General features: G+C 43.2%; 1 protein-coding gene across 4 annotated transcripts; it reads right to left on the minus strand.

Annotated features, from left to right (window-relative positions):
- Positions 1-19,685: 19,685 nt before the first annotated feature.
- On the minus strand, positions 19,686-118,924 carry TRPM8 (transient receptor potential cation channel subfamily M member 8). 4 transcript variants are annotated; one of them, XM_030916470.1, is made up of 25 exons: positions 106,899-107,084; positions 105,833-105,906; positions 98,933-99,089; positions 97,311-97,488; positions 93,769-93,941; positions 90,930-91,104; positions 89,793-89,860; positions 86,412-86,609; positions 82,576-82,678; positions 81,349-81,467; positions 75,463-75,753; positions 73,112-73,207; positions 71,763-71,892; positions 69,761-69,906; positions 66,773-66,885; positions 66,156-66,372; positions 57,781-57,872; positions 55,121-55,262; positions 53,815-53,986; positions 51,231-51,408; positions 40,547-40,737; positions 30,106-30,205; positions 28,946-28,979; positions 22,642-22,733; positions 19,686-20,026 (listed from the first exon to the last, which is right to left on the minus strand). In XM_030916470.1, the coding sequence occupies exons 3-24, from the start codon at positions 99,047-99,049 to the stop codon at positions 22,683-22,685; spliced, it is 3,084 nt and encodes a 1,027-aa protein (XP_030772330.1). In that variant the 5' UTR covers positions 99,050-99,089; positions 105,833-105,906; positions 106,899-107,084; the 3' UTR covers positions 19,686-20,026; positions 22,642-22,682. The 4 variants fall into 4 exon arrangements, with proteins under 4 accessions (XP_030772330.1, XP_030772327.1, XP_030772329.1 ...); XM_030916467.1 differs by lacking the exons at positions 22,642-22,733; positions 106,899-107,084 and adding an exon at positions 109,420-109,536; XM_030916469.1 differs by lacking the exons at positions 19,686-20,026; positions 22,642-22,733; positions 28,946-28,979; positions 30,106-30,205; positions 106,899-107,084 and adding exons at positions 33,645-33,834; positions 109,420-109,541; positions 118,869-118,924.
- Positions 118,925-144,179: the final 25,255 nt, after the last annotated feature.

A 144,179-nucleotide genomic window follows, 5' to 3' on the forward strand; every position in this document is an offset into this window, starting at 1 on the left:
CTTTATTAGGACTTTATTTCTCCCTCATTTATGAAAGATTTTTTTTTTTAGGTATACTATTCTTGGATGATGATTTTTTTTCTTTCTTTTTTTTTTTTTTTTTTTTGAGACAGAGTCTCACTCTGTCGCCCAGGCTGGAGTGCAGTGGCCGGATCTCAGCTCACTGCAAGCTCCACCTCCCGGGTTCATGCCATTCTCCTGCCTCAGCCTCCCGAGTAGCTGGGACTACAGGCGCCCGCCACCTCGCCCGGCTAGTTTTTTGTATTTTTTAGTAGAGACGGGGTTTCACCAGGTTAGCCAGGATGGTCTCGATCTCCTGACCTCGTGATCCGCCCGTCTCGGCCTCCCAAAGTGCTGGGATTACAGGCTTGAGCCACCGCGCCCGGCCGATTTTTTTCTTTTAGCACTTTGAATATATCATCCCGTTCTGTCCTGGGCTGTAAGGTTTCTACTGAGAAATCCTCTTTTAGTCCAGTGGGGATTCCCTTATATGTGGCCAGACTCCTTTACTGTTTCTACAATTCTCTGTCTTTGACTTTACACAGTTTGATGTAACATGCTGTGGAGACTTTTTGGATTGTATCCATTTGGGGATCCCTGAGTTTCCTGGACCTGGATATCTAAACCTCTTGCTAGACTTAGGAAGTTTTCAGCTACTGTTTTGTTAAGGAAGTTTTCTATGCCTTTGGCCATCTCTTCACCTTCTGGAACACCCAGAATTCATATATTGGGTCTCTTTGTGGTGTCCATATGCCACATCTGCTTTATTCATTCTTTTTTCTTTTCTTCTTCTTCCTCTTCTTTTTCTTTTTGGCCTGACTGGGTTATCTTTAAAGGCCTGTCTTCAAGTTCTGAGACTCTTCTACTCACTTTCGTCTATTATTAATGCTCTTGAACAAATATTTTATCTTTTTCATTTAATTATTTAGTTCCAAAATTTCCGGGTGTTTTTTGTTGTTTTGTTTATGATATTGATATCATTGGTGAATTTCTTGTTGATATCCTGAATGGTTTTCCTGATTTCTTTGCCTTGTCATCTATGTTCTCTTTTATCTCACTCAGCTTTTTTAATGTCATTTTTTGAACACTTTTCCTGGCATTTTATACATTTTTTTTCATTGGAATATATTGCTAAATAATTATTGTATTCCTTTAGAGGCTTCCCATTTCCATGTTTGTTCCTGTTTCTTATATTTTTAAGTTGATATTTGTGCGTCTAGTACCATGGTCACTTCTTCTAATTTTTAGAAATGGCTTTTATGGGGAAAGACCTTCTCCTGAAGATGAATCTACGGTGTTCGTTGGATAGGACGTTTCAGCTTTTATTCTGGATGTGTGCAGAAGTATCGTCTTGTATTATTTATTTGGCTGTAACCAGCAATAGTGGTGTCTGATTTCTTCAGTGGCTTGGGCTGCAGTTATTAGTGGAGGCTATTGTGAGGTTTTGCTGGTAGCAGGGACACCAAGTGAACCAGTCTTTGGGCCCCATTGGTGGCAGTGGTTAGCTGGATGGGTCTTTCCTCAGGCCCCCAGGAGAAGTGCACAGAAACTAGAGGTGATGGACAGGGCAGGGTAATTCCAGGGCCCCCGGGGATGTGCTTGGGTACTGGGATGTTGGGGGGTACATGTGCATTGCCAGGCCAGGTAGGTCTGGCCTAAGGGCTCCTGGTGGTGTGCTTGGGTGCTGGCTATGGAAGGCAAAGAGAGCTGATCCCCAGGCCCTCCTCAGCAGAGTGCTTGGCTGCCTACAGCAGTGAGAGCAGTGGTTGCAGGGAGCCTGTCCTAGGGGCATGTGCAAGTGCATTATGACCCTGTTGCTGGAGGAAGCGTGGCTGCTGACAGTGGCTGCAGCTGCAGGTAAGCAGTTCTCAGGCCCCAGGGAACACATGCTGCAGCTCTGCTGCTGAGGAGGCAGGGTTAATGTCAGTGGCATGCACTTCAGCCTCCACGGGCAACAGAAGTGGCTACAATGGATGGTGGCTGAGTCTGTTCTCAGGGTGTATGTACAGCAGCCCTAATGCTAGAGGAGGCTGGAGTTGCTCTCTGTGGTAGCCACCCCATGTAGGCAGTTCTCAGGCTTTAGGAAGCACAAGCTTTGGCTCTCTTTGTCCCATGGGCAGCCTCCATAGTGTCCTCCACTGTCTATTCCCTCAGGTGCGAGATACTGCGTGTGCTAGAATGCTGGGGACCCTGCTGCTCCACTGAGTCCAGCTGGCATTGTGCTGATGCAGTCCTCTTCGTGCATGCAGTGGAATGTTAGTGTGCCCTCAGAAATGTGTAAATGTAGGGGCTGCTGCATCCCAGGGCAGGATGCAGTCTGGCAAGGGCTGAGCTCTCAAAATGGTGCCTTGTTACAGCTGCTTAGGATTGGGGAAAGGGGGCTGGTTGTGGAACCCAGTGTGAGGCTCCTTTCTGGAATGGTCTTCAGGCAGCTCCCTATGCTATCGTAGGTCCCACAAGGGTTGAAAGGTTCTCCCATGGCTAGGGTTGCAGGAGTTCATGGTGGGAATGTGCACAGCTGGGGATCTTTTACCCTTTCTTTAGACTGGGGAGCTTCTCCAGACTCCCAGCCAATCCCAGTGAACTGCCTGCCTTGCTTCTCTCTCCTTCCATGCCTGTGGTGTTTTCTGTCACTTCTCTGTTAAATTCCAGTGTTCTCTCTCAGATGCTCTATTCAAAGTGTGATTATCTACTTGCTATTTTGATTTTTCGTGGAGGAGGCAAGCGTCAGATGCCAGCTAGTTGGCTATCTTGAAGGTCCTCCTTGCACTCTATGTTGATGATGTCACATTTCTTTATACTTTGTATCCATTAACATATTTTTATAGTTATAGTTATTTTTAATACTTTGTGTTTTAACTTCTATACCTGCATTTATACACCACCATTGCAGTATTATAGTATTCTGTATTTATCTATATACTCAATTTTATCAGCAAACTTCATACTTTCATATGCTTTTGTGTTGCCATTCCATCTTTCGTTTTAATTTGAAGAACCTGTTTTATCATTTCTTATAAGGCTGGTCTAGTTATGATGGCCTCCCTCAGGCTTTTGTTTATCTGGAAAAGTCTTCTTTCCTTCATTTTTGAAGAACCATGAAGCCAGATATAGTATTTTTAGTTGGCAAATGTTTACTTTCAGCACTTTGAATATATCATCCCAATTCCCTGATATCTTAAGGAGTTTTCTTCTATGCCTTTCTCTTGATGTCTTCAGAACTCTCTCTTTGTCTCTGACTTTTGATCATTTGATTGTTATGGTCCTCTGTATGGACTTCTTTCGATTCATCCTATTTGGAGACCATTGGGCTTCTTGAATCTGGATGTGCATTTTCCTTCCCAATTTTTAGAAAGTTATAACCATTGTTTTCTTAAATAAGCCTTGTGCTCATTTTCCTTCTCTTCTGAAACTCACATGATCATGACCTTGCTTACTTGATGACGTTCCGTAAGCCCCTTAGACTTTCTTTACTCTTTTGTATTCTTTTATTTCTTTTTGCTCCTCTGACAGGGTAATTTCAAATGATCTGTCTTTGAGTTAGCTGATTCTTCTGCTTAATAAAGTCTACTGTTGAACTTCTCGAATGAATTTTTTAGTTCACTTATATTCTTTAGTTTCAAAATTTCTCTTTGTTTTCATATTTTTTATTTATTGAAATTCACATTTCATTCAGACACTGTTTTCTTGAGCTCACTGAATACTGTTATGATGGTTACTTTGAATTCTTTATTGGGTGTTTTGTATACCTACACTTACTTTGGGTCAATTTCTGTACATTTATTCTGTTTCTTTGATTAGGCTTTATTTTCCAGTTTCTTTATGTTTCTGTAGCTTGGAGTGGATATCTGCAAATTCGAAGGAACAGGCACCTTTCTCATTCTTCACAGACTGGCTTCATACAGGGAAAGACCTTTGCCAGTCAGCACAGGTAGAAAATCTGGGGGTCTCTCAAACCTTTTCTATGGGTGTATTTTCTCTTGGCGAGTGTGTGTAAATTTCTAATTAGAAGAATTTGCTTGTTTCTCTCTTCATATGCTCATAATCTCTTACTTCCTCTGGTGTCTACCTGCTGTACTCTGGGTCCTCTGTAGCAGCAGCATGTGCTCCAGCTTTTTTTTTTTTTTTTTTTTTTTTCAGTAGTTACCAGGAATCTAGAGTATGTTAGGTCCCTTCAGCACCCTGCATTGGGTGAGACAGAAATTAGTACTTCAGGCAGCTCTGCAAAATGCCATGCTCCAACAATTTCTTTCGCCAGGGAGAAATTACCACTTGAGAGTTTTCACCCACTCATTCTATGCTGAGCCAGGAGGAGGGGCTATTGTAAATGAGTATATACTAGTCCAAACTATTACTTTTATTTTCAGTGTCCCTACCAACCTGGTACTTCTTCCTGCCAGTGCTTATATTCAGTCAGACAGAAACCAGTCCTTCAGGCAGCCACTCAGAAAGCTGGACCATTAGACACATGCTTCAATTCTTCACTTCCTAAGGAAGAAGCCAGGAGTTGTGTTTTTTTTACCCATTTGTTTGTGCTGTACTGAAGGGAAGAACAAGGCCAGGAAAAGTGCCCTTAATTTTCCTACTGACTTTCATGCAGCTGGTCTCAAGCTCATCTCAGATGCAGGAACTTCTTATCTGTTTCTGGGTTTCTCAAAAAGGAAGTTGCCCCACGTATTACTATTAAATCAGCATGTACATGGGTAAAAGGAGGGTCTAGATCTTCCGATCCACCATTATGCTAGCATCACTCATAAACTGCTTCTTGAATATTGGTGGTTAGCAATGCCAGACAGAAGGAGAGATCTGGAAAGTTTCACACCAGTAATTACATGCTCTGGCCTGGAGTTCATTGGCTAGACCTAGTCACATGACTTTACCCAATTCAAAGGGAGCAGGAAAGCAAGTCCTGCTATGTACCTTAAAAGTTGAGAACAAAATATTTATCACTGAGCACTAATGACGACCGCAAAAGGAAATACGGTGTTGCTGTGAACAATACTTACGGTCATGATAATACAAACACTGAACAATAACAAAAATTATAATATGACTCTCTTGGGAGGATGAAGGTGGGGTCGGGAACAGGGCATGAAATGACTGAGTCTTCATTCTTTCACCATAGGAAGTCACAAACACTAAACAATCAAAACTTGCAGTATAAGTCTATTACTTAGACATAGGAAAAGAAAGAAGAAAAACAAACCAGCGAAAGACTTTTAAGTGGTTGCTTCAGCTCTTAGAGTGAAGTGGGGCAAGGATTTAAATGCACATTAATACATGTCATCCATCCAGGAAGAAAAGGGAAGAATGAAGTGAGATGCCTTATTAGCTTTCCTGCCACTAAACTCCAGATGCTCAAACTTGGAGCAAATCCTGGGTCTGTTTCCATTTTCACAACCAGCAAATAAGCACCATTCAAAAGCAAAAAACCTGAAGAACTGAATACCTTTCATTTGAAGGATAATTTGCAAATTTCGATATTTCCAATAACCAAGTCGAATCCTGTGCTAATCCCTGGAAGCACAATAGCATTACTATGTGACCAGAATCCAAATATTTTAAAACAACACTCTTTCATTATTAAAATGTAAATCAGTGGACACGTTTATGGGCTCAACCATTGAAGGCACTCTGAAAACTTCTCTAAAAGATTCTGTGATGCTTTCAAATTCTTGGGATTGCTTTGTACCTCTCCAAAGTTAGTAAGAAGCATGAAGTTATTTTCAACCTGGTAGGATATACACATTTTTATTTTTTATTTTTTTCTTTTTTATTATACTTTAAGTTCTAGGGTACATGTGCACAGCGTGCAGGTTTGTTACATATGTATACACGTTCCATGTTCGTGTGCTGCACCCATTAACTCGTCATTTACATTAGGTGTATCTCCTAATGCCATCCCTCCCCCATTCCCCCTCCCCGCAACAGGCCCCAGTATGTGATGTTCCCCTTCCTGTGTCCAAGTGTTCTCATTGTTCAATTCCCACCTATGAGTGAGAACATGCGGTGTATGGTTTTCTGTTCTTGCAATAGTTTGCTGATGATGATGGTTTCCAGCTACATCCATGTCCCTACAAAGGACATGAACTCATCCTTTTTTATGGCTGCATAGTATTCCATGGGATATACACATTTTTATTTATTTATTTTTTTATTATACTTTAAGTTCTAGGGTACATGTGCACAGCGTGCAGGTTTGTTACATATGTATACATGTTCCATGTTGGTGTGCTGCACCCATTAACTCGTCATTTACATTAGGTGTATCTCCTAATGCTATCCCTCCCCCATTCCCCCAACCCGCAACAGGCCCCAGTATGTGATGTTCCCCTTCCTGTGTCCAAGTGTTCTCATTGTTCAATTCCCACTTATGAGTGAGAACATGCGGTGTATGGTTTTCTGTTCTTGCAATAGTTTGCTGATGATGATGGTTTCCAGCTACATCCATGTCCCTACAAAGGACATGAACTCATCCTTTTTTATGGCTGCATAGTATTCCATGGGATATACACATTTTTAAAGCAGTCATTTTCCAAACATGTGCCATGGAAAAATATAGTGACAAGGGCATGACTTGGGGTTGAAAACCCCTGTCTTCTGAATGAGGCACCTAGCCCTTAGTGACTGAAATCACTAAACTCTTTTCATTTGTCTCACATGGATATAAATAATGATGCTGAAATCATTAAACTCTTTTCATTTGTCTCACATGGATATAAATAATGATGACTGCCTTGATTCTTCTCATCACATGCACTGAATTGCCTTCATCTTTCTTCTGAAGAGTGTCATGAAAGTGTTGGTGGGAGAATACTCAAAACAGGGAAATAAAAAGCTTGTAATTTCGCCTCAAGGCAATATTCTGCATTTCAAAGCTAACCTCCCACTGCCTAATCCTATTTTGCACATTAGAAACTGAAACTTACATAGGCTTCCCTGTGTGACTTTGAGACACTTCTAATCTCTGCTCCATTCTCCCACCCTCAGGCAGATGGAGGTCCTGGGCCAACTAGAGGTGATGTCGTGTTCTCAAAGAGACAAAAAAGAAATGAGATGAATAATTTCCAAAGTATTCCCCAATTTTGATGCAACCACTTGGATAGTTTTCACGTGCTAAGGACTATGCTGAGCACTCATATCCCCACGATAACCCAGCAGGAGAAACAAAATGTGACTGCCTTTTCACAGACAGGAATGTGGTGCCCAGATTGTAGGGTTAGTGGTAGAGACAGGTGCCTGAGCTCTCCGCTGGGTTGTTATACACTAGGCCACTTGCCATGGCCATGGGGGTGATAAGACTCTCCCTTAGGGACACCACTGTAGGTTTGGAGGGATTGGGAGCCAAGGCAAAGCCTAAGTAGGGAGAAGAGGGAAAAGGTTCAACAAGCATTGCAGGGGACTTTCTCTTGCCTTCAGCTACAACTCCCTACCCCACCTTCTTCATGGCCAAGTTACTTTGCCCTACCAGACTCAGCTCAGATCCCACCTCCCTTGCACAGTTTAATCCCATGCTGTCTGTCTCCGCTCCAACCCCATGGGTCCTACAGCAGCTCCCTGGGATTTCCTCTATTATCATGCCCTTCACACCGTGTTAATATCTTGAGTTTGTATTTCTTTCTCATTAGACTGTGGGTTTTTTGAAGGCAGCAGTTATGTCATTTATTGCAAATAATTCAATAAATATTTGTTGAATGAATAAATAAATGTATAAAGGAATGACTGAGTTCAGATGAGGAAACTGGAGCTTTGTGACTTGCCCAACTTCACATAACTAGTTATGCCTGTACATATGTAAAAGTTATGTCTCCTAATTTCTGATCCAGGGCTTTTTCTACTATACTACTATACTTCACTGAACTCTGAATGTTTTTCCTCTTTAAGAGTCCCCATAAAGATCAGCTAACACTCTGGGAGAAATTAATGTACCCATTTGAAAGGAAATAGAACATAGATTAAGAACATAGGAGGAAAAAAATGACAAAATTAGGAGAAAAAGAGAACATTAAAACTTGAGTAAATAAGCGACATGGTCAATAAAACCTTTGCTTATTTCAGATTATCACGTAGGAGTGATCTCAGGAACGTAGTTTGTCTATGAGTAAGGAAAACAGGGACTTACACTCAAGACATTCACGTGTTTTATTTCTGCACATCTTGATACTAAAGTCTAAGAAACATACAGAATGAATAGAATATAATTAATTAATTAATGTCAAAAACTGTGAAGGGTCTGAGATTTCACCAAACATGCAACTAGCATGAGTGCTGAAAGAAGACACAGGATTATTTGTTAGAGATGAAAGACAGTTTATTACTTACAGCAGGTTCCAGAGTTTCAATGTTTTTTGCATTGGTTACTTGAGCTACAATTCCCACAGAACAATACAAAAATAGCCATATTGTTCCTGCATATGCAGTCAATTATGTTTCCAGCAGAAGAACACCGATCTGAGAGAAATGAAATCACTTACTATGGGCAGGAAGCACACCTGCCCTTTTCTTTAGAGGAAAACATTATCTTTATTATATTGGGAAGCTAGTATGTCTGTCCTCTGTTCTGAAGGGGGACTTCATCTGTATCTTCCAAGGCTGTTCATTATTCAAAATGCTTGAATAGACAGATAGTCAGAAACAAAGGTAGTCAGTATCTCTATTCATAAGATGTGCAGAAACATAAGAAACCAATGGATAGTTACCCCTCAATAATGAGCTGATTTCTTTGTTGACTCACCTATTGAATAATATTTGGTAATTATGTGTCAGATACTGAGTTGCATGTGGTGGATACAATAATGAGTGGACCTCGATATGATTCCTGGCTTCAGGGAACTTACCCGTTAGTGGGGAAGATTAAATATTAATCAAATAATCTCATAAATGCCCACGAAGTGGCAACAGTGATGAGGATTCTCAAAAGAGGTCAAAGGCACTCAGGAGGGGCTCCATAGAAAGTGTTGCAAAAGTGCATCACAGAAGCATTGGAGGTAGGGAGTCAAGAAAGGCTTTCCTGAAAAAGTAGATCTTGAGATGAGTCCTGAAAGGTGAGTCAGAATTAATGAGGTAAAGAAGAGAGGCCAGAGGTTTCAAGGCAGATGGAATAGAGCAAGAAAAGGGCCTGCAGCAGGAAGGAGAATGTCATTCCTGAGTAAAGGCATCATACAGTTTGCCCAGCGTGGTCATATTTTATGCCTGTTGTCCAAGACTAATTATTAACAGCATCTCTTTCCCTCTCCATAGTGTTCTTGAGAAACTAAGACAGTCCAGAGATCAGAGAGGGAGAATATGTATCAGGTAAGGCTAGAAAGGTAAGTAGGACTAGAGACTCTTTTTTTTTTTTGAGATGGAGTCTCACTCTGTCACCCAGGCTGGAGTGCAGTGGCACAATCTCGGCTCACCACAAGCTCCACTTTCCGAGTTCGAGAGATTCTCCTACCTCAGCCTCCTGAGTAGCTGGGACTACAGGCGCCTGCCACCACACCCAGCTAACTTTTTTTTTTTTTTTTTTTTTTTTTGAAGTATCTTTAGTAGAGACGGAGTTTCACCATGTTGGCCAGGATGGTCTCGATTTCCTGACCTCATGATCTGCCCGCCTCGGCCTCCCAAATTGCTGGGATTACAGGCGTGAGCCACTGCGCCCGACCAGACCAGAACATTTTGAGCCTTATAGCCTCTGGTAACAATCTTGTTCTTTAATCCAAGAGCAAGGGGAAGCTATGTAAGGGTTTTAAATCCTACATGATCAGAGTTTAATTTTGAAGAGATCACTTTGGTCTAGAGCTGGAGAAGAGTTAGAGGAAGGCAGGAATAAGTAGATAAACAAGGAAGTGTCGAAGTTTATCACTGTGCTTCAGGCAAAGATAACAGTCCAAGCTGGACAAAGATGTAGCAGTAGGGAAGGAGAGAAGTATTTAGACTGAAGAGATACTTAGAGGATACAATTAACAGGATACAAAAAGAAAAGTTAGAGGGTACCAAAAATGACTCCAAGATTTCTGTCTGGTAGAAACATTAAAGAGTGGCAGGGCACGGTGGCTCATGCCTGTAATCCCAGCACTTTGGGAAGCTGAGGCGGGTGGATCTTTTGAGGTCAGGAGTTCAAAACCAGCCTGACCAACATGGTGAAACCCTGAATCTACTACAAATACAAAAATTAGCTTGGCAGCAGTGGTGCATACCTGTAGTCTCAGCTACTTGGGAGGCTAAGGCAAGAGACTCTCTTGAGCCTAGGAGGAGGAGGTTGCAGTGAGCCTACATCGCACCACTGAATTCTGGTCTGGGTAACAGAGTGAGACCCTGTCTCAAAAAAAAAAAAAAAAAAAAAGAATAAATAAATAAATAAATAAACTTTTTAAAAACCTTAAAAAATAAAAAACTGTTAAAGATTGTATGTCGAGATGTCACTTGGCAGTTGGATAAGCAGAAAGGGGCTCAGATAGGAAACCTGGGCTGGAGTTATAAATCCAGGAATCAACAGAATCTAGACCATAACTGAAGCAATAGGTGTGAATGAGCTGACCCAGGCTGGTCCAGGAGAGAGCCTAGGACAGAGCAGGAAGGAAAGCCAAGATTCAGTGGTCAGAGTAGAATGAATTGCAATCAGAGGGGACTGAGAAATAGCAGTCAATGGTATGAAGAAAACCTGCAGACTGGATTCCAGAAGATCAACAGAAGAGAGGGTTCAGGAAGAAAGAAGTTGTCAACAATGTCAAATCTGCTGGGCAATGAGGTAAGAGGAAAACTGAAAAATGTCATTGGGTATAAAGGTATTGAGATCACTGGCCAGCTTAGAAGGAGGAGCTTCGTGGGGGAATGAAGCTGCAGCAGATCAGAGAAGGCTAAGCAGGGACAGAGAGGGAAAGCAATGGAGACGATGAGTATAGGGACAACATTTCTGAAAACTCAGACTACGAAACAAAGGAGACAGAAAGGGCAATGGGAAGAGGGGGGGCATAGGCTTTATATTGTGAAAATGGGAAAGGCTTGAGCAAATTGAAATACTTCTGATGGAAGTTTCCAGTTGAGAAAGGAAGAGTTTAGAGAAGGTGAGAGGAGGGGGTAATCACTACTACAAGGTTCCTGACAAGAATGAAGGGGATGGCGTCCTAAGCACGGGAGGAGAGAGTTTATCTTAGAGAAAACAAAAGAATGCTCCTCCACTGCAGTAGAAAGGAACCCCAACGTTCTGGTCCAGGTGTAGGAAGCTCTGTACCTTGGAAGAGAGAGACTGAGAGAATTCCCGTTGGAATAGAGAAGTAGAAAGTCCAACTATTTGCCAAGACTACAGAAGGAGATTGGGGAAGAGGAGGAACCAAAGGCTCTGAGGATAACGGAGGTCTGAAATGGCCATGACAGAGAGCAGGGAGTGGGTGGAAGGAGAGCTTCAGACAGAGCACATGCTTACGTGCACACACACGCATGCAAGCAAGGCAGGGCCCAAAGTCCTGCTACTCCTCCTCTCCACACTCGGTAAGTTCTCTCGAATGCAACCAGGCAGGCCCCCTTCCTTCTTTCCACTTGCCTGCCTGGAACCTTCCTGTTCCCTCATTTTTCTACCACCAGGTTCATTCCCACAACCAAACACAGCCTGGTGAACCAAGCAGGAAACTCCACCTTTCCAAAGACTGTGAGAGGAGAGGGAAGTTGCCAACACTCATCATTTGACACCTGTCCTTTCCTCCCTGCCACATGTACAGAAATCACGTAAAAGGAACCCAAATGGTCAAGAAGATCTGTTGCTGTTTGTTTTGACCAAAGCCATGTGCTCTCCTTCCATTTATTCTGGTAGTGACAAACTGTCAGTATTTCAAAGCAGGGAGAGCCTGCATAATTATTTGGTTCAAATCGTTCCTTTTTCTGATGAGAGAACTGAAGCCCAAGGAAGCTTCATGATCCGTCTCATCAGTGGGGTTTTCACATTCTTTGAGAATGTGAAATACTGGAGAATTAATCTGAGCACATCGGATGAAGAGGTGAGCCGTGGTGCTCAATGAAAATGAACTTATCTTCCTTCTCTGAACTCAAAAGTGCTTCCATTCAAGTCAAATGCTCTTCAAGTCTGAAAATGAAAGCCTCCTTCTCTTTTAATGGGGAGAGAAATCGTGTCACTTAATTACGGAAGGATCAGCAGAGGAAACCTCATAACCAAGGAACCTAAATCCAGGATTCTGGAGCTCTCAGCAGTGGAAGGAAAATGATTCTCCTGACCTGGAAATGACCCTCCCTTGGAATGAGAGTTTTGTGGTTTCCTGACACTCCGAAGGATAACAGGGCTCAGAGTCCTGTGGCTTTGATGGGTTTTGAAGGGGCTGGGTGGGGGGGCTGTGGGGGGAGAAGGATGGGAGGTTCTGCAGGGGACAGAGCTACTGCTTGGTGTTAGTGTCCTCAGGCTGTCCCTGGGGAGGGGGCTGCTAGGGAATGGACTGGGGAGAAACCTGCAGGGGGCCAGGAACTCGAGTCTTGTCAGTTCTGGGTCACTGAAGGCACATTGCTTAGAATAAAGCATCCATAAATCGCCTTATGCATCAGAAAGAAACTGACAGCGAGGCTTGAAAGGACATCCATTTCTGGAATAATCCGAGAGTGCTGCAGCTTCAGCTGAGCAGATTCAATGGGGAGGAGGGGATTTTCATTTTGCAGTGGTTTTGCCTCCATTGGGAGGTTTATCCAGAGGACATGAGAGGTGAAGTTGAAGGCAAAAGCCCTCACCATCAACCCTGAGGGCAGTTTCTCTTGAATTCTTCACTCATCTCTGAAAAAAGGGAACCAGACATCATAGCCATTTGCCAGTGCAGAAATGAAAGCAAGAGACAAAGAGGAAAAAAAAAAGGAGAAAGCTCGAAGGTAGGGTGAAAGGCACAGAAAACAGGGACAGAAACCCCGCACTATTTACAGTCAAGTGATTGGGAGTTACCATAGTCATAATAGGGACAGCGTGCACTTGGAAGCATTATCTGTCCCTTTGTACTTACTTAAAAGCAATAAGGCAAAACGCGCACATGGAATTTCAGTTATAGCCACACAAAATTATTGCAAATGCTATTTTCCCATCTCATAATTTAAGAGGAAAAAAACAAAACAATGCTAAAGCTCTTCATTTGGGGACTGCAGCTTTGTTGTTGGTTTGTTGTTCTGGGTGTGTGTGTCGGGGGGAAGCACTCTACTGGGTGGAAAATCCACTTTGGGGTTGAGAGTGGGCAGATGTGCTTTAATACCCACACCCTGTGCAGAGGTCTCCTGTGCCCCTGTAGGAAGCCTCCCTGGGGTCTTTACCCCACAGGCGCAGCTCCTGGAAGGCAATAGGCTTGTTTTCATTTTTCTCAGGCAAAATCATTCCTGACATGTGAAGGCAAATTTCACAGGATAACTGTGAAACATTTTGCCCAAAACACAGATTTTAAAAGAAGTTGGTAAGTGACATGTAACTACAACAGCTAACACTTTATGAGTACAGACCGCATGCCAGGCAAGGGTCCCAGCATGTTTCAGAGGCGGGATTTGAACCCAGGCGAACCAGTTCAAACCTGTGCTCTCCACCACTAGCCCATATGTGTTCCATTTGCTTCAAACACTCCTCCATGATAAGTGCTATTTATCCCTTACTGGGTCCTGGGAAGCCTTCCTGCCTTCTCCCCCATAGCTAGGCTGTGACTCCCTCCTACCTGCTCCCCTGAAGCCTTGCACTAAAGCCCCCATCATAGTTCATGACTCATGACTGCAACTAGCTTGGACCTGGCTTTCCATGTGGATTGTAATTCCATGAGAACAGATTTAGGTTATATCTAAGCACATTGTGGCACACAATTTATGTGTCTAAATGCATGCATGTGTGAACTGGTACAAATGTCCAGGGCTTTGTCCCACAAGAACTCCTAATCCAGGGAGTTGGGGAGACAGAGTTGTGATGGTTAACTTCATGTTTCAGCTTGACTGGGTCATGGGGTGCCCAGATATGTGGTTAAGCATTATTTCTGGATGTGTCTGTGCGGATGTTTCAGGGTGAGATTTGCACTTGGATTGGTGGTCTCAGTAAAGCAGATTTCCCTCCCCAGTGTGGATGGGTATCAGTCAATCCGCTGAGGACCTGAATAGGACAAAGAGGCTGAGGAAAGCTGAATTCTCTACCTCTGCCTGACTGTTTGAGCTGAGACATTGATCTTCTGCCCTTGGACTGGGACTTATACCATCAATACTCATGGTTCTCAGGCCTTTGGACTCAGATTGGAATTACACACCACCAGCTTTTCCGGGTCTCCAGTTTGCAGATGACAGACTGTGGGACTTCGCAGCCTCCATCATCATGTGAGCCAGTTCCTCATAGTAAATCTCCTATTGTTTCTGTTTATCTGGAGTCCCCTATACAATGACCATCATACCTTGTAGACAGGCTACAAGAGCTGCAGTCAAGTTTACAAGTAGGGTTCTGACCTCACATGGGGCAGGACTGGTGGCCTCTGCCTGGGATTGCAAGGAAAGGATGCAATGGTGCTAGATTACGAATGAGCAATATTTCAACCAGGCAAAAAAGAAGAAGGAGCATAAATAAAGAAATTATACAGCACTTTGGAGAATGGTGAAGAAGAGCTCAATTCAACCACATAAATATCCCATCCAACTCCTGCAACAGGCCAGGCACGGTCTGGGTGTAATGAGTTAAACAAATCGGTAGAAGTCTCTTCCCTCAAGAAATTCCCAGTCCAGCGAGGGAGGGAGACACATAAACAGATCATGATGGAACTTGATAACCACAGCGGCCTGACCTTGAATTGGCCACAGGGGTGTCAAGGCACTGAGCCACTAAGTAGGGTACGGCCAGGGCCTGTGACCAACAGAAGTCCTTGTCCAGCACCAGGTGACCTACAGGTTCTTCTATTTTCTACATGTACCATGAGTGGAAGAGTCAGGAAGCCCTCAGAGGACAATGCTAGCAGAGATCGCTCTGGGAGCAGAGGGTCAAGGCAGGCTTTCAGGAAGAGGTGACTCCCAAGTTGGACCCTGATGGTAAAATAACAGTTTGCCAGAGAGACAGGTGGAAGAGACATTAGCCAGAGAGAACAGCTGAAAATGGTGCTGATGGGGACAGCTAACATTCACTGAGCAGTTACAAAGGGCCAGCCCTGGATCTAGGGACTTCTCAAGTCATCTCATGGAATCCTCTCAGCCCTCTGAGGAAGGGGGGGTCATTTTACAGATGCAAAATCAAGGCACAGCAAACTCATAAAACCTTTTCAAAGTCGCAGAGCTTTTGAACAATGATGCAAACTTGTCCTACAGTTCTGAATTAGAGCACTACGCTGCCTCCTTTTAGGAAACTCCTAGAGGAATAAAACAAAGGAGGGGGAAAGCCATGGGGAAGAGTGGTCAACACAAGCGGTTTGGTTTTCCCCCTGGCATAGAGTGCTGGGCAGTAGGTGGTGGGAAGTGTCAAAGGGGGACACGCCACTCAGCTCAGGACAGGAGGGCCACAAGGGCAGTTGGCATGAGGTCTGTGCCCAGACGGCTGTCCTTGACGTTTGGGAACTAGGCAGGGAGGACTCTAGAATGCATCTGCCGAGGTCAGTAAGGGCCAGGCCACCGATGTCCATGAGCCCCATATTAGGAGTTAGGCAGGGGTTAGTACATAGGGAATCTCTGAAGACTTGTGAGCAGGGAATGGTTGGCTCCATCCTGCATTTCAAAAAGATACCCCCAGAGCAGTGTTGAGAATCAATGGGAGAGGTGAGAACTTGGATGGGAAGGTGTTTGAAGGATCTTGCTGCAATCTGGCGTGACGGGAGGCTGGGGGATTCACAGGCCTGCCATGCTCCATGTTCTAGAAGGTCACAGGTGTTCTGAAGGTACTAGTGTTTTGATTTGTGTATTTATTTTCTGGAGATTTGTACCATCCCAGGGAAAGGGTCTTCAAAACACATTCCCCCTAACACATTCCTCTACCTTGCCCCCTTTCGCTGCTCTTATACTCCCTGAATCCTCCTCAGTATTTTCCCAGCAACTTCAAATGCCTCCCCCTTGCCTAATGCAGCGCAGTTAGTGACCACGTGCAGCCACCTGTGTCTTGCCCTCTACCTTGAGGAGTTTCTTGGGGCATTTCTGCTCTACAAATACAAGACTGGTCTCCTAGGGAGGAATTCAGGAGAATCCAATGTTCTCCGTCTTGTTGCACAAGCCAAGATGAGTGCCTCCAGGCACTTCTCTCATCCTGTACCCCACACAGGAGAATCTCCTTATTCTGCATGTGAATCTGCAGAATAAGGGGATACACACCCACTTGGAATTCTGCCTTGTAGTGTTAATTTCATTTCTTAAATTAACCTCAACTACTAAAACAGATTGTAAAATGATGGAAGGCACAGGCTACCAATCCCTTTCATTTATTTTGAACCATTCTCATCACCAAAGAAGTGCCCAAAGTCGACATTTAGTGACAACATGTTACACATATAAAGGAAGAAGGGAAATTTCTTCTGGTCAGATAAGACTTTTGTAGGGGAAAAACTGATTTTAAAAATTTGATGCTATAAATGTGTACGTGCAGTACCCTAAGCTCCAACTGACTCCCACTAAATTAATTGTGGTTCAGAGATGCCTGTTTGGGTCTGATAAACAAATGAAGTAGGCCAGCTACTGTCACTTTTCCCATAAAGATTTCTATCTTCAGGGGAATAAAGGCTCGCCTGCTCGTGTCCGGGTTTGAGTTGGGAAGGTCAGTGGGATATGTGCTCCCCGTATCCAGCACAAGCTCAATCCTGACTTCCAAGCCTTTTATTTGAGACCGAGGCTGCAACAAGCAACTGTATCCATGACAACAACACACTTCAGTCCGCAGGTGGACCAAGAAGCAGCAGCGTGGGAAAAGAGACATTTCCCAGATTCTTCCTGGAACGAATGTGTGTCTGGAGCAGGAGGACCCAGGAACACTCTGGGAACAATGTCTACAACAAGGAAATCATGTCCTTTGCTGGGCCCAAAGCTCCATTGTCACGTGGTTTGTGGACAATTGACATTCATGTTGTCCCCAATACAGAGCAGGAGCACCTGTGTGTGAGCCCACATGAGGCCTCAGAAAAGATCCATGACACATTGGGGTGTCTCTGAGTCAATGCATCTGGAACCCCCGGGGCTACAGATGGGTGCCTCACTGGGGGGAGACGAAAAAGTGGGCCACAGAATTCAGATCTGGATATGCTGACAAGAACTGGAACCAGAGCTGGGAATTCATCTGCTTGCATTTAATCAGAATGCTCTAGTCATCTGCTTAGAGGAGTCAGCTCATGTAACTCGCGGAACCAAATCCCTGTAGAAGTGAATCTCACCGAATTATGGAATTTTATTTTTTCACTCTCAATAGAATGACAAAAGCAACACATGACAATTCCTCCATTATTTATTTCATGAACACACTCATTAAACCAAGCTGCAGGATTCTCAGTTGTGCAAAAGTACACAGGACACATTCAGTACCATACACAAGAACGTAGCACCTTTGATTAGAGGTATGTTCAATACGTTATTGTGAACTACACTAAAAATAATGATTTTTCATAAGCAAAATTCTCAGAGTAACCTGCAAAAACATCCACCAGATGAACTGGGTTGAAAACACTTAACAGGTTCCCTCTCTAATGCAAGTTGCTTCTCAGTATTGGGCAAGTTTTCTGTCTTTAGTGTCAATGGGAGGATTTCTTTTGCAGCTGATACTGACGTAATCACAGGCCTATTTCTGAAGCTAACAGAAACAGTCAGTGGAAATATGAATATAAGGACAAATTCATTCAAATGGGATCATCAAATAGGTCCTGCCAAATGTGACTTCTGGGAAGTTTTAAATTTAATTTACTGGTCTTATTCAAATTTCCTACTTGAATTGAGGGTAAGAGGTTGAGGCTGTTGTTTCTGCACAATCTTACGTACTGCCATAGACTTTATTTTTCCAGTCAGCATGGAGATGACATTACCCTCTTCTGGTTTCAGAAAAGGCAGACATTTTAGTTGCCATGGTGAAGTGAAAGTGACATTCTTTCACTAATAGAGAAATTTTGAATATTTCATTCATTGATGATTTTTGTCATGTAAATCTGGCCCATCTACTGTCAGCATCTGAAACCAGGAATTGATTGGCCCTATGAACAAGATTCCCTTTTAGGTCATTATTGGCGTTTAAGTAAAAAGGCATCTTTTATTTGTGTTAATTCCTTGCAAACATAGTGAATGTTGTGAGTAGTCATTTTCACTGTTGCCCAGACAAAAGAAAAATAAACGTTTTAAATTAATGCTTTTGTAGTTTTTCTAATAGATCTTTTAGTAGCTTCTTTCTAAAATTTCCTCCTTCAGCCATTGAGTTTATAGTGTATTCACAGCTGAAAAACTAATTATGGGCATTTCAATTGCTTTGTGCACATCCTGCTCAAAGACCACCACTTCCAGAGAAAGCTGGGACTACAAGTGTTCAGTAAGATAATCTCTCCAATTCTGTACTAGTCTCTTCACCATCCATAATGTTTATTTATTTAGTTTGAGTCAGAGTCTCACTCTGTCACCCAGGCTGGACTGCAGTGGTGCAATCTCGGTTCACTGCACCCTCCGCCTCCCGGGTTCAAGCAATTCTAGTACCTCAGCCTTCTGAGTAGCTGGGATTACAGGAGTGCACCACCACATCCAGCTAATTTTTGTATTTTTAGTAGAGATGTGGTTTCGCCATGTTGGCCAGGCTGGTCTCGAACTCCTGACCTCAAGTGATCTGCCCACTATCCATATTATTTAAATAAGCCTATTGACTTCTTCTTAAACTAAGGGTTAAATATAATATTTTATTTTAATAGTTTAGGTTCATGTATCTCATATCTTATGCTCAAGTTAATAATTCCTATTTGCTATACATTTACGAAAAAGCCTTATAAATGGTTTAATAATAAATATTTCTTGGAATCTAACCTTGGAAAATTTCCCCAAATACAGCAAAAAGATTCATGCACAAAGATGCTCATCCAATTATCAATTGGAAACAGTCTTCAATGAGCAAAATTATGGAAATCACTAGAGGTTGCCTCTTATGCAATTACTGATATAATGTTTAAGAAGGCTATGAATATAATAAAAACATCTTTGATAAAATATTAAGTGAAAAAGCTTACATAAAAGTATATATGTAGTATGATAACATTCTGTAAAATTTTATAAGAGAATTGAGACATACATAGAAAAAAAAAATAGACTGGAAAAACCATCCAGAAATTGTTAGCAGTGATTACCTTAAGGTAATGGGGGACAATGTATGTTCTTTCTACATCTCTACATGGTCTAAATTTTCTATAATAGCCAGCTATTATTTTTAATGAAAAAATAATAAATAAGAGTAGTATCCAATAAGAACAAAGTCAGTAGTGCCTTTCAAGGTTGATTTTTGGGTGACTTTTCACATATTTAGGAATGGGGATGGTTCCTTCAATAGGAGCCTGGTGAGTCCAAGAGAGCAAGAGACTGCCTCGTTACTCCTCTGACAGGTAAGAAGCATCCTGAGAAATGAACACACTTTTCCTGAAGAGAGCAGGGTCCTCTTGCTGCAGCATGTTTTAGAATCTGGCCTAATTTGGGAGACTTTTAACAATATGCCAACTAATCAGTCACATAATACAAAAAAGGGAAAAGTAGACAATCAATTGGAAATAAACAAAGACACAGTACAGGAGTAGAGCATGACCAGGTTCTTATTCATAGGAGAGATGTTCTCCTATAGACGTGTTCATCAAAAATAAGATTGAAGGAAAAAGGAGGTGGTAAGAACACACTCAAACTATCAACCTCCAGTCCCAGGCACTGAGACACAGAGAGAATCAAGGCACCATTCTGGAGAAACACGTGAAGGAAATGTTCTTCCTTTACATCTTCACATGTGAAACCAATCACACACCTTCTCAAGGTTTCAGCACACTAGGGTGATTAAAAATCATCCATCCTATACCCAGGGGCCTGAAAATCTCTCATTTAGTAGTCGATAGCAAAATTGTTCATCAGCATTCCTTAATATGATCTGTGAAAACAAAGAAAGAACACTGTGTTAAGAATAGATTTCCCACTTCCATTCTCAGGCAGGATATGGTTTGCTTCAAAATATACTGGGAATATACTGGGAATAGATCCAAATATACCACCAAAGTTGAGAGATGTTTTTTTTAAATAGAAGCAGCTCTGAGAACGTTTTTTTCTCTTAAAGATGTGTATTCTGACCAGTTTGTCGGTGTGAGCTGCGTGACTCAGGTTGAATGATCAAGCCTCAACGCATTCAATCTAGGTTAAATTCCAGAATGTTTCTGAGCACTTTATTTGCTCAGTGGTTTCTGCATAAATTTAAAAAAATGAATTAAAACTGAAATAACTTAGAAAAATGTGGGTTTATGATGAGCCCCCCCAAAGAACAACCTAGATTCTTTTAATGAACTAGAACGTAAGTGCAGCAAATGCAAGAATCAATGGATTGTTATGCAGGAAATGAACAATTTCCAGGGGCCTTCCTTAAGGTAAGGTCTGTTCCCATAGTCTTCGGGGAGGGTGCCCACTCCTTAGGTATGAAGATAGGAGAAAACAAATGACTTGCTCTCACCCTGGATTCTTACTTCCTTTCAACTTTGGTGTAAGAGAAGGAAAACAATAGACAATTACCTGTGTATTTCATCCCAACTTCCTGGATCAAAGGCTGATTCAGAGATGGAGACGGAGGAATTGGTAAAGGCTTGCCCCCAGGGTCAGCTCCTCGCCCACATCAAATGGTTACCAGTTCACTCCCACAAGAGGCTGACACTGTCTTCCCTGACCACTACCGCAGGGAAAAGATTACCCTCACCCCTCTAGAGAAAGAAGCCTCAGGAGGCACTGGCAGAGTATACCTAGCTGGTTGCCTATAAAGTTATATTTTCAGCAACGTTAAGGATATGACAAACACACCATTCAAAACAATGATCTTATATCTGGAATTAAAAAGCATATGAAAAATTGGACATGCCAAATTTGTTGTCTCTAAGGCCACCAGTGGTTCTGAATTTGGGGGGCACCTGTTTTCTCACGGCCTCTTTTGCTCCTCTTTTTTTCTGTGTAGACACAAATATCTACACCTGCACACACATAAAAAGTAGGTGATGTCCTTCTCTTAGTTCCTTTCACTCACCAATTACTTAATTCTCAATATGTTAATGAAAGTTTAAAGTTAAACAAAGGGCAAGTTGATAGGAAATCAGTCTGCCTGCCCATTTTACTCACAGCACATTTGAGAAAGATTGAGAGACAGAAGATTGGAGATTTAAGAGGGGGATGTGCGTGTCTGAATCTGACTCTTTTCTGATGATTACAACTTTTTAATCACCTTTAGATTTGCATCATTTTAGTTGTTTTACGTTCCTCATTGTTTTTTTTCCTACATTTCAGCTGACAAACAAAATGGCATGTGCTTCAAAATCCAAATTGTAATTTATTATAAGGTTTAATAGTGTTTTCATTAAACACAATTATGAAAGAGTTGAAATAAGTTCTCCCTTAATACGCAAGGCTTATTTTCTTGAGCACATCAGGAGGCTGTACCTCCCTTTCAGATTACATCAAATATGCATCAATCTTACTCTAACAAAGCCCTCCATAATACAGTGCTTTTTGATATGAGCTACAACTGTCAGAACCCAAGGAAAAGAACTCTGAGACCAGAAAGATTGAAAGGAACCTGATGCAACATGATTTCCCGTATAGCACAATCATCCCATGAATAGAAATTTCTGCAGCTTAAGTACTTAATGCATAGACTGGTCAGTGTATGAGGTCAGTGCCAGGGTCAGCACAGTTCTGAGCACTGAGCAGGTACTCAATAAATACTCATGGAAGGAAGGGAAGAGAGGAAGGAGAAAGAAGAGAATTCTTAATTATGTTTCCATTCCTTACAATTTGCTTTCTCAAAAAATATTCTAATCCAGTGGAATGCCCGTTGCTGTTTTTTTCCTAACTTGACATGTCCCTAAAAACATTCTTAACATTTGGTTTTAAGATTTGGACAGGTAATGAGAAAACATAACAAAAGCAAATGGTAAGACCATGGAGCAAAGTCTTGGGTTAAATTTTGCCAGTAAATTGAATTGCATTTTAATTGTGCAAAAGAGCTATTGTTAAAAACCTTGAATGCCTCACCAAAACATTTTTGTTAGCAAAAAGATGATTAACATATTTGTATATTCATCGTAATAAATATACTATGAGAATAAGACATTTTTGGGTGCTGATCTGTAAATACTTCATGATACAGAATTAAGGAAGATTAAAAAATAGCAGATCTTGGAACAGTGCGGCCTTGTTTCAATTCATGCCAAAATAGCTATATAGGTTACAAGTGTTTTAAAAGGTCCTACAGGACAAGATACTTAAACCCTGTCCCTAACAATGCTAACCCCTGGTGTGGGGACCAAAATTGGTAGGGAAGGTAATGTGAGAAGGAACTTCAACTTGCTTCCTTCTGTACCTCTATAATTTTTTTTTTTTTTTTTTTTGCACAATGCATTATTTTCAAATTTGGTAATTTATGGAAATAACTGAGAAAAAATCATGATTTTAAATTAGTCTTAAAAGATGCAAATTTTCAGAGCAAAGTAAAAAGCCATTAGAATGACTCACCTTGCTATAATTAGATTTTCTCCATTAGAGTTCATACAGTTTTATTTGATTTTATTAGCAATTTCTTTCAGAAGACCCTTGAGATCATTAAGCTTGGAAAGAGAAAAAAATAGAACTGGTCTTAAGATAAATTTTCCAACTTTCATTTTTAAATTATTGCTCTGTGCCTTTTCTAAGAAACAGACATGTCTACTAAATAGCAAGTACAGCACATCTAAAATAAGGCAGAATGAGAGTGGCATGTGGCATTTCAGATCCTGATCATTGCTTACTTTCTGAAATCATATCACTAACAATTAGTAACCAGTTAGTAAACCAATTAATATTAACTTTATTCAGAGGCAAATCATTAGTGGCTCCCAAATAGAGATAATAGATTTCAATAATAAGAACAAGTAATATGTAAAAAGAATATGTTCTATGTAACTAACATCAATAAAAGTATAAGATATTAAGTTTTGCTTTGGTAAAAGTATAATACTAATAAAAATAATGTGATACTAATAAAATTTTTGCAAATAAAAGATCTCCCCCCCCACACAAAAACAGCACACAATTTAAATAAAAGGCATAATGAAATGAATCTTGATCCATGCATGTTTCACTAATTTATTACAAAAGATACACGAAGTCATTTTAAATTACACGTCATATTAGTACACTTGATAAAAGCAATTTCTGTACAGTTTGGTTTCCAATTTGCTATATCACTCACTCAAGAAACAAAAAATCTGTATTGAAGTTGGGCTTAATTTCAGTAGTAACCTTTTTCTTTAACTGTTTAAAAATAAAAGAACAAAATGAAACTAGAAGTGCTAATGGCTTCCTAAAATAAATAAGGCATAGTAAGATCCATACTTACAGACTTAAGATGAATTGTATTGTTTTCTGGTATAATGAGATGGGGAAATTTTGTATTCCCTATAGGAGCTTTTGAGATACCCTTGTATTTGTTAATAGTAAAATGACTTTAGTAAGCTGTTTAAAGTAGAGCAAAAACTCCAAGACCAAAATACATTTAAAAAAAAAAAAAGAGTCAAAAAACAATGGGAAAAAAAAAATCATTGAAAGTAAGAGTTGGTTTTTTGAAAAGATAAACAAAATCAACAAACCTTTTTTAAAAAAGGAAGAAGACACAAATAAATACAATCAGAAATGAGAAAGACAACCTTACAGAGAGGGCATAGTAACAAAAGGAATCCGAAGGGGCTAATATAAACAATTCTATGCAAAAAGGTAGATAAACCTAGAAGAAATGGAAATATCCCAGAAATGTACAACTTACAAAGACCTGGATCAAGAAGAAATACAAAGCCTGAACAGACAAACAACAAATGAAGAAAAACAAAATCAGCAATCAAAAAGCTTTCAACAAAGAAAAGCCCAGGATGGCTTACTGGGAAATCAGATGGCTTACTGGGAAATTCTGGCAGACAGTCAAAGAAGAACAAATACCAAACCTTAGACTCTTCCAAAAATTAGAAAAGGGAACAAGTACAAATTCATTGTGTGAGGCCAGCATTATTCTTTTACCAAAGCCAGAAAAAGAAACACAAGAAAAGAAAACTATAGGCCAAAGTTCCTGAGGAACATAGATACAGAAATCTCAATAAATTACTAGCAAACTGAATTTCAGAGCACATTAAAAGGCTCCGTGGAGACACCACCACCCAGTGGTGGTGATGCATACCCAGTGCATCACTGGTATGCAAGGGTGGTTCAACATATGAAGATTCATCAGTGTGATACACCACATTAACAGAATGAAAGATGAAAACCACATGATCATCTCAACAGATGCAGAAAAAGCAGTTGACAAAATTCAAGGTCTTTTCATGATTTAAAAAAAAATAAAATAAAAAAGACTCTCAACAAAATAGGTATAGAAGGAACTTACCACAACACAATAAAGGCCATATATGAAAAACCCACAACTAACATCATACTTCATGGGGTAAAACTGAAAGCTTTTTCTCTAAGATCTAGAATAAGGCAAGGATGCCCATTCTCACTACTGCTATTTAACAGCATAAGAAGTTCTAGCCAGAGAAATCAGACAAGAAAAAAAGAAAAGAAAAGGCATCTAAATAAAAAAGAAAAAAGTAAAATTATCTCTGTTTGCAGATAACATAATCTTATATGAAGAAAACCCTAAAGACTACACACACACACACACACACACATACACACAAACTGTTAGAACTGCTGGGCGCGGTGGCTCACGCCTGTAATCCCAGCACGTTGGGAGGCCAAGGCGGGCAGATCACGAAATCAGGAGATGGAGACCATCCTGCCCAACATGTGAAACCCCATCTCAACTAAAAACACAAAAATTAGCTGGGCATGGTGGTGCGCACCTGTAATCCCAGCTACTCAGGAGGATGAGGCAGGAGAATCACTTGAACCCAGGAGGCGGAACTTGCAGTGAGCTGAGATTGCACCACTGCACTCCAGCCTGGGTGACAGAGTGAGACTCCATCTCAAAAACAACAACAACAACAACAACAACAACAAACTGTTAGAACTAATAAATAAATTCAGTATATTTGCAGGATACAAAGTCAACATACAAAAATTAATGGCATTTCTATACATCAGCAAAGAGCTATCTAGAAGGGAAATTATGAAAACAATCCATTAATATAAGTAACAAAAAGAATAAAATTCTTAGAAATTTAACAGAGAAGTAAAAGACTGGTACACTGAAAATTATAAAACATTGATAAAGGAAAGTTTAAAAGACACAAATAAATGGAAAAACATCCCATGTTCATGGATTGAAAAAATGAATATAGTTAAAATATCCATTCTACTTAAAGAAGTCTACAGATTCAATGCAATCCCTATCAAAATACCATGGGCTTTTTTTTTTTTTTTTTTTTGACAGAAATAGAAATAACAATCCTAAAATGTATATAATACCACAGAAGATTCTGAATAGCCAAAGCAATCTTGAGCAAAAAGAACTAAGCTGGAAGCATCACACATCCTGACTTCAAATTATATTACAAAGCTAAAGTAATCAAAACAGTATGGTACTGGCATAAAAAAGACATATAGACCAACGGAATAGAATAAAAAGCCCAGAAATAAATCCACATATTTATAGCCAACTGATTTATCTAAAGGCATCAGTGGGGAAAGGAAAGTCTCTTCAATAAATGGTTTTGAAAAAACTGAATACCCACAGGTAAAAGAATAACATTGGACCCCTATCTCACACTATACACAAAAATCAACTCAAAATGGATCAAAGTCTTAAACATAAGACTTGAAACTGCAAAACTCCTAGAAGAAAGCATAGGGAAAAACTTTCTTGACTTTGGTCTTGGCAATGAATTTTTGGATATGACTCCAAAAACAAGGACAACAAAAGCAAAAATAATCAAGTGGGATTATAGAAAAGAAAATCTTCTTCACAACAAAGGAAGCAATAAATAAAAGAAAAGGGCAACCTATGAAGTGGGAAAAAGAGATTTACAAACCATTTATCAGTAAGCACCTAATATCCACAATACATAAGGAACTCACACAACTCAATCCCAAAAATACAAATAAACTGACTAAAAAGTGGGCAAAAACTTAAATAGACACTTCTCAGAAGAAGAAATTCAGATGTCAAACAGGTAAAAAGGTGCTCGGCACTTAATCATAGGGAAATGCAAATCAAAACCACAATAAGACCATACCTCACATCTGTTATGATGGTTATTATCAAAAAGGCAGATGGTAAGTGTTGGCAAGGAGGTGGGAAAGGGGGAACTCTTGTACACTATTGGGAAGGTAAGTTGATATAGCTATTACGGAAAACAGTATGGAAGCTCCTCACAAAAATAAAAATACAGTTATCATATGATCCAGCAATCCCACCTCTGGGTTTAGATCCAAAAGAATTGAAATCAGGATCACAAAGAGATATCTGCCTTCTCACATTCACTGCTGCATGATTCACAATAGCCAAAATATGGAAACTACCTAATGTCCATCAAGAGATCAATGGATGAAGAAAACGTGGTACATACCTATAATGGGATATTTTTCAGCCTTAAAATAAGGAAAGAAATCCTGCCATTTTCCACAGCATAAGTGGAGCTGAAGGACATTATGCTAAACAAAATAAGCCAGACACAGAAAGAGAAATACTGTGCTATCTCACTTATATGTGAAATCTAAAAGAGTCAAACTCATCGAGTCAGAGAGTAGCATGGTGGTTGCCGGGGGCTAAGAAGAGGGGGCAAATAAGGTGATATTGGTCAAAGGGCAGAAAATTTCTGTTATGCAAGATAAATAAATTCTAGAGATCGACTGTACAGCATGGTGACAACAGTTAACAATATTGGACCCATGAAATTTGCCAGGAGGAGAGATTTTAAATTAATCTCATTCCCTCACACATACATACAACACTCACAGATGGTAAATATGTAGAAGTAATACGATGTTAATTAGCTGGGCTGGGTTGTGGTGATCATTTTGCAATGTATACATGCATCAAAACATCAAATTGTACATTTTAAATATATGTAATTTTGTATGTCAGTGATCTCTCAATAAAGTTGTTTTAAAATAAATTTAAAAGATTCCAAAAGCTTTCTTGAGAAACCTCCAAAAGATTATCCCTAAAATTCTGTGTGAGTAAAAAGAAGGAGGGTTTTTTGGTTGTTCAGAAGGGGAGGTAAGAGGACAGAGGGGAAATTTTTAAAGAGACAGAGAGCAAGGGGAAAGGGAGGAGGGGAGGGAGGCGGTGGGACCACCTGAGTGATGGCCGAGGCTCTGCGCTGTGCAGTGAGGGTCCAGGCTGACGAACAGCCTGGACCCTGGGAGTCAGATCAGCTGGTCCTGTATCCACAATTCTACTGCTTCTCCTCTGACCCAGGGCCCAGGCTGGGGCCAAGTCTCCCACCCTGTCCCTCTCTTCCTGCATCCACTGTTGCTCCCTCCTCTGTCCACTCTCTGCACGTTCCACAGCAGAGTCAGAACCAAGGTGTGGCTTGGGGAAGCTTTTGCCCAAACCCTAAGATGGCTTTCCATTAGCTTCCTCCGAAGTCACCCCAAATAAACTCTCAAATAAAAAACAAAACAACAAAACAAACTAAAATACTGTTTTCTCTACAAACACGCTATGTAGAAGAGTTCCTACCGCATCCAACTCCCCAACCAGATTGCTGGAGCCTCTCCTCCACGATCATTCTGATCACTCAGAGAGCACTTTGAAAGGAGGATTCCAGATAGGTCCCTCTTGGGTTTTAAAACTCCCTGAGCCTTCCCTTGCGTGGGAATAAAATCCAACTCTATAAAGAGGCAAGCAAGTTCCCAGGCAGAATGACCCAGACTCCCCTCCTTCTTCCCACTCGGCTCTCTTCTGGTTCATGCTGTCCCTCATTGCAGCTGCTTAGAACAACCCACGGTTCTCTAGATTTAGGACCTTCACAGCTGACAACTACTACCTAGATTTTTTAAATGTTGGGGATAAATAACACAAATAAATAAACAAGAAACTGTAAACAGATATGTTCTCATATATGAGAGCTCTGCAAAGGACCCCTTTTGTTCATTTATTCATTCAATAAACATTTATTAAGGCGCTATACTATGGACAAGGTACGGGTTGGTGTAGATTTTGCCAAACCAGATGCGTCTTGTCTACCCACCGAACAGCCACAATACTGGAAGGTCTATGAATGTCATCATCCAGGATGCCATTCTCAAAATAACGTGATAGAATACCAAATATCATCTCCTCTTCAGAGCCTGGCAGGAATCTAGCATATAGGAATCGATTGTGATTTCTGATTGTGATTTGAACCTGATTATAATTTCAGCTACCCAGCTCAGAGTGAGGGCAGACACACTCTGTCTGTGCCTGGTGTTCATATGCGTACTCACGCATTTCCAATGCCCTCCAAATAAAACAAGCAACAAATCAGAGTGGCAGCGAAGACGAGCATCAAGGCACACAGGCCCCCAGAAAGCTCTTTTGAGCCTTCCTTATGTTCCCTATAATTGTAAGCATCTTCACCTGCCTCTACAGCTGAAAGAAAGAGAAGAGGGGTCCCTGAGTCAGATAAGACAGAAAAGATTTTAGACATCATGGAATTGGGACTTCAAGATGCTTACCTGGGTGATGCTTAGAGCATAAGAAGCAATTCCATTCCAGCACCCAGCTCTTAGACAGTGAATTCAGAAAGCTGAATATAACTTCTTTTATTTTCTGACCATAACTACTGGCCTCCAGTTGAAAGCTCAAAGATATTAGTGACCAAAAAAAAAAAAAAAAAAATACAAACTATTAACAGATCCATACCTTTGTATCCAGTTGTCTAAATCGATGCCTCATTCTGCAAAGAAATTAATGAAAAACAAAGTGAACAAGAGAAAAAGAGATTGAGAGAGGGCTATTAAGCTCCATTTTGCAGTCTTTTAAATTAAAGTACAGAATACAAGTCATTTTCACTCTCAGCTAGATCAAGGATCCGCTGCATTTACCCTTCTTTCTGATTGTCTTCCTAGTACGCAAACAAAGCAGAATTTTGTATCATCACAATTAGAAGCACAGCACATAAAACAACTATCTCTGTTGATAGGGTGTTGAAAAATGACTTGTAAGTCTGTCTCTGCCTTGCAAAACCCAGATCTCAGAGTCTAGGGACAGAGGAGAGCTTATGGCATGGTCTCTGCTGTTAAAAGAGAATGAGCACCACATGCTTCTTTCAATAGCTGTATTGAACCCAGCAAAGGTATTAGTTGTGCTTATGTATACTCATATTTTGTTAGAGTGAAACTTGAGGTGTTTTGAGCTCTCAGGAAGAGTGACAGCTGTCAGTGAAGAACGTTAACCTTTACAATAAGAGCACACTCTATACACTTCACAGCATATTACTTGTGGGCCACCTACAGACTTAGCTATGACTTATCTATTTCTATAAGCTGTTTTATCAATGTATTTCTTAATCACATGGATTTTATAACAGCTTCAGGCGATTCATAAATGAATTCAGGATTTTTCAGGGGCAGCCTGTAACAGATCAACAAAATGGTTTGTCTATCTTCTCATCTCTGTACTTCTTCACCACAAAGATAAATAGGTGTGTGGCACTTGCAAGATAATGCCAATGGCCCATGACCTGTGAGTCTTGCCAGAACCCACCTCTGCAGCTGCAGCAGGGGACCCACCCTCTCGTTACCTAGTTTCATGGCCCTGCACTGCAGGCTCCAAATACCTCTTTCTCTCCCAGGGCCTTGAAGGGCAATTGGGATAGTAGATGGGTGGTTTTTCCCCTTCTCCAAAGGCTGGCACACACTTATGTGTTTGTCATCTTCAATTGCCCGGGTAATATCTTTGTGGCGGTACTGCTCTCCGTTGAAAATGCTCTTTACTGAGTTTGCTCAGATAAGCTGCCTACATTCTGTGGGCTTATGTCTACAGAGGGAGCCTTGCAAAGTAGAAAGGGATGTCTGACATACTCCTCTGAGGTGTCGTTGGCTTTCGTGTTGATCTTGACAAGGTAATTTTCCTTCATCACACCCTCCCATGCCAAAGTCTCGTTGTCCTCATTTTTGAAACCTTGAATAATGAGAAAAAGAAAACATTCAAACTGTTTCATTTGCCCCTTGCTTCCTAAATTAAGATCTTCTAGGCATTTTGTGAGACTCTGGAACTAAGAATGAGATTCGTCCTGCACAGGCTGGTCTGACTAATGTTACCTCCTAGTGACAGCATCAGAGTGATGGAATAGTAATGGCTTTCTCCGTAACAATGAGGAATTGAAGCTGCCTGTGTGAAATAGGAATGCAATCTTTATTTAAACAGACATCGATCCAAATCCTATCTGTGTGTTTTGTGACTTAGCAAAATCATTCCACTAATGAATTTAGTCCTCCCATTTGATATGTGCTCTTCTTCCATTTTGATGACATAAAAATGCTAAACCATTCAGCTGGATAACTGCTGATGAATTGTGTACCTACTCTCAACCTAAAACTGGGGTAGGAGCTCTGGAGGAGAGGAAAATAAGCCAAGGCATTGTTCCTGTCCTTCTGAAACATGAGACGTGGACCTCAAAGAAAATTCACCTAAGATAGAGCATGCCCTAAGATTGTTCTGGGACATATTCAAGTAAGATTCTTCGTTCAATTTATTATGGTGCCTGAGCCTTTCAGATGACAGGACAACAAAAGAACAGATCCACATGTCACCTATATTCCAAGTACAAATGCAATGGATGTCAAACCTCCACACGAATTCCCGGGGACAGGAGAGCACATATGCTCACACACACGTCTGCTTGAAATAAATTTATGTAGTTTTTAACTTTTGAGTTACCATTTAAATGTATTCATCAACATGTTAGAGTTTAGGAATAATTATAAGATTTCTCTAGATTTAAAAATAATTAATTGGGGGTCAAAGACAGAACCAATATGCACGTGGCTGGATTTAAGCAAATTCTTTATGGGTGTGTGTGTGTAGATGAAGTTTCACTCTGGTAGTCCAGGCTGGAGTGCAGTGGTGCAATCTCAGCTCAGTGCAACCTCCGCCTCCTGGTTCAAGCGAATCTCCAGCCTCATCCTCCCAAGTAGCTGGGGCTACAGGTGCATACCACCAAACCCAGCTAATTTTTATATTTTTAGTAGAGACGGGGTTTCATCATGTTGGCCCAGGCTGGTCTCAAACTCCTGACCTCAAGTGGTCTACCCGCCTCAGCCTCCCAAAGTTCTGGGTTTATAGGCTTCAGCCAACGTGTGCAGCCTCGATTTAAGCAAATTCTACATAGCAAATATGGATTTATTTTTAAGTGTGGTTACTCATTTTACAAAATAATTCTTAACTGATTTTTTGAATTGTATTTTTCCCAACAAAGAAGTTTCAATGTCTTTTCTTCAAACAAAATCAATGAGGAAGTCCAAGAGGAGTGCTTAAAAATCAGCACGGAAAGGGTAGACACTCCTGGACACAGACAGCCAGAGAGCAAGGATGACAAATTACCAAAAGATAAAAATAAAAAATGACCAACATCTGTAACACTCAAAGAAATGCTGATAGAAATGATGACATAGCATTTTCACTAACCATACCGGAAAATTAGCAGTAAAATAATGACTATATCCCATATTGGCAAGAACGTGGATAAATAGTCCTTCCATATGAGGAGAAAATCTGTCAATTGTTACTGCCTTAGGGTAATGGGGGACCAGAAGGTGGAGGAGGGGGGACAGGCAATATACAAAGACTTAAAAGGTGCATACCCTTTATTTAGAAATTTCTCTTTAGAAATAACTCAAAGGAAAAAAGTATTCATGTGCTCAGAAACGAATGCATAGAACTCTTTAACATAGCATTGTATGCTAGCAAAAGCATTGAAACAATCTACATGTTTAACAAGGAACTGATTAATTATGGTGCATCCATAGGCTGGAATACTACTCCACGGCTGAAGATTGTCATATAGATTAGATTGTTATTTGTGGACATGGAAAAAGTTGGCAATGTGCTATTAGTTAAATGAGCAAGTTAGATTATGGATGTGTGTACATAGAACGATCCAATTACTATACACCCACACAAGAATAATAGAATAAACACCAGTGTGTTGACAGTATTTACCTCTGGATGGTGGGTTACATGTGCTCTTCATCTCTATTTGTGCTTTCCTATATTTTTCAAATGTCCTATAATGAATATGGATTGCTTTCTGAATCATGAAAAATAATATATTTTATGAAAAAGCAATTACTGGGTAGCATACTTTGTTATTACTTGAAAATGTCACCAAAAAAAGTACCAAAAGTCAAACTTTGGATTCTACTTATCTGAAAGTCATTTGAAAAATCTTGCGTTTTTCTCCAAAGAAGAACAATTTCAAAATTAAACCCATGACGTCGCTGTCATTTGGAGGCAAAGCAAAGGACATGTAGGAAATGAATTGCCAGCTAGAGGTCCTGGCAACCGCCAAGTGCTGTGGTTTCAGACATTCGTCATCTCCAAGGAGACGAAGCAAATGAGCAGGCAGTGACCAGGCACCCTGGGGGGTGGGCAGGTAGTAAGTGAGGCTTTCGGCTCTCTCTGTCCCATTACCACCACACCACCCGAGGGTGGAGAAAGATCCTGTCCTTCTGCCGTCTCCTATTCTCACTGTTTCTTTGTTTCTTCCTGAGAATATACACTGTCTGAAGAGGGATAACATCAAGAGTTACATCATTTCTCTGATTATTATGAGATCGCCACTCTCCCAGGGGCCCACTTGGGAGACAGGTCCAAATTCACTCATTCATGTCTGACTTATCTGGTGGCTTCCTTGAGCTGAAGCCCCTTGTCATTTGCTGGCCAAATTGGGGGATTTGTTTCCATTTTATAGTCATATTGTGCTTAATCATTAAATAAGTTTTAGGGGAATGTAATGAGTTTTGTCCTGCCTTTTCAACCTCATCCCTAATCTGGAGTCCTGAATTTCCCGATTCTCCTGATCCTGGACTGAGTACAATGTATCTTTGGAGAATGGACCTTTATCCCATGCAGTCCCTTCCTCCCACACATCCTGAACCTGAATCCCACTAGTGATGGGCAGTTCACTACCTCCACAGAACAATTAATCTCATTTCCAGATAGCTCACACTGTTCGACATTGTTCTTTGTACTGAATCAAAATCTTCCTCACTGCAACTTTTATCCATTGTTTGTTTTTTCCCCTGAATCATTCAGAAAAAAGTATGACGCCTGTAGGGCTTCCGTTACATGAAGGCACAGAATGGCCCCCTAAGTCTTCTCCCAGGTCCTATAGCCACCAGCCATGACATGGCTTCAAGACAGAACCAATGAGAGTCCTGAGGCATGTCATTAAGTGTTTCTAGTATCTGGGTGCCATTTTTGAGTATAGTCAAACTCCAGATCTGAACTTCCAAATCCTCTCCCTGATATAAAGACTTTTTGTGCTTTCAGTTAGAATTGAATCACTTTGTCTTTCAAGGCAAAACGGTGGAAAGAAAGACAGCAACTTATCCAAATTGTCAAAACACTTTCTTCATTAAGAACGGCAGTTACATATGTGTGATTGTTAATGACATCCCCAAAGTGACATTTAACATCTTAAAATAATGCTGTTAAAAGAGTTGACTACGATGATTCTTTAAGGTGTGACAGGAGTTCGGGGTCGTGAATACATTTGCATTCTGAAAGCCAGACTTTAGGGCTCACAGCTATAGGGAGAACACAGAAATATGTTATGATCAATATTTAAAGTAATATTTATGAGAACTTTGTCTCCATTTCTAAGTAGTTCAAGAACCCCACAAAAAACGATGCTTTTTGGCAAGTTAAATGTTTCTTAATTGCCACCAATTACCATGTCTAGGTTAGCAAAATTTATATTTTTACTTTCTGAATCTTCACAATATTTGAGATTACACTAAAGGCGCAGACGGAATCAGCCCTCTATGGAACATGAATCCAGTGGTGGCAGTCAGTGACCATTTTATCAAATACCCTTAGGAAAAACACAGAAGGCAACACCTGTCCAGCAGCCACTGAAAGACACAACACCTGTGAACAGTAGAACGAGGATTTTAAAGAAAGCAGAGAGAAGGGCCACCTGACCCTATTCCTTTAGTCACGTGTACTGGATTCTCCCCTAGATTTTCCACTTCCAAATTGCCCTTGACTCCAAATTTCCCATCTAACAGCGACTTTTCTTTTTTCAGTGGTGTTCCAGGTGGCAGCGGGGGAGCATCTCACGACCCTCCCCTCCGCCGACATCTTCCCCAAGTCACAGGAGTGAGCATCAGAACCTGAGAAGCCTCATTCCACGTGGTGATCTGCGGGTCTCCCCAAACCGGCCCTGGGAGTTTCTTTGCTCACTTCTGCCTTGAGGGAAACAAGTCCAATCATCAATGAGGTGTCATGATGTATGTTGCATGGTTCTTGTCACCATTTCTTGCACTGTCGTGTCTCCTGTCTACAATTTTTCCTTCCTCTGGGATTCAGGATGGCACATTGTGACTTGGTGGACTGAGGGCAGGGAGGGGGGACTGTATGGAGCTAAAACGTGGCTGTAGGATACAGCCCAAGCCTTACACTCGTCTCCTACAACCCTCAGTCCCGAGGTCTTCTCTCCCCTGTCCTCCTACCTCTCTTAACTCCCTCATCCCTCTGCCCACTCCTTGCTCTGTGGTGCCATCTCAGCCTCTGCCCCTTTGCCTGGCTAATTCCAATTCATCTTCTGGGTCTCAGCTTGGATATTCCCTTCCTCCATAAATACTCCCTGAGGCACTCTAGTCAAGGGTTTAAATGTCCTCTCTGTGGCCATCACAACCCCCTGCACAATCCTTAAAATTAGTGTTTCCCACACTTTTTAATTAAGGCCTTTCCATTTTCGTTCTCTGTTCCCCACTCCCCTAGATGATGAGCCCTGCTCAAGGGCACAGATAGCTTCTATCTTATTTAGCACCATATCCACAGGGCCCACTATCTTGTGGTAGGCTCTTGGCATGTATTTGTTGAATCGGCTCTCCCAGGCCCCCTCACTCCCTGCATCGCAGGCTCTCCATGAAATTACCTACCTCACCTCTGGTCTAGCTCCCACCAAATGATGGACTCCAGGCCCAGCCCATGTGCCGTTGTTCATGGCTGCATCCCCAGAACTGAGACTTCATGTTTGTGCAGGACTGACCCCCTCCTGCAAGAGGACTGCTTTTACACTATTTATTTTTATAGGTGCTAAGCGGGGGGTGCTCCTTTTCATGCTGTGCTTTTCTTGCCTGTGCACAATTTCCACACATCCTTGTGCTCACTCAGTTTTCCAATTTAGATCTGTGGGTAGTGTGGGGTGCGTTTTACAGAACTCTGCCAAAGTGGACTGTGGCAGGAAATGAGGTTGGTAGACTCTTGCTTCTGAAATTTATTAGAACTCAATGATGTTCCTTTCTAACTTTTATCCCCCTACTTAGACATTTTATGAGCACTTTTTTTTATTGGTTTCTGGAGGCAGTCCAGAATATAAGTGATGATAGGGTTTAGGACCCACTACCTCAAAATATGGCATCATGGCATATTGGATATTTTAAACTGAAAGAACTGGAGGAAAACCACACAATCTCTCTGATCTGACTTTTCCTGCCCCTCTCCCCTGAAGCAGGTCATATCACCTAGGAAGGATTTTCTGACCTTCCCCTACAGCAGGTCATAGGACCCTCATGTGAGAGGCACCCTCCTTATACGTAGAGGAAAAGAGTGTCCTCATCTCCAAAGACACAGGGATGCAGAGAGAAATGTGAATGCATAGGCCTTGCTAGGTCTCCCAGTTTATTACCATGGGATCATACTCTGTTTGCCCTATCCTATTTCTCCACAACCCTACACTCTTCATTAAACCTACCATTAAAAATGTTCAAGTTTGGCTGAGAACAGTAGCTAACGCCTGTAATCCTAGAACTTTAGGAGGCTGAGGCGGGCGGATCACTTGAGGTCAGGAGTTCGAGACCAGCCTGGTCAACACTGGTGAAACCTGTCCCTACTAAAAATACAAAATCAGCCTGGCATGGTGGTGCAACCCTGTAATCTCAGCTACTCGAGATTCTGAGGCAGGGGAATTGCTTGAACTCGGGAGGTGGAGGCTTCAGAGAGCCAAGATTGCGCTACTGCACTCCAGCCTGCGGGACAGAGCGAGACACCATTTCCAAAAAAAAAAAAATGTTGTTTCTTCGGACCTTCCTTTCCTTATGAAGGCTCTGATGCCACATAAAACTTATATTAAATTTCTATGCTTTCCTCTTGCTACTCTGTCTTTTGCTATAAGGATCTCAGCCATGAGCCTAAGATAGGTAGAAGAAAATATATTTTTCCTCCCTGACTGTAACAAGATAACCGAATAATTTATAAATATCAAGGAAGCCATTTCAATCCCAAATTACCAAAGGTCATTTTCTGGAGCCAAGTTTATGCATTTTAAAAACATCGACATAGGGCCGGGGGGCAGTGACTCATGCCTGTAATCCCAGCACTTTGGGAGGCCAATGCGGGCAGATCACGAAGTCAGGAGTTCAAGACCAGCCTGGCCAAAATAGTGAAACCCTGTCTCTACTAAAAATACAAAAATTAGCCAGGTGTGGTGGCTGGCGCCTGTAGTCCCAGCTACTTGGGAGGCTGAGGCAGGAGAATCACTTGAACCCAGGAGGCGGAGGTTGCAGTGAGCCGAGATCGTGCCATTGCACTCCAGCCTGGACAACACAGTGAGACTCCGTCTCAAAAATAAATAAATAAATAAATAAATAAATAAATAAATAAATCATCCACATTGACCACAAATGCTGCTCAGAAAGAATGTGCTCAGGAAAGGTTTTTTTCAAGGATGGAAAACATACCCGATCTTCAAATTACCTGTGAAAATATATCAATTTTGGAACAGAAGTAACAGAAAATCAGCTAAGTGCAGAGTATGCTGAAGAAGCTCTTTCTTAAAGATCTGCTGGAACTGCCTGGGCATGGTGAGGATGAGGAAAGGCACCCTGGGGTCAGCCCACGTAATCAGCATTTTCCAGGCGTGAATGCGGCTGCAGATGTCAGGGCATAGAAAATTTGGTTTTAAATTGTTCAAGGCATCAAAGATAATATTGGACTGCTCAAACTACCCAAGTCTAGTATGGTAGGTGAGTTAATGAAAGGTAAGTCCCCATGCACCTTGCTCCAAGGGACCCATGCATTTCTGCTGTGATTTGGGAGTAGGATGGGCAGTGAGAAGCTCTCCTTCTTTTGATAGACCAGCGTTGGGTGGGGGAGGCACTCTCAGAGGACCAGCGCATTCAGCTCAGTGATGCCTAGAGTGGTAGGTGGCCAAACAGGGCCATGATGGCCAAACAGGGCCGTGGATTCTTCCACCCACCGGGCAGGCTGTCCTTCCCAGCCAGAAGCGGAGTCACATTCTCTACCAGCTCCTTCTGGGTGGACCTGTGACTTGCTTGGACCAATAGAATGCAGCAGAAGTGACGTCATCTGACTTTCTGAGCCACGGCCTCAGGGGCCTTGCAGCACCTGCTCTTTGCAGGAACCCAGCTGCTATGTGTGGTGACACTGAGACTCTTTGTGCTGCCTGGCCAGCCTTGCACGTGAGAATGTGTGTGGACGTCCGGACCAGCCAGCCTGGGGCTCAGCTTCCAACCACTGGATTCTTCAAGGAGTAGAGGCAGCCAGCCCCGCCCAGCCCAGCCCTGCCTCGCCCTAGGATGGAACCACAGAATCAAGGGCAAATAAATGCCTTCAGGAAACCAAGTTTCGGGGTGACTTGTTACACAATTATATATAGCTGATTCACTTAGAGACCTAAAATGGCCCTCCTTTATTTTTTTCACAAGAGGGTAACTGAAAATGAAAATCCTGAAGGTACCAAAGCATGGTCCAACCCGAGTCATTAACTCTACATCCCTTGTCAGCACACGGGGCCACGTTAAGACCAGAAGGGTGACCAGCAGTCCCTGAAACCAAGGAGGTTCCCAGAAGGCAGAAATTTCCATGCTACAATTGGGATAGTCCTGGGCAGATAGGCACAAGCTGCTCACCCTAACTGAATGGGTACATTCTGCTAACCTTAACAGGATGGGGTCAAGCTGCTCACCCTAATCAGATGGACGCAGGGTGCTCACCCTAACTGGGTGGGCACAAACTGGCACCCTAACTGGATGAGCACAAGTGGCTCACCCTAACTAGCTGGGTACAATCTGCTCACCCTAACTGGATGGGCACAGGCGGCTCACCCTAACTAGATGGGCACAGGCGGCTCACCCTGACTGGATGGGTACACTCTGCTCACCCTAACTGGATGGGCACTAGCTGGCACCCCAACTGGTTGGACGTAGGCTGCTCATCCTAACTGGTTTCCCAGGATGCAGGACTCTCAGTACTAAGATGGGGAAGTCCTGGGCAAACCACAACGCGATGGTCACCCTACACCCTTGGCACATTTGCCATCCTGAGTCCCTTCCTTCAGAAAAAAATATTAAAAATATTTTATGACTTAGTTGGTATAAAACAAATACATTAATATATGTGAGAACACTTTCTTTAATCTAAAGGCTCATTTTTTTTTTCTGGCTTTTAAAGAAAACGTAAAGATGTTCAGGAGCCCCTGAGGTCCTATGGGCCCTGGCACTGTGCCTGATGGAGGAGTTGGCAGCTACACCACCACCCCAGAGATGGATCCTTGGCTTAGGTCTGAGGTTAGGGGGTAAGTAAAAAGGCCAGGGGTACCCTTTCTACCTTTTCTTTTGTGTCCAAACATCCAAACGAATAAAAACAGGTCCCTTCCTCCCTGCATGCTTAATCTGGTTGAGGTGTAACTGCGGGGCTAGGAAGATTGTCTGGCTTAGTGATTCTGGGAGAAGCCCAAGCCTGGTGTGGGCTCCTGCAGAGCCAGGAAGAGAGCTGGGTGCCGGCTGCCTGCATTCAAATGACATGCGGCTGACAGCTGCTCCCACTTCAGGGGTAGGGAGAGGTGGCTGGGTGGGGAGCTGCCTGCACCCCAGTTTGTGAGGGCTAAGAAGGTAGGTGACCACATAAGAGTCAGAATGATCCACAGTCCGATGTGTGGATGGGTTGATGGCTGCCTTCCTGAAGAGATTAGTGTGTGGAGTCTGTGGGGTGTCCACCTGGAAACCAGAGGCTGGGGTGGGGGCAGCCACCAGAGAAAACATGGCCAAGTCCTGGGAGTTGGGGTCAGAGGGGACAGCCAAGGGACTCTCTGAAGGACCCCTGAGTGCCCATACAATCAAGGATCAGTTTCAAACATGTGCCAGGCTAGAGGGCATGGAGCAGCCCAGAACAGCATCACTAAGAAAAGGCTTTCAGCTGGCCTTCCCATCCTGTCCCTCTGTGCTCCAGCTGCGGAGGGTCAGTCTCCACAGCTGGCGAATGGGAAAGCCCACTGCCCACCCTCCCTGACAGCCCCATCAGCTGGGAGGGGTGAGGGGGAGGGGGAGTCTCACCGCTGAATAGCAATTAATAGACTGGTTAATATATTGAACTGCATGTTCCTCTCTTTCTTCCTTCCTTCCCTCCTTCCTTCCCTTCCTCCCTCCCTCCCTCCCTCCCTCCCTCCCTCCCTCCCTCCCTCCTTCCTTCCTTCCTTCCTTCCTTCCTTCCTTCCTTCCTTCCTTCCTTTCCTTCCTTCCTTCCCTTTAGATGGAGTCTCACTCTGTTGCCCAGGTTGGAGGGCAGTGGTGTTATCTCAGCTCACTGCAAGCTCCACCTCCCAGGTTCAAGCAATTCTCCTGCCTCAGCCTCCCGAGTAGCTGGGACTACAGGCGCACACCGCCACGCCCGGCTAACTTTTTTGTATTTTAGTAGAGATGGAGTTTCACCGTGTTGCCCAGGCTGGTCACGAACTCATGAGCTCAGGCAATCCACCCGCCTCAACCTCCCAAAGTGCTGGGATTATAGGCATGAGCCACCGCGTCCGGCCACATGTTTCTATTTCTAAACTGAGATGATGTTTTCTCAAGTAAAACAATTGTAAGATTTTCCATTTTCCTAAGAAGAGTCACAGACCCTGCTGGAGTCAGGTTTAAAGGTTCCTAGAGAATACATTTCATGGGAACAATGAAAAGCAAAAACAAAGTCATGATTGGACACTATCCCATGAATTCTGCCTGTTCAACATACTATTTACATTATTACACGATCTGTCCCAAAGTCATTCATTCCCCGCAAAGTAGGCTATCCCAGCAGTTCCACAGTGCTTTCTTCATCTACGCTTCCTCTAGGGCAATTCATTGGTTGGCCTGATGCCTGATCTTTACAGATGTATAGATGTGAACAGTGAAAGAACTTGTGAATAACTCCTTCCTGTTGAGATACACACCAGGCATCCTTCCCTGAAATTAATCGCTGCTTCTGATCCCAAGCCCACATGGATAAACCACTCACAGCAGACAGAAGACTCCATGTTTCTCTCCTTACAGCAACACTTGAAGCACTTCTTCACCACCATGTAGAAGTAAGCGAAGACGACGAAGGGGAAGGGGATATTGAGGCGGCTACAGTACTCCTGCACCAGGAAGTACCTCTGGAACTTCCAGACCTGGTCATTGTTCTCCTGGACGGTGCCCACCGTGTAGCTGGCAAGGGAAGAGAGAAGGCCAAGACTTAGCATTGCGCATGCCTCATCGCTAAACTGCCAAGTATGGTGATAGAGGTATTAAGCTATTACTGCAATAGCTTAAGTCCAGACAGGAGAGAAGAACCCAGACTGATACAAGAGCCAAAATACCTCAGCAGGAAGTGAAAGTGGTCTTCAAATCATGCTGGGTCAAAAGTGTGTCTGGCTTTTGGTGTTTTGATTTTTTTAGTCACAAAAAAATGCTCAACAAACTTTAAAATTATTTTATTTCAAGATATTTCAATGATTCTCTTTTTGTGTTCATTTTCTCATGATGTTAGATACAAAGGGGTCCAAGATGTCAACACCCTTGGAACTAGCATGGTGGCCCTCATCCATGTCTACGTGTAAACAGCCTGGGAAGAAAACAGCTTGTTAGTGTTTATCAAGAGCCTTAAGAATGTTCATCCCTTTGACCCAATGACTTTACTTCTGGGAACTTAACCTAAGAATAAGGAAATACTAAGAAAAAATATATATGTAAATGAATATATATGCGTGACTATTGGCCACCAGCACCATAGATAACAGCTGCCCCCACCCCCTACTCAAAGAGAAAGAAAGAAACTTAATGTTCATCACTAAGAAAATGTGTCACACATTACAGTTAACCAATACGATTACATTATGCAGCCATTAAAGTTATGAACAATTGTTTTACTATGGGGAGATGCTTATCATATATGTTAAGTGAAAATAATTAGGCTCAAACTTGTGCTTACAATGTGGTTTCGTTATGCAAATCTCAGTTCACAAAGAGAAACAGATCAACCACAAATGGCAGTCACCTTGGGCATCCCGTCTTGGGCACTCTTTATTCTCGTTTCCATTTGCTTTCCAGCATGGCGCAATGAGTATGAATTACTTCCATAATGATTAAAATGTTTATTTTGTGTCTTACTCCAAAATAGATAATGCCAAGGATTTCTCTGTTACAAATTAAACCAAAACTATAAAATAGCTAACACTTATTATAAACCAGACACTGTTCTAAGCGGTCTGCTTAAATTAATTGGCTTTATCTACAAACAACTCTCTGATGTATGTCTATTATCTATGATGTCTATTATCATCTACAATGAACAGATCAGGAAATGGAGGCACCACAAAGGTAAGTGAATTGTCTGAGTCCCCCAGTTAGGAAGTGTGGAATCCGGGATTTGGACCCCACAATCCAGCCCCACGTCTATTTGCCTCACTGCTACATGATACCACCTCACAGAGGGGAGCGGGAAATGTTTTAAGCAATGCTCTATTTCAAAAAAGGGGTTTGAGATGTGCTTCCTTTCAAAAGGATTTTACTGGGCTACTTGCTAGCTTAGCATTTTAGATAACTACAAAGTATATGACAATGTGCAAAGTTCAACCATCCAAGACATTTTTATTGCTAATATCAAATCATCCTTTCAAGAGCCAAAGAAGCTGCAACGAACTGTTTGAAGGCAAATCCTGATGGGGGAAGCATTAAATTATCTAAATTCTGGGGAACATCCTCAATGAGGTCAGGCAGAAAAATCGATTACATACATTATGAGACCTCATTCTTGCACCTTAGTACATTACATTATATTACATTAGACTTAAATATCTTAAGAAAAAAAAATTTCAGATATCTATGCAAAACACTCACCTACACAGACAATGGTTATGGTTTTGCTTAAAGTTTAGCTTCGTTTATCTTGGTGTTTAATAATGAATGGAACACCTCTGCAATCTACACTAGGGTCTGGATCCTGTGTAAGGCAGACTTGTAGTAAGTGCCTCTTGAACAGGGTGAGATCCTTAAAGGGAAAGGATTTATGTTTATTAAACATTTCTTACATGTAAGCTCCTATACCAGGCATGTAAATTGGTTGCTTGACTGATCCTCATATCATCCCTGAGTGGTAGATTGCTTAGGCGAAAAACAGCCAGGACTGGGATGTATTACAGTGTAGCCAATCCAATCTAGCAGCCAGCCTGGCATTTCTTCTAAATGTAGGTCAGGTTGCTTTAAGGCTAATACCAAGCATCATTATCCACCCTCTCTAGTCCGCAGCTGGTTCTGTTGCCTACAAAATGCACTGCATGCTTCTGCTGCTGCAACGAGACAGGTGTGCATGCAGCAGCCCCAGATTAGGGAAGGCCAGGCTAAGAACTTGCCAGAAATCAGAGTTTACTACTTGGACCAGAACAACTATTACCATTCAAATTATCGTCTCTAGAAGTAACTTGAAATATTCGAATTTGGGGAATTTAACCTAAAAATAAGACGAGATGAACGTGAAGATATTTTAAGCAATATTGTATTTCCAAAAAAGAAATAGATGCTCTATTTCAAAAAAGGAAATGGAATATTTGACTATATATCTAATCAAAAAAAATGGATTATACTGACTTCTCAGAACTCTAACACCAAAGAAAAAATTAAAACAACTGCATCCATCTTCGTGCATTGATGTTGTTTTCTGAGGTATTATTCCAAAGGAAGCAATAAGTCCTATTGAAAGGAGAAACTTCCAGGATGCTCAGAGCAGGGGAAAGCATTCTCTCTGGCAAGTGGGCCCCCGTCTTCCTCAGAGAGCTCAGAGTGGAAATGCAGCCCAGCAGAGTCCACGTAGGAAGAGATTTATTGCACCATGGCTTAAGTGGCCACTTGGAGTCAGGGAAAAACATATCTTCTAGATCATCTAAAATAGGGATTGGAAAACTGCAACTTGGGACCAAGCCAAGCTCCCCACCTGTTTTTGTACAGTCCATGGGCTAAGAATGGCTTTTACAAAGCAGGGAAGTGCAGGTGGGTACAGCATCACTGAATACTGCTTCATTTGACACATCTGACCAATGACCCTAGCTGGCCCTTACAGAGAAAGTCTGCGATCCCTGAGCTATAGTGCACGTAGGCCAGTGCCCGTGAATCAGGCTTTGTGTTTATATCATTCCCTACTTTAAAGAGCTCTGCCTCATATGTCACCAATCATTTGTTCCTCAGGACAACCAGGTTGACTGCACGGCCCCTCCTGCTGGAAGGGTACCTTCCTCTGTACCTCAAGGGCAAAGGTGGATCCAGTGAGCAGCAATGCTTTCCCAGACAAATAGCACAAATCCCAGGGGGTGTGAGTGAACCTAGCTGAAAACTGGACATTAATACCCAAAAGCTGTTTTGCATAAATAATGCATATTCAGGATCGACTAGGCTGAGATTTATTTATACACTGAGGTCCACCTGACCCAGACGGCAGCAACTTCCAAAATGTTCTGTTTCTCTCAAGTCAGTCCAGGACTCAGCCAAATAGACATGAGGGTTCTCCAGAGGGGGGCTCCTAATGGAGTGATGCTTCCACCTGCTTTCCTAAAACAATGTTTTTGCTCTGTAGACACTGTTTACAAATTCTGTAAAGGGGAGAGTGAACTCTGCAGAAGAGGATTTTCTGGGCCAGCACATATACACCCCCTCAGCAAAGCAAGCATCGGAGCGGCTTGCAGACCATCTCTCATGCCCAGGGTCTCACCCGCCCCAACTGAGATGGTTCTCAAAGTCTCCTTGACAACCAGTGGCCATCTGGTGTTGTCCCTGAGAGAATTCTGCAATTTTCCCTTTGTGCATCTCTCCAGCAATATCTTGTGCCCTTGGCGTCCTGTCCTTGGCAAACACCCAGCTGGCTGGAGACGTGCAGTGACAGCTGAGGTCCATCTCCTGAAACCAGTTGAGCACCTTCAGCTGAGCAGGATAGGAGGAGGAAGGAGAGACCCTGCAGAGGGACAGTAGTTCAGAAACTCACTGAGAATGGAAATGGTACCAAGAGGGAATAGACGTTTAGAATTTAGATAGCTTTTGTACATAAATGAAGTCCAGAAGTACCCTAAAAAAAATACACCATGACCATGGAATAGGATGACTAAATATTAAAAACATTTATATCATTTATCATTTGTACAATACATCATAATACTAGATCAAAAGGAAAAATAGCATTTCAATAGCTGCTAGAAAGTCTTCTGGCAACATATAACATCCTTTTCTGATTAGGAAAAGAAAGGAGCTTAATAAACAAAAAAGAGGAGGAACTTTCCATGACACGATAAAAAGAAAAAAAAAAAAAAGAAAGGTAATTTAGTAAGGAGAGTCATTCCAGAATGAATAAGGAAAACTTTAATATCCTTCCTATGTACCAAAAAGTAGTCACTGAAAAAACATAATAGAAAAAGTACCTTACTTTTTTCCCCCCACCATAAGTGGCTGGAAATAAAGTAACAAGGAATCTGCCAGATGCATATGAAAAAGACCATAAAACTTTACTGGGAAATTATATATGTTTGAATAAGTGAAAATCATACCATTTCTTCTCAATAGTAGGATGCTAAATTCCCTTAAATGATTCTACAAAGCTAACATCATCACAATAAAATTCACAAGAATTTTTGGGGGAAGGAGAAAGAAGAAAGAATTCACAAGACAAGCCTTAGGCTCCTCTGTACAATTAAATATAGAAGAAATGCCAGAAAAGTTTTGAATAAGAATAATGAGGGAAACTTGTACAACAGATGTTAGAATGATTTGAAAAAAAAAAAAAAAAACTTCAGTAATCAAAGCCATTTGGTAGTAAAAACCAAAATATAAAGACAGATCCACAGAACAGAATGCCAAGTCTGCAAAAAAATTCACAAGGAAAAAGTAGATGCTAAAACAATGGCAGAATTTTCAAATACATTGAAATGCAAGAAACTTGTCAGCTAGCTCTATCAGATGGACACCTCATCCAAACTTTGCATAGATTTCATGCATTTTCCTTTGTTGCTCCTTCCCCAGCACACAGGCAATATCTAGCCAGTACTGCTCCATGGCCCATGGTGACACTGACTTTTTGCTCTCTCTGATGCACTGGTGTGTATGTTAAATGGTGTAACACATCCTGGTTCCCCTCTCATTCTGCAACATCAAAAAAGCAAGTACAAAGCCAACAACAGCCAACAGTAAGAGCTGACCAGCGATTGGATCGCACTGATTTTGGAAGGGGTAATTCAGGTTAGTATATTGCTAACAGAGTAAGCAACTAAGACTGTGCCATATACCTGCACGAAGACTCATGAAATTTCTCTTCACCTTCAGGAAAATGTCCAAATTCTTTAATATGCCATAAAAGACCCTCCATGACCTAGCTCCTGCGGACTTTTCCACCCTCCCTGGCTCTTGGTTCCTCCTCAGACTAACATTATCTCCCCTCCTTCTACATCTCCTACCAACACTCCGGGCTCTGGGTACATGATCCTTCAAGCAAACATCACCCCCATCTAGCAGCTGCTGCGGATCCTAGGCTGCCCCAGCCAACAGTCTCACAGTTAATAACTCCCTCCTCTGCAAATAGCCTCTCCATGCTGTTTATATTACATTACATTATATACATAATATTCGAATGTTTCCATGTCATCTCTTCCCCTAACAGCAGGGACTTAACCTTTCTCTGCCTCCCACTCCTTATGTGTAAAATGGCAATAAGGCTGCCTGCACCTGAAGCAGGTTGGAGGAGGTGGTCAGAGCCTCCCTTAACAGGAAACAAGAAACTTGTCAAACTGATGAAGAGAACAAACTGCCTAACAGTGCACAGACCGCATCCTGAGCTCGTGGTTAGAACGTCCTACAGCAGAAAGGCAGGAGCAAAAGGGAAGAATCCCCACACTTGCACAAGCACAGAAACCTGTGATTAGTGTCCTTGGGCTGAACTGTGCTCATTATAATAGTAAAAAACGCACCCCCGGGTGGAGATTTAAAATGCTTATGAGACATGCGATGGATGTACTAGCATGTACAACCACTGCACGTGCAGGTCTAAGAAACCACTCCTAACATGCTTAATAGCAACACCCCTTTCCATTCCTTCATGAATAATCATGCAAATTTCCCATAAAGGGACATCCCCCAGTATTAGACAGAGCTGTCTTGCCTTTGAACGGCCCGTTCTGACCGGCTGCTGGAGTGTGTTTTGGCTTTGCAATCAATTCTCTTGCTTGCTTTTACTTTTGACTCACTTTCAAATTCTTTTCTGTCCTGAAGTCAAGAACCTGAACTAGCCCACCAGGCTACACACCTACACAAAAATGAGTCATCATTAAATGAGGTGACCTCTGTAAACCACTTGAACCTGTGCCCAGCAGTGGGAAAGCTTCAATAAATATTAGCTATTGTTACTATTACAATTATCTGCACTCTTCTTTCTATTCTTTTCACCCCAATTCAATAACCTCCCTTAGACTGTTCACACACCACTCAAACCTTTAGTTTGTATCAAGTCATTATTTTCTTCTTTCTACTTTTCTGCATGTTTATATTATTCCTAAGATCTGAAAAACATTTTTAGAAACTATTCGACATCAGGACATGTTTGACGAGTCCTTTTCAGAACTGCATGGGGTGAACTTATCTTCAGGACACAATGCTTATAAACACCCTAGCTCCTGGTAAGTCGACCTGGAGTCATTTACTGACTTTAAGTTCACTTCCTGCCTCTGATAAGCCACACAGGGCCTGTGATCGATAATTTTAATGTAGAATAATCACAGATGTTCACGTCCATTTCCTTTCTCTGTTGAATACCATCTAGAGAGCACTCCAATACTCCTTCAGAATTCCCAAGGGTACATTTGCATTGCAGTTAATAAGGTTGCCATTGTGTATGGTTAAGCTTTTAAATGAGTATTTCGATGTGGTGCCAGGGAAGGGTCACAGCCTGGGGCCATCTGCTCACAGAGTAAGCCCTGAACAACTTTAACAATGACCAGAAACAGTGTTCCAAGGACTTACCCTAAGGATACCAACACGGCATCTCTCGCTGTTCTGGAGTTCCCGGACAGGTATTAGCAAGGAAAGGGCCTCTGGTTCAAGCCGGAGCTAATCGAGAAGGCTCCCCAAGGACAGGGATGTTGCAAGTTGTCACACTTAAGCACTGACTACTGGGGCAACAGTAGGATGTGATGCAGTAGCTCTGGCCTCGTGGGGAAGAGACCTGAGTTAAGCCAGATAACGCGCGGCCAGGACCACAGTCACTCAGCTGTGACTGTGGGACTTCATCTCCTTCACCTGAAAGTGACAGACGAGGCTCCCATCCTGCTCAGCTCCAAATTCAATCATTTCATTATCAGAATGCAGGTAATGGATTACAAAAGTGCCACGGTTCTCGTGAATGACTCCTTCAGACAGCTCACGGTGCGTAGATTCAAGAGAGCTCTAAATACCATGTGCCTCGCTGAGATTTACCGAGTTAGCATAACTCAAAGGCCATGGCTTTAGGAGCTGTCGGTCTTTAATGTCTGTAAATATAGTTAGTGGTAAGTTCTTACAGGACTATGCAGTGTAGCTGCAATATCTTATCACTGTAAGGAAAGGCCTGAAGCCATCCCACTTCCCCCTCGCCTTTGCTTCAGGTTTTGGGATTGGTCTGTTTTTTTCCCCTCTCTTGTGGAGACATAATCACCCATCACCTGCTGCTTCTCTCTGCAGCTCAGATTTTGGCCCCTCTGATGTTTGGACACCATGTGGACATCATGACATTGGCTGGCTGCCTGTGGGTCAGACAGGCTTCTGGATGCCCAAGTCCCTCCCTGCCACCAGCTAGGTGGTGAAGGAGTTTCACCTTCCCTCCTTAGGGCCATGTGGAACTAGCAGCCACATAATCTTCATGGCCCAGACACCTAGCACAGAGCAGATGTTAAACATTTACGTGATGATTCTCTTGCTGATTTGTTACTCACCATTGATGCTTCTCAGTATATAATACACCAGGAAACTAAGCTCATAACTAATAACTAAATAATGAACTAAACATGGGTAAGAACCCATTTTTTTTCCTTCACTGAATAAACCCACAAAGTGCCAGGTGCTGAGATGGCAGGCACAATCTTCACCCTCCAGAGTTCACCGTTTGCAAGGAGAGAAGGTTGTTACTATGCGAGTAAAGAAGTGCCACAGGGACTCAAAGAGCCTCTGTGTAAAGTGGGGAGGCCATCAGGTACCACCCTGGCAAAAGACGATTCCTGTCTCTGTAAAGAGCAAGCAGGAACCGGGCAGGAAGAGAAGTTCAGGATGGAACAGGCAATCCAGAGAGAAGACAAGCATGTGCAAAGCATCAGGCGTGGCAGATCACCCCGTTTAAGGACGAGCATATGGGAGGCCTGCCAGGAGACAGACAGCAGGGAATGAGCATGGTGGGGAAGCTGAGAAGCCTGAAATTTATCCTGAATGCTGTAGGGAAATACTGAAATCCTTCCGGAATTTTAAGCAGAACAATGACTGTGTTAGTCCATTTTCACACTGATGACAAAGACATACCCAAAACTGGGCAATTTACCAAAAAAAAAAAAAAAAAAAAAAAAAAAAAAAAAAGACGTTTAATGGACTCACAGTTCTACCTGGCTGGGGAGGCCTCACAATCATGATGGAAGGCAAGGAGGAGCAAGTCACGTCTTACGTGGATGGCAGCAGGCAAAGAGAATGAGAGCCAAGTGAAAGAACCATCAGATCTTGTGAGACTTACTCATTACCATGAGAACAGTATGGGGGAAACTGCCCCCATGATTCCATTATCTCCCACTGGGTCCCTCCCACAACATGAGGGAATTATGGGAGCTACCATTGAAGATGAGACTGGGGAGGGGGACACAGCCAAACCATATCAGTGACATTTTAGAAACATCACTTTTGGTCACAGTGTAAAGAAGACTGGAGTGGACTGCAGAAGGACATCTCCAGACACTGGGAGACCAGATGGCAACACACTGCTCAGTCCTTTTGATATGTGATGTCCCCAGAGGTATGTGCTTCCACACAGTCCTGCTCAGAGGGAGGCCACTGGCCAGATACGGCAGGTGACCTTCATCTGTAGTCCTTGGGCATCTTGGAATTTCAGGGCTCTATTTTACAATTGTCTTTTCCTTATATTCTTTTCTAAATTATGAATGTCATGTGTGATCATTGTAACCAGTGAAGTATATACTTGATTTTTAAAGTCCATGTTTTTACTGTTAGAAAACAATATTATGCCATAAAATTAATTTGAAATTTGTTTTTTATATTTAAAAAAATCATCCTTTCAAGTTAATAGATACAGATCAAACTCTGTCTTTTAGGAGCGGCATAATATTCTACAGTGTGGATACAGCACACTTTCTTTAACCTTTCCCTAGTGATAGACATCAAATAGTGATCTAACAAACATCTTTGTACATCCATCTTTAGGACAGATTCCCAGATGTGAGAGGTTCCAACAGAGGTTTGCATGTTTTTCCTTTAATAACTATTTACCAATTACTTTCCTAAGAATGGGAAGTGAGTCAGGTTCCCAGTAGCAATGTCCATTTCCCAGCGTCATCCCAACACCAGAGACTCCCTTTAACTTTCGTTCATCTGCTGGGTTCAAAACAGTGTTTCATTGTTTCCATCTGAACTTTCCTATCCACAAAATTGAGTCCTTTTTTATACGCGTATTGGCCATTGGACTTTTCTTTCTCTGAATTATTTATTTTCTCTGACAAGTTTTCTATGGGTTGTCTTTCTCTTATAAATTCACAGGAGCTCTTTCTATATTAGGAAATTCATTATACGCAAACATTTCCCCTAATTTATCAGTTATTTCCACTAATTTATCAGTTATTATATGAAACAGTTTTATGTAATCAAACATGTTTATCTTCTCATTCAGAGTTTCTAGGTTTCTGGTTTTAAATTAAGAGTTCCCTTGCACCCAAAGGTTTAACAAATAATGTATTAAATGTGCATATTTGTTGGTTAATTTTATTTCTAACAGTGACGGGATTGTGCACTTAAAATGCTGATATACCTTAAAGGAACAATATAAAACTAAGGCTCTCCCACTGAAACTACCACTGGGGCTCTTTGCAACCCTCCTAAGAAAGATGGAGAGGAAATGAAAAACATGATTTTCTAAATGTATAAAGAAGAATTACCCATATTATTCCCTCCAACCTCATCAGGCATGAGCCCTAAAGGAGAGTCAGTCTCTTGTCTCTGCTCTTTGTATTCCGATTTAAACTGAGAAATTTAAAACAGTAACTAACTAAAGTCTGAGTCCTGGAATCCTAGAATCCATACCACTGAGCCCCATAGCATATAAGGCACCTTGGAGACGAGTTAAACCACATTTCTGTCACCAAGGGATGATGTTATCACCAACTTCACGGAGCTCCAAAGAGCTTGCTAAATGGATGTCAAATACGTAGCCTGGATTTGATGGAGATTGTCACAGGTGCTTGTCTGCAGTGTCAAATAAACTCAAGGCACAGCTTATATTTTTAATATGGTCCCTTTAAAAAGGCCCCACTCCCTCTAGTCCACCAATCCCCCAGAAGATCTCTAAAGTATGTTCCTCAAGGGTGGGACCTTTGCGATGCTCCCAGCACCTCCGGCCTGGCCCGGGACCTGGCCTACGGTAGACATCAGTGAACATGTCACTGAACACATACCCAAACATGGCGACCAGCAGGTTGACCAGCAGGATGTTGGTGGATAACATGTAGATACACACCAGGGGGATGGTGACCCACTCAGGGAACCGGGGCAGGTTGTGCTCATCCAGCTCCACGCACAGTGGCTTGGACTCATTCCCAGTGAAGGTGCAGTGGGCAAAGTCATATGTGGTACCTGAGGATGTAGCAACCAAGAGGCAAAGTGAGGACCCTCTGGAGGGGTGAGAGTGATGGCATCCCCAGGGTCCCAAGAACTTGATGGTCATGAAATGTCTTAGGTCATGTTCTAAGGCACTTTATCCAAACAAGTCACAGTCCTTAGAATCACCTGTTCATCCACTCAATGCATATTTACTGAGCAGCTACTAACATGTTCTTTGCCCTCAAAAAGGTTCCAGCCTCTTTGGATAGGCAGATAATCAACCACACACATTTAAAGTCTTAGCCCATGAAAAGTGCTAAGAAGGACACACACAGTGCTCTGAGGGGCATAAACTGAGACAGCTCATCCAGGAGCAGCTTCCTAAGGAGGAAGGGTCTCAGAACTGAGAGCAGAGGATTAGCAGCAGGAACATGAACTAATGGGGAGGGTGGGAGCCTAGAGCACCCCACAGAGGCAACAGCATGTGCAAAGGCCCTGTGGTGGAAGCGAGGTGGGGGTTGTAAACATCAGTGGAAATGAGGGAATAAGATGTGCACTGAGCAGACATATTAACTTTTAACATCTTTTTTTTTTTTTTTTTTTTTTTAGACGGAATCTCGCTCTGATGCTGAGGCTGGAGTGCAGTGGCACGATCTTGGCTCACTGCACCCTCCACCTCCCAGGTTCAAGTGATTCTCCTGCCTCAGCCTCCCGAGTAGCTGGGACTATAGGCGCATGCCACCATACCCAGCTAATTTTTAGTAGAGGCAGGGTTTCACCCTGTTGGCCAGGCTGGTCTCAAACTCTCATCCTCAGGTGATCCACCCGCCTCAGTCTCCGAAAGTGCTGGGATTACACGCATAAGCCACCATCCCCGGCCTATTTTTGAAATTTTTACACTGAAGTGATGGGAAGCCATAAGGCTGTTTTAAGCAGAGGAATGACACGTCAGATTCCCTTTTCCAAAGAATCTCTCTGGCTGCAGCACAGATCAGAAGGGGTTTGAGGGGAAGGAAGGTGAGGAGGTTGTACCTAAGACTCAGGCAGGCAAGCGATGAGGATGGCTTGCAGGGTGGCAGTGGTGACGGAAAAAACAGATTTCAAAAAAACATTTAGGAGATAAAAATCAACAAAACTAGTGGATGAATTGAATAGCGGGGAATGAAATCCGAGAAGGTGTTAGGGACAACACTGAGGCTTCTGACAGCTCTGTTCACTCAACTGTGTGGATGCTGGCAGCAGAACTTCACAGGAGGACACTGGGGGAAGTTTGGGTCTGGAAGTGAGCATCAGGACCCTTTCATTAGGATGTGCCAAGGTGCGTCTGAGAAATCTCAGAGGAGGGGGCACTGGGTACAAACGTCTGGCCTCTGAGAGCTGCTCTGTGCCAGAGAGTGTGTGTGGGGTCATGCCGGCCAGTGAAAGGCCCCAGAGAGAAGATGGTGCTTTACCAGTTTTGCCCATGAAACAGAGACAGCAAAGTGGAGTCGCTTCCCGGGGGCACACAGCACATGAGTGGCTACCCTAGATCTGAACCCCACCTGCCAATTCCTCTTTAGATTCCGATGGAACTAAAACCACAGACGTGGAGGGTTGTTATGAGGACGAAATGCATCTGTTTCTGTAAAGCGGCAGGCACAGTGTGCAGACTGGATGTGACAATACCAAGGTGCCTTTCCGCCACTGCAGGGAAAAGAGTTGTTTCTAAGGTCTTGGAAGAGGCTTCAGCAGACGGGGCCAGAGAGACTTATGAGGCCAGGAGGATAACAGAGAAAACAACAGGCATGAAGAACTGTGACCAGGAGCAGGCTCTGGCTCAGGGAAACCAGGAAGGTTTTATCGCGGCAGGACAGGAAATGACGAGCCAAGGCTATTGTCAGCATCCTAACGATGCTTCAGCCCGCCATCCAAAACACACACAATTTACACAGCCCCTCACTTTCCTTCTGTAAATCGGGTGTGGGCAAATTAAAACCATCTGTGCCACCATCAGCCTGCCTCCAAAAACCAGTTGGCAGTGGACTAACTAACGCCGGAAGTCTACATTCCAGGTTCCAATGTGGATTTTCCAGTGTTGCTCTTTTTGAAAGAAATGGGAGCCCAATCACTCTGTCACATGGGTGAGTACAACTCACAAGCCTCGTTTCTAAACTAGTAAGCCTTGTTGCCTTCAATTACCACATTGTTATTGAAAATATCAGAATCACTATTTTTGAAAAGGTTTAACAATTGAAATGTTGGGCACCATCTGCAAGGCTGATGGAAAATCTTGCTTAAGAGCAAAGAAGAGGTTTCGAGGAGTTAGTTTTTACTGTGTGGTGCTGGAGTCTGTTTCACATGCGTGCTTCTGAAGTGCGGTCTCTGGGGCAGCCCTGGGGGCTGGTTCAGGGAACAAATGCCTCGTCCAAGCTGTTTCCACCTGACCCAAGTCAGGCTTACCGTCCACGTCACTGGGCACCTGGCCGAACATGGCCAGGTAGGGCTCATAGATGACCGAACGGAATATCCACCTCCAGCGCTGCTCGTTCTGCCTGAGGATCCCTTGCCTGGCCACGCCGAAGGCCACCATCCACACCGCAAAGAGGAACAGGAAGAAGAACACATCGATGAGCTGTCGGGGGAGGACAGGAGAGTGGAGTCAGGACTGTGCCCACAGTCGGCAAGTCCCCCTGGCCTGGCTGTCCTCAGTGGGCCATGGAGAAGAGCAGTGGTTCCAGGGCTCAGAGCATCTAAGTCACCCAGAGTTCACTGACTAATTGACAAAGGCGGTCACCATCATCTTTGGATCTTAAGACATCTGTCTTCCAGAGTAAAAACCGGTTTGATGCATTTTTGCTTACTGATCTCCAAACCAGCCCAGCAACAGCAGCTTTCTGAGTGGGAGCCCAGCTCTAGAGCAAAGGAGGAATCTAAGTTCTGGAGGACCTCTCTGTCCCTATACCTCACGATTTTGATACACTTTTAACCCCAAAATTATTTTCATAGTTTGTTGGTTTGTTTGGAAAATAAAAGCTATCCTTGTTAGACAAGAATGGACCATTTCTTTTTTTTTTAATTTTGTGCACACATAGCATGACTTCATGGTGACTGGATGTCCCAGAAATGCTTTGAATTAAAACCACAAACTGAAAGAACCTCAGTGTTGGAATGGATCTTCCAGATGAGCTCATCTAAATGCTCATCTGATTTAAAGACAGAAACAGTGGAGGTTTGGGTCATCTGGAAAACAAGTTTAGGAAAGCAACACCATCCGCGTGTAATTCTTTCTATTACGTGTATATATAACAAGCCTGCTGTAGCCTTTCCCTGTATCTATATTACACAGTTACATGATTCAGGTTCTAATCCCCACTGTGCGTCTAGCTCACCGCTTGTCTCTAGACAAACACAGTCCTCCTTGCACTCAACTGTCCCCATGTATAAAATTGGCATAAAAGTTCCTCCCCCGCTCACACTCTTAGCAAACTGTCAAGACTCAAATGAATGTACATTGTAAAGTGTAAAATCTAAATAAGTATGAGGTTATTTGTTAACAGTGCACTAAATGACACTGTTTGCTCCTCACAACCATCTTTCATTAAATTTTAACCTGGGAGAGGTCCCTGATGAAATACATCAAAGAAAGCAAATGTTACTGATGGTGAAATGCAACAGTCATTCTAAGGACAAAATCCTCCTGTCAACCGTTAAAAGAACTCTGGGCCCCACAAGAGAAATGATGACTACAAATATTCTTGATTCTTACCATCCTCTGCAGCATTATAATCTTGGGTCCTAAGTTTCTGCTTACAGTAAAAATGTGGATCAATCTTAGAGTGAAAATAATGTAGTCCAGACAGAAAATGACTCGTCCAGAATACAAAGAGCTTTTATTAGAAGAGTGGAGCCTAGGGGAAAAAGAAGGAACAGAATTCATGAGATATTGACAAAACATTCCAAAGTTTTGTTTCTAAAAATAACCCAATTTCAAAAAACAGGCAAGAGCTGGAAGGTTGAGTGAGTGCAAACAGGCCAGAAACACCACCCAGCAAAGGCCATGATATTCTGCTTTCATGGACTCAAGTACAGTCAAGGACACGAAAAGACATGAAAAGCAAAGACATCTCACCAAACTGAGCTCTCAGAGGTCCTGTCTCTTTAGCCCACCATCCTCACACACTACTGCAGGAACCTAACCATGCTATTGCTAACTTCCCTGGCTCACAAGGCTTCTATAATGATGCCAACCCCCAGCCCATCCCCGTGACCATTTGGGACTTCACGCTGACAGCTTTCCCCTAATGAAACTTACCTCATTTGCACCAGATCATTTGATTATCTAACCACCTGCTAATGTGCTCATTGAAAGCCATCTGTGCTTTCTAACTGGAATGATCTAGAATCATGTCCAACCAACTGTGGCTCAAATGCTGGAACCTTAAACCCAATCAGAAAGGGAGGCTATCTGATGAGGAAATTGACATTTTTACCCCATTCAAATTGGAGAGTGAACACTCATTGTAAACCATCTCATTCTGTATAAGTGTAAATATGAATGGTTAAGCTTCTTTACAAAATGACATCATTTGAAAGTACTACTCATATATAATTGCTAGCTTTATCTTTTTTAAAAAAATTGAAACAGGGTCTCGCTATGTTGCTCAGGCTGGTCTCAAACTCCTGGGTTCAAGTGATCCTCCCACCTCAGCCTCCCAAAGTGTTTGGATTACAGGTGTGAGCCACCATGGCCCAGTTGCTAGCTTTATCTTAAAAGTTATTTGGGAACAACAGGCCAGTTGGGATGCAGGCTAGGCAATGCAAACCATGGTTTGGGGCATACCCTGATCTCTCTATGATGTGGAATACACATTGTTTTTTTGGTGGTAATTTGTGGTTGGTTTTTCTAATCCCACACTCTGGCTGTGCCATTGAGGAAATATGCTTGTAACTGGAAGGGCAGCTCCACAGCCAGCATTCAAATCAAAGTTAAGTGCATATTAGAAGACATATGGCCCAACACGAAACAATGCTGTATGATATTTAACATTCTCAGCATCTTCTCCTCTTATTTGACCCAGCAATCCCATTACTGAGTACATACCTAAAGAAAATAAATCGTTCTACCAAAAAGACACATGCTCTTATATGTACATTGCAGCACTATTCACAACAGCAAAGACATGAAACCAACCTAGATGCCCATCAATGGTGGACTGGATAAAGAAAATGTGATACATATACTCCCTGGAATACTACACAGCAATAAAGAAAGAACATGGATGCAGCTCGAGGCCATTATGCTAAGTGAATTCACGCAGGAACAAAAAACCAAATACCACGTGTTCTCACTTATAAGTGGGAGGTAAACACTGCGTACATATGGACATAAAGATGGGAATAATAAACACTGGGAACTCCAAAAGGGGGAAATGAGAGAGAGGGGGCTAATTGCTGGGTACTAGGCTCACTACCTGTTGGGTACTGTGCTCATGCAAATCAATAATTGTGATTCACTACATAAACAGAATTAAAAGCAAAATCTACACAATCATCTCAATAGGTACAGAAAAAGCTTTTGATAAAATCCAACATCCCTTCATGATAAAAAAAAAAAAAAAACTCAACAAACTAAGCATTGAAGGAACAGACTTCAAAATAATAAGGAACAGACTTCAAAATAATAAGAACCACCGATGACAAATCCACAGCCAACATCATATTGAATGGGCAAAAGCTGGAAGCATTCCACTTAATAACTGGAACAAGACGAGGATGTTCACTCTCACTCCTCCTATTCAACATAGTACTGGTAGTCCTAGCCAGAGCAATCAGACAAGATAAAGAAATAGAAGGTATCCAAATAGGAAAAGAAGTCAAATTATCTCTCTTCACTAATAATATGATTCTATACCTAGAAAACCTTAAAGACTCTGTCCAAAGGGTCCTAGGACAGATAAGTGACTTCAGTAAAGTTTCAGGATACAAAATCAATACACAATAATCAGTGGAATTTCTCAATTTCTATTTATTTCTCCCCATGATCAGGTACAGAGGCTCATGCCTGTGACCCCAATACTTCGGGAGGCTAAGGCAGGTGGATCGCTTGAGCCCAGGCATTTGAGACCAGCCTGGACAACATGATGAAACCTCATCTCTACTTAAAAAAATAATTTTCCCCAAAGTCTATAAGAACAAAGAGAAAAATCATGCAGGACCCCTTTTAAATTACACATCAGTGGGAGGGGGAAGAGAGGGGACTCAACTTCATGCCAACCAAGCTGCATCTCTATAAAGCAGACACAGTGATCTTGTGTAATAATCTCTAATGAGTAATAGACTTCCCTTGGGTTTGAAATGTCTGCAGAGCTTTTCTCCACTTTTGTACTCAAAACACAGAAAATTAGGAAAAGCGAAGAGAGTACTTACCGAAATACAATTCCTGCTATGAAGTAAAAAAGCCCCAGCGTGTCCATAACATTCCACAGGTCAGTAAAATAATTCACCCCATTTATGTACCACTGTGTACAGAAAAGGACAGAGAGGGTCATTAGCAGCTTGGAAATATCAACCACTTCCAGATTTTTAAATGTCCACTCATTTTCTTCCAGGTCCTTTTTGAGCCAATGACGTGTTTGTTTATTCTTTCATATGCCAAGTGAGCCCTACCACATGCCCCATGCTAATCCAGGAGGATTGGAAAGTAGGTTGCACACTGGCTGTTCTGCTCTTCATGTCTGCTGGCAAAGTCAGGAAAAAGGATTGACGTATCCTCACCGTTTTTTCAACAGGAACCTGCAGAGGGTGAGTACACCCCCTGTAGGCAGATGTAGACTGTCTGGTCACCACGTACAGTGGTACAGACTGTGCACTACACAGTCCTAGAGGGAATTACTCATATTGTTGTCATCATAGATTTGTGTCACTACTGTATAATTGTTCTGTCACATGGCAGTAAAACATCTTGATTAAAAGGAATCTTTTTTAAAAAATGTGCACATGGGTGCTGTATATAACATCTATGAGGACAGATGTGGCCACAGAAATGACTGACAGGAACAGTGTGCCTCAGGGACTGATGTGTATGTATTGGTCATGATTCTTGGAAGAAAGTATGTCAGGAAAATACTGAAACTAAAGGAGAGTATCCTTTCTCTTTTCTCATTTTCCCGAAGAGGGAAAGGAGAAGACCACATCTGGATGGCTCCTATATCAATCCATAAACTGGATTTGGGTAATTCCAGAGTGACCAGCTAATCCTTTCATTTGTCCATCCATTCAAAATATATTTACGGAGAGCACATAGAATTCCCAACACCTGTGCCAGGCTCCCAGAGCACAGAAACATTGGTGCAATGCTAATTCTCAAGGAATCTACTGTTTGGTGGGAAAGACAGATGTTAAACATGTTGACAAGAAATGACACGAAGATCGGTATGGGGATGAGACTGAGGCCCCAGGTGAATTCAAAGAAGGAAACCAAACACTTGTGCAAGGCGGGAAAACAACACCAAAGAAATGGCAGCAAAGCCACAGGGCACTTCTTAATGTTACTAAATGAACTCACCAATAGGAGTCCATCTGATATTTAGATATTATATTCCTACTTTGCTGCCGAAACCACGGCCTAGAGAGGCTAAGGAACTCACTCAGCAAGTGGCAGACCTCACGATTCTGAACCCAAGTCAGTTGCTTCTTCCCACATCACTCTGCTTCTTCAGATCACACAGAAATCCTACAGTCTCAGATGTGGAAGGGATTCAAGACACACCATTCATTTCTCAAGAAGCATTTCCTTTCCTTCATTTATAAATTTGAATAGCAACTTGAGTGGGCCAAGGGGGTGAGGGCTCTATGAAATCAAGCACCCAGAAAATGTTAAAATCCCCCAGGCTGGGGCAGCACCGTGGGGTGTGTCAACAGTCCACTCACTGTGTGAAGACTAAACTCTCTCTTTTTTAAATCAGTACGTAGGATGTTTATTGCAGCATTTTTGTTGCAGGGAAAAGTATAATCTGGGGAAAATATGTGGTCCATCATTAAAGAAATATTGAATATATTACAAGCATGTTTTTTAAAAGGAACAGAGTGATGTCATTTGTCTTGGAGAGATTTCTACAAAGTAAAAGAGAAAGCAAAATGCAGAAAAGTATGGGAAACAGAATCTTGTTTTTGTAAAACAAAGAATGAAGAAAAAAGCGCCCAAACATACATATGCCTACTCTATTTCATTAAACTTCAGATTGTAAGAAATTGCAGTTTCAGAGATGTTAAAATGTGAAAAAAAATGACATCTCAGATTTGATGTAATGCAGCGTGTGTACATAGCACATGGACCAAATAAAAGCAGAAAGAGACACAGCAGTTTATTAACATAGCTTGAGGGCGTTGTCTTTAGAGTAAAGGTTGAGAAAGTCCATAGGGAGACTAACAAAGAAGGAAAAAAAGGCTCCACAAGCACACACACACACATACACACGCACACAATATAATATTCCATTTCTGTGAAATATGTGTGTTTACAAGAAACTAGGTTGAAAAAGAGATCTATGTCTAAGATTAACTTGCAGGAAAGCCCATGAGAGATTCTCAAAAAAAAAAAAAAGCAAATTGTAGGGTGATGAACACAGTATGATTCTATTTGGATAAAAACAAACAGAACACCTGCATACATTCCTCTCTTTATGGGCATGAAGAAGGTTGTGGAAGATTATACTCTAGATTGGACAGGATTATTCTTTATATAGTCCCACTTGTGATAAGCATTATTACTTTGTGATTTTATAAAACTAAATAAAATAAAAACAGACAAAAATCGAGGGGAAACAGATACATCTTGCCATATAGCTAAAATACGTTTGATATTTTCATTTGTATTACAATTGTCTCTGCCAATAACCATTATTATCAGGACCATAATAAAGGACAAGAGATCTGCTAATTCCTCAGTGATCAATGACAAAATTCAACTAGGCAGTCCACATGGTTTATATCTCTTAATGTATTGTCAACATTCTTGTCACCCTCTTCACTCAGTTCAAACATTCTGCCTAGGCTCAGAAACCAAGGCAGGCTCCTTCGGGGAGGCCACAGGAACTGTCCACTTTGCTGGTGCTAGCAGCTCCAGTGGCCCCTCACCAACAACCTTTTGCTCTCCTGGTGCCTGGTAAGATAAGGGGGATTGGGAATGTCCCTCCCTGCTGCTAGCTCCCCGCTTAATGCCCTGCAATAGGAGGCAGGTAGGCACCGGGAGACTCGCACTGCCCCAGCCCAATCTCAGCCCGGGAGACTTTCAGAAGCCTGACCTACAAGAAGAGAGACATCAGAAATAGGTCAATTCTGAGGCTCCAAGTTACCATCGCAGGGAGAAAACCTGTTTTTAAAGGAAAAGAGGCCTCTTCTCTGAGCAGAATGCCAGAGAGAGGCTGTATTCACAAAATCCCAGGACACTATGTCATCCTATCCGTCAGGATTTGGTGATTCAGCATTCCTCAAGATTGAACGGTGCCCTCCATGAAGGAATGATGGGACTCATCCCTTTTTAAATAAACATCCCCATTGTATGTTTAACAGACCCCAGGATTATTTAGCAACTGTATTTGCACTTATTGACTGCCTTGTTTCAAAATTCCAAATTAGCATTTCGACATCTGCATTCAGGCAAAGGGACATAGGTACATACGGAAGGGCATGACTTTTTGACACCCAGACACAGCCTAAATCAGGTCACACTCTGCTTGGGTGTTTGGGTTGTTTTTTTTTTTCCTAACAAGTGTAAACTAGGTTAATTAAGACAGCACCAGGCCAGCAGAACTGTTTCTCAGAGGAAAACAACCCCATTTAGGACGTCAAATGCATGAGTCTGCAGACCAGAAGAGAAACAGCGACCCCGAGTGTTGCATTCTTTTAACGATAAGGATCTCCACGGCTATGTTCTACAGACCCGTTCATGCTGCAGAATCACAGCTGTGAGGCCGGAAAAGCCCTCGGATGGCAGCGCCACCTGGAACACACACTGCTGACCCTAAGCACAGGGCGCTTCCCATACTGTTGATTTCATACCCAGGATTGCTGAGTTAAAAGTGACCCATTCAAAGATAATTCTTAAAAATAACAAGAAGAGATATTTAGTAAGCATCCCCCCCATATCCAGCATCACCCACAATGAAGGCAAACAGAATAGGTAGGGGTCAGCCAGACCCCTACCCTTCCTCCTGCAGGCCCAGGGAATTACTCACAGCCCGTTGTCCTTCCCCAGTTCTCCTGCACACCTGCCCCTGTCTACTCCCACCCACGACCCTGCCCTGTGTCCTCCCTGAGCAAAAACACCTCATGCTAACTCTGCCCAGGGCCTTTCTCCAAGAAAAATGTACTTCTCCTGAGTCTCCTCCTGCATGACCCGAACAGGTGACTTAGTAGCTAAATGCACATAGGAAATTGGCACAGAGATGTCTGTGATTTGCAGACTTTGGATTTTTCTGTTACAAGTCCTCTGGGCCAACCTCCCAGTAAATGTAAGACTCGCCCACTTAGTGCTGCTTGTCGATGCTCATCTCTTCTCCTTGAAAGCTCCCAGAAATCATCATGAACTGGTAGAATGCTCCACGGGGGAAGAGATCTTCGTCTGTTTGGTGCATTGCTGCCTAGAACAGTGCCTGGCACAAAGTAGGGGTGTGAAATATTTGTTGAAAGGAAGAACGCATTAATGAAATACTTGGATGAAGCCAAGACAAATCTCCCTGCAGCTTCCATAGAGGCCAAGGTCTGCTTCCAAAGCAACCCAGAACAAGTCCCCGCTCTCAGATTCCTGGTTTTTGTGTGTTTGTTTTGTTTCATTTTGTTTTGTTTTGAGACGGAGTCTTGCTCTGTTACCCAGGCTGGAGTGCGGTGGAGCAATCTCAGCTCACTGCAACCTCTGCCTCCAGGGTTCAAGCGACTCTACTGCCTCAGCCTCCTGAGTAGCTGGGATTACAAGCATGCACCACCACGCCCGGCTAATTTTTGTACTTTTAGTAGAGATGGGATTTTGCCATGTTGGCCAGGCTGGTCTCAAACTTCCTGACCTCAGGTGATCTGCTCGCCTCGGCCTCCCAAAGTGCTGGGATTACAGGTGTGAGCCACTGCACCCAGCCTCTGGTTTCTTTAGATGCCTGAAGGAGTCAAACAATGTCTGGACTTGCACAGCAGCTTCTGAGCCTTAATGCAGCAAGAGAAGCAGGGTCAGGGACAGGTAGAGAAATGTTTGGGAGCCTGAGGGGTGAAAAGTAGCAGAAAAAGGACTTCTGACTTTTCATCAACCATTCTGAAAAGAGGCCACCAAAGCGCCCTCTGCTCCCAGAGAACACCCTTGAGCTCCTGCCTGTGGGGCTGTGGGTAGGGTTCCTCTCCAGCTCCCCAACGCTGGTCTCCTGAGTGTTACCATGGCCACCCCAGGGCACACAGCCCTTGGGTTGAACTATGAAGACCTTGCTTCATCAACCCTTTCACTAAAAACACACACGCTTGTCAGAAACATGTTAGTGCCAGCTCCTGTGCCAGCCCCTGAGGACCAAATGTGAATAAGAAATAAACATCTAAATCAAATCATTCCCATGCCACGCGATTCTGAGCAACAACAGAGTATGTGTTAGGAACTGGAAAAGCTCAAAGGAACCTCCCAGTGGAGTTGATGCAAGAAGAGATGCACTAGGGCACCATGCCAGACGTCCATCCTCTTATTCTCTAAATAACCTCTTGCAGGTCAAAAAAATTCAGTAAGTTACTACTGACCAGCCATTCGTAATTCCAGCTGGTTTTTTCTTCCTCCCCACCTCCACATTTCTCCTGTCTCTCTCTCTCCTCTCTCTCTCTCTCTCTCTCTCTCTCTCTGCTAATTTGTGCTCATGACTCATTTCCCTATCAGGCTATGAATCCATTGTCACTTGATTCTACTCAGTGGCTACCTTTGAGATGTCAGGCTGGTCACCTGAGTCATGCAGTGTGCTGCTCCAGTTCCTACAGACCCTGTGCCTCTTCCAGCAAACTCTGCTGCCCCCACAGAGCTCAAGTTCCTGCCTGTGAGTGACCACCAAGGGTTGGAGGCCTGTGTGACTTCCCAGGTGGTCCAGCTGCCTCTCCTGTAAGCTGTGCCACAAAGGGCCTGCCAGGAACCAGCGGGCTGCCCTCCAAGGCTACCAATTTCCACAGACCAGGCAAAACCCTTTGGTGGCCAGGCATGGTGGCTCACACCTGTAATCCCAGCACTTTGGGAGACCGAGGCAGGCGGATCATGAGGTCAAGAGATCAAGCCATCCTGGCCAACATGGTAACACCCCATCCCTACTAAAAATACAAAAATTAGCTGGGCATGGTGGCGCGTGCCTGTAGTCCCAGATACTCGGGAGGCTGAGGCAGGAGAATCACTTGAACCTGGGAGGTGGGGATTGCAGTGAGCCAAGATCATGCCATTGCACTCCAGCCTGGGCGATAGACCAAGATACAGTCTCAAAAAAAAAAAAAAAATTGGTACTTACCCTACTCTTGGGGCAGACACTGTCCCAGTTGTTTCCAGTACATAATAAGACATCAGCCAGCCCCTCAGAGGGAGTGAGAGGTAGAGGGTGTTGGGGCTCTTCCCCCTCCAGTGCTACAAAGCCCCCAATTTCACCCTTTCAGCCCCTCCCTCTTGCAAAAGCTAAGCTGAGAATACTGTCTTTTTGTTCCTGAAGTGCCTTTGAAAAGGGTCTTGGTCATGGTCAACTACAAGTGAGAGTGGAGGACACCACGCCAGCTCAGGAGAAGGGAAAACGCAGGACCTCATCCAGAGTGAGCTCCCACACCATGGCTCCAGGGTTCCTAGCTGGATGAGGGCTGCTTCTCTCACTTTCTCACTCTGGTCTGGGCCCACCCTGTTCTAAATGATGAATCTCCTTCAGTCTTTCTCTGCTTCCCTCAAATAGAATATTTCCATTCCCTCGCTGCTGCTGACACATACATAGCAAATCACAACACAGAGCAAGGAAGTAGGATGGCAGCTAAGAGAAAGAGACTTGTTGTAGGTGTTACAGGTTAAATTGTGTCTCCAAAAATTCACACATGGCAGTCCTAACCCCCAGTACCTTGGCATGTGACAAGTCCTAACCCCCAGTACCTTTGCATGTGACATTGTTTGGAAACAGGGGAGGATTAAGTAAAGAGGAAGTCATGCTGAAGTAGGGTGGCCCCTGATCCAGTACGACAAATGTCCCCAGGAAGAGTGGAAATTTGGACACAATCACTCATGCAGGAGTCACCCCTGAGGACAGGGATCAGAGTGATGCATCGACAAGCCAAGGAATGGTGAAGCTTGCCAGCTGGCCGCCGAAAGCTGAAGGAGAGGCTAGGACAGAGCCTCCCGCACAGCCTTCAGAGGGAGTCAGCCCTGCCGACAGCTTGATCTCAGACTTCTGGCCTCTAGAACCATAAGGCAATGAACTTCTGTTATTAAAGCCATATGGTCTATGGTGCTTCATCTTGGCAGCCCTACAGACTAATACTGAGGGCATGGCCTGGGCAGGGCTGTGACTTCCCAGGGCAGTGCATGGGACTCCCATAGGGCTGATCCGAAGCTAGGGAAATCCCCTGCACATAGCAGGGCCCTGTCCTGGGGGAAGAATTGCTGGTAAGTGAAGCCTGATAATCCTGCTGTTCAAAACTGGCATGAATCATTTAGCTTACGCTTCCTCCACCTGCATGCCAGCTCTATTCCCCATCTGCACCTCAGACCTACTAGGCAAGGAAAGGCAGATACAGGGCACTGGTGCCAGGACTCTTCCCACAGGTCATACCCATGGCAGACATCACTAATCAATCAAAACACTCTCCTGCTGAGAACAGACAGACCCTTGGAATCTTTCTCAACCCAGGACCGCTGGGAGTCATCAAAAAAAGTCTGTCAGAGTTGGCGTGAAAGTTTAAGCCAACATAGGGTTCTTATACGAGTCAGTGACTCTATAAGGGCAAGAACAACACTCTTTGCCCCTCCAGATCTCTTGCAGCACATGGCATTGTACCTCGGAAACTGTCAGTGCCTAGCACGCACTTGCTGAATTGATGTATTTTTGTGTTTAGGTTCAGAGGGGACAACAGTGACAACAACAGCAGTTCTCAAACAATTTGTAAACTGCTAAGTGTGAAAGGATTTTCTGGGATGACTTTTCATAATGGTTTAGGGATAACACCACTTTCACCACCAACTTTATTTCTTCAACAATTACTAACCAAGCGCCTGCTACACAGGAGTCCTGAGCTAGACTTCTGGGTTCAACAGTAGAGAGAGGATGGCAAAAAATGAAGGTCCCAAGAAACTGCAGAAAAGTACCATGAATAATTCACACCAGCTCCCTGAAACCCACAGGGAGTTACATGACTTTAAAACATCGTCACTCTGACATGCTGGGCATTAAGATGCTCTTAGCTCAAAAGTCCTGCCAGCTCCCTGCTACTTATCATGCCACGGTAATGGCAAACCACTCCGGATGACGGCAGTGGGTTTACCATCCTGGGTCTCTCTTCTCTTCGAACACTCCCCCATTCCTAACTAATACATCTCCATCAATTAACATTCATTAGAGAGCACAGAATAAACTTGGTACTAGGAGATTTTACTGAATTACTAAGGGTGTGAAAACGCACCTTTACACTCACGGATTAGCACCTAAAGAGAACATTTATTTTGGGAAGATAATGACTTTTGAATTTCAGAAGCAACTTCTATACCTCTTGGCTTTAGAAAGATGCCTCCCACCAAGGAAGCAAGGGGATTCCTGCTGTCATGGCTGCCCTACCTGTCTCACTTCATCACAGAAGAGGACAAAGACCAGTGCGTACAGGACCAGCTCGGGGGGGTGTGGCACCGAATGGAAATCCATGAGCAGCACGTAGGCAAACAGCAGGAGGAAGGCGATGTAGAAGACCACGTTCCAGGAGAAGACCACGAAGGGGGAGGTGAAGAACGCCACATAGTGCCAAAGCAGCTTCTTGTGCTTGTCAACAGGCTTCTTCCTGGACCCAGAGATGAGGGCATCATCAGCGTCCTTGCAAGCATGGGACTGGCACAGCCCTCCCCTCCTTCTAAACATAGATAAATACAGACCGTAGCCAGGAGGAAGAGACGGGATCAAAACTGTCCTAAGATGGACCCAACCCCAATTCAATACTTGGCATTTTGCAATTAACAAATCCCCATTCTGCCCCAGATATTAAAGACACAACCCACCTCTACTCACTTAAGAGGGAACCCAGGAAAAGTCAGGGGAGAAACCAGACCAAATTCATAGGCACCCATGTGAACATCCTAAGTTCTAGGCTTTTTAATCATTTACATGAGAACACACATATGTGGATGCATCTACACACACTGGCACACACACACACACACACAATTATGTGCCTTGGTTTGTACCTAAATGATACAAAGCCACAGCCCACCAAGGGTATAATAAAGAGACACAGGATAATCTTCCAGTTCTTGGTGTCTCGTGAAATCTCTCCATACCATTGCTTAGAAAGAAAATTCTACAGGGAAAGAAAGACAGAGAACAAGTCCTTATTAACACAATCATATGCAGGACGGCATGCAAACTGTCTTCCTGCCCCACGCTTTCCCCAAAATATACAACTCTTTGAATTAATGCCCTTTTTTTTTTTTTTTTTTTTTTTTTTTTTGAGACGGAGTTTCACTCTTGTTGCCCAGGCTGGAGTGCAATGGTGCGATCTTGGCTCACCGCAACCTTCGCCTCCTGGGTTCAAGCGATTCTCCTGCCTCAGCCTCCTGAGTAGCTGGGATGACAGGTGTGTACCACCAGGCCCAGCGATTTTGTTTGTTTGTTTGTTTGTATTTTTAGTAGAGATGGGGTTTCTCCATGTTGGTCAGGCTGGTTGCGAACTCCCAACCTCAGGTGATCCACCCGCCTCGGTCTCCCAAAGTGCTGGGATTACAGGCATGAGCCACCACACCTGGCCAAACTTGGTTTTATTTTAACTCTTTTTGTGAGTTGGATTATGTGCACTTCAAAGTAATAGTTGTATATGTTCAGATTCAATAAACCTAGGACATTTTTTGTCCAACTCACATTTTTATTACATAAGTTTAAACAAGTATCTTTCTGGCTCCTTTGTCTTCAATGATCACAAATTCACAGGCACAGCCAGTACTACCTGCAGAGTCCCCAAGGATTCATTTCTGGAGAAAGACAGGTGATGCTTTTGTCAGGAAACTAAAAGGAAGTTCGGAAGGGGGAGACCGTTGGTGTCTTGACGTCAATTCAGGCTGAAATGCATGAAAAAGCTCTCCCCAGACTGAATCAACCCTTGACGTTGGGATAGAAGGAACTTCCACTAAGGTGGAAGTTAGAAAACTCACAGTAGCTCTGAGAGTTAGCAGGGAGCATAGACTCGACCACATCAAAGGATCCACATCTCTCAAAAAATAGCCCGTCAAGCAGAAGGAGGTTGGTGTGTCTCAGGAGCAGAGGAAAAGGGAAACCCAGGGCCTTCTCAGTGTGGACTTGGAGGGCTGGGACTGACATGCACCCCTGCAGCCCTGGGCACCTGCCCTGCCCCTTGGAGGAGGATGGCTGCTTCTGAGGGCCCCTGCCTGGGGCTGCTCCAGCCAGGTGCCAGCTTGACCCGTGAGGACTAGTGTCCTGGAACAAGGTGTCAGCTTTCAACAAACAACCAGTTGCAGTTGGTGGGTAAATGGTCGGCTGCTTTGCACTGGGCCGGGCGACAATGAAGCAAGTTCTACAGTTTCCCAGAGGTTCCCGGCAGGCCGAGCCCCGGTGCCCACGGTGGCAACCTCCTCATCAGCACATCACGTCTGTCCCTGTCCCTTCCCTGCCTCACTGGTGCCTCCTGTGCTTCCCACGTTCACCTCCAGAATAAACTCCCTGCATTGAAATCCTCACTTTGGGGTCTTCTTGGGAGGGTGTGCGGGGGTCGTGGGCAAGGAAGACAGGTAGTGCTTAGTCTTCCTCACTCTCCTATTCTGCTGGGGCAATGCAGACGCCAGGCCATCACTGAGTGTCACTGTCAGGCCCCAGTCACAGAAATTACAGCATTGGGTTGGGTTCCATGGTCACTGGCAGCATTCTGATGCCACACAGCACCTTGACTATTGAAAGGAAACTCCCTGGCCGGGCCCACAGGTGATCCTGTGGCCTGGTCGTAAGATTTTCAGTGAAATGAATGACCTGGCATCTGATTGAAACCTCAGGATCTGTGAACCTGGGCAGGAGTAAAAGCCAGCCTCCCCAGGGCCCCAGGTTCTGGGACATACGCAAGATGGGGTTTGGGGCCCAGGAAGCCATAAGCAGAGTGTGGCCCACCTGGGAAGCCAGCCCAGCCTCCCAGGCACACCCCGACTCCAGCACCAGCCTTACTTCTACCCACTACACTGCAGCAGAGGCTAAAACTGAGCAATAGTAAGACCCTCTCTGTGTGCTCCTTGTCATGGATCAATGCTCTCATTTAACCTAGCTTAGTTGCAGTAGTAAGTGGGTTTTGTTCATAAACACTTGGCTGTGTGATATCATGGAAAGTCCATGACAAGAAAGTTGCAGGCAATCAACATGAGAGCCAATCCCACTGCTGCTACTTCCCAGCAGTGCAAGCTAGAAGGACATTCCAGAACCTCTCTGAGCTCCTGCATCCTCCTCAGTGAAATGGGAAGGCACCCATCCCCACAGGTGCTGTGAAGATGAAACGTGGCCTTGTGTATAACAGCTGTGGCTGACAAGCGTTGGTCCCTCCATCTCTTCCCTTCCTCCTCCCCTTCTCACACCCACATTTCTACAACTGGAACTGTGGATGAAAAGCTCCCCTCTGTAGCCTGAGACACCAGGTGCAGACTACGATTCATTCACTTCAGTGCAGAAAACCTCAAGACTGCTTTTACCCATTTCACAATAGTTTCCCTACTGCTACCACTACTAATAATAACTGCAGTAGCAATAGCTAAATAAAGGACCAACGTCTTTCACATATTATCTCCTTAAATCCTCACAATAACCCTTTATCTGCTACTCTCACCATTTTGCAGACGAAGAAACTAAGACTCGGAGAGCTCATGTGACTTGGCCCATCATCACACACCCCATTGGGGGTACAGCAGATGGAGACCCAAGCAGTGGGATCCAGAGACACAGCTCATAATTGCGATGCTGTGTTGTTTGCTTAGTGGAAACTCAAAGAATATTCTTTGTCCTGCACCATCTCTTAAAGCATGGATTTCAACCAATGCCTGTACTCTGCCATCTCCCACATCATCACCAAACCACTCCTTCTATGGCTTTTATATTGGAGAATAAGGTTTGTTTTCAATATTTTTTAATGCAACTAATAGCATCTGACATAAAAGCCCCACGTGGTCTGGTGGCTGAGCATGGTTTACCTGGACCCCAGGCTGGGCGATGAAATGCTGGTCTGTGGCCTCCACCGCTAGCTCCAGACAGTTGCTTCCACCCCAGGCTTCACAGGAATAGACCAGCAGCTGTTCTGCCAAGTCTTCATCGCTGCTGTAACACTCAGTGAACAGCTCTACAGCGACATCAGCACAGAGAGAAGCTGGTGTCAGAGCCGCACATGACCGAAACTGTGCTGCTTCCACCCCCAGCCAACTCCTGAATCCAAGAATAGCCTGGGTGTGAGTCCATTCTTATAAAAGGCATAGAAAATGCCATCACAACACAATTTGTTACTGAATAGCAGGATTTTCTAAAGGCACAACAAACCCAGCAGAGCTCCTGATGGCAGCAGATGGCAACACCTGCTCACTGGATTGAGCTGCATTGCACACAGGGAGTCCCTCTCTTTGATGGGCTTCCATCTGGGCTCAGACAGAAGAGCCTCAGCCACTGAGAAGGGATCTAGACCTTCTGCACCTCCCCTCCTTCCATCCCCCCGTAATCAGAGCAGCCCTTCTTCCATCTCATCTGAACTCTACGTCTTCTTGGCAAGGTTGTTTGGCAGATAAGGCACAGAGAAAAAAAAGGCTGGGCACAGTGGCTCACACCTGTAATCCCAGCACTTTGGGAGGCCAAGGCATATGGATCACCTGAGGTCAGGAGTTTGAGACTAGCCTGCCCAACATGGCAAATCCCCATCTTTACTAAAAATACAAAACATTAGCTGGGCAAGGTGGCGGGCGCCTGTAATCCCAGCTACTCAGGAGACTGAAGCAGGAGAATTGCTTGAACCTGTGAGGCGGAGCTTGCAGTGAGCCGAAATCATGCCACTGCACTCCAGCCTGGGCAACAAGAGTGAAACTCTGTCTCAATAACAACAACAACAACAACAACAACCACTGACCTACTGCATTAGTGTGTGCTTACATTTCATGATCTAATGACAAAGAAATTGCAGTGTAGATCCTGAGAGGAAATTTTTTAAAAGTAAAAATATTAGGAGCCATTGCCTAATTGAGGTCATCCAGAAATGAACTGCTTTGAAATTTTAATAAATTAAAAGAAATAGACACCTTTTTTCCAACATGGACAAGCTAAACTCATGAGCATGTTAACATTTGATAAGACACTAGACAAACCTGGATGCAAATATCACGTTGCAAACTTAAAACTGTCAAGTGAAAATGGAAAAAACTGAGCAGTCCTGATATTCTCATTTAAAATGATGTTTAGAGGCAGTCAGTTCCAGATTTCTCACATTCCTGAATGATTGAGGCCTCTGTGCAAAGGGTACTGACAAGCTTTGTTCGAGGACTGAATAGCAAACAGCAGTCAGGCATCCTGAGACATGCCAGGAGAGTAATGCTTAGTGGAGTATCGTCCACTCCAGGCAATAAGTAATCTGAGTTGCAGCCCTGATAGAAGCTCCGTGTCCCCTAACTTCAGGGAGCTGCAGTGCAACCATTATTAGAGTTACCCCTTGGGAACCGAGGCAAGGAGAAGCAACCCAAGATGCTACTCAGGCTGCTGCTTTTGCTACGAGTGACAAACCGTGAGTGTCGCAGGCCCAGGGGCTGGGTCCTCTGGCAGTGTGTGCATATGAAACTGGCAGGCTAACTGGTTAGTGTGCAAGTCAGGTAAAATCTCAGCCCTGTCACAGTGTTGTAATGGCATCCAGAACCCGCCCCCCAACCCCCAAAAAAGTACTCCAATGCTCCCTGAGTTGCTTAGAACTGGGCCTGGGTATGGCCCTGGGTGGCCGTGGGATCAGGGAGCCCAAGATTTCCCACGTTCATTCTTGGAAAATTCCGTATGTGCCAGGACCAAGGAACTTGTGGCATCCGGACCTTGTGGTCTGCAGCCCTCAATCAGGCTGGGGAGCTTGGATATACCACGGACCTCCACCACCTGGCCTGTGAGTGCCACTGGCAAGGTCTACGCTGCATGGCAGATCTGCACCCACTGCGGCATCCCACACTGTGGACTCACCGACAGCCCGGGTCTCGTACTCATTAGCCAGCTCCTCGGACTCCCCAGCAGCATTGATGTCGTTCTTCACTTTGGCCAGAGTCTTCAGAAGCTTGCTGGCTCCCAAGGCTGCCAGAGTGCAGCCCCTGGTCTTTTTAGGGCGGTGGAGAATTTTAAGGTTAATTCTCTCTCTTTTTTTTTTTTTTTTTAATTTGAGATGGAGACTCACTCTGCCGCCCAGGCTGGAATGCTGTGGTGCAATCTTGGCTCACTGCAACCTCCGCCTTCCGGGTTCAAGTGATTCTCCTGCCTCAACCTCCCAAGTAGTTGGGATTACAGGTGCCCACCACCACACCCGGCTAATTTTTGGATTTTTGGTAGAGACGGGGTTTTGCCATGTTGGTCAGGCTGGTCTCGAACTTCTGACCTCAGGTGATCCACCAGCCTCGGTCTCCCAGAGTGCTGAGATTACAGGTGTGAGCCACCTCGCCCAGCTTAAGGTTAATTCTTAATCCCCTGAAGTGGTCAAGTTAAGGTTAATGTCCAACAAGAATGTATTCATGGCAAAAGCAGGAAATAGTAGAATTAATTTGATGGGAGGGGTTAGAGAACGTGGTTGACATGTGCAAATGGAAATTGCTCTGGCGTCAGGGAGCCCTAAACTCTCCCTAGGAACTAGTCATAATGATTCAAAGTAAAATTTTTAATGAACACAAAATAACTTGGAACCTGAATATGTTCACAGTCTTGAACATAGAATTAGCATATAAAAATATTAAGAATAATGCCATGAGAAACTGACAGTAAGACCATGATAGTGGGAGGTCTAATTCACTCTCATACTGGAATAGTTCAAAAGTTGAGTGGGTCCTGGACAAGAACACAGAGGACCTGAACAACGTAACTTTAAGACCGAGTATGTGAATTCAATATTCAATATCTAAGCTTATCTCTCAAAATAAAGAAAGTAATGTGAGTGTCCAGAAACCATTTACAAAAGTTCTTACATGCTAAGTCACTAGGAAAATTCTCAATAAACTTTCCAAAGTGGAATTTTTCACAGGGCCTACCTCCTGTCCATAATGCAATAAAGCTGGAAATTAATTTTTAAAATCAAATGTGAATACCTCATCCACTTGGAAAATAATCACACACCCACACACAGCTGAGAAGCAGGTGCCTACTGGACTGCCCCCCAAGCCCGACTACTTTCCAGGGACTGTCCCTCCCAAGCACTCCTTCACCAACATGGAACAGAGGCCATGTTCATCTGACCTCAGACATCCCATTTCACTGATGATGTTTTCTATTAGCATGTGAATTTTGAGAGGATCAGAACCGTTAAAACAAAGCATACATTTGGCACTTACCTGCTCCCAGATGACTTTGGAGAGTTCCTTCTTGTTCTGAAGAATGGCCCAGATGAAGAGAGCTTGCAGGGGGTGCCGAGTAATAGGAGACACGTCCTGGGGGGTTAGAGCATATGGTCAGCATGTGCAAATGGTAACTGTTCTGGGACCAGGAAGCCCTAGAAGAGTAGCCCACGTTTGGAGGGCTCTGTGGCTTTGTGCATGACTCCATTCTCACAGTACAGTGATGTGATTTTCATCTCTGCAACTCACTGGGTGGTCTAATTTTGACACCAAATCTTTTATCTGTCATAAAAGATAAAGTACAACTAGATGAAAAGGTATAAAGGGTGAAAAAAGCCTTGAGAGCAATTTGAAAACGGAATGACTCCTGACAGGCTGAGAGAAAGCAATTCCTTCTCATCATGTAACCCTGTTTCTCTTCTAGAAAAAAATTACTCAAACTAGATTCCAACTTTCCTATGGCTTAAGTTCAATTATCCCAACATAAAACTGTGGCTTATTTCTTTGGACGGTTATTCAAGATTTGTGCCTAACCTATCACTTAGAATCCCAGCTCCTATTCAGCATTCTATACCTTTAAGGGAAACTTTTCAGATAGAAAAACAACTAAATGGATATATGTAATATATTCCTTTTCAACTTCTTTACAGGTTTTACCAATGAATAAAATGCATGAGGCATATTATGCATATTGCTGACAAATTTAACATGAATATAGTCGAACTGAAGCTCTTTAAACACTTCCAATTCCTGCAAACAGCTAGTGCATTTAGATTTTTGCAACACACATACACGCACTCTAAAAATTCCATAATTACAAAGGATAATGACCTAGTTTGGGTTTCCCCAGAAAAAATCTGAGACAAGGATTTGAGGCAAGTAGTTTATTTTGGACGTGATCTCAAAGAAACCAATGGAGACCTGAGGAAATGATGTCAGAAAAAAAGGGAACCCAATAAAAGGTGCATTATCAAGCCAATTATCTTGGTGGATAACTAGAGATTAGCCCCACTAGCCAACTCTAGGAGCCAGAGTAGGGCACAAACCTTCAAGTCAGCTCCTTCAAGTGGGTGTATCTATGCACTGCTGGGCTCGGATCAGTACAAACTTTCAGCAAAGAGTTACAGGTGCTGGCAATTGGGAACTAGGCCAGGTGCCGGCAATTGGGAACTGGGCCAGGTGCTGGCAATTGGGAACTGGGCAATTGGGAACTGGGCCAGCACCTGTAAATGAGAAGTCCTGTGGGATTATAGGTGTTACAGCCACAAAATTGTCTCAAGTGAATATCCAGATTTATCCCTTTGAAAATATGCACTTCCCGCCTTTACTCACAAAAGAGCATGCGAGCTGCTATTTTAAGCAGATCATGGCCCGTGAAGGATGAGAAGAGCATGCAGCTATTTGTTTGCCCCTATTCCCTATTAGATACCTTCAGAAAGTATAACACACCAAGCTCTGGAATTAAGAAAACCTGAGGCCGGGCACAGTGGTTCACACCTGTAATCCCAACACTTGGGAGGCCAAGGCAGGCAAATCACCTGAGGTCAAGAGTTCAAGACCAGCCTGGCCAACGTGGTGAAACTCCATGTCTACTAAAAATACAAAAATTAGCCAGGCATGGTGGCTCACGCCTGTAATCCCAGCTACTTGAGAGGCTGAGGCAGGAGAATCGCTTGAATCTGGGAGGTGGAGGTTGCAGTGAGCTGAGATCGGGCCACTGCACTCCAGCCTGGGCAACAGCGTGAGACTCTGTCTCAAAAAAAAAAAAAAAAAGAAAAGAAAAGAAAAAAGAGGCCGGGCACGGTGGCTCACGCCTGTAATCCCAGCACTTTGGGAGGCCGAGGCAGACAGATCACGAGGAGAGGAGTTTGAGATCAGCCTGGCCAACATGGTGAAACCCCGTATCTACTAAAAATACAAAAATTAGCTGGGCATGGTGGCGGGTGCCTGTAGTCCCAGCTACTTGTGAGGCTGAGGCAGAAGAATTGCTCGAACCCAGGAGGCAGAGATTGCAGTGAGCTGAGATTGGACCACTGCACTCCAGCCTTGGTGACACAGCGAGACTCTGTCTCAAAAAAAAAAAAAAAAGAAAAGAAAAAGAAAAACTGCAACTAGTCTGAAATATAGTATAGTATAGAACACAAAGCAAGGCATTAGAAATAGCAGAGACTCACCCTATAGACAGACGCCTTATCTTAAGTAAACGGAGTTAAAAAAAAAAAATTAACAATGTCAATGTGTTAAGTATTTTATGGCAATAAGACAGGGAGTAGGGAAAATGGAGATATCTTGTGAGGGAACCCTCAAAATATCCGAGAATTCAAGCAGGCAACTCTTCCAGTACCTACGTGGAGTTCTATGTCCATCTCGTCCCGGCCATTTCTGTCTTCCTTCCGGAAGCCTCTTCGGAAGTTTGCAACCAGTTTCCAGACAAACGTGAGGAGGGCATCATTATAGGAATTCTTGGCGATCTGCAGATTCCGGTACACAAGGGTGCTGAAGTGGTTGGAGAAGAGCTCAGTGAGGACATCGTGGGTGAGAAACTTCCGCAGGTTCAAGCCGTTCTCCAGAAAGAGACGGACAAACTTGGGTCTGTCCTTTATGAGAGCCGTAAACATGACTTCTTGAAGGTCAGCAGACTAAGGAGAAAGAACAGCGACAGTACTAACAATACTACACAAATATGCTAAAGAAAACATTAGGCATTTTTCTTCCTCAGCAGCACCATATTTCCAGTCACAGAGTAATAATATCTTCAACTTCTCTTTCAATCCTGTCTTGAGAATAAAATTTATCTTTTTTCCATTTTAACACAACAGAGGATTACATTTCAAACCTCTAAACAGGGGAATGGCATGGTGAAATCTTTGTCATCAGCTAGATGTGAATTTGGTTGTGACTTACCTCCTTGCTAAAGTAGAGATAAATACACCCATGTAGAGAGGACATTGGTCAAAAATTTTCCCCAGTATCAGACATAAAGGAAACACTCGATCAGGGGGTGGGGGTGTGGGGGTAGTAGTATAGCTGGAACCACCTCTCTGAAGTCGACAGTAGATACCAGTTATGACCCAGCCACCAGTGTTGTCTCTACACTGCACTGTGGGATCTGCTGCCCTTCACAGATGCCCAGGAACCTTCTATTATGGGGACTGCGTTCTCAAATACAGGTGTTAAAATAGAATGCATCAAACTATATGCAAACCACATACCACCAAGCCAATGTCTGGTCATGTTACATACCAATAAGTCACTGGAACACTTGACAATAATACTTGATTGTTATCTATCTCTAGCTCTACTTTCTGGGCTTCTGACAAAACTTAGCCCATAGGAACTTACAGAGAATCTTAAGAAAGATCACCAGCATTTTGGGAGGCCAAGGTGGGAAAACCACTTGAGGTCAGGAGTTTGAGACCAGCCTGGCCAACAGGTTGAAACCCCATCTCTACTAAAAAAAAAAAAAAAAAAAAAAAAAAAAAAAAAAAAAAAATTAGCCAGGTGTGGTGGCACGCACCTATAGTCCCAGCTACTTGGGAGGCTGAGGCACGAGAATCGCTTGAACGCAGGAGGCAGAGCTGCAGTGAGCCGAGATCACGCCACTGCACTCCAGCCTGGGTGACAGAGCAAGACTCCATCTCAAGAAAAAAAAAAAACGGATCATCAATGTTTCCTTCAGACACAACCCAGTGGACTACAGGCCACTTCAGCTCTCAGTCGTGTTCTGTGTGTCCTCCATAGCATTTCTCACAATTTTATTCCATTGCCAACATTTAAAAATTAGAAAATTCATCAAAATCCACATTTCTAGCATTAAAATCTCAAGTTAAGAGTAAAAGCTGCCAGGCACAGTGGCCCACATCTGTAATCCCAGCCCTTTGGGAGGCCGAGGTGGGCAGATAACTTGAGGTCAGGAGTTCGAGATCAGCCTGGTCAACATGGTTAAACCTCATCTCTACATCTCTACTAAAAATAAAAAAGTTAGCCAGGTGTGGTGGCAGGTGCCTGTAATCCCAGCTGCTTGGGAGGCTGAGGCAGGAAAATCGCTTGAACCTGGGAGGCAGAGGTTGCAGTGAGCCAAAATTGCAACTCTGCACTCCAGCTTGGGTGACAGATTGAGACTCTATCTCAAAAATAAAAATAAAAATAAAAAAATAAGCTGGGCGTGGTGACTCATGCCTATAATCCCATCACTTTGGGAAGCTGAAGTGGGTAGATCACCTGAGGTCAGGAGTTTGAGACCAGCCTGGCCAGCCTGGTAAAACCCCATCTCTACTAATAATACAAAAATTAGCTTGGCGTGGTGGTGCACACCTGTAATCCCAGCTACTCTGGAGGCTGAAGCAGGAGAATCGCTTGAACCCGGGAGGCGGAGGTTGCAGTGAGCCGAGATGGTGCCACTGCACTCCAAGCCTGGGCGACAAGAGCAAAACTCCATCTCCCACCCCCAACAAAAAAAGAGTAAAAACCAGCAGCTCCAACAACATGGGAACCATCAGTGGGAGCCAAGGGGCAGCTGCTTCCCGGAGCCTTGGATCTCCAGCTCCCCACAGTCCTCACCACTCCTCCCTGGGACCTACAGGCCCACTTACTCTCTTACACTGCATGCCTGATCCCTGGTCTAGGTGGATGTCTTCTGCCCACGGCAGCATTAATCAGTTTTGTTCCTGCCTAATGTTGGTCTCATGGGGATCACACTTTGCCTAGAGAAGGACTTGTCAAGGGTCCCTTGAGTCCCCACATTGTGGATCCTGCAGGGCTCAGCAGGGGAAGAGGGGGCTACCTCTGGAAAGATGGCAGCTATAATTTCTCTTCTGTCCTTTAAGGAAGTGTTCCTCATGTCCAGCATTTCACTTTTCTTTCCTAAATCCATTGGCCTTTCCACTGGTCACACACTCACTAGCACAGGGCAGTGGTTCTCAAACTTTAATCAGAACTACTTGGAGGGCCTGGTAAATGCAGAATGCTGGGAGTCAATATTGGAATTTCTGCAAGTCTGAAGTGGAGCCTGGTGATTTGCAAGGTAGCAAGTGCCAAGGTTCTTCCCAGGCTGCCACCAGTCCAGGACCCACACCTTGAGAACCACCAGCACATGGGAAGAGGCTTTGCCGCCACTCACATCTTTGCTTTCAAACCTTGAGTCTACCATTTTCCAGCCATGTGACCTGGAATATTGTGTCTCTGAGCCTCAGTTTGCTCTTCTAAGAAATAGATGGTTGCGAGGATGAAATAAGCTAACACAGGTCAAATTCCTCTCAGAGATGCAAGTTCAGACCAGGCCTTCAAAAAACTATCAGCAACTCCCCCTCCCGTGATACCGATGAGGCCCTGATTTCACAACCACAAAGGGGATCATCCATGCTGTGGACTGCTGTGACGGGCAAGTAAACACACAAAGGGAAATTGCTTGGGGCAATTTATCAGTATTCCAGAGATTTTTATTTTAAAACAAACAATGCTTCATATGTGCCAATGCTCTAAGCACTTTAGAAACATTATCTGATTTAATCATCGTAACAGCCCAAGGAGATAAGTACTGCTATTATCGTCATCTCCATTTTCGGATGAGCAGTTGGGTACTGGTGAACACTGAACCACTGGCTCTCTCAAAGAAAACAGAAGCCCTGATTTGTAATGTTTTCTGATTTCTATGGTGTAAATACTTCCATTGTGGCCAAGTTTCAGCTACCAATGTGACATCAGTAAACACAGAATCGGGAAGAGATGTGGAGTGGCTGACCATCGTATAGCGTCTCCAGCTTCCACATACAATACACACAGTTGGCCTTCAGAGCAAAGGTAATAGTAAATGTAATCAAATAATTAGAAAATGATATGTTTTGATTATTGATTACCTTCATAATTCTATAGAATTCTATAAAATCTATGTAATTCTAAGTTTGAATAATTCACTTTTTTTGGTTTTTGTTTTTTGAGTTTTTTTGTTTGTTTATTTTGAGACAAGATCTGGCTTTGTTGTCCAGGCTGGAGTGCAGTGGTGTGATCTCAGCTCATTACAACCTCCACCTCCTGGGCTTAAGCAATCCTCCAACCTCAGCCACCTAAGTAGCCTAGACTACGGGTGTGTGCCACCACACCCAGTAAATTTATATATATATATATATATATATATATATATATATATATATATATATATATATATATTTGGTAGACATGGGGTTTCGCCATGTTGTCCAGACTGATCTCAAATTCCTGGACTCAAGCAATCCTCTCACCTTGGCCTCTCAAAGTGCTGGGATTACAGGCATTAGCCACTATGACCAGCCAAAGATAATTGATTAATAATGACTGTATTTAACAACCAACTCAGAAAATCTCTAAAAATTTAGTAGTTGGCTCTTGCCAGCCAATACAAGCTGGCTCTAACATGCCACTGTAGGAGGAAACTGAGGCATAGGGAGGTTAAATAATTTGCCCAAAGTCATGCAAATGGGCTGACTCCAGAGTCCATTTCCTTAGCCATTGTGCCCTTAACCCTTAACCATCTTTAGCTGAGTTAATAAAATTAAATGTACCATTCATGACGTGCCTAAGTTTATTTGTACCATCTGACCTCACTTAAATAGAACATTTCACACACAGTAATTCATTTATGAATCAATTGACTGGATGTACTTACAGTTCCACTTTCCCTCCACTAATTAAAGCCTTGCAATGTGCAGCAGGGTTCATTGTACTGCAAACACGACACACAAGATAATGTTTGCTAAAAGAATGAATAATTTAAAAATTTATAAGCCATGACTTTATGTATGCTGTTCTCATTAAAATTGATAGTATGTTAATATAAATCGAGTCTTATTCTTTGATTACACAACAATAGGCCTGAAAGTGTTTTCTGACCCTGTCTGCCAAGAATGAAAGTTATGAAATATATGCACCTTCAAATCCATACATACATGTAGAAAAGTACATATATTATCATGGCCCCCTAATGACTGAAATTAATTTGGAAAAGCCGAAAACAAAGAAGCAGCCTTATAAAACTGAGTGTGATGGTTCACAATAATTGTCATTGAAAAAAGCTCCCAGGGCTGACTGCACTTTAGTTGTACACAGGAGGATACTGCTGGAAAATGCAATCCTAAAACACTAATCACATTGAAAAGTGAGAAAATGCAGTCTGCTGGAAAGAAAAAAAAAACGCTTTTTATTGCATGTGCAACTTCCATATTAAAGCTGCTCATGTGGCTAGGGGAGTCCTGGTTTCTAGCTCTAAGACAGCAGTCACCAATCTTTTTGGCACCAGGGGCTAGTTTCCTGGAAGACAATTTTTCCATTGACCAGGCTGGGGGGATGGTTTTGGGATGATCCAAGAGCGTTACATTTATTGTGCACTTTATTTCTATTATTATTACATTGTAATATATAATTAGATAATTATACTACTCTCCATAATGTAGACTCAGTGGGAACTCTGGGCTTGCTTTCCTGCAACTGGACAGTCCCATCTGGGGGTGATGGGAGGCAGTGACAGATCATCAGGCATTAGATTCTCATAGGGAGCGCACAACCTAGATCCCTCACATGCTCCGTTCACAATAGGGTTTGTGCTCCTATAGGAAGCTGACACCGCTGCTGATCTGACTGAAGGCGGAGCTCAGGCAGGAATGCGAGCAATGGGGAGCTGGTGTAAATACAGATGAAGTTTCACTTGCTTGCCCACTGCTTACTTCCTGCTGTTCCTAACGGCCATGGACCTGTAACCCTGCTCTAAGACATTCACCCGGGAGTGTCAGTCAGGTTGTTCTATTTGTCTCTTATGCATCTCATTACAGACAGTTCTCTCATCAGAACTTGGCTAGGCAGGTGGGGGCATGGAGCAAGAGTGCTGCCGTCTTGATCTGTAGTTAAGCTACTTTCAATCATCCAACATATATTTTTCCCATACTTCTGCCCACGCACATCCAGGAGGAGATCTGCATCTCTGCACCCATATGGGGAACCAGCCTCACGTTGTGGCTGAAGGCATTGTGGAGTTGATATTATTTTAGACCATTTATTTTTATTATCTCTTCACAACAAACCTACTAAGTCAATGTTATGACCCCATGCTGCAGACAAGGAAATAAAGGCTCACCAAACCTGATATTCCGGAATAGAACAATCCCTTAAGAGATTCAGCATTGAATCTTGCTGGAAATGGACCAGCCATTGCCCAGACCACTGTCCAGACCCAACACTGGAATAACCCAGGAGAGCTTCGTGCTTACCTCCCATCGGCGGTCATTGGTGAAAATCTCATCATTGGCTAAGTCCAGCTGGTTCCACTCCAGCAGAAGCTTCAGCTGCCCGTTCCAGTTATCCTTGTCTTGCTCATTGGTGCTGAAGGCTGTAAGAGGGCAGGAAAAGACTCCACTCACCAAAGGCCCAGAAAGAGTCAGAACCATTCAGTGTGGCCAATTCTCAGAGCTGTTTATCACAGGTGATGCTGAGCATGTTCTTTTACATTCAGACACTCAAACTGTCATTCACTCTATCTTCACTCATTCTTAACCACATCCTGTATGTCCCAAAGTTTATAATGGGGATCAACTCAGGCTACAGTAATGTTTTCCCATTGAATATCCTAACGGTGTAATAATAGTATATTAAGGTTTTTTCCATAGATTCAGATTCCGTAGCATTATGTGTCAAGGCCATCTCTGACTTATGCTGCATCTAAACCTATGAAACAATAAAACCACCTTACAACATTGTTATTCTTGTCTTTTCCAGAGCGAATATTTTCTGCATCTATGTATCTGTACAGATGTAATTCCATGTTAATAAATACCTTTATAACCAAATGTCTGGCAAGTACAATAAGAATGATTCTAATAAATTGCTAATGCTTTAATTGCACTTCCAATGTGCCTAGCTCTACTCTAGCTAATTTACATTTACCAGTCACAAATTCAAGTCTAGACTATCCAGGATCTATTTACTATGGGTAACATCCACTTTATGGAATTCTAAAGCAGCAAAGATCCTGAACGAGAATATTTTAACCTGAGTTTCATTCGTAAGCTTCAGGAAATTTGTAGACTCCTGAAATTAAATGCAAAATTACTTATGTGTGAAGTATGTGTGCATATGTGTACAAATATGTAGACTGCTAGGACAAAGACCCATAGTTCTGCCATATTCTCAAAGGAATCTGAGGCCCAATAAAAAAATATTTTCAACCCCTGTTAGAAAAAGCTCTTTGGAGACCACTGTGATTGTGTTTGACCAGTATTTTAATGACATAAAAATTATTATTCTACCAAACACATACAACCAAGGAGATTCACCTCACCAGGGCAAGCGTAGTTATTCTAGCTTCCAATCTAAAATCATCAAAATTAAGCACAAGCTTGCCTTTCAATAAAGCTGTTTTATAAAAGAAACGTACCTCATGTAAAGCCACAGAAAACAGCACAAAGCTGACACTTCAAAAGGAGCTATTTTTTACTCACCTTTATATAGAGCGTAGGAGATGGCATTGCTCACAATTTCGTCCCCAGCTTCTTCCATTTTAATAACTGTTAATAGGTGAGAACTTTCAAGAATTTCTTTGAGCTGGTAAAATTAAAGAACAAAGTTGTCAGCCAACAGATGTCAGGCATGAGGAGCATAAACTTCTTTCTTTTTGAGAGAGACCTTCTTTAAAAAGACCACCTGTAGTGGAGTTCCAGATCAGCTTCTCATTTCGGAATTGTAATGAGTCCTTGACTACAGTGAGAATAAAGTACCGGTTATATAAGAGCACACATATCAAGAAGCCCGTATCAAAAAGCTGAGAGCCTCATTTGACTAGAGATGTGTGTGTCTGTGTGTGTGTGTGTGTGTGTGTGTGTCACAAAGCTGACACATGGCAGATGCTCAGTTATTAAACGACCCAGTACATCACGAAGGGGCAATAGAAGACTGTAGACACCATCCAAGTGTGCCCATAAAGATTTAAACGATAGGAAATAAAAGCTCAAATGCAAACAAGAAAGACTTGGAAACTGGAGAAAAAGATTAAGAATTTTCTACATTGTCCTTTGTTATTTTTCTGTAATGTTTAATTTTAAGACATTTTAAAAAGTAAAGAACCCCGTAATTCCAAGGTTACGAGCACTGGCGAGCCCAGCAGGAGCTTGGTGAGTAGGGCCCCTTCTAGCCAAGGGAGCAAGTCTGGTTTCCATTAGACTGAGTTTGAGGCAATGGTGGGCTTCCCTGGCGACATTTGGAAATAAGGATCTGGAACTGCAGAGGCTCCGCTGGGTGGGAGACGAAGTCTCAGGATCTAGCTGTTTGAAGATGGCAAGAAGAGCCCTTGGATTTGGAAATTAGAAGGCGAACTTTTGAGGTTGCAGCTGCCTGGGAAAGGTGGTGATAGAGGTCTTAGTTCAAAGCACCCAGGTAGTTGATGAATAAATCAATGAAAACTGCAGGAAAAGATAAACCATGGAGATTTTGAAGGAGAGGATGGACGGGAATGATAGCATGAAGGAAAGGCCCTCTTCATCTGTCTGCAGCCTTCGTTCAGGCTGAAGAATAGGGGTCCAGCTAGGACTGACAGGCAGGGAAGAGGGCTGAAGGTCCCCAAATTCTGGGGCACAAGTGGAGGTGGGCAGTACCAAGGAGTTATTTTTATTTTCCTTTGAAATAAAAAGAAAGAAGAAGAAAATGAATATGGGTATCAAGTAAACCGATGGACCCCAGAGACGGCCACAGGGGCCTCCTAGCTGGGACTCCATCCCGCATACTCCTGCCTCCTCCATCCTCTGCCCCATTGCTGCCAGAGTGAGCTCTCCTGAACACAACTCCTATCTCGTTTTCTCCCTGCTTCAAACCTTTTAACAATATCCCATTACACTTGAACAAGACCAAACAGGGCCCAAGGAGCCTCCTGGGCTGGGCCCTCACAAGTTCTTAGCTTCCACTCACCATTTCCACCCTCATGGCCGTCTTTCACTCCTCAGGCATGCCCCCTACCTCAGGACCTTTGCACATGCAGTTCTCACCACCACCACAACCCCAGCCCCCACGTCGTTAACTCTCTCCATCCTTCAGACCTTGGCTCCCACGTCACTTCCTCCGGGAAGCCTTCCAGAAAGCCCCACACCAGTCCAGGCTCCCTCAGCACCTGCCTTTCTGTATCCATGTTACCTTTCTTCTGAACACCCATTTCAGCTTGCAATTACAGAATGCATTGTACTGTCATCCCTCGACACAAACCTTTTCTCAACTTCTGTTTTGTCTATGAGAACACAGACCGTTTCTGTTGTGTATGCAATTCTTTCTGAAGTGCCTATTTCAGAACCTGGCACGCGGTATGTGCTCAACAAATATCTACTGAATAAATTAATAAATGAGAGTTAAAGATGAATAAATGAATGAATGATATCTAGATCGGTTGATAGATTGGAAGACTATGAAGGGTCAAGTTCTCGAGAAGTTGAGGAATAGGCATGGGGGAATAACTGTGGCGGCTTTTAGGAGAGGAAGGTGTGAGCCCAGTGGAAGAGGTATAATTCGTCGCTTAGAGTGGTCAAGAAACTGGGAGTCCAGGTTTGGGGCTGTTTGTCCACACAGTCAGTGAGGTCACCCAGGACTGCCCTGGAAAGTTGCCTAATTAATACTTGCCTGAATGTATACATTCATTAATTAATAATCCCACTCTTGAGCTTGGTCTTTTGGGAAATCTGTACCAATTGCAAAGCCCTATATGAGTGCCTAATTAAAATTCCAGACTAATTTTTATTATTGATATATGTCTTCTGAGTGACGTGATTATAATTACGACATATCATTAGCATATTCAGTATGAATATGAATTAGCTATGAATTGCAGAAAGGATAATATAATCAAAGAAGGTACAATATGCCTTTTAGCCTATTTCAGATGAGTCGCTTGTAACAGTTTTCATGAAGCAGAAATCAAAATCCCTTATAAAGGATGTGGTAACCCTTCAGATGGCCTCTGTTCATTGGACACGGCCTGGTCAAGACCTGGTAAGCCAACTTGTACAAGGAGTGACAGGAGAGTCACTGAAGTGGACCTGGGGCCATCTTTGGTGGATAAATTAGGAGTCATCTGTTTCTTCCTCTATAGGGATCCCTGAACTGACCACTGAATTTACTCCATCCATCACAGGAAATGACGTTGAGAGTGGTAATCAATATGCAATCAATACGCAGTGTCTTACTTTGATATGTATACTTTGGAAATGGCCTGTTTATATGCTTTTTTTGATTGTTTGTTTTGGTTTTTTCCTGAGATGGGATCTCACTATGTCACCCAGACTAGAGTGCAATGGCTAGCAGCTCACTGCAGCCTCAAACTCCCTGGCTCAAGTGATTCTCCCACCTCAACTTACCAAGTAGCTGGTACTACAGTTGTATGTCTGGGTAATTTTTGTTTGTTTGTTTGTTTGTAGGGATGGAGTCTCACTACGTTGTCCAGGCAGGTCTTGAACTCCTGGCCTCAAGCAATCTTCCAGCCGTGGCCTCCCAAAGGGTTGGGATTACAGACAAGAGTCACTGCACCCAGCCCTGTTTGTATGTTCAGAACTAACTCAAAATAATTAGGTATGAATGCCTAGAGAATCAAAAATACATAAGCACTTTGGAAAGGGAGTGCTGCTTTTCCCAAACAACAGAGTTCCATAGGAGAAGCCTCATCACAATTAGCTGCCTGGTCAATCTCCACTCTTTCACTTAGCCCTACTCAGGGTTGGGGAGCAATATTGGCTTTGCCCAGCCAGCCCTCTCCTTCTGTCATTGGGCTTTGCTCCTTGCAAAGCACTAGTGCCCTGGTCTGCAGCCTCCACGTCTAGCCCAGCAGGGAGGTCAGCAGGTGTCCGGGGCTGCCTGTGTCAGGGTGGGCTCATCTGTCTTATGCTGAGACTTAGCATATGCAGGTCCAATGTTCTGCACCTCAAGCCACCTCTTTCAACTTTGCCTTCATCATCAGTAAGCTGATATGTTTATCTCTTTTTGCCAGAGTCTTGTGTCTATCTCTCTCCTGGACTTGAATAAGATATTACAATGTCCCAGTAAGAACATTCATATAAAACCATCAGTTTTCCCTTTCTCAGTAAATTCTGAAAAATGCAATATCTCAAGTAGAAATATCATACACTTGGTGAGCCACGTAACTTACTGAACTTCAGTTTCCAGCAAGACACCTGTTGAGTCTGAAAGGCACGGAGAAAACACCGAATATGTGCAGCTGCTGGTGGAGTTGGGCGTTTAAGGCATTCTCCCTTCTCACAAACTAGTCTCATTTTCTCAGCTTCCAGACATGGTCCCAACAACTCACCCATTTGATCCAACTCTCAGTCTCCTCCTCCGGCAGCCGGGACACCGTGCGGGGTAAAAAGCGTACCAGCTTCTCCTTGACGGCAGAAGATGTCAGGGCATCCTCCACCTCCACCAGGCTGGCGATCACATCAGCGATCTGGCCCGAGCCTTCCACCACCACACAAGGAATTTTACTTTTGATGGAAGTATTGATGGCCTGGAGGAAGGAGACAGAGTCAGGCAGATCAAAGAGACCTTGGTCCACAGAACCCAGCTCCGGACTAAGGTTTTGAGCCAAGCTGGTGAAAACACATGGACCCATCCCTACATTTTTTCCTTTGGGGTTTTTATTTTAATTCAGAAGCAAATCAAAAGTTGGCAATTGCTTTATGAATGAGAAATGTAATCTGCTTTATGAAATCTTGTACCCACAACGAGTTCCATAATAAGAACACATATGACTAGCTTAAGTTTTCCATGGATAAGTGCTTTAAAATATCCCTGTACACAAAATCGATCATTCCAAGTACTGACATAATAGATTTGAGTGGCACGTACTAAGACTGTATTCAGCATTATTGTTGATAGCTTATCTGAAATAGGTTAGTAGTAACCAATACTCATACTTTTAAGGTATGAAAATAGCTTAAAAACAGCAACCACGGCCGGGCGCGGTGGCTCAAGCCTGTCATCCCAGCACTTTGGGAGGCCGAGACAGGCGGATCACGAGGTCAGGAGATCGAGACCATCCTGGCTAACACGGTGAAACCCCGTCTCTACTAAAAAAAATACAAAAACTAGCCGGGCGAGGTGGCGGGCGCCTGTAGTCCCAGCTACTCGGGAGGCTGAGGCAGGAGAATGGCGTGAATCCGGGAGGCGGAGCTTGCAGTGAGCTGAGATCCGGCCACTGCATTCCAGGCCGGGTGACAGAGTGAGACTCCGTCTCAAAAAAAAAAAAAAAAAAAAAAAAAAAAAAAAAAAAAAACAGCAACCACATATTTTATGTGATGTTTACTCACACATTTCCCTCCTCAAATAATTTCCCCTGACCCTGTTATTAAAAATGAATAAAAATGTATCTTCTTTCTGGATAAACATCTAGCACACTTTTATGACCTTTATAATAACTGCAGAGGTCAGCAGAAAATTAAGGATTTTAATCACTGGACAGCAAGATACAGTGATCTACCCGGAGGTACAAAAGAAATTGAAAAGCACTTGTTTTTAGGTCTGAGTGCTTTCCTTAGAGAAGACATCACACAGAAAGCCAGATGTGTGGTGCCACGATTGGAGACCACAGAGCGTGAGAGTCACAGAGCAGGCTGGGGTCCCTCTGTGTGCCTTGAGTGTCTGCACCACAGGTGGTCATGGGTGTGCTGAGGGGGGCTGAACCAGGAAGGGATGCAGAGGCACCAGCTGGGTATTTTCTTTTCTTTACTTTTCTTTTCTTTTTTTTTTTGTTTTTTCTGAGACTACGTCTTGCTCTGTCTCCCAGGCTGGAGTGCAATGGCGCGGTCTCGGCTCGCTGCAACCTCTGGCTCCTGTGTTCAAGCGATTCTCCTGCCTCAGCCCCCTGAATAGCTGGGATTACAGGCACCTGCCACTGCGCCCAGCTAATTTTTGTTTTTTAGTAGAGACAGGGTTTTGCCATGTTGGCCAGGCTGGTCTCGAACTCCTGACCTCAGGTGATCCACCCACCTCGGCCTCCCAAAGTGCAGGGATTACAGGCCTGAGCCACAGTGCCCGGCCCTGGCTGGGTATTTTCTCCTAGTTCCCCTCACCTCTCCTATCCCCGCTACTGTAGGTTGTTAATTGGCTGAGCAGACGGCACTGGAAACTGCCGTAGAAATGCAGTGCCCTAGACCAGCAGCAGCTCTCCAGTCTCCCCCTAGACCCTAGGCCAAGAAATCTTCATTCCAAATCTAATATTTGCTCTGGTAAGATAATAAATGTAACCATATTTCAATGACTTTTTCTCCACCCCTCTTCCTCTTTGATGTGGCTGCTTTTTCAGATTCAAGCCATTTATGCTGGAAGTTGCAATTTTTTGATTTTTTGGTGATCACCTTGGCGATGACCTTGAGCAGTAGGATATAAATAACTCCCACATGCTTAGCGTTCCAATAATGGAACACTGGGCATAAAAAGGTTTTAATACACTGACACACACTGATAAGAATCTCTATTTTAATGTTTCCTTGAAGATTTTTATTTAACCATGGTCTCAATTGTAAATCTCATAGTGGATACTCAATAAATATCTGTTGAATGGATGAAGAAAAAGACCATTGTTACATAAAAGAGTAATGAGAAGTACTAGATGATGATTCCAGGTAACTTTGCCAGCACTTACTTTTAGCTCTAGGGATTTACTCTGATGAAGAGAGGGGTGAAGATCGAGAGTCACAGGTATCTTTAATCTATTCCCCGTCTTAGAGGTAAAATAGGATGTGTACAAGGAGGAATATGCAAATCATTGTGGAAATTCATGAAAAAGATGAGTTAAAAATGACTTTCTTGTGCTATTCCTAGAAAAATGAGCTCTCGAAAATTGTTTACAATACTTACTAAAATGCAGTCACACTAACTGTTTTTTAAAACTACCTATGGGGTACTACGCTTATTACCTGGGTGACAAAATAATCTGTATGTCAAACCCCGTGACATACAATTTACCTATACATCAAACCTACACATGTACCCCTAAACCAAAAAGTTAAAAACAAATAAATAAAAATATAAATAAATAAAAGGTTTTGATTCAAGTGGATTCTCAAACAAAAAAAAAAAACAAAAAACAACGTCAAACAGGAGCCTGGCTGCAGGCAAGATGAACTCAGTAATGAGTCCATACAGATTGGCTGGGAAGTCAGATTCCTGCTCAGTTGCTCAATATTGCAGGTGCAGAAACATTCAAGAAGTTTCCATGATCTCAGAATCACTTAGGGTTTGGGATTCCATCATGCGACATACCTGTATCCCCACATGGCATATAAATGGGCCTTAGGTGGTCTGGAAACATTCGATTTGGGAGCAATCTGTGTGTGTATGATCATAGCTCATCTCAATGTAGATGGGGTAGCCATAGCTTTCTAATATGTATGCTGGTTACAATCTTTAAGTCTCCTGAGTTAATGTCACCTCTTCTCTTTGGCAGGCTGATTGTCAGGGCCAACACTAAGTACACAGGTTATTCATGTCACTGAAATTCTCCTCCCAAATCTTCTTGACTGAGGAACAACTGGAGTCTGTTAGGGTAACAGTATGTGGAGGGAAAACACTACCTACTTGCTGTAGTAAAATGAACTAGGTTAGATTAGAGGAGCCCAAATCCCTGAAAACACAAATTTGTTGGATAGGTTTATTAACCAACCTTCTAGAAAACTAAATCAGGACTCACTTTCAAAGTCTCTTTTCCACCTCCTTGGGCGAAACACACAATGGGGATCTTGCCACCATAGTTGGAATCTGTAACACATAAAAAGTAAAGGATATTTTGAGCTCATTGGAAATACTCATCTACCGCTGTGAAAAGTTGGACCAAGAGCTTCTGCCCTGTGAGCCAAGGTGTGGAGAGATAGCTTCACATCTCACGGACTTGAACATTATCTACTCATTAAAGACGGATGAGTGTTTTCGCCCCACGCTAGTAATAGCATGACATGGGTCATGTTGCAATTTGTCATTGATACTTAAAATACATATTTAAATATTTAAAGCCTGTGCATCATTTACCTTTGCACCTATAAATTAAACTAGGTTTAAGTTGATCCTTATAATAACGATGTTGTCACTCATTTGCATAATCCTATGCTTTCTTGAGTGAGTGAGAACTTGGCATAACTAGTGGTCTTTCAACAGAGTTTATTGCATATATAGTTTCTTCCTTCGTGTATGTCCAATTGTGAAGGGAAACTAATTGAGAACGTCTCTAACAAGTTCCTGCCATTATGTCTATCACTAAATCACAAGGTAATCTTGTTCCATGACAGGACACATCTCAATACCCTGTCTACAGGAAGAGAGAAAGTACATGTCACTTAACCATAGCAAATAATGGCTTTCACTCAACTATTGCATTCTTCTCTTGAGACCACTGTTTTCTGTTACTCAGAAATAGCCAAGATTCAAAAAAGTAAACCATACCATTGTTAAACTAGTAGGTTGGTTTTATCTTTTCTCTCCTAGCTAATTACATTGTTTCATAAACTCATATTTGTCGTCGCAGATCATATTTGTTCTTAAATGGTATCTACCAGAAGAAGACAGCCAGCTCTTCATACTGACAAACTACAGTGGAAGATGGCCATATTTATCATTGCCTTCAGCATGTTGAAGGGTACATACCACAATGACCCTGGCAGAAGCATTCCTGGTGCGTTGAAAAAAGAAGAGAAATAACAGTTCTTTGGCAATAAAAATACCTGATCAGGCGTGTTTCTCATGCCTCACTCAGTAGTTGGTAGCGATTGTTGTTGATGCTATGGCTGCTGGGGTGATTGTACACATCTGGGTGTACTACTTCCTAACCACTGACCTTGAATAGTGCGCTCAGAGATGTATTTCTCTAGCTGATTCCGGAGCTTTGCTTCCACGGTGGGATGTCCATGACAGCCATTGTCCACGAGCAGCAAATGCGTGTGGTTGTTGTCCAGGATATACAGAGGGTCTCTCGTGAAGTCATCCATAGGGTACTGGGCTGAAAAATAGCCCTGAAAAGTACAGGGAAGCTTGTCTTTGAGATTGTATTATCAGTCAAGATACATGGTGATATTTTTATATATTCATACAAAAGCTAATACTTTGGGTTCAATTATATTATGCCTCCTCTCAGATTTAAAAATTCTGAATTTTTAAATTCAGAGGGGTCTTAGCAATCTTATAGCACAGACTTCCTTTTAAATATGAGGAAATGGAAGTTCAAAATGGTAGTGTCACGTGCTCATTTTCTCATAAATGGCTAGAGACAATGTAAGGATCAGATTCCCAGTCCCATTCTTGGTTCATTGCCCTGTGCTCTTTTGCAAAAATTCAACGAAATTGAAATTCAGCATTCAGGAAACTGCGTATGTGCAAATGTGTGTGTGTGTGTATGTGTGTATTTGTGTGTGTGTGGATACAGGTAGAAGCAGACATTGAATTGCACACATACATAGTTGTCTGGAATCTATCATATGCCATAACCCATGCCAGGATCTAGGGATTAGAAAATGAATGAAATAGTCTTTGCACTTGAGAAGCTCACAGCAACAGGACCACAAAAAGAAGTAATTAAATGGATACTTTGTCCCCAAAATACCAGAGAACAAAAAGCTGCTTGAGGAACATAAAGAAAGGAATCCTTACCAAAAACGTTCCTCACTCTCAAGCTCCATTCAAAGGCATTTAGTTTTTAAAGTATTAGGGTTGCATTAAAAGATTTTCAATCTTAACTCCAAGAATAGAATTTAATAAATTTGAAAAGTAATATCACCACCAAAACTCAAGGAGAACAGAAGGAAAAAATAGTATTCAGAAGGAATTCAGAGTTTTGCTGGTGATATGATTTTTAAATTTTATTAATTTGAATACTGTAGTGATTAAAAGATTGTGTACTATGGACCTGCCACTAACTAGATATGTGCACTAAGAAACTTTCTTACTTTCTGTATGCCTCACTTTTCTCATTTATAATGAGAGGGGAACAGTAGTACTTACCTCATAGTTTTGTTATGAAGATCAAATGAGTTAATATATGTAAAACACTTAGAATAGAACCTAGTACATAGTAAGTGCTATTGTATCAACGTTAGGTTTTGTTATTATGATTAATGCATTACTTATTAATTTTAATTTTCCTAATAAAGGTATATGGCTATGCATTTCACTTTGAGTGCGGCTTTGGCCATACTGACATATTAATATATATTATTCTTAATAGGTAATGTTTTCATTTGCATTGCTTTCTAAGCTATCTGATATTATATTTTTGAAAGATCATTCTAGATCCTGCATTTGTTTACCAGATGGTTGGGATAGTTGGTTGTTTCTTAATTTCCAAATGATTGGCAGGTTCTTTAATCTTTACATATTCGTTTCAAGTTTTACTTGTTGCCAGGAAATGGGCCCTAGAAGCAGCCTCTAGGGAGATTTTGAAGTCTTTTCTCATTCCCATTCAGGGGTAAAAATACCTACATTTTCAAGGCTTTTTGTGAGTCTGTGAATTAACACATGTACTGCATCTACCATGGGGATAATTACACAACACTGCATTGACTCCCGTGCCCATTAAAAATATTGCTAATTGATAATGGTATTCTTTCCCACTTAGCCTGCCACTGTCCTCAAAAACCTGCTCTAGGCCACTCTCATCCCTGAAGTTGGCATTTTATGTGAAACCATTTTGCCATCCCTTCTTGAGCATCTAATAATAATAATAGAAACTATCATTCACTCTGCGCAATTAGATAAATCAGTCCCATAACAATACAGGTTATTATTATAAAAAAACTTGAAGACGGGAACTGGCTCCAGACTATGTAACTAGAAAAGGAATGATTACTCCAACCCCAACTTCTCTGTCTTCGAAACGTACCCTCCTCCCCCTCTACCATGCTTCCTCCTTGAAGATGCACAAAAAAACACCTCCCACTCTCCCCTGCCCCTTATATATCTCAAAAATGGTAACCAAGGCACAAAAATAAAATAATTCTAAAAGAAGAATCACAGCAATTCCAAAAATCCTTAACATTTGCTGCTTCTAAGGAGTCCAGATGGGAGAAGGTGTAGCTTAAATGTGGATATCTGAACATCTGGCCCAAAGCTTCTGGGCAGAGAACACCTGTTGCTTAAGAAGGTCCTCAACTACTAGAAATGTTGTTTTCAAAATGCTACACTTGATATAAAACCCCATGTCTACCTTGTATTTTTAACATGAAAGGCTCATTATTCTCTAAATATGTTCACAGGAAACATTTGCGGGGTGGAGGCTGGGGGTTGTCTCACAACCTTCTAATGCCAAATTAACCAAGGACAATATCTATTGATTTGTATTCTTCTGAGTGTAGCCAAGCAATCAAGATATTGCGGTTGGGCTTGAGCCCTCCTGAAATGGATGTAAGCCTTGGTTATAAAGAATAAAGAACCTGACTGTGATATGAGATTGCTGAGAACACATTTTAATGAACAAAGCAACATTCATTGTTAACTCTTTCCCAGCAGTTAATGACGTACGTCATCCTTGTTTTCAATTCCTTTAGGGTCCCAAAGACACTCCTTGAAAGGCAGACTTCCCCATGGTCTGGCTCCATCACAGAGCCTCGGGGTTCAGGCCACTGGCTCATGCCGTGGTCCTTCTTCCATGTGACCTAGCAGACCTCCTTCTGTCCCACCCGTACCTCAGCATCACAATTCCTGATGAGGGTGTCCCGGTTGGAGACCATGCCCCAAGCTGCTACGCCAATAGCCACAATATTCTCCTCTGAACTCCTGCTGATGGTGTTATCTCTCACCACCTCCCCGATGTACTTCATCAGGCCATAATGGGTGCCTCCCGTGAGAATCCAAGCACCTGTCAACAAATAGGAAGAGTAAATGGTCAACCGGCACTGGGCAAAGTTTCCATTCTGGACTCACAGACCCCTAAAATAAAGTCCCCATCCCTGTAGGCGTCAGGACACAGCACTGGCAGCTGTGTTGTACAGCAAGGAAGAAGAGGGGACCTCAGACAGTGCTGCTGAGAAGTGTTCACTTAAAAATACAGATTCTTGGCCAGGCGCAGTGGCTCACGTTTGTAATCCCAGAACTCTGGGAGGCTGAGGCGAATGGATCACGAGGTCAGGAGCTCATGACCAGCCTGGCCAAGACGGTGAAACCCCATCTCTACTAAAAATACAAAACTTAGCCAGGCGTGGTGGTGGGCGACCGTAATCCCAGCTACTCAGGAGGCTGAGGCAGGAGAATTGCTTGAACCTGGGAGACGGAGGTTGCAGTGAGCAGAGATCACACCACTGCACTCCAGTCTGGGCAACAGAATGAGACTTCATCTCAAAACAAAACAAAACAAACAAACAAAAAAAACAGATTATTGACCCTATTCCAGATCTACCTCATCAGGCTCTCTGGGAGGTGGGTCCAGGGAATCTGTCTGTATCTTTAACCAGTCTCTAGAGGACTCTCATGGACAATGAATGTCTAACCAGAGCCTCTAAACAAATTAGGCAATGCCACCATGGTAAGTCAGGCACTCTGCTCCTGGACCCCCATATTGGTTGGATTCTAGTGAATCTTCCTTGGATGGCCTTTGTGTCAATAACTTTGCTTTATAAAACACAATTCTGTATGCTGGTCTTTTTAAGGTTTAGATCTGATTATCTTCTCGACGCTAAGGGTTATACACGGTTTTATTGGGGAGGGGCAAAGTAGAATAAATACTATACTTATAAAAATATTATTTAGCATAAAACTAGAATCTAAAGTTGGAAATGACCCTAGTATAATATGCTGCCCACGTAGGAATCTACCCTCAGAGCGGTCACTGGCCTCTCTGGATTAGCTCTTGTAAGAAAGCGTCAGGAGCTGAGAGGCAGCCCCCTCCTCCAATCGTTAGAAAATCCCTTTGCTGACTATTTACATTCTCTAATTTTACTACAGTCTTCAGCGATGAGGAACAATTTTAGTCATCTCCACATCAAAGTCCTTCCAATATTTTCAGGTAAGTATGATGTGATCCTTAGAAGTTTTACACCTACTTCTTTTAACCAGTTCTTACAGGGTATAAATCCAGCCTCTCAGCATGCGGTCTCCTTCCTCTAGATAGATTTTGACACTGAGAGCTAACCTAATCAAGCCCGCCAAACTTCACCTGCCTTGCTTGCTTTTAACTGCTTCCTTCTAGTTGATTTTAAAACCTATGTAGCTAAAAGTCATGTAGACGAACAATATATAACTAAATCACCACTAGTTTCCTTCTAGATAACATCTCTGACATATACGTCACTATGATAATAGTTGCTAAAGTTGTTTTTCAGGAACTAGGGAGCTGCTCTTATCCAGTTCAAAACAGCTGAGACCGTTGACTCTTCAACTGGGCGTGCACATATGCCCAAGAGATGACCTTTCAATGTCAGAGGGCCAAAACTCCTCCCTCAGATCATGCTAACACTGCCATTTTCTGAACAGGTGTCCTATGAAGAGCCATGAACCCTGACTACACCTGCACAAACCACCAATTACCTCATTCCTTCTCCACTGTCTATCACGTTTCCCCACGCCATACAACAACTGCCTCTTCACTCCTTAAATATCCCTAATCCTTATCTTTGAGGAAGCAGATTTGACAACTGTTCTCCCATCTCCTCACTGGGCAACCCTTTTCTCTTTTGCAAAACCCATGCTTACAGTGATTGACTTCATATCCATTTCAGCCATTAACGTTCCCTTTTAAAATGAGACAATGGGAAATGAAGGTAGCACTCCAAGTGGACAACCAGCAACAATGAAACTATTCAACTTCTTCAATCGCTTCACTTCATCTACATAGAAATAGGCGTCCCAGCCCAGGGATTTTTTTTGTCCGTTTTGTTCTGCTATATTCTAGCACATAAAACAATTTCTAGCACATTATAGGCATCCAGTAAGTGTCTGTTTAGTGAATGAACAAGGTGTGTTCAGGATTTAGTAGCAAGGAAGCTGAGTTGCTCAATTTTGTATCGAAGTGACAACCCACAGTGTCCCCTCTGGTTGGTCAGGAAACTGAGAAAAATAAATGGGAAAAACAAAACAAAACATCGCAGTTTCTTCCTGACAACAACAACAAAAAGCCCACATCTAGATTAGGACACGTTTCCTTAGTTCTATCAGTCAATATTAATTCTGCATAAAAGAGGTTTTTAAATGTTAAGGTTGGATAAACTGAATCTAATCATGAACAAACATCAACTAAATCCACATTGAGAGACAGTCTACAAAGCAATTGGCCTATACTCTTCAAAAAATGTAATGCAAGACAAGGGAAGGCTAAGAACCAGTTCCAGATGTAAGAAAACTAAAGAAAAAAAAAGCAAAGCTAAATCGATTTGGAATACAAATTGAGAAAAAATAATGTTTGCTCTAAAGGACTTTGTTGAGATAATTAGCAAAATGTGAGTGTAAACTGTGAGATAGCAGTATTGGTCCATGGTAACTGTTCAGGTTTGAAAATTGTATTGGGCTATGTGAAAAAAAAAGCTGTCCTCAGGAGGGGCATGTTCATCTACTTAGGGGGTTAAGGATCATGATTCCTGCAATCCGCTTTCAATAGTTCCCCCCCAAAATCATACGTAGATATTTATGGAACAAGATGAGACAAATGTGGGAAAATGTTAACAATTGGTGAATCTAGGTGAAGAATGTACAGATGTTCATTGCATTATTCTTGCAACATTTTTGTAGATTCAAAACTTTTTAAAATATAAAGTTAAAAAGAAAGAAAATGCTAAGTGTTTCAAGTAACAAAGCCTTAGTTGCTTTGACCTCAATCAGACACTTACAGGGTGCTTACAATTTCTCAGGCACCGTCACTACTTTCAAAAGTGCGTCACTGATCTCACAATTACAGACCAAACAAATTACAACTGTCCTTTTCAATTCGCCAGAACCGAAATTCTGGGGAAAATTTTTCGTGTGTTAATAACAAAATGAAAATCTTACAAGATTTAAAAAATTCCCCTAAGGAAGCACCTTAACGCTGATTTCGAGTTACTTTGTGAAGCTCCCCCACTATCTGCCAGAGCTCCCCGTCCATTCATTTGAGGATATTGCTTTCAATAAAATAACGATTAATCAGATGGTTCTAGCAGCATCCGGATTCTCCGGAATTGCACACGGGAACTGCCTTCTGTGCTCCCCAAACTTGGCGCAGCCCGAATGGAAGAACCGGGGTCGCTGCTCCGACCCCCACCTTTGGACTGCGCGATGTAGATGAGCCGGCTGAAGATTTTGCGCATGCGCGGCTTCAGGGCGAAGTTCTTGGCGCCCCCGGTCACGGAAATGACCAGGTTGGGTGTTTTCAGGTGCCAGTGCTGGGTCAGCAGCTCGTAGAGGATTTCTGCGTCCGTGTCGCAGGACAGACGGATATACTATGGGGAGAGGAGCAGAAGCATCAAGATAAGCCTGTGTTCTTCTGAGGTCGGGGTTTAGCATCTGCGCCAACACCCCGCCCACGCTTGCCTGCTTCTAGAAGGGGGCGGGTGGGAGCAGCAGGGATCGTGGCACTGGGGGTCCCAGGCAGGGGCCGTGCCAAGGACCCACGAGGAATGGAAGTGTGAAAGGAAAATAAATCTTGGGGCTTGAAAATTCAAGCTAGGAACTGCTTACCTGCCTCCCACTCTATTCAAGTCACCCCTCTGCTTGCAGAGATGAATGCATATCTGATTCCCTCCTTTGGAGAGGCTAATCAGAAACTCAAAAGAATGCAACCATTTGTCTCTTGTCTACTTATGACCTGAAAGCCCCCTCCCATTTCGAGTTGTCCCACCTTTGCCTGGTGAGTTTTCCCACCTTTCCAGAAGGAACCAGCGTTCATCTTACATATGTTGATTAATGTCTCATATCTCCCTAAAATGTATAAAGCCAAGCTGTGCTCTGACCACCTTGGGCACATGTTGTCGGGACCTCCTGAGGCTGTGCCACGGGCGTGCGTCCTCAACCTTGACAAAATAAACTTTCTAAATTAACTGAGACCTGTCTCAGATATTCAGGGTTCACAGAAGGAAAGCAGAGTTGTGGGGAGGGGGGGCGCTGCAGGGGCCCGGAAAAGCCCCATAGGCCACGTGGAGAACTTGGGACTTTGTCCTGAAGGCAGAGGGGTGCCTTGAGGCGTTCGAGGCAGGGTGAAAACAGGGTGGGCTTTGCATTTAGGGAGTCCTCCAGCAGCCATGCTGAGGCCACAGGGAGGTGAGCAGAGCTGCGGGCAGCAAGAGAGGGCATCGACCCATTCCGGGACAGAGGCCCTGGGGAGAGTCAGCAGTGGATGGGGCTGGGTCATCTCCCAGGGATGCCATGGGGGTTTGGGAGATGAGAGGCCCGGGCCCTGCAGGAGCAGCCTGTGGACGGTGCTTTCATTGAGACTGGGAGCACAGAGGATGCAGGAGAGGCTGTTTCCGATCATTGAACACCTTTGCAAAACCTTGCTGGAGAGCTTGCCCAGTGAGTATGGAGGGAATGCATATTCAGGGCCCTATGTACCTCAAGAGTACACAGAGCTGAACAGCAGTGTTCACAAAAGCATTCATAGGGCACTGGGTAGCAGCGGGGCTCAAGATGGTGTGACATGGATGCCTGCTTTGTGTGTGGACACAGGCTAGGTGATAATCCAGTCCTTACCTATTGAGTTTTCCTGTTGAGCATAGCCTAATAACTGCTGTCTGGCTTTTACAAGATGTATCTTTTTCTGCAGTCTTTTTTGGTGTTTACTAACCATCTCTCCTGCCTCCATCTTATTAGACAATTCCAAGTAAATCAAGGTAGCCCAGGTCATTTTGGCCTATGAATTAGCTACCAAAGTAGAAAACCACTGCTTACCTTCCCTTTCTTCCCCAGTGTCTCAAACTGAATATCCCCAAAGGCGTCCGTAGGAAATTCCTTGGTGTGTTTCTTGTAGTTCCATTTCTCGCTTTGGTTGATCTGGGTGCCTTCCATGTGCTGGCTCTGGGCATAGCCACACCTGCACACATTCTCCCTGATAAGCACGATGATGTGGACAGGAAGGAAGGATTTCATTGAGCCTGCTTATGGAAACTGGCATTGTTAACTTAAATAGACACACAAAGGATACCTTCAAGTCTTATTTTCAGACTGTTTTCATCATCTCAGTCGCTTGCGTAGAAACTAGTTTGATGTGGACCAGCGCAGTGGCTCACGCCTGTAATCCCAGCACTTTGGGAGGGTGAGGTGGGCGGATCACTTGAGGTCAGGAATTCAAGACCAGCCTGGGCAACATGGTAAAAGCCCGTCTCTACTAAAATACAAAAATTAGCTGGGTATATTGCAGGCGCCTGTAATCCCAGCTACTCGGGAGGCTGAGGAAGGAGAATGGCCTGAACCCAGGAGGCGGAGCTTGCAGTGAGCTGAGATCACGCCACTGCACTCCAGCCTGGGCGACAGAGCCAGACTCCATCTCAAAAAAAAAAGAAAGAAAGAGAGAGAGAGGGAGGGAGGGAGGGAGGGAGGGAGAGAGAGAGAGAGAGAGAGAGAGAGAGAGAGAGAGAGAGAGAGAGAGAAAGAAAGAAAGAAAGAAAGAAAGAAAGAAAGAAAGAAAGAAAGAAAGAAAGAAAGAAAGAAAGAAAGAAAGAAAGAAAGAAAGAAACTAGTTTAATGTTTTATCCCAGGTGTTTATTGCCCCTTCACCAACAAGCTGGCTCTGTGATAGAACAGAACAGACCCCTGCCCTCATGGAATCTAGCTTCGGTCCGTGGGACTTAGGAGACTGAGTTTCAGAAATCTGGAAACTTTGTTCAGCTTCTCAAACAGTTCATAACACACAGGAGCCCTGAGTTGGCCTCAGTGCCTCAGCACCAACCCTGCCACTTCACCCAGCCAGTAAGGCTCTTCTGAAGCGAGGTGAGACATCCTTCCCATGGGCTGAACTCACCGGGAAGATGCATTCCTTTGGCAGAGACCCAAAATGTTCCAGACTCTAGAGAGATCATCCTTTCCTTATTGGACATTAGCTGCTAGAGAGACTTTCAATAATTTGGGGTAGATGAGGACAAACTGTGCGGTAAATGAACACAAGTTCTTCTCATTAAAAATGCAGTGGAACTAAATTCATCCATTAGGTGACACAGAGGCATAACAGGAAATTGGAACAGGATAAAAAGATATGCAGTCAGTGGTAAATCCTCTTCCCCTGTGCCTTCGCCAACACACCACCGTCACTCGACGGATACTGACTGAAAATCCACTCTGAGTCAGCCCTGGGCTGAGCTTCACAGCAGCCCAAGACGAGCTGGATGTCCTTCCTGCGCTTAAGTTGGTCTCTTAGGAATAGCTAAGCACGACACCTGGCAAAGTGCAGAGGGACAAACAAAACACCTCCTTTCACTCTCGCACAGCCCCTCCCCTGTCAGGCTTGCCATGAGGGTTGGAAATGATGCAGAGTGTTTCACTGGGCCTGGAATGTGGCACCTGCTCCATCAAGGTGACTTAGGTTATGGTGGTGCCATACATGCAAATCAAGGATTAATGAAGGCAGTGGCAACAGAAAAGAAGCAAAAATGCAGTTAAAAAAAAAATCTGAAAATACATTCTATGACTATTTGATCTGTCTATCCAGGGCATCCTGAGAAATGTGGTCTCCAAAGACAGGAACAACAACAACCAAGATTCCCATTGAGCCAAAAACAACTCCCGCTCAGTGAGGCACTGTTCACCCTCCTCCCAGCTTCCTTCTGCCTGCCCCACCCACTTGGTTCTGCATTGCTCCCTGCTGTCTCTGTGACCAGTCTTTGGGCAAGATCCAAGGGTGCTAGGGATTCGAGGGGCCGTGGCCAATGGAGAAGGAGAACAGAGAGTTCTGTCCCGAGAAGGCTAGAGAGCAGCAAAGTGGGAGACATGTTGGGTCACTGAAACAGGCCCCAAGGGCACAGCTGTCCTTTTATCAGTGGGTGACTCAATGTCCTGATTTTCCCAGGACAGTCCCAGTTTACACCTGTTGCCAAAGTCCTGGTAGGATTGGTGCCTCCATCACTCTTATCCACGTCCTAGACCCCACAATAAAGTCTGTGGCCACCCATTCACCACTCACCTACCAGAAAAGGATAACCCTCTGCAGATGTGGGTCAGTACCAGGATGCAGGGTCAGATAACAAGATTCAACCCCACTCACCCCCAGCATCCTTGTGCAGTGCAGAGCCCAGGCAACCATACATGGTGACTCTGGAGCAAGGATCCCCTGCACAGGCTGAGTCAAAGATATACAAACTGAGGAAATCCTGTTAGGGTTTGCTTCCAGCTGGACTCTTTATCTTATATTCTCTGTCCTCATGTTTCTGGCACATCAGGGCATTTAGCAAATGTCCTTTGAATGAATGAAAAAATGAGTGAATAAATACATCGATTGATCTTCTTTTAAATAGTTTGTATCCTCAACGATTTTTGTAAAGTAGATATGTTTTCCTTCCAGAATACAAGCTTAAGTATAAATAACTGTTCATGGCCAGAGAAAAGCTGTATTCTCAAGGTCTTCTTCACTGTTCACCTTATTTAACATATGGCAAAATGTAGGATTAATTCTAAAAGCTCTCTGTGGCGGGAGGTCACATTTTCGTTTACAAGCTGGTAATAGTGATATGCATTTCTATGACTGTTTCTAAAAACACAATAGGAACAGAAATGAGTTGCCTTATGGACAAATTTTATGACCACTCCAGAAGCAGATAGATTCCCAGCCAAATTGTTTCCAAGTTTCTGCTGCCTGGAAGCAATTGGCTTAGCTGGAGCTGCTCTGCTAATAGTGATCTTCTTGAAGTACTGGAAACCCAGGGTAACTACCAAAGCCACTCAACAAAGAGACTCTATAATGAGGAACAAAAGCTTCTCAGCAGCAATCCTCACGAGCAGCTTGCTCTCCTGGGGGTTGGGGATGCTGCTGGAGATACGTCAGGGCAGGTCCCTGCTAGAGATGGTGCACTGACATGGGCTCCAGTGAGACTGTCTCTTCTCTCCAACCTCGTCTACACAGTAGGATCAAGATGAGCCTGTACATATAACTGAATTGTGGAAATGTTCATAATTGACAAGCCCAAGGATGGGAAGTTAATCCAGGATTGACATAGGCAACCCTTTCTTAAGAATTTGAAATTAGGACCAAAAGAGCTGCTCCCATCTCTCTGTAGGTCTGGGCCTGTGACGTGGAACATCAGGTACCACAACACAATCATAGCTACTCTGAGAAAGAAGAGAACAGGTGTGTAGGGAGAGGTGGAGTCAGGAACGGGCAGAGGAGACCTGCTGAGTACTCCCTCATCAGTCACTCTTTCTAACCACTCCAGAGGCCTGGCCACTGTCTGATCTTAGGTGGCATTTCTTTTTCCCTATAGTAAATCCCTCTTTAGGTTTAGGTAGTTGAGCTCCTTGTAACCAAAAGTCTTAATTACCACACAGTATGAAAATGATCCCTATTCAAAATATTTCTCAAGGCATTTAATATTTTCTAAAGCTATAAAAATTGAGCTAGAGACTGGATCCAAAATCACCCTCCAGCAGCAAACTCACCTCTGTGTTGGAACAGTTCCCAGGACATCACTCAGTGTGGCCAAGAAAATGTCAATCAGAATTGAGAACAATGTTCTCAGCCCTCTCTCTTCCTAAGTGTTAGGGCACTTCCTGAGCCCAGGCTGCTTCCTCATGTTCCTCTTCTCTCTCCATGGCCTCCACTGTCCCACCATCCTTTGGGATCTGTCCACTCACCCAAGCTGATTGGAGGATGGGGGAGAGAATTCCCTGACCCACCTGTTCTTGCTATAACTGAAAACAGACTGTTGAGCCCTTTTCCCTGCTAAGGGTAGGGGTGTGTCACAGGTGACCTTGACCAAGAGAGCTGCCTGGCAGCTCTGGTCTATGGGCTGGTAGCCCTCTAAGCACCAATTTGTATGAATTGGTTTATAAATGGAGAAGAGAGATTGCCAGGAAGGCATTAGGAGTGCAGATACCTGAAGGAGGAATAGGGATGACAGATAGGAGAAATGAAGAGGACAGGAAAGCATCAGGACCCTAGTTCTACCCCCTTGGACCAAGTCTGAATCCTATAGTACTATACCATCCAATATGGTAGCCACTGACCTCACGTGGCTATTTAATTTTATATTTAAATTAAGTGAAATTAAATAAAGTTAAAAACATTCCTTGGTTGTCCCAGCCACATTTCAAATGATCAACAGCCAAACGTGGCTCGCGGCTCCTGTATTGGATGGTGCAGACATAGAATAGTTCCACCATGGCAGAAAGTTCTGTTGCACAGTGCTGCTATTGGGAAGGTAGCATTCTTTGTGTTTCTACCTGGAACCCAGCATGGCCAAGGAAGTGAGAACTGACTAGAACAAATCCAGACCTAGGAGCTTACTACCCATAGTGTACCAGAAGGTGGCTCCTAAGCTGGCAGCACATCTCAGAGGACACAGCAGCAGGGGCAAATATGCAGCACCGTCTTGCAGTGGCATCCACAAGAAGTCAGAGTAGAGAGGCAAGGGTGCATTGGGCTTAGCACCAGGGTGGCAACCCTGGGAAATCTCAGGAGAGACTTTGGCGGCTTATGTCATCTAGTGTGGCAAGTAACAGCAAAACCAGGGTATCAATATAATTAATCATCACTTCAGTTGATGCCCTTGTCTGATGGGTGACTTAGATTTGCATGGAGTGTTCCCACTACCTATGGAGAAAGAGAAATAATAAATATGGGGGATTCAAAGATTATAGAACCCTGCATCCTTGCATCCCTTCTGAGATGGGAACTGAGGTGTTCCTGTGCTCTGCTTGTGTTGCTGAGGGCTGTGGCTGCCCACCACATCTCCCTTCATTTTGACCCAGACTTGAGGTGTAATCAAGCACTGTAAGGTGGACAGCCATAGGTTTCCCTAACCTGCATCTACTTCCCCTTCTGCTAGTAAGTGCGCCCTGATTTTCCCATGAGGAATCATCCCTTTCTGCACTGGGTTCACCTGGACACATCGCCCAAGGCTTGCCAATCAACATATTCCACTGTCCAACACAATTAATCCATCCTCCAGCCCTAGGGGTTAGTTTAGAGATAGGTACATGGCCCAAGCCAGACCATTAAGAGCCATGAACATCAGCCCAGGACTTTTGATGGAATTGCTAGGAGCAAGGCCCTCTTTGCTCTAACTGGCACGTGGAAAGCTGATAACGCACAACAAACAATGACCATTTTGCCTCCAATAGTGAAGAGCCTGTCCATCAGAGAAGGGCAGAAACAACAGGTGGAAAGAGACAGAGTCTTGGCAACATTGTTGAAGCCCTGGATCGGGCTGTGCTTTTCAGCCACAAGATCACACCCCACAGAATCCCCCCTCCAGCTTCCACTTATGCCAGTTAGATTGAACATCTGTAACTGAGAACGTGTTGAGGAATTTGTTCTGCCCAAAGCAATGTCATTCTTAGAAAGGGAGGCAACTGAGGGTATAGAAAAGGCACAACCTTGAAATCAGAAAGCCTGGGCTCAAGTCTCTCATCCTTCTTCCACTGGACATGTGACCATGGGTAAAATACTGAACCTCTCTGGGCCTCACTTGCCTTGAAGATAATAACAGCTTCCTTGCAAGGAGATTGATAGTATTAGCAATCCAGTATGTGAGTCCCATTCATGAAACATACAGGGGATAAATAGTGGACTTATAGAGCTTATACTTTGTCAGAATGACTCATGATGTGTAAATTTATACCAGTGACAAAGCAGAGATCTCTTAGTTTTTCTGATGTTCATTTTCTAATTCACATGGAGTAAAAATTATGCTCTGAAGCATTATGGTAGGTGTTTTATATGCTGCGTCACTGAACACCACCACCCATGAGGTATACTTTTGCTAGATTTTTAGGATAAGAGAATTAGCTGTAGAAAAGAGAATAAGTGGCTCAAGGCCACACCGTGAGGAGCCAGCCAAGTCAAGGTCGAAACCAAAGCTGGTTCTAAAGCTTTTTTCCTTATTTCTACATCCTTCCTCTGTTCATTGCCTCTGTTCAACAGAGGGTCTTTTCATTATAAATTACAGCAGCAACTTCCAATTAATAGCTAGACTGTTTCTTGCATTGCCAGCCAACAAAAAAAGAAGGAGCAGAGAGGAATAAGGAGAGTGGGAGGTAGGATTAAAGTTGGTTAATTAGATTCAAATGCATCTTCTGCACAAGGGGTGAGCACTAGTCGACCCATTCACTCACTTGCTCATCAACATTTATTGAAGATCTCCTGTAGGCTGAGCTGGTGAAGCCTGCTTTTGTAACCCAGCCTTAATGTTCCAAAACACATGAGACTTAGAGTAGATGAACACCCAGTTAGAAGGAAAGACCCAAAGTCAACGGCGGGAAGGAAAAACCTGACGGAGGAGCCAGTAAGATGGACATATGTACACATACATGGTATTGCCAGCCAACTGCTGTAAAACAACTTTCCTCACCAAGGTCATTCAGGTCGGTTCCCAATCTCATGGGGACACTGAAGAGAGTGACAGCCTCCCTCAATGACTTTTCCAACTATTGCCAAAGTTGAAAATACCAGACAGAATTGTATAGCTCTAAGTAACAACTACAAGCTCCTTGCCAGATCCTTCCTGCCCACACAATGTTTCTGAGAATTATGAGATGAAGACATCTTTAACAATGAACCAGTGAGCATTTGTTTGTTTGTTGTAATGGTGGTTGATAATTTTTTTGAATGTGGAAAGCAAAAATGGAGGGAAAATAGTAGCTTACGTGGCCTTGGAATCTTTGGTAAAGAAGACACATTCTCGTTTCTTAAAATTTGCTTGAATAAAATTCGCCAAGTCCTTCGGAGAGAGAACATTGAATAACACATTACTAATTCATTCTCACCCTTTGCTGATATTAATGAATACTAAATATGATGTAACCCCACTTCAAAGGCTTTAAGAATTTACCACATATTCATAGCATCCAGCATTTGTTCGTGCCTTTAGAATACACAAAGCTTTTTTTAAAGATGCATACATTATAATTTTTATAACTAAATGGAAAATCTTTCTAAAAGTATTTTGGGCTTATCTTGTGTATAAACAGTATTATAAATAAATACAAATTATGTTTTAAAAACATAATTAAACATAATATAAAAACATATAAACTATGTTTTTCCACCTCTAAGGCTACCATGGAGAATATAGGCATTGGATGATAGTTTTTCATAAATAATATATCAATGCAGATTCCCATTCCTCTTACGCTTGCTGTTTAAAAGAAGACATATTCCAAAAACCCTTCATAATTGTATTTATCCCTCCATGAGCGAGGTAGTTAGGCACATCTGGGACCTAATTCTGACAAAAAACCAAAAGCCTTTATAAACCAAAAGCTTCCCTTAAGTTGGCAGAAGCAAACTATTTGGAAACAAATGAAAACTCCTTTAAAAATACCTACACCCCTCAAAGTGGAAGAAGGTATTTGCATCATGTAGGAAACATCATAGGATTGGTAGCCAGAATATATAAGCACCACACATCAGTAAGAATGAGACAGGCAATCCAATGGAAAACATATGGCCAAAGACGAGAGTAAGCATTCATTGAAAGAGAATAACCCATTAACATATGAAAGGAAGCTCAACCTCATTCAGAATGAGCAAATGCAAAGGAAAACCGTAGTGAGATCCCATTTCACACCCACCAGGTTACAAAAATATCAAAGGCAATAAACACCCAGCATGGTTGAAAGGGAGGGCAGTGGGACTCATGCCCACCACGGATGGGTATGTAAACAGATACAACCATTCCCGAACATTGTCCACTATTGCCAGTAAAGTTACCTCCCTGAAAAGGAGTCCCTGGTGGAGAAAGGCAGGATTGTCCCATGAATGACGTGCACACTCAGAATGGCTGGCAAAGCTGCCTGGCAATAAATTTTCAGCCTCAGAGGGCTGCCTTTCCCTGGGGAGGTGGGGCTGCTAGGAGCTTCCTCTCCCCGGCAATCCAATGCCACTTCCCACAGGTCACCAGATTACTGGTAGCTGGAGTTCTCGGACAGCTTTACACACAGTTGGCCTCATAAGAACATGCCACTGGCACCAGAGCCAGCCCTGACTTCTTATCCCCCCAGCAAGGCTGCCACCAGCCATGCACTGCAAAGGGGGAAGTCCCCTCTCCTGGAATGAAGTTCACAATGTGCCCCCTTCCCTTTCACACTCTGCCCCTGCAAGTCCTACGGTATCAGAGGAAGGTGACCACATGCCTTATCTTCCCAATCCTTTGAACATAAGCTTCCCCATAAGTCCTGTGTCTTAAACCCAGACCCCATGAAAGAGAGATGTTTACCTTCACCCACCAAGCCTCAACTCAAAGAATATTTTCCAGGTAGACATGGCTTCCACATCGAAGAATGTTAAAAGCGGTATTGCTCTTAATAGCAAAGCCCAGAAACCCACATGCTATCCCCCTTAGGCTGAATAAATAAACATAAGCACATAAGCACACAGTGGGGCACAGCACAGCCGTGAAATAAATCATCAATGGTTACACATCTCACCGTGGATGAATCTCAAAAACAGTTTTGAGCAAAAAAAAAAAAAAAAAAAAAAAAGGAACTCACAAAAAAATACTCATAGTACAATTCCATGAATGTTCAAACCAGAACAAAACTAAACAATGTATTGTTTAGAGAGATACATATACTCAAGTCATAAAATTATAAATAAAAGCAAGGAATGGGTAACACAAAATTCAGGATAGTGGTTATAACCTCTGATAGGAGAGAGGAAAGCCAACTGAGTGGCCACATGGGGGTGATATGCTATTTCTCAAGCGGGTGGTGGGCACAAGAGCATTCATTTCAATATTCTTTTTAATTTGGAAATTCACCTGTATACATTCTTTTCTATGTATCTTTCAACACAAACATTTTGAAAGCAAAAATAACTTCAATGCTCACCTGTACAGTTTTGAAGGTCTGTGATGCCCATTTTTACTTGTAATTTTCTCATCCACTTAACTAATTTCAAGTCTACTTAACAGGAAGGAAGAAAACAGCTGTGGAAGCTGCGTAATCAATGATCATGGAGGAAGGGTGATGATTTTTAAAAACTGCTTTGTTGCTTAAAAAAGCCTCCGAAAATACACTTTGCAGAGGTGTGCATGTGCTTAGGGGACAAAAAGGAACCTCCCAGAGCTGAGATGCTCCTGCGTGGCCTCAGCAGTTCTACCCATAGAGATGCCTGCATCTGGGAGGGGGTGACCCGCACGGGCTGAGGAGAGGAGACCCATCCAGCAGGAGGTCACAGCAGCAGGCTCGAGAAAGAGTCAGCCTCTGTCCATCTCCCAGGGCTCCGATGCTGAGGCCAGGTGGATCCCTCCAGAAAGGCCCTCCCAGAGGTGCTTCATCACTGGGGTTGAAGGAAGAGAGCAAGGGGGTAAACACTGGAAAAGCTACCACTGCCCTTGGCCCACTGTTTGCTTCTCCCGTGGCCAGGACTGAGGTGAGACTGGGGAGCAAGTGTAAGGAGGTGGTCAGTCCCCCCCAGGCATGCAAGTGCAGGGGCAGCCCCTGAGGACTGGCACCTCCTTAACTTTTGCATCAGGGGTGCCTCACTTGCCTAGTCCGGGCCCTGGGAGGCAGACCCAAGCTGGGGGAGAGCAAGTTTTTGCGTGTGTGTTTGTGTGTGTGTTTTCTTACAGCTCAGTGATAGATCACAAACTCAACCCCCATGGAACCCACCAGTGAGATCAAAATCCTAAACAACACCCCAGAACCGCCCCCCACCACCAATTCCTACTTTCCAAAGCTAGCCACTATCCTGACTGTTAACACTGTAGCCCGGGAGAACTGGATGTCAGGCTGGAATGTTGTCTTAATTTCTTGACAAATGAGAGTGTTGGACAGGATCTGAGAGTGGGTGGAAAACCCACAGGAGGGAACAAGCCCAGTGTCAGCAAAGCCAGGCAGAGAGTGGCAGAGAGGTGCTAAGGACACACCTCCCGCTGGCACCCAACCCAACTCCAGCTCACCCAAGAAGCCATGACTGGGCACGTCTGTGTCCTGAAGGCAGCGTAGAAGCTGCCTTGGAACCCGTAGAGACAGTATGAAGAAGTGCAGCTAGGAGGCCATCGCAAGAACAAATGCAGATGGACCCAAACTGAGACCCTGGCCATGGAGCTGGAGAAGGGACTGAGATTCAAGACTCAGACCAGAAGCAAGAGCATCGAGCATTAAGTAGTGAAAGGAATTGTGAAGACATGGCATTTAAAATTTCCTAAAAGTCAATGTGCAAATGCATGATTTAACGCCTTATGAAGGTTACAGTGAAACCTTTCAAACAGGTGATGCGCATGACTTACGCTTTCACTGTAAGACCAGTCTGTGCTCCGAGACGCGCTGGAGTACAGGGTCCGGGTGCTGTCCAGAATGCCGTTCCTTCTGTTCCTCATGCTCAGCTTGGCTCCCCCAAAGGACATCTTTTCTGTGGCGATGGGTGGAGGGGATAAGTATGGGTTACAAATAGTAAAAGGGCTTCCTTCAAAGTTTCACCCCAATGCCTCTTTCCCTCCACCCTCTCCCCTTTGCCACATGCAATGTCCCACACTCCATTCAGCCCATCACAGTAATTGTGCCCCTGCCCCTAATTCCTCTTCACCCTCCAAGACCCAGATGGCGTTTCCACCCCTCAGCCCATTCTCCCTGGCCTCCCATTCCTGAGTCAGGATCCCTTCCTGGGCGCCCCCTCTTTGCAGTGGCCGAGTGCATGGCCCTCCCAGACTACAAGCTCTGAAATGGCAGTCTGTACCACATGCATCACAGTGCACTACATCTGAGGGGCTTGCAATAGCTACTTGTTAAGTAATAAATTGAGGATGAAGAGAATATACAGAGCAGACTATGGTTAGCAGCCTGTATTGGCCAGGGGACTTGGACCTCAGGCAGAAAGGAAGACCCCTGCCCCTGAAGGGTGGTGGGTAGGGCTTGGGGGTCAGCATGCGCCAGGTCATCCTGAAACTCTAATGCCCAAGACTTCCCTCTTGGGCTCTGGAGCAGGCTGCTGACTTGGGCATTGCAAAACCTTATCTGTCATGCAATGCTTCCCGGGGTCCCTGCTCTGTTTTTCTCACTCTAAGATGCCCCCACCCCATATTTCAGGAGGCCCCTCTCTCCTCATCTCCCAAACTCTAACTCAGACCCATATCCCAAGCTCGAGACAAAACCCATCAATGTCTACTCAACCTCTAGGGCTGTCCTGCAGACACAGTAAATGAAAACACCATCCTGTACACCGTGTCTCCCTGAGTCCCCTCCTCCTGGCTCCAAGCTCCTCCCTGTCTGTCCCACCACATCCCAGCGGGAGTCCTTCCTCCTCACCCCTTCCAAGGCTCTCACGTTGTCTCTGCCCTTGGCAAGGGGCCCTGCTGGTCTCCACGTCTCCGGCCTGGCTGTGCCCACCTCCCTCTCTCTCTGGGCCTGCCTTTCCTATCTGGGGTCCCACCCCCTGTCCAGAGCCCTCTTCCCCATACCCCTCCAGCTGTCATCTCCTGCTCATCCTCTAGGCTCAGCTCACTCATCACTTCTTCAGGGAGATGCCCCACAACACTGGGCAAGCGCTCACCTGCCTCTGTAGCCCCTTCAACCTGCACCAAGCTGCGGGCATCATGGTTTGTTCAATGGTCTGTTTGACCCCTATTAACTTGCTGAGGCCAAGAACTGTATCTTGTTCACCACTAGACTTTCAGGGCCTGGCACAGTGCATAAAGGAGAGTTGCATGAATATTTATTGGATGAATAATTTGATTGAATCGATACCACCTCGCAAATCCTCCTTCAGTTTGCAAACTACTTCCACGTCACCTTCTATAACTACCAAATGCAGAAATGTCTAAGACACAGAGCAGACCCACCACTCAGCCACACTCTGCTCTCAGACCCTCAACCCAGCGACCATGACTCCTCCGTCCAGATCGCCCATCCCAGGCCAGCCACAGGCCTCCCACACCACAGAGACTGTCACTGCTTTAAAACGCACTCCAAATGGTTGGTCTAGACTGTTTAAAACAACAAGCACTTCTTTTACTTCTCTCCCCAGGCATTTCAAAGAGAAGCTGAGAGTATTAATTGGCACTTTACATACATTATTGCAAAACCACAAATCAATCCTGCAAGGTATTCACTATTATTCCCTTACAGCAAATTGCTTCTAAGTAGGGCACCAATGCTTAGGAAGTGACTGCATTTGCCTTGAAATGAAAAACTGTTTATTTCATTGCAGCAGGAAAGGGGTATTTTTGCCTTCAAATCACATTTCTATCAAACAAAACATTGGGAAGTCATTTAAGAGATGCAACAACTAGCCCTCCTCTGACATTCTGAATGCCTTTCTCAGCAGCTGGTAGTCTCAACTGGTTCTCTGAGACCAGTTGATATTCAAGTTGGTTGACTCTGGGTCTTGGCATACAGTCTTAGAAAACAGCTATCCCAGGGCTGCAAGTTTGTTGATCTTCTAGACACATTCTTGCAGGACTTCAGTCTCGGAAGTGAGAAAGCATTGGAAGAAGGAACCTAAGGCCTGAGGCCCAAAGAGAAGCAAATGGGAAGAGAGCGCCTGGGGCCCTGGAGAGTGAGGGAAGGGGTCTGCTGAAAAGGAGATGGCCCTGAAAAAGAGTGAACGGGAAAGGCAGGGGGAGAAAGCTGATCCCTTGGTGCATCACGTGCCAGGGAGAAGTAACAAAATCACACTGCCAGATCCAGTGATCCAAAATTCCCTGGAAAAAATGGGCAAAGGGCTGGGATAAGTCCTTCTGCTCCTGACTCGCCCACCTTGGACTTTTTGGTCAGTGTCAGGAGAAGGTCCCTGGGGGATGATCTGAGCACAGCAAAGCCTAGGAGGAACCCGTGAGAAGCTTTTCATCCATGGGGATGTCTTTTTATTGCATTCAACACTTTTCCCCCCAACACCATAAAAAGACTTCTGTTTTTATTAGAAAATCCTCATGGCAGCCTCCCTGCTCTTCTTTCTACCCAGCGTGTTGCCCTTATTCTGAAGTCCTGGTATTTTACTGATTCTAACCAGATATTGGCCCACAATGTTTACATTGATCGTAAGCTCTCTTTACATGCATACTCAATTGTGGCTGTTTTTGTTTTTTTCCAGCTCTGGACGGTTTGTTGTTGTCATTGTTTTATTGTTTTCTGGCTACAGCCTCCACAGGCAGAAGAGAGAATGAGGTGCTTCCCCAGGCACGATGGAAGCTGAGACTAGCAGTCTCAAGACCCACCAGTGAAATGTTTAATTGACAGTCATCCTTATTTCTAATGAAATTGGCACCCTAATCAGGTGTGGCAAAGACTGGTAGCATCGTGTGACCCAACGTCAAACCAGAGAATGTGCTCGAGATGTGCAGTGGATGCCGGCCCATGGAGCCCCGCGCGGTAACCTGGTGCCAGCAGCATTGGGTAGGCAGAGCATGGCAGCAGGGGACATGGGGTTGTGCTTCTCCACTTTAACCCACCCCAGCAAGGAAGGAAAATCCCTTGGCATAGCTGCACCAAACCTGGCTGTGGCCATTGCTAGAGGAGCCATGGAGAACACTGGAGATTCATCATGTCAGTAACAGGCCTTTCAGAAGAAGAGAATGTTCTACTTACAAGAGACACAGTCATCAAAAAATCGACAGAATAAATCTTCCCTGAGATAAAGAAAGATTTGAGTCTTCACAATAAAAATCTCACTGGGTCCGCTACCAAGCAAAATTAATAGGGCCGGTGGTATCCAGATGAAATCATTTAAGTATAAGAATAAACATAAAAACGGCCGGGCACGGTGGCTCATGCCTGTAATCCCAGCACTTTGGGAGGCCAAGGCGGGCGGATCACGAGGTCAGGAGATCAAGACCATCCTGGCTAACACAGTGAAACCCTGTCTCTACTAAAAAAAACACAACACACACACACACAATAAATTAGCCAGGCGTGGTGGTGGGCGCCTGTAGTCCCAGCTACTCGGGAGGCTGAGCCAGGAGAATGGCATGAACCCGGGAGGTGGAGCTTGAAGTGAGCCGAAATCGTGCCACTGCACTCCTGCCTGGGCGACAGAGCGAGACTCCGTCTCAAAAAAAACAGAATAAACATAAAAACATATAAGCAATATAGCAGAAAAAAATTACTAAAGGAGAAAACCAAGCTGGTATGAAACTTCTCTTCTTCAATACTATAAACTAGAAGAAAATGGAACAGTGTTTATATTTTTTTAAGAGGGAAAAGATTGTGATCTAGGAATCGTATCCTGAGCCCATTCAGCTGTGAGTGCAGTAGAAAGACACACCCAGGAATGGGGAACAAGGAAGGCAAACACTCACATAACTTTAGGCAGTTCAGGAAAGGGAGACAGAGGCTGGAGGGAAAATACCAGATATAAATAATAAGTAGAGATGACGTGGTAGACGTTTGTTTTCAGTGTAAATGCTTATATTTTATCTCAGTGCACAAAGAATTAAAGAAACTTACTAAAATATTACATAAAACAAAGGAACCAAAGAGAAATAAGTGAGCTGAGGATAAAATAAGAGAAAAAGACTGGTTAAGTGAGGGGCTTATCCAGCCACAGGGGAAGCCTGTTCCGAGGTCCTCAGGGGGCACTAGAAATCATGCCGTAAACTTACTAATGGCCAAAGTAAAGGGACTGTAAAAAGAAAATAAAATTTTAGGACCTTCCAGGTTGATTATGCCAAGGGGGAAAGTGAAGCTCTGAAAACAGAGTCACGTAACGCGGCTATTTTTGCACAACCCTTTCTGACTGACCTTTGCAAGGGTTGTGCAAAACCAAATGATGTTATTCCTTAACCATATTCCCTGTCCTTCATTTTAACCTAGACTTGCTGATATTAGAGACAGAGATCCTTGTGACCGTAACCTCTTTACAATTGACTGTTAAGCAACCCCCTTAGAGTATAAACAATAGTAGTCAATCAAATCTTACATCTATACGGTAGCCTTCATACAGAAAATGTGTTTCTGGCTGGGCATGGTGGCTCACGCCTGTAATCCTAACACTTTGGGAGGCCAAGGTGGGTGGATCACTTGAGGTCAGGAGTTCGAGAGCAGCCTGTCCAACATGGTGAAACCGCATCTCTACTAAAAATACAAAAATATTAGCCAGTGTGGTGGCAGGCACCTGTAATCCCAGCTACTCAGGAGGCTGAGGCACGAGAATCCCTTGAACCTGGGAGGTTGCAGTGATCTGAGATCACACCCCTGCACTCCAGCCTGGATGACAGAGTGAGACTCCATCTCAAAAAAAAAAAAAAAAAGAAAAAGAAAAGAAAAAAGAAAATGTGTTTCTATTCAGCACCTCTGGTTTTGCCTATATAAATGATCCTCCCTTTTCCCCATCCCAGGAGCAGTGATCACCATCCTTAGCTGTCAGTCTGCTATCTGGATGGCTGCCCTCATCTTTGCACTTGAATAAACTTTTAAAATTGGATCCCGAGCCTTTTGATTATTTTAGGTTGACAGGATGAACATAGTCAATTACAAGCTTCATGGCATCCGTAAACTAACTTCAAACCCACATTCCCTGATACAGAGGCCAGGGTGAAAAAAACTCCTGCATTTGGGGACAAGTAGGCTGGGGAGGATAGGGCGACTGTAAAGGGGCAGGGTGAAGGGGCTTTTCCAGTGATGGAACAGTTCCGAAATTTGGTTGTGGCAGTGGTTACGCAAATCTACTCGTGTGATAAAATTACGTTAAACTATACACACATGAATGAATGCATGTCCAAGTGGTGAAATCTGGGTCCGGGCGTGTTAGTTCATGCCTGTAATCCAAGCGCTTTGGGAGGCCAAGGCAGGTGGATCACCCGAGGTCAGGAGTTCGAGACCAGCCTGGCCAACATGGTGAAATCCCATCTCTACCAAAAAAAATAACAAAAAATTAGCCAGGTGTGGTGGTGGGCACCTGTAATCCCAGTTGCTCAGGAGGCTGAGGCAGGAGAATCACTTGAATCCAGGAGGCGGAGGTTACAGTGAGCCAAGATCACACCATTGCACTCTAGCCTGGGCGACAAGAACTAGACTCTATCTCAAAAAAAAAAAAAAAAAAATGGTGAAATCTGATAAAGCCTTTGCCTTGTGTCAATGCCAATTCTCTGGTATTAATCTTGTATGATAGTTATGTGAGATGTCAACATTGAGGGGAACTGGGTGAAGAGTACACAGACCCTCTCTACACTTTTTCCTCTTCCACTTCCTGTGAAGCTATAATTATCTCAAAATAATAAGTTAAAAGAAAAATGTCTATGCCAAAAGCACACTGGGCCACATAGTGGTAAATATCCCTGCACAGCCATGCAATACTTTAGGCACTAAACTTAGCCTGGCTATTTCTTAGAATGTCCTGAATGCAAGTTGAAGCTATGCCATTAAAGCACAATTCAATGGAGTTATCTCCATGGCAGTCCCAAAGGATGGGACCTTCATAGAGAGCTAAGGATTTGTCCAGTTCTAGGATTTACTTATTTAACTATGTAAAACTTTGCTTTCGTGTTCTTAATCAATAATCTCAATTATTTCTATTTATGGTCTTTACTCTCAAAAATTTCAAATGGGCCTGACGAATTGAATGGACTCTTAGTGACCACCATAGAGATAACCTCAGTAAAAATTAAAATCAAAATGGACTCTTGAAATACCGTTCACATTTTTTCAAAACTTCGCAATAGACTTACCATACCTATCAGGAGAGAGCACTTACAAACTAAGGACCAACAGTTCCTACAGTTTCTCACACAGGAAACTATATATCACCCTACAGCCTGACTCACTGAACTCATTAAAACCCAGAGTGCTGGGCCCCACCTCAAGAGCATGAGATGTCTGGAGTGAGCCCCAGATTCTGCATCTCTAGCAAAGTTCCCAGGTGCTGATGAGGTAGCCTCAGGACCACAGTTAGAGGACCACTGGGCCACAGATCACACCAAGGACCCCCTTGTTCTTAAACTACAATAAAATGTTTCCAGAGTGTGTAATCAAATCTTTTCAAAACACATGCATGTAATTGATGGGCTGTTCAAGAGGCGATATCATGTCAATTTTGGCTTTGTGTTCTTGTGTAGTCACAACTTGAACGTCTGAACGTTACAATTTGTCCTGCTTGCATGTACATACATCTCCATCAGACCAGGAACACCATCCAAATGTCAGTAATAAATAGCTGCTATGTATTGTGTCATGTCTATTATGTGCCAGGCACTGTACTTGTAATAAAATAATAATCTATGTAACTCATGGGAAGATGGATCCATGTAAATACTCTTTAGAATATTTAGATTATTATTAGTATTAGTATTAGATTACTATTTTCTCCTTTAGATGGATGACAAACCAAGGCACAGAGAGGTTAGATATCTCCCAAAGTCATATGGCTGATAAGTAGAGGATGCAGAATTCAAAATCAAGCAAGCTGGCCTGAGAGCCCAATCTTAAACATTAAGCTAATCTGTGCCACTTTAATACAGCTTTGGGAAGAAATAGATGGTCATCTTAACAACGTGAGTACACTGCCAAAATTTAAACAAAGGATTACAAACTTCATTTTGTTTCTTGAGGGGAGAGGTTGGCCATAGCACTATTTTTATTATCAATGGTTATGAATAATTTTAAATAGTCTAGAAGTCACCCACGAACAACAGAATATTCATGCATCCTTTGAACTCAATGCAAAAAAATAATAGTGTGCTATCTTATTATCCTAAGAAAAAAAGGCTTCTGGCATGTTTTATAAGTTGCTTTTTAGCCCACCTATCACCATGGTCAAATCAGTCCTAAAGTGTCATTTTCAAGCAGGATTGTCTAGTTCTAAGTCTCTTTCTGATTAAAAAACTTGGGGTGGGGGAAGAAACAAAATGTTCTCCTTTGCACACTGAATGAGAGAGGAAAAACTTGTTCATGCTCTAAGGAAAATGCTCCAAAGGGCCCCACACCAAACCCCAGCCATCTCCACTCTTTGAGCCATCAATTATTCATGAAAATGGTGAGTATAACACTTGCAGAGGCTTCAAATATAAATGACACCATGAAGAGAGATCTCCTCCACTCTTATTTTGGCAGGGGCATGGCAGTGGTGCATACAAGCAAGGGTTAAAATAACCTGAAAGGGCCGGGCGCGGTGGCTCACGCTTGTAATCCCAGCACTTTGGGAGGCCGAGGCCGGCGGATCACGAGGTCAGGAGGTCGAGACCATCCTGGCTAACACAGTGAAACCCCGTCTCTACTAAAACTACAAAAAATTAGCCGGGCGAGGTGGCGGGTGCCTGTAGTCCCAGCTACTCGGGAGGCTGAGGCAGGAGAATGGCGTGAACCCGGGAGGAGGAGCTTGCAGTGAGCCGAGATCGCGCCACTGCACTCCAGCCTGGGCGACAGAGTGAGACTCCGTCTCAAAAATAAATAAATAAATAAATAAATAAATAACCTGAAAGGGTCACTAGGCACCTGTGCCTCCACGTCTCAGCCACCACCAGGAGAGAGCTGAGATTTATTTTGTTATAAGCATTATCCTGTTTTTCTAATTGCCTCTATCTGCCAAATTTTTTTTAAGTTTGAATAGATGGATGGAAACTAGGAAAATAGCAGAAGCCAGTGGAGGTTCCCAAAGTCATTGACCCCAAGGTATCCTGCTCCAAAAAGTAGAAGTGAGAAACAGGAGGTAGATACAAGCAGCAGGTGATGCTCCAAGATGCTATTCCCTGAGAGCCTTTTAGAACAAGAGGAAAGGTGGGAGTCCCTATGGAGCCTGGACCCCTACTGTCTTCACGGATGCCAAGAATGATATCAGTTCTTAGGCAAGACAAAGATAATAATTATTATTATTATAAATTGTAATTATAATTTGTAATGTAATTATATTATTTATATAACAATTATATTATTTGTAATATAATTATAAATATATTCATAATAGTAATAAACAGCTTTTTTCCCAAATTATAAAGAAATATGCATTCAAAGTTACAACCTTGAAAGTAAGTCCCTTGCACTGTCAAGATTTTGACAAGCTAAAACTTCTATCATGATAAGTATCTTTGTATTAACACATATAGAATAGACTTAAGGAATAACCACTTTCTTATGTTCAGCTCAAAAATCCTAACACTGAAAAAGTCAGCACTGGCAATAGTGGGCTGAAAATTAAATGGAAATAAAATCTTTAATTATTCATGCAGCCCTTCAGTGTTTCTCTCTTGCCTCTAAATAATACAAATGATGAGCATGTTTCAACGGGCTGGAAGAACGGAAGGAAACACTATATGTAAAAACAAGCCAAATATACCCTCTCCTATCATTATCAAAGAATATTTACTCTTTGAATGCATTATCTCTTGATGTTAATTTACATTTCACCGTAGTCTTGATTTAAGAAAAACTTGTTTTATTATGTTCCCAATAGGATTGCTTCAGATAGTCAGTTGCAGAGTTCAGATGCCAGTGAATGTTTCATTAAAGCTCATTTAGGGAGTTTCTAACTCTTTCAATCAGAAAAAGAAAATTGTAACTCTATTTAAAGTCATTCACAAATCCGGCAAAGATTTCTACATTTCTAAATAAATCTGAGTGAGGATTAGATATATCTGTGAACCACCATTTTGCTTATGCTCACAACTCTTTGAGGAATTTAAATTTTTTTCTTCCTTTAGTTTCAAATCTTCATAGAAAACCTAAATGATGCCCCTCCCAGAGACACAAACTCATACTATTCTACAAGTAATGGCAACATTTAAGGAGAAGCAAAAAGCAAAAGTTGATGACATACCGTAAGTGATGGTTTTTATCAAGCAGGATTTTCTTTCACCCAAGGATCCTGCTGGTCTCTCCTCACAGGGGGAGGAAAGCTTTTATAACTGGAATCTTCTTAGCTCCGCCTTCTTCTCTGAGGTTCTTTTAAGCAGAGGAACAAAAAAGTTAAGCCACTGAAATTGCAAGAAGACTCCTACAGCCTCCACGCACAGTAGCAATTTAGCAATGGAATACGAGTAGGGAATGGATAATTAGCGAACATGATATTTTAAATGCTAATAAAGAAATGATACCAAATTCCCAATCTTAGCTTGACAATAGCACCATAGTATGAAATCATTCTAATACTTAATTTCTGCAATTAATGGCACCTTTTAAAACCGCAGATAAAATGGGAAATGCTCATTATAGAAAGTGATGAAAAGATTAATTAATAAATTAAGAGCTCTTAATTAAGATTAGAAAAAAACTATTAGAAGAAATTTAACCAACATTGCTTTTTCGCAGATTTTGTGAACTTTCCTCATACCAACTAAATGCAGTATTGAGCCAGGCAAGAGGGCATCACAGAGGTGAGCAAATCTAACTTTATTAATTCACAGCTATTTCCTGTCCCCTTGAAATTCTACTTTGGAAGAACTCTCCTAGAAGAAATAAGTAACAATTGTCAGTGGGCAACTTTCGGTCATTTTACTTAAATCATGTGCCACAAACATAATAGTTATATTATAACAAATGTTCCTTTGTGTTGGCCGTTGTTTCTTTTTTTCTTTTTCTTTTTTTTTTTTTTTTTTTTTTTTTTTTTTTTTTTTTTTTGAGACGGAGTCTCACTCTGTCGCCCAGGCTGGAGTGCAGTGGCCGGATCTCAGCTCACTGCAAGCTCTGCCTCCCGGGTTCACGCCATTCTCCTGCCTCAGCCTCCCGAGTAGCTGGGACTACAGGCGCCCGCCACCTCGCCCGGCTAGTTTTTTGTATTTTTTAGTAGAGACGGGGTTTCACCATGTTCGCCAGGATGGTCTCGATCTCCTGACCTCGTGATCTGCCCGTCTCGGCCTCCCAAAGTGCTGGGATTACAGGCTTGAGCCACCACACCCGGCCTGGCCGTTGTTTCTATTACGTTATTTTCATATGAAGCATATGTCATAGAGAAATACAAATAGGATAGTGTATTTTAGGAACTGATTGCAAAAGACATACACTTGCAAAAAGGTTAGAGATGAAAGAGAAGCAGCGTGAAGGGGATTTTTGCAAAGGCAGAGAGATTTGAGCAAGGTCTGAAAGGAACGATAGAGTTGTAGTGATAACTCCTGCAGAAAGCATGTTCAATTCACGAAGAAAACCCCCTCGACAAAGAGACAAAAGACTTCAGACAGCAGTCTCAAACTCAAATATTCCAAGCCCCAGACAGGTCATAAAGATGAAGGGAGCAGTCAAGTGTAAGGTAGTAGGGAAGGGTGGGGGCTGTGGAAAACTGGAAATGATAGGTTTGAATGAGGACCTGTGTGAGAAGAGATCCAGCCAGAAATGGAGAGAGAGAATCAGAGAAATCTCAGAATCACTCTACATATGGGTCCTAGGACTAAAAACTACCACACCCAGCATGGTCCCTAAGCACATCTACAGCACTGCACAGGGGAGCAGGTCGATCTGAGGAGCGGAGCAGCAAAATGAACTTTTTAGCTGTTAGAAATATTGAGCCGCCGGGGGGCAGTGGCTCATGCCTGTAATCCCAGCACTTTAGGAGGCTGAGGCGGGCCGATCGCTTGATGTCAGGGATTCAAGACCAGACTGGGCAACATGGCAAAACCCTGTCTCTACTAAAAATACAAAAATTAGCCAGGTGTGGTGGCATGTGCCTGTCATTCCAGCTACTCTGGAGGCTGAGACATGAGAATCTCTTGAACCTGGGAGGTGGAGGTTGCAGTGAGCCGAGATCATGCCACTGCACTCCAACCTGGGTGACAGAGTGAGATTCTGTCTCAACAGAGAGAGAGAGAGAGAGAGAGAGAGAGAGAGAGAGAGAGAGAGAAATATTGAGCCAATTAATTAAGCTCATGTGGACTTCTCTCATTCATGTTCTGGTTATTAAGCAAATATTTTGTTCTATCTCAATTTGTATTCCAAATCCAAACTTGTTTTATCCACAACAGATAATGTATGATCTGGCCTGAACAAGTTGTATTCAAATATCTTTAGCAAGTCCTTAAAATCATACGTGAATGGATCCTGGCTGTAATTAAGCATCCTCATGAAACAGGAGCGAGAGAGATGGAGATAGAGAGATATAAGTAGAGGTGTACATATATAATGTACAGATTTGCCATTTCATCCAAGATGCCACAAAATGCCCAATTCCTCTAGCAAGGTAGATAGAAATTGTTTTGGGTTTTTCTTGAAGTTTTTTTTTTTTTTTTTAAGACGCGGGATTGTTGCACTATCTTTTAATGCCAGAAGGTGGCTGCCCTGAGCAACCTCAGTCACACAAAGACATTTTCAGCCACTTACCTTCTCAAAGCAGGTTTCAAAGGTGAATTAACGGCATTGTCCTTGCTCATCCCTGAACACCTTCCTTCCCCGCTAAGATGAGCAGAGCCATTCTGCATACGTCCGGCTAAATGTGTAGACTCAGACTCTCAGCTCGGCTTCCCTATTTTTTGTGCCATGAGAAAACGTTAAAACTGAACAAACTGCAGATAGACGATGATGATGGTTACAGAGCAGTGTGAATGCATTGTTGCCACGGATGCTGCATTTGCAAATGGTTAAGACAGCAAATTTTACGTTATGTGTATTTCATCACAATTAAAAATAATTTTTAAAAATATTCAGTGAAATCGGCTCTGGATTTGAACACGGTCCCTGACACTTGGCTACCTATGGGACCTTGAGCAAACTCCTCACCCAAGACCCCAGCTCAGTAAAGTGGGACCTTATCACCCGTTTGGATTTTATGGGGGGAATCCTGAAAGAACCAGTCATGCTGGATGTACCAACCCAATTAGAATCCTTCCTCCCTCTAATACCTTTAGTCCCTTCCAATTCAGCATCCACAAATTTGGGGTTTCGCTTTGCAGAGGATGGCAGCGGGAAGGGGTCTTTCTTGCTGCTGCCAGTCCTGCAATGAGAGTGAGGTGCCTGCCTCTCCTGCCGATGGTGAGCCTCCACCATATGTTCCCAATAGTGTTTTCCAGTGTGTGGCTTTTGCCCACCTGCACCAGCATCTCCGGGAGCACAGGCTGGAAATGAAGCTCCAGGACCCACCCTAGACCGTTGAACTAGGATCTCTTGGTGGGTGTGAAGAACATGGCAATTCTCCAGTTGAGAAGAAGTGCTGTTAGAAGAAATGCTGTCACCCAGCAGGAACAAGGTAAAAACACAGCCTGCTGGGTGGTGGTGAATGTGCTGTCCTGGGATCAAAGGAGAACAGGCAGGAACTTGGCAAAGACACAGAGAAGTGGTCACACCACCGGGGGGGACTCTTGGATTTCATCTTCAAGGCTCATTGCCTGGTATTGTCTACACAAGGAGGGTGAGAAGGAAAAACATAAAAGGTCAACACAAGCAATTTTGCCCAGAGCTTGGGCTCCTTCTGCACCATACTGGCTCTGAGCTACTGAGATCCCCTGGGTTACAGGAGAGCTTTGCTAGCCACTTGTGTCCTCAAAGAATCCCTCTAAAAAGCAGTGAATTGCCTGTTCACTTCCAGAGAATGGGCAACCCCAGGGCCCAGTAGCCCCCATGCCTCCAGCCCGCTTGGGGCCACACCTGAGCCATAGAAGGAGCCCAGACCCCAGCAGGAGAGTAAGGCACTCACTGGGCTCCCTTTCATCTCCCCAAGCTGCTCCCTTGGATTTCAGATTTCCTCCTCCCACTCTAAACCCCTGGCTTTGCACCTGCTGGAGTTCACCTCCTCTCTCAGGCACTTGGACTGGGCTCTCCCCTCCCCTGGAGATGGTGCAAGGCAGTGTACAGAAGTTCTGCCCTCTCTGGCTGAGTTTGCTCCACTGGAGCTGGTGGAAGGGACATGGCTCTCTGGTCAGTGTGCAAGGCCTCCCACCCTGGGCATTCCATGAAGGGTCTGCCCCTGTGAAGAGTCCTGTGGAGGCCGCACTGCAGCCACCCATGAGCCTGCCTCCTTCTATTGACCGTATGCCAGAAGCTGGAGTTCTGAGAGTGTCCTGATCTTACTTATTGGCAGGCGCCCAGGCCTCCCTCTGAGGCCTTAGTGAGGAGAGAAGCCTCAGGTACTAGCTGAGGGTTCAGGGGCCACTGGCCCACACTGCAAAGAAGAGGCTGCTTCCCACTACTAGAAAAAGGAGGACCGGCAGGCCTCATTCTGCTCCTCTCACTAAATCTAAGTCCTAGCCAAGTGTAGAAGAGAATTTGACACACTGGTAGCAACTGATGGAGGTGGGCACATACTCCCAAGTTAGAACTCTGGTCACTCAAGGACATCAGGTGTCTTTTATAACAAACCTTGTACAGGAGGCAGAGACACTCCCTGACACAAACTAACTCCTGAGAAGAGCAGATTGCAACTGATGAACACACAACTGGGAGGCCCATCAAGTCATACATCCTTCCTCCCGTTGTGCAAAGGGTGGAGTGGGTGCTACCCATAACCCTGTCTTTTGGCCTTTCCTGGTAGGAGACCCAAGATCTCACCTTTTCCAGGAGAATTAATAACTTACCCTTCAGTTCCGCAGACTCCACAGCTTCTGTCTCCCTGCATCTTCCAACCATCCCAGCCACTGTTTTATAAACTTTGATATAGGTGTAGGTCATCAGGAAGAAGAAAGGTTACCGTGGCACCAGAGGTACAAATATGCAACGAATCTGTTGCCAAGACCCTGGTCCTTCCCAGTGAGTGTATTCACCCTAACACCATGGGCTGACCACGCCAGCTCCTGGCATATCAAATGCTAAGAAAGCTCTGAAGGCAGCAAATATAGGGCATCTGCTCCTCCACAGTGGGCTGGCTGAGGAAGCCTGCACACAGTGCTAGTCCACTGCTTTCATGGGCAACCCAGACAGGTCCCAAAGCATAGCCATGGCCCAGAAGGAGGCTTGTGGCACCTCATCCACCCAAAGCCCTTGAGTTCTCCAGTACATGTGCACAGCCCTTGTATCCAGCCTCTGAGCTACTCCCTCCCATGCATACAACACCTTCCAGGCCTCTCAGTAGCCCAGACCTCCCTTACTCCTTGTTCGTTTTAGTCCCAAAACTGCAGCTCCAACCCTTTTCCTGGCTGTCTTCAAAAACGACCTTGCTCTCTGACTACAGCCTTCAGTTCACCATCTCTGTTCTAGAAAGTGCTCCACTTTTTAATATCCTGTGACCTATACACTGTCAGTCAAAAAGAAGCCAGATCCTTGGTTACACTTCGTATGTCAACAGCACAGCTGCTTCACTACCTCAGCAAGTCAATATTGCTTATGACTTAGGCAACTCGTCCATCAAGAACACACCATTCCATAGGAACTGTTGCCTGCACCTCAACTTCTCTGATATAATTTCGAGTCTGGACAAGTTTCTAGCTGATATAGGTAGAAGTTAACATAGAGATCCGTAGGACCCTCTAGCATATAAATGAAAAGTACAAATAACGCATTTATATGTCCCAGAAGCAATGACCTGATGGGAAGCTCCTAGCATAAATTGTGCTTTCAACATGTATAGCCCACACTTGCAAACAACCATGGAACCCTTCTCAGCCACTCAAGTGATCGATCCTAATATAAACCAAATCTATGCAACTCTACCCACTTTTCACAACCCCCTTCTGCCTTCAGCCCTCCATTTCACATCCCCAGTAAGTCTGCAGTAGAGTAATAACAAGTGATAAATAATGCTTCTCAAACTTTCAGGTACATGTGAATCATCTGGGAATCTAGTTGAATGCAGATTCTGGTTCAGCAGATATAAGGTGGGACCTACGACGCTCCATATCTAACAAGATCTTACCAGGTAAGCCAATGCTGCAGGTCTACAGTACACACTTTGATGGCAAGGGCACAGGAGGTGTCAGACTCCTGTCAGAACCATGGTCAGCTCCAAGGCCAGCAACCCGGAGAAAGGCAAGAACCACAAGAGTGGTCCCAGACAATGCTAACCTAAAGATGTTCACCAGGCAAAGCCAGGGCTCTCTATGTCTAGGGGATAAGAGGTCCCTCTAGATTTGGTGCCCTTCAGAAGTCTCCCCAGTCCCTGGAACTCTCCCCTACCTGATGGAATCAGGTCTAACCAGCTCCTTCAGACTCTGGTCTCTCTGTGCCTCTTCTGGCCTCAAGCAAGAAGTTCTTTCTCCAGTCCTGAGTTCAAGGTTCAATGGCCAGATGGCCATTGGCCTCAGGCTGGATTGTCCTTGGCCCCTTATTTAAGCTTCACATCTTCCCAGATCCCTTGTGGGTGACCTCACCAGGCATCCTATCGAGCTCCATGCCTCTTTAGATATTAAGTTTGTATTGAACAAATTGGGAATGTCAAAATATCAGTACCACTCCCAGGGAACTATCCTTCTACCAATACTATAAACTCAAAGAACTGTCTATGAGCCTGAGTAACAAAACATGACATTTTAATGGGTATATGAAGGGTATAGATGCTTTTATTCTATTACAATGGCTGTAATTTTAATGAGTTTTCCACAGTTTGCTTTATTCAAGTGAGGGTTTTTATAAGATCATCCCAATTCTTATTCTCTTGTTCGATATCAACCAATGTGATTTACTCTTTTCTAACTATAAATGAATCCTACTATTGTATTTACATAAATGTTTTTATCATCATTGTTCTTTCTTTTTAACCTGATATAGTTGCCATTCTGAACTCTATCTTAAGGGAATTATTTTCATCCTTTCATTAAATGTGAAAGAAAGCTGATCTTCTCTTGCCCACCGTCACCTTTCTCCAAGGAAGAGAATGGAACATGAGAGAATGAATGGGGCCTTGCAGTAATAACCACAGATCTCAGTTTCTATTCTGATATGATTAGTCACTATAGGAAAAACACCTCTTTTCTCAGTTATCCAGAAGACATTCAGGGAACATACCATTTTTGTACTTAAGCATATTAAGCAAACTGCACAGAACAGACTCAATTGTGGTGAATGTTAAGGTGTGTATCCCAATGACCTCACTATATAAGAATTAACATATTGCTCAAAGGATTAAGCAATTGGCATCTTAGTGGGTCGCTGATGGAACCAGGGCAGAGTTTTGGCTCTCTTTGATGTGTTGTATAATGTAAGTTACCAGGCCCTATGTTGATGAGTCCTTCTGATGTCACAGCTTTTGTGACACAGTTTCAGGCACGGTACTACAGTAGTGAACATGGCAGATCACACCCCTTCCCCAGGGAGCCCACATCCCAGACAGGGGGACAGAAAAACAGCAAACAAAAATGCCAGACAGTGCCAAGTAATATAAAAAATAAAACAGGGGAAAGGAATAAACAGTGGCAGGATGGTTTTTTTTTCAGATCTACGGTCCAAAGAAGTCTTTCTGCAGAGGTAAGAACTGAGCAGGGACCTGAGTGAAACAAGAGAGCCAGAAAAGAGGGCCTGGTGGGGAGCAAATGCAGCCCAGGCAGACAGGAGAAGCGAAAGTCTGGAGTGAGCTTGCCAGGACTGAGTGAAGGCGGTAGAGAGAGGAAAGAATGAGTGGGAAAATAGCCGGGAGTCAGATTATATGGGACTTTGTAGGCCCTTATAAAGATTTTGGCTTTTATTCTGCATATCATGGGAAGCCTCCCGGAGTTTTAAGCAGGGAAAGGAGTGATTTTGTGAGTCTTTGAAACCATCCTTCTGGCTGCAGCACACACAAGTGACTGGGAGGTGACCGGGGGACTGGTGGGGTTCTGTGTTGCCCAGTGGTCCAGGCTAGAGATGAGCGTGGCTTGGACTTCCTAGGGTGGGGCCATGAAGGTGATGAAATGTCCTCAGATTTAGGGTGGTTGTGATGGTAAAGAGTCAGCACAATTTGCTGATGAGTTGGAGAAGGACACGTGGATGACTCATGGGGGACGGTATGTCACTCAGCCAGGAGGCCTAGAAGAGAGCAGCAAGAAGAGCAGAGCTGAGTCAAGATACCCAGGGGACAAAGCAGGAGCTTTCGACTCTTTCATGGTCGTGAGGAGCTTTCCTCAGTCATCCCAGGTGCAAGGGGCCACATGAAGCTTTTCAGCGAACTTTCTATCAGGTATCCAAGTTGCTTCGCATGCAAGAACCCACACTAGAACTTGGAACAAGAATAAACAGTAGATGATACAGGCAGAAATAGAGATGGAGACAGAAATGGAGTCTGAGATAGAGATGGAGATGAGAATGGAGATGGAGATGGAGTTGGGGATGGAGAGAGAGAATAGAGATGTCAATTAACAAAGACCAAGAATAACACAGGCTCCGAGACCAAAGTATTTGATGTCCACCTACATAAATGTAAACAATGACAATTTGCCTCATACCTTTATACTAAATCTTTCAGCGTAAAGCAGAATGCCATAGTCATTAAGTGTTCTGTCTCAGGAGGCACATCAGCCTGTATTAAAGGCCAGGTTCCAGGGCAACCTTGGGCAAGTTTCCTGACCTCTATAAGCCCAGTGTCTTCACCTCTGACAATAACACTGCCTGCAGAGATCTGTAAAGCACAGGCATCCTAAAGAGTAAAGAATCAGTAAATGTGAACCACTGCTGAGACAGAGGTCAACTCCTTATACAAGACTGTGTTCCAATAGCAATGTGTTAACATCTCTCAACTGTCAGACAAATTCCTTAACTCAAGCTTGTCAATGATGTCAATGAGCAAGGAATTAGAAAGAGGAGATGAAATGTAAAGTAGATAATTTCAAAGAGACTCAAAGGAAACTGCATTTAAATATCTGCATTCAAATATTAGACAAAGCAAACGAGGTGAGGGGAACTGGGCTTTTGGGGAAATATTTTTGCCCTGACTGCATAGCCCAAGGGTGCTTCAGCTTTTGAGTGTGGGAGAAAATGAAACTACTTTGTATATTAAAAATTCCCATAGTTGTCCATTTGGCCTATATGACCTTGGCCTATATGACCTCTATCCCAGTTTAGAGCTCTGGGCAGTAAGAACCTATTTCTTCCCTTTTATCTGAATTACCGAAACTTTGCTTGAGAAAACAAAATAAGTTCTGAGTGATTTCTGACCACTTTTATGTGGTAATGGCATGGGAAGAAAAACACATTCCAGGCCCACTTGGGTTAGCAGAGCTGCTCCATCTTCCTTCCAATCTGGGGGACGATAAACCCATCCCAAGACAGGGAAGATGCCGAGTGCTACTTAAAAGCATGAAGGCTATGGGCGGTGAGGTATAATGGAAAAGGGAACATGAAAAGCAATGAACAATTAGGATTATTAGAAATATTACCATCCCGCAGAGTGGTCTCTGAGTGGAGATGGGTTCAAATGTCAGAGACAAAAATAGCCAAGCAGCCCCAGATAATTGAATATTTGCCCCCAAAGTAACCTGACGGGAAAGATGTTTTCCAAGGGGCGAACGGGCTCCACAGGGCGCTGGCCCTGGGAACCCTGTCCGGTATCAGCTGGCTGCCAGCCTCTGGACTGCGGACTGCAAATTCAGACACGATTAAGGCAAAACTCCACATGCAAGGAATTCAGTCTTGTAAAAATTGAGACTGTTAGCTAAGGAAGAAACAGATACCTATTATTAGGAGGTTCGAGTCTGTTTTGATGTGGTATCCAACAAACAAGGATCTGTTCAGCTTTTGCCCCTTATATCCATACTGTAATAGTGATATCTGAAGCAGGAAGGTGTTCGACCATTTTCCCAATAAAGAAATTCTATTTTTAATGTTTCTCCAATTACAAACACTCTCTCCATTTATGTGTATGGGTGCACACTCCCCCGTGACATTAGCTAACATTTGTTGAGTGCCTGGTATATGTCAGCACATTTCTAAGTGTTTTACCTGTACTGACTCACTGAAGCTTCCAAGAAACCTATGAGTTGGTGCTACTGGTATCATCATCCCCATTTTACAACTGAGGCACAAACAGATTAAGTAATTTACCCATGGTTACATAACCAGCAAGTGGTGGAGACAGGCTGGAAATCCAGACCATCTGGTTCCAGGGTCTTTTTGCTCATCGTCTTTGCTGAACCTCATGAGGCGCACGTGTGCACATGCACACACACATACACACATGCACGTACTCAGAGTCACTCAGAGTAAGAGACACGGGGAGACAGGTTGGCCCAGATGAAGCTCAAAGAGAAGTTGGGCTGTTCCAGCAGCCTTCTTAAGTTATCCCTTAAGCTTAAGGTGGGAGAAGTCATGTTTTAAGGAATCTCCAAGGATTATCCTTAATGTCTCCATTCACGTGTCTAATAAGCACCTCTGACTTAATAGGTCCCAGAGTGTTTGATTCCAAGCCACACCCTCACTCCAAACCTGCATCTCTTCCCCACATCAGCTCTTTACACTATTGGCCAACTAATTGCTCAGACCGGTATCCTGGAGTCATCTTTGGTTCTTCTCTTTTTCCCTGGCCCAGTCCACCAGTAACTCTTGTCATTTCTGCCTCCAAATCTGATTCAGTGTAGTCCAAATCTGACCATTTCTCTGGTCACTGCTGCTGACCTCCTTCATCCAAGGTGCCACCATATCTTTTCTAGAAGTTGGTGACAGCTCCTAGTTAGTCTGTTGGCTTCCAATTTGTTCACAGGATCCATTCTCCACACCCTCTTCCAAAGTCATCCCTTTAAAGTACTTCTTGGATTATATCAGTCCCCTTTGCAGAACTGTCAGGTGGCTTCCCATTGTAGTCAGAACAACCCACTGCATATGATGGTCTACAACAGCCACTCCAAATGATGGTCTAAAGCAACCCACTCCAAATGATGGTCTACAACAACCTACTCCCTATGATTATCTACAACAACCCACTCCTTATGATGGTCTACAACAACCCACACAGATGATGGTCTATGACAACTCACTCCCTATGATTATCTACAACAATCCACTCCCTATGATGGTCTACAACAACCCACTCCCTGTGATGGTCTACAACAACCCACTTCAAATGATGGTCTACAACAACCCACTCAAATGATGGTCTACAACAACCCACTTCAAATGATGATCTACAACAACCCACACAGATGATGGTCTACCACAACTGACTCCCTATGATGGTCTACAACAACCCACTCCCTATGATGGTCTGCAACAACCCACTTCAAATGATGGTCTACCACAACCCACCCAAATGATGGTCTACCACAACCCACTCCCTATGATGGTCTACAACAACCCACTTCAAATGATGGTCTACAGCAACCCACTCAAATGATGGTCTACAACAACCCACTCCCTGTGATGGTCTACAACAACCCACTCAGATGATGGTCTACAACAACCCACTTCCTATGATGATCTATGGCAACCCACTTCAAATGATGTTCTACAACAACCCACTCCCTATGGTGGTCTACAACAACCCACTCAAATGATGGTCTACAGCAACCCACTCCCTATGATGGTCTACAATAACCCACTTTAAATGATAGTCTACAACAACCCACTCCTTATGATGGTCTACAACAACCTACTCCAAATGATGATCTACAAAAACCCACTCCCTATGATGTTCTACAACAACCCACTCCCTATGATGGTCTATAACAACCCACTCCCTATGATGGTCTACAATAACCCACTTCAAACAACTGTCTACAACAACCCACCCTTATGATGGTCTACAACAACCCACTCCAAATGATGATCTACAACAACCTATGACCCTGTCTACAACAACCTATGACCTTGTCTCCCTATGCTGTCTCCCTTGATTCCTTCTTGGGCTCTTAGTGCTTTTCATTTTATATATACAACTCCTTCCCCCCGATCTTCTAGTACCTGGCTGCCTAAAAATGTATAAAGCAGAGGGTAAAAGCTCAGGCTGCAAAAGAGGACTGCCTGGGTGAAAATTCCAAATTCACCACTTTACCTGTGTAATCTTGAGCAACTTTCATAACTTCTCTGAGCTTGTTTCTTCATCTAGAAAATAATGAAAATAGTAATAGTGTCTACCCAGAGTTCTTGTGAAAACTAAATGAGTTAACCCCATGTAAAGCACACCTAGCAATATTTTTCTTAACAACTGTTCACCATTGTGGTTATAACTATTAATACTATCAATATTATTATTAACAGCAAATAAATTATGATTTGAGCTTGGACTTTGAAGAGTCAGACCACCACTCACCAATGGCTATGTGAACTTGGTGACCTCTCTGTGCAAATAGAAAATAGAGTTTTCTTCTTTGTTAAGTAGAAATCTGACAAATGTAAATGTAACAAATGGAAATTTGTATCATCCTTGGAGATATTTAATTAGTTAATACAGATAAAGCACTCAAAACAGTGCATGGCACACAGCAAGCATTCTGAAGTGCTCATCCTTTTTTTTTTTTTTTTGAGATGGAGTTTCTTTCTTGTTGCCCAGGCTGGAGTGCAACAGCATGATCTCAATGATCTCGGCTCACTGCAATCTCCTCCTCCCGGGTTCAAGTGATTCTCCTGCCTCAGCCCCCTGAGTAGCTGAGATTACAGGCATGGGCCACCACACCTCACTAATTTATTGTATTTTTAGTAGAGACTGGGTTTCTCCATGTTGGTCAGGCTGGTCTCAAACTCCTGACCTCAGGTGATCTGCCCTCCTTGGCCCCCCAAAGTGCTGGGATTACAGGCGTGAGCCACTGCGTCTGCCCCATCACCATCATTATTATATTCTGATTATTATCATCTTCTTCCAGGTGTCTGTTCAGTCATTCTATCATCCAGAGACCCTTGCTCATCACCCTAGCCACTTTGTCATGTCAGGTTGCCTTGTTTTTCACCATTGCATTGACCACTACTTGACATTAGTACCTTCAGTACAGTGCTACACATCACTGATGGTCTCTCTCCCCTTCTAGCCTTTTCACCAGTGTGTCCCCAGTGCCAGAAGCAGAGACTGGAACATGGTGGGACTCAATAAAAGTCAAATGAACAACCGTCACATTTTTCCTGTGTGGAAAGGTTCTGTTTGCACGAGGACTCTGTTCCCTGGGATTGTTATGCTGCTATGCAAGTTCATGGCCACCCATCATTGCACATCAAACCTTAATGGAAGGTCTCAACGATTTTTCCCTAAGTGCATTTTGCTGTTCTCAAATTGCTGCTGCTCGAGCAGCTGGCTGCATAGAAGATGGACCTCAATGGCAATTCTCCCTTGGCTCATGTGCTCAGACACACCCTCTCATATTTACCTTCTCCTTTTACTCATTGATTTTTTCTTTAATTTACTACTCAATTCATTCAATAACCTAGCCCTGATTGAGTGCCAACTATGTATGGGCCTAATGCAGAGCACTGAAGTTACAAAGACTCATGCGAATTGGTGCCTACTTGTAAGGAGTTACAATATAGCCAAGGAGGAAGATACAGAAATGGAGAATTAAAACGCAGTGGGTTTACTGATGGAGGTAGGCACTGTTTTTATAGGAGTCCCCAAAAGGGACAGCACATGGTCCAGGGGAATGAGAAAAGATGGAGCATGAACCAAAACACAGGGTGAGCATTAGCAAATCGATGCGTGTGGCCAGAGTTTGGAGTAAGGAGTGAGATGTATGTGGAGGAGAGGAGATTGAGTAGGTGGGCAGGGGGACTTCGGTGGCCTGGCAGAGGACTTTGGAACTCATCTTGCAAGCAGCACATAAGCACTGAATGGCCTTATCACAAGATCAATGCCAGATTTGGGATTTAGGAGATTGCCCTGTGTCTCTCTGGTGGTCAAGTCAAGAATGGAAACAAAGGAACAATATGGTCCCAACAAGAGGTGAGGAGAGTGATAGTGATGATGGAGAGAAGGGATGATTTTTTAAACATTAGGGGGCCTGGATGATTGATTGACATAGGATATGAAAGAAAAGGAAGAATTAGCTGAGCTTCCTAGTTCTTTCTTAGGAGACTAGTTGCAACTCCTTCTAACTCACTATCACTGCGCTCACTGCAACTGCAGTAGAAACTCTTACCAACACCGTCAGAACTGCTAGTCAGTTTCTTTGAAGAGCATCAAGAAAGTTAAAGACTCTTGAGAAGGTTCAATTTAAATTGCTGTGGTAAACAGAATAGTGGCCCCCAAAAGACATTTACATCCTAATTCCTAGAACCTATGAATATGTCAAGTCACATGGAAAGGGGAATTAAGGTTGCAGACGGCACTAAGGTTGCTAACCAGCAGATCTTAAAACAGGGAGATTATTTTGGACTATCTGGGTAGGTCCAATGGAATCACAATGGAAAAAGGAGACAGGAGATCAGTATCAGAGAAAGAAATGGAAGCAGAATCAGACAGATGCAACATGACTGGCTTTGAGGACAGAGGAAGAGGCCATAAGCCAAGGAATATGGGCAGCCTCTAGATGTTGGAAAAAGCAAGGAAATCAATTCCCCCTTAAAGCCTGCAGAAGGAACGCAGCCCCGCCAGCACCTTGATTTTAGCTCAATGAGACCCGTGCTGAACTCCTGAAGTACATAATTGGAAGATAAGAAGTTTGCGTTAAATCAATTTCATGATTATGGGGGACTTTATTTTACCATTTATGAAGCAATTTCACATATGCTAGCTCACTTGGTTCTGCAATGCTGTGAGGCAGGTTTTATGGCCCCTATTTTATAAATGAAGAAATTAAGGCTCAGAGAAATGAAGGTACTTGCTCAAAACCTCTCAACAATGATATGCTGGAGCGGGGACTGTGTTCTGGGCCTGTGTAGGGCCCTTCCTCTGCCCTGTGTTGCCTCTCCTATCTTGAGTGACATTCTCACACCGAAAACCACCTCTGTGGATCAAAACGTGGACAAATGCAAGATGAGAATTTTCTTTTATTTGAATTCTGAATGTAACAAGTAAGGAAATTGATAGCCGCTTCATTAATGGCAAGAGTATTTATTTAAATGATCTCCAAACCCTTACCTTTCTCCCTCCATTCTTTCTTCCTTTCTTCTTTACTTCTTTTCTTCTTTCCTTCCTGATGTTAGGCACAGTGGAAGTTACAACAATAAATGAGACTACTCTTCCCTCAAAGGGTATAAAAGGTAGCATTTGACCACAAATGGGCATGTTATGAGTATCACAAAGGCCAAGGAATCCAAGTATCCAGAGCACAAAACACAGTACAAGAAAGCTTTGAGCTTTGTTTTGAACCTCTCATCTTTGATCAATCACAGACTGTGGATTAAGGATTAGCCCCAATTTATACATCTTTAGCCCTTACACACACATACAAAAGTTACAACTCATGACAACCAAGACTGGACGCACATCAGCATGGAGTCCTGGGAACCGTGGCTGCATCCGTGTGTGTTTTACTTTTGTTGCCTCTGAGGACCTTTTTCTTAATCCTGGAATAGGATGCATAATCCAGGCTCAGATATATTCATTGCTTTCCTGTTTCCCATAAACTATAAACAAATGGAAAATTAGTTCCTGTGTAATGCTGTGTCTCAGGAGTAAACAACCTTTGTCTCTGGTGCCCAACAGCCTTGGACACAGGTATAATCTGCAAGACCCCGTGCCTCCCATGGTTCCTGATACAGCCAGTGCCCAGTAAATATTGGTGGATTGATGAGTAGCACAGCACCAGGGTTACTTCAATGACTATGCAGCAGACAATGACATAGACCTAAAATCAAATACAGATTTTCTGCCTGTGCTGCCACTATGCTAGATCTTGAGTTCTTTTCTTGCCGTCTTTTGAAGGTAAGAAATCTCCTTTACTGGGAGACTCTTGTCTGAAAACAACTCTATTTCTAGGATCAAGTAACAGAAAGTCATTAAATGTGGACATACAAGAGGTCTCATCCTTTTCATGCTGCAGAGATGGAACAGAAATGTGTAGGAAGGGCTTTTCTTCACAACAGGCTACCTTCTCTTTCAGTAATGTGAAAGGATTTTGGTAATTCTAGTGTAACCACTGAGCCCTACCATGGATATTCAGACTTGGAAGTTGCTAGATCTTCCCCCCACCCTGTGGCGCATCTGTTGTGTTTAAGGAGTTGGAGAAATTTTATTCATCAGATCCCCTTTTAAAGAGAACTGTGCACCAGTTTGCAAGTAAACAAAAACCTAATCCAACCCAAGTTTGCTTAATAAGGGATTTATCGGTTCAGGAAGTTTAAAATAGTAGGGGCATATTGTATTCAGCAGCAGCTCGATCAAGGGCTCAGGTGACCAAGACTTGGCTTCTGCCTCTGTGCTTCTTGGTTTCAGCCTTCTCCATCTGGGCTTTATTCTCAGACATAAGGATCTTGCCTCCACTCATGGTTGCAAGATGGTCAGAGGAGCCAGAACTATCATCATCCCACATGCAACAAAAATGGGGAAAAGATTGTCCACTTTTCAGACGGCACAAACAAAAGTCTTAGAATTGAATCTTGAGGTTTCTAATTGGCCTGAGATCACAGATCTACTCTAAGTAGTTGCTGTTATAATGGCATGCAACTCAATGACCACAGGACCATTCCAGAGGTGCTGCAGAGCAGGGATCACAAACTGAGAGCCAGTGGGCTGAATCCAACCCAGAGATGTGCTTTGCTAGGCCAGCATGGTGTTTTCAGATTTTTTTATTTAAACACCTTTGGCTGATGTCTACACTCTTCAGTTTCCTGAAGACCTTCCTACTCCATGCTCAGCCTGATTTACATATTGATATTACTGCCTGGTTTGGGAAGGTATTTAATTTTGCACACTATTATAGATGTAACTTAAGAATTCTGTGTAGCTGAACTAAACGATCTTTGGGGATCAATTACTTCTGCATTCCCAGTATCTAGCACAGTACCTGCACCCACAGAGGTCATGCAAAGGTGCTTATAGAATTATACTCATTAATCTACGATCATGGGGTCAGGTGCAATGACTCACACCTGTAATCCCAGCTACTCAGGAGGCTGAGGTGAGAGGATCGCTTGAGCCCAGGCTCTAGTGGGCTATAATCACATCACTGCACTCCAGCCTGGAGACAGAGAAAAACCTGTCTCCGGAACAAAACAAAACAAAACAAAACAAAAAAAAAAAAAAACTTCTCAATCAGAGATTCTATGGGACTGGGGGATTAGTTCCAGCTTAATAAAACATCAACCATAGGCCTTGGGCAAATCTCTGTGCTTGAGAAGGACACAGTGAAGATAAAAAGGATCATGTGCCCATGTAAGTACCCGAAGGCTGTATCTGTAAGAGGGCAGGCTGGACTCTGTGACAAACAGCCCTTATCTCTGAGGTTTCATGCAAAAAAAGTCTATTTCTTGCTCATGCCCAGTTGAATGTGGGAGTTCAGCAGGCAGCTATTCACTTGGGACTCAGGGGCCCATCTCCTCCATTCTGTAGTTCTGGTATCCCCCGGGCTTTAGAGTCCCTCTGAGATCATCCGTTAAATCCAGCAGAGAAGGGAAAAGAGTGAGAGATTGAGAGGCTGGGGCTGGAAGTGACAGCTATTACTTCCAACTACATTGCACTAGCCAGAACTCAGCCCTGTGGCAACACCTACCTTGGAGAGTGACTGGGAAATGTCTGGCTGTGTGACCAGGAAGAAAAGAACATGAGGTTCATGAACAACTACCCAGTCTCTAACCAAAGCTATAAGTCAAAGGAAGGGCTTTATTCACCTTTGATTACAGCCTCCACACCTTTATCCTGGAGGCCTTGATATGACATTTAATGCACTTCATGGAAAAATCAAATAAGAAAAATTTCCCTTTTTCATTCTAAGATACAAAGAGTTCAATTTTTCAGGCCAATCATGAAGAAAAAGAAGGGAAAGAAGAGAAGAGAAGGAAGAGGAACAGCAATGGGAAAAAGAAGTAGAAGTGAGTTTGTTCCGCAACCACGTGTTTTCTGGAATTCTTACATATAGTTGTATTAGCCAAATCCCCTGGCTAAAGTTATAATATTGGATGTTGCTTATCACGTGTCTTTAATTGTAAGGAATCATTTTTATTTACAGAAAATAGAAGGCCGGACACAGTGGCTCACACCTGTAATCCCAGCACTTTGGGAAGCCGAGGAGGGCAGATCACCTGAGGTCAGGAGTTCGAGACCAGCCTGGCCAACATGGTGAAACCCCGTCTCTACTAAAAATACAAAAAATTAGCCAGGCATGGTGGCGAACACCTGTAATTCCAGCTACTTGGGAGGTTGAGGCAAGAAAATTGCTTGAACCCGGAAGGCAGAGGTTGCAGTGAGTCGAGATCCCGCCACGGCACGCCAGCCTGGGGAACACAGCAAGACTCCATCTCAAAAAAAATAAAAATAAAAATAATAATAATAATAAAATAGAACTTGCCAATGTATAATATTTAACAGAAAATAGGCAATTTGTATATTCCAAAACACACTGGAAGACAAACACTCTATGAACTAGTTCTTCATTGGTATGTGTAATGTTCAAAGCTTCCATACCCTTCTGATGATTTCCTAAGCTTTCCAGAGAGCTTTCCTTCTTTACTACTCTCCCCACACAACACAGAGGAACCAAAGGGCACACACACACCTTGCAGACAGATCTCTTACCAACTTAGATTGTACCAATTAATTTTCAAATGCTGTTAGTAATTGTACCAAAAGCTCTAGACTTCAGTTCACTTAATTCTCTAAATCACCCTGTGGAGTAGGTATCATTATTCTGTTTCACAGATGAGGAAACCGAGGCTCAAAAATATAAAGTAACTTGCCCAAGTTTCAGCTTGCTAGCAAGCGTCAGAGCCAAAAATAGTGCCACCGTTTATCTGACACTCCACAACCCATGCTCTTAGTAACAAAAGTCAGGTTCCTGATTAGGACCAGGGGATGGTACTGGCTGCTGTCACTGATGATTTGCTTATTCCTGTCATCTGTCTGAATGATTGTTTTGGGGAAGTGAATTCAGAATACTAGCTGAAATCTCCATCCTTGCTTACAGAGTTCATTTCCGTGTGGCATCATATGTCTACACTGTACCCAATGGGCTACACCTACACTGTAGGTGGCTTGGGCTGTAAACTCATTCTCCTGCCAATCTGGACCTGGCTTCTGCTCCTGCAAGCTTCAGAAGGACATTCTGCTGGAGCTCTGTGGAAGCCACATTCAGAATGGGAGGCAGCTGAACTGTCCCAACAGGTGTTCCTGGTCATCCCAATCTTCTTGTTTGGTGTCACCATTTAAGGTTATAAAGTCAGGCAGAACCAGAAGATATAAAAGAAGCACTGAATCCCAAGCTTCTCAGATGCCCATATTGACAGAGAAGTTCTGCCACTGAAAGCAGTTAAAAGCAATTATTGAAAGCAATTTAAATTCTAAATACACTGAATTTTAGAGGAAAAAAACCTGCAATGAAACGTCACTCTTATGAAAAATATATGAGGTGGCTTCCAGTAATTATAGATCAGTGTGGATATGTTTCTTTCATCAGCCATTAATTTATATCAATTATTTATTGAGTCCTGTGATGTTGTGTGCTTGAAACCACTTAGGACTGGGTGCTCAAATGTGTTCTTTAAAGGGACAGGTTATAAATTCCGTTTCAAGATTTTTTTTCTCCTGTGACTTACATGGAAAGAAAGAATAAGCAGTTGAGATCAAAAGCAATCCAATCCTTAAAATGAAGCGATTTCCACCACCCTTAAAGTTATGGTGAGAATTTTCACAACTTGTTTTTTGCCAGTAGCTTCTCCAGTTCCATAGATGATGCTATTCTTAAGAACACTCTTGATGGTCCCAAATGATAGCTGTCTTAGGAATTGTCCTGACTCATATGTCTGCATAGTCCTGATTAGATGACCTCCTGGGTGACCTAGTCATACGCATAATTATAAGATCAGACGCTTTCCAGGTTTCTTCACAACATCTGGTCACAAAAGCATGTGGAGGATCTTCAGTTCCTAGCAACACGAACTCAACACTCAGATCCAGCTGGTGACAGCTAACATACCGCTGTTTTATTATCTTTTTACTTTTGAGTGGTTTTCTGTTCTTAAGTCTTCAATGATAACAAAGGCGACTGCTCTACACAGAATGGAAACTTTCTAAGTGTCAAGGAAGAAGAATTGTGAAAAAATGATGAAGATGGCTCAATGACAGAAGTAGTAGCCTTAGCAACATTGGCAAAAATTGCTTTAACTTCAAGATGAGCTAAATTACATGGACCCACTAATTGGGAAAACTATGTGCCAGGCTGGCTCAGAATGCTCAATTCCAGCCCACCTGGCACACTCCCTTCAGCCTGCCTGGCGGAATTCAAGTGAGAATGACACTGGCTTAGCCAAGGATGGAAAGGACAGGTGGTGAGAAGTGGTTCTAGTAACCAAATGTCTGTTCACATCTTTTATCACTTCCTGTTACACATCAAATTGTGTCTCCCAAAAACCCACATGTTAAAGTCTTAACCCCTAGTACCTTAGAATGTGACCTTATTTGGAAATAAGGTTGTTGCAGATGTAATTAATTAAAATTGGGTTATACTAGAGTAAGGTGGGCCCTGATCCAATATGACTGGTGTCCTTACAAAAAGGGGAAATTTGGAGACAGACAAGTATACAGGGAAAACGTCCTGCACAGATGGAGGCAGAGATTAGATGATGCTTCTACAAGCCATGGAACACCAAAGACTGTGAGCAAACCAGCAGAAGCTAAGGGAGAGGCAGGGGAATAGATTCATCCTCAAAGCCCACAAAAGGAACCAACTCTATTGACATCTTCTTCTTGGACTTCGGGCCTCCAGAACTATGATCCAGTCAATTTCTGTTGTTTAAGCCACCACATTTGTGGTGTTCTGTTACAGCAGTTCTAGCAAACTAATACACCCCCTAAGGTAAATTCCTGCAAGTAGAATTTCTACCTCAAAAGGAAACATGTACTAAACCTTTTGATACATATTTCCATCCACAAGGGCTGTACCTGTCTGCATTCCCAGTAGCAGTATATACAAGTATTCATTTCATCATACTCTTACTAACACAGGAATTCAGAATTTGTTCTGTAACATTTCACAGTTTAATAAGTAAAACTATCTATTTCTTATATTTTAATGTTCAGTATTTGATAATTAATACCTGGATATATTTATATGTTTATTGATTCTTTTGTGAATTGCCTGGTCTCCTCCTTTGCCCCTTTCTCTGCTGGCCAGCTTGCCTGTCATTATTGATTCATAAAAATTCTTTATATATTAAAGCTACAAACCCTTTTCACAAAGAGACGCAGACACACATATACACACAAAGTAAATACCTTATCTATTCAAGTTTTTATTTGCCTTTTATTTTTGATAGTCTGTATCTGTGCTAAGACAGCACCTCTAGCCACATGTGGCTACTGAGACTTGAAATATGGCTGATCTTACTTGAGATGAGCTGTAATAAACAAAATGCATGTGAGATTCCAAGGACTTAGCATGAGAATAAAGAATGTAAAATATCCCATTAATAATTGTTAGTATTGATTTTATGTTGAAATGATAATGTTTTTGATGCATTGAATTAAATAAAATACATTGCTGAAATTGATTTCATGAATTATAATTTTCAGTTTTTTAATGCATTTATAAAAATTTAAATTACACATGTGGCTCACATTTATTTCACACATCATATTTCTATTAAACAGTACTCTTCTTTATTATAAAATTATAATGTTTTGTATGTGTAAGTTCTCAATTTCTTTTACTAAAGTAAAATCTATCTGATATTTTCTTTATAGTTTTGGTCTTCAGTGTCAGGCTTAGAAAGTGTTTCACACCCCAAAATTTTATTAATGGTCATCTATAATTTGTCCTAATACATATTACATTTGCAAATTAATTGTCTACTTAATTTGAAATTTATCTTTTGCTTGTAATGAGAGATTGGAATATACTTCACTTTTTTCCTAGTTATATTGCTTTGTTTCTGAAACTCGGTCTATTCATTTTCTAGTCATTATCGCTTCGTAAAGTATTTTGACGTCTCATAGGACAAATATCTCACATTGTTCTCTTTCAAAAATTTACTGCCTAATTTCATATATTTATACTTCCAGATGCATTTTAGAATTTCTTTTTTTTTTTTTTTTTTTTAGTGTTTTTTTTTTTTTTTTAATTTCAGTAGGTTTTTGGGGAACAGGTGGTGTTTGGTTACATGAGTAAGTTTTTTTTTTTTTTTGAGACAGAGTCTCTCACTGTAGCCCAGGCTGGAGTGCAGTGGCGCTATCTCAGCTCACTGCAACCTCCGCCTCCCGGGTTCAAGCGATTCTCCTGCCTCAGCCTCCTGAGTAGCTAGGACTATAGGCACTGGCCACCATGCCCGGCTAATTTTTGTATTTTTAGTAGAGATGGGGTTTCACAATGTTGGCCAGGAGTTAATAAGTTCTTTAGAGGTGATTTCTGAGATTTTGGTGCACCCGTCACTGGAGCAGTGTACACTCTACCCAATGTGTAGTCTTTTATCCCTCATCCCCCTCCCACTCTTTGCCCCGAATCCCCAAAGTCCATTACATCATTCTTATGCCTTTGTCCTCATAGTTTAGCTGCTGGTCCTCATAGCTTAGCTCCCACTTATGAGTGAGAACGTACAATGTTTGGTTTTCCTTTCCTGAGTTACTTCACTTAGAATAATGGTCTCCAACCATCAAGGTTGCTGCGAATGCCATTATTTTGTCCCCTTTTATGGTTGAGTGATATTCCATTTTATACATATATATATATATATATATATATATACACACACACACACACACACACACACACACACATATACACACAGACACACATACACATACACATACACACACACACATACACATACACACACACATATACACATACACACACACATACACACATACACACATACACACACACACACATACACACACACACATACACATACACACACCAAATTATGGTGTATATATATGTACAGCCACAATTTGGTGTGTGTGTGTGCATATATATATATACACACACACACATACACCACAATTCATTTATCCACTAGTTGATTGATGGATGGGCATTTGGGCTTGTTCCATATTTTTGCAATTGCAAATTGTGCTGCTATAAACATGTATGTGCTAGTATCTTTTTCATATAATGACATCTTTTCCTCTGGGTAGATACCTAACAGTGGGATCGCTAATGGGATGCTACCATTTGGTAGTTCTACTTCTAGTTCTTGGAGGAATCTCCACACTGTTTTGCATAGTAGTTGGACTAGTTTACATTCCCACCAACAGAGTAAAAGTGTTCCCTTTTCACCACATCCACACCAACATTTTATATTTTTTTATTTTTTCATTATGGTCATTCTTGCAGGAATAAGGTGTAAATGAAAAAAAACTGTTAGAAAATTTATTGGGATTATGTTAAATGTAGAAACTACTCAGGATGTTTGCAGCTGTTTTAATAATGGAGAAGAAGGACAACAGGAGCCCAGGGTTGGGGCACGTTATGTAACAATGGGGACCAGTTATGTAAGTATCGGCACGTCCCAGGTGGATCTCTATGAGGATGTGTATATATTTATTTGACCTGGAAAATGGCCAGATATTTTATTACATGAAAAATATAAGTTCTGACACATGAAGTTTAGCATTATTCCCTTAATGTAAACTTGTGAACATAGACCTAAGTGTGTTATTTCCAGACAGACTTACCCCAAAGGGTATAGTCATTTCTAAGTGGTACAATTCTTATTGTCAATTCATTTTTCTTTGCATTTTTTCTATATTACTTGACTGATATTTTACAATTAGTGACTCAGTTATTAAAAACCAAAGGCTATAGCTAAATATTTAATTGACCAATTAATTCAGTAATCTTGAATTAGACTTTTTGCAATATTTTATTTTGTCTTGCCATTCAGAAACATGATATAACTCTCTAACTTTCAAATCTTTTTCTTCCGCAAGAAAAAACTGCTGTTACAATCATATATGCTCTCTGTATTTCTTCTTATTTGTATTCCTAATTCCTATGCTTCTATTTTTCCACTGCTTATTATAGTCACTTTTGATAGGTGGGAAAACTAGAAAGTTTGATTTATATATTTAATTTTTTCAATTCAGCCACCTAATAAAATTCCTTAATTAATTCTAAATGTTTTTCAGTTGATTTATTCTCTTGAGTTGTCTTGGTAGACAATCTGCAGATCGTCTATGTATTCTTTCTGAAGTTTAAACTCTCTTCTTCTTAGACACTTAGGACACTGGGCTGCTCTGAGAATAATGTCAAGTTAGAGTGTTATTAAGATACATCCTTGTCTTGTTCTGTAAATAGAAAAGTCCCTTTTATTTTGTCATCACGACTGACTGCTCTGGGCTCCTGCTGGAGCACGCTGCCTTGGTGTCGTGGGTGTGCAGCAGGCTCAGTGCACTGTCCCCCCTCCACTCACCGCTGGCTGCTTGGCTATAGATAGGGATAAGTTGAAACACCCCTAAGGTAACTTTGTGTGGGTATGTGTGTTTGTGTCTCTTTGTGAAAAGAGTTTTAGCTTTAATATATAAAGAATTTTTATGAATCAATAATGATAGGCAAGCTGGCCAGTAGGGACAAAGGAGGAGACTGGAGACTTATCCTTATCTACAGTCAAGCAGCAAGCTGTGGGTGGGAGCAGATGCTGTGGGGAACGCGTGTTATTTTGTTTCTGAAGTCTCTGTATCATCCCCAAGTGGGGTACAGGAAGAGATGCTAACTCCTGAGGAGGAATGGGCTCTTGCTGAAGGTTCTGGGAACCCCAGGTTGCTGAAGATACCAATCTAGCCATCCTCATCTCATGTGTCAGAGTCCCATTCTTTCCCAATCAGCACCCTGAACTTGGCATAAAAGATCTGCTTTGTTTGGGAATGCCATCTTCTCAGGAGTTCAGCCATGCTGAGTATTCGGTCCTGGGCCTGTCCTCAGGCCTCTCTGCCTTCCTCCTGCAGAAGATGAAGCTCTTTCTATGCTTTCTTTGCTCTGTCCTTGTATTTTTGTTTCCTATGTCCTGAACCATCAATCAAGCTTAACATAAGTCACCAATTCAATTGTCCTTAGAGCTACTACTTCCCCCATATTTCACAACTGCCCAAAACATTGACCAGTTAATGCACTCCCTTCCACTGCTCTGCCACCCATCCGTTCCCTACCAGACAAGTGGCAACAACTGGACCTCCACTTCGTGCTTTGCTCAGGACAGGGTCCTCACTGCCAGCCAGAAGGTGGGTGATTCAGCTTCAAAACCCCATCTTATCATCTGTGCAGTGAGTTGAATGGTAGCCCCCCCCACCGCCTCCCCCACACCAAAA

The sequence above is a fragment of the Rhinopithecus roxellana genome, chromosome 14 (assembly GCF_007565055.1).
Source record: "Rhinopithecus roxellana isolate Shanxi Qingling chromosome 14, ASM756505v1, whole genome shotgun sequence".
NCBI classification, from domain to species: Eukaryota; Metazoa; Chordata; class Mammalia; order Primates; family Cercopithecidae; genus Rhinopithecus; species Rhinopithecus roxellana.

Coding starts and splice junctions, on each gene's coding strand:
- TRPM8 (XM_030916467.1), bottom strand. CDS start 109,536: ATGTCCTTTGGGGGAGCCAAGCTGAGCATGAGGAACAGAAGGAACGGC. Junction 97,489..98,932: donor CACTGGGGAAGAAAGGGAAG/GTAAGCAGTGGT, acceptor CTCTCCCCATAG/TATATCCGTCTGTCCTGCGA. Junction 40,738..51,230: donor CTGCTGGTCGCCATGTTTGG/GTATGTGTTCAG, acceptor TTCCCTTGCCAG/CTACACGGTGGGCACCGTCC.